At 34.7% G+C, this 122001-nt stretch overlaps 22 protein-coding genes, 2 long non-coding RNA genes, 1 other non-coding gene and 1 pseudogene across 35 annotated transcripts; 11 read left to right on the forward strand and 15 right to left on the reverse strand.

The window, feature by feature from the left end:
* Positions 1 to 735: 735 nt before the first annotated feature.
* On the reverse strand, positions 736 to 2468 carry LOC111216024. Its single transcript, XR_007339461.1, has 4 exons — positions 2045 to 2468; positions 1739 to 1812; positions 1359 to 1639; positions 736 to 1132 (listed from the first exon to the last, which is right to left on the reverse strand). It is a non-coding gene; the product is annotated as an uncharacterized LOC111216024 (long non-coding RNA).
* A 208-nt stretch (positions 2469 to 2676) lies between these two features.
* LOC125608859 (large ribosomal RNA subunit accumulation protein YCED homolog 1, chloroplastic-like) lies at positions 2677 to 3852 on the forward strand. Its single transcript, XM_048779406.1, has 2 exons — positions 2677 to 2808; positions 3069 to 3852. Exon 2 carries the CDS (start codon positions 3175 to 3177, stop codon positions 3733 to 3735), a length of 561 nt encoding a protein of 186 aa, XP_048635363.1. The 5' UTR covers positions 2677 to 2808; positions 3069 to 3174; the 3' UTR covers positions 3736 to 3852.
* A 721-nt stretch (positions 3853 to 4573) lies between these two features.
* LOC125608858 lies at positions 4574 to 5980 on the reverse strand. The gene is made up of 4 exons (XM_048779405.1): positions 5767 to 5980; positions 5590 to 5685; positions 5395 to 5515; positions 4574 to 5286 (listed from the first exon to the last, which is right to left on the reverse strand). The coding sequence occupies exons 1-4, from the start codon at positions 5902 to 5904 to the stop codon at positions 4799 to 4801; spliced, it is 843 nt and encodes a 280-aa protein (XP_048635362.1). The 5' UTR covers positions 5905 to 5980; the 3' UTR covers positions 4574 to 4798.
* A 43-nt stretch (positions 5981 to 6023) lies between these two features.
* On the reverse strand, positions 6024 to 6927 carry LOC106380472 (ylmG homolog protein 1-2, chloroplastic). The gene has a single exon (XM_013820239.3). The coding sequence runs from the start codon at positions 6865 to 6867 to the stop codon at positions 6199 to 6201; it is 669 nt and encodes a 222-aa protein (XP_013675693.2). The 5' UTR covers positions 6868 to 6927; the 3' UTR covers positions 6024 to 6198.
* Positions 6928 to 14127: 7200 nt separating this feature from the next.
* Positions 14128 to 14605, reverse strand: LOC125608673 (uncharacterized protein At4g04775-like). The gene is made up of 2 exons (XM_048779109.1): positions 14441 to 14605; positions 14128 to 14364 (listed from the first exon to the last, which is right to left on the reverse strand). The coding sequence occupies exons 1-2, from the start codon at positions 14603 to 14605 to the stop codon at positions 14128 to 14130; spliced, it is 402 nt and encodes a 133-aa protein (XP_048635066.1).
* Positions 14606 to 23848: 9243 nt separating this feature from the next.
* On the forward strand, positions 23849 to 24971 carry LOC106425101 (putative F-box/kelch-repeat protein At3g20710). The gene has a single exon (XM_013865821.2). The coding sequence runs from the start codon at positions 23859 to 23861 to the stop codon at positions 24969 to 24971; it is 1113 nt and encodes a 370-aa protein (XP_013721275.2). The 5' UTR covers positions 23849 to 23858.
* A 1555-nt stretch (positions 24972 to 26526) lies between these two features.
* On the reverse strand, positions 26527 to 27805 carry LOC106380336 (putative F-box protein At4g10190). The gene has a single exon (XM_048779407.1). It carries the CDS (start codon positions 27803 to 27805, stop codon positions 26633 to 26635), a length of 1173 nt encoding a protein of 390 aa, XP_048635364.1. The 3' UTR covers positions 26527 to 26632.
* Positions 27806 to 31052: 3247 nt separating this feature from the next.
* LOC125575655 lies at positions 31053 to 36503 on the reverse strand. Of its 9 annotated transcripts, none has more exons than XM_048779411.1 (8): positions 36244 to 36503; positions 35515 to 35916; positions 35012 to 35083; positions 34512 to 34909; positions 32774 to 34064; positions 32569 to 32669; positions 32254 to 32386; positions 31053 to 31958 (listed from the first exon to the last, which is right to left on the reverse strand). In XM_048779411.1, the coding sequence occupies exons 1-8, from the start codon at positions 36395 to 36397 to the stop codon at positions 31267 to 31269; spliced, it is 3243 nt and encodes a 1080-aa protein (XP_048635368.1). In that variant the 5' UTR covers positions 36398 to 36503; the 3' UTR covers positions 31053 to 31266. The 9 variants fall into 9 exon arrangements, with proteins under 9 accessions (XP_048635368.1, XP_048635367.1, XP_048635365.1 ...); XM_048779410.1 differs by having other exon boundaries at positions 34512 to 34912; XM_048779408.1 differs by having other exon boundaries at positions 34512 to 34915.
* A 3084-nt stretch (positions 36504 to 39587) lies between these two features.
* On the forward strand, positions 39588 to 40701 carry LOC125608860 (putative F-box protein At3g10240). Its single transcript, XM_048779417.1, has one exon. It carries the CDS (start codon positions 39621 to 39623, stop codon positions 40668 to 40670), a length of 1050 nt encoding a protein of 349 aa, XP_048635374.1. The 5' UTR covers positions 39588 to 39620; the 3' UTR covers positions 40671 to 40701.
* A 1323-nt stretch (positions 40702 to 42024) lies between these two features.
* Positions 42025 to 45258, forward strand: LOC106428834 (putative F-box protein At3g10240). Its single transcript, XM_048779419.1, has 2 exons — positions 42025 to 43013; positions 45204 to 45258. The coding sequence occupies exons 1-2, from the start codon at positions 42025 to 42027 to the stop codon at positions 45256 to 45258; spliced, it is 1044 nt and encodes a 347-aa protein (XP_048635376.1).
* A 3793-nt stretch (positions 45259 to 49051) lies between these two features.
* LOC125608674 (putative F-box protein At1g47790) lies at positions 49052 to 50271 on the forward strand. Its single transcript, XM_048779111.1, has one exon. The coding sequence runs from the start codon at positions 49339 to 49341 to the stop codon at positions 50269 to 50271; it is 933 nt and encodes a 310-aa protein (XP_048635068.1). The 5' UTR covers positions 49052 to 49338.
* Positions 50272 to 50803: 532 nt separating this feature from the next.
* LOC106407292 (vacuolar protein sorting-associated protein 9A) lies at positions 50804 to 53075 on the reverse strand. Its single transcript, XM_013848131.3, has 5 exons — positions 52884 to 53075; positions 52462 to 52609; positions 52214 to 52384; positions 51957 to 52136; positions 50804 to 51880 (listed from the first exon to the last, which is right to left on the reverse strand). Exons 1-5 carry the CDS (start codon positions 52970 to 52972, stop codon positions 51068 to 51070), a joined length of 1401 nt encoding a protein of 466 aa, XP_013703585.2. The 5' UTR covers positions 52973 to 53075; the 3' UTR covers positions 50804 to 51067.
* Positions 53076 to 53380: 305 nt separating this feature from the next.
* Positions 53381 to 55837, reverse strand: LOC125608861 (eukaryotic initiation factor 4A-III homolog). Its single transcript, XM_048779418.1, has 7 exons — positions 55461 to 55837; positions 55053 to 55374; positions 54719 to 54826; positions 54515 to 54634; positions 54000 to 54167; positions 53778 to 53864; positions 53381 to 53681 (listed from the first exon to the last, which is right to left on the reverse strand). The coding sequence occupies exons 1-7, from the start codon at positions 55766 to 55768 to the stop codon at positions 53568 to 53570; spliced, it is 1227 nt and encodes a 408-aa protein (XP_048635375.1). The 5' UTR covers positions 55769 to 55837; the 3' UTR covers positions 53381 to 53567.
* Positions 55838 to 60267: 4430 nt separating this feature from the next.
* On the forward strand, positions 60268 to 62980 carry LOC106409036 (methionine aminotransferase BCAT4-like). Its single transcript, XM_048779420.1, has 9 exons — positions 60268 to 60377; positions 60501 to 60678; positions 61149 to 61325; positions 61440 to 61571; positions 61664 to 61759; positions 62065 to 62181; positions 62266 to 62361; positions 62457 to 62569; positions 62683 to 62980. Exons 1-9 carry the CDS (start codon positions 60346 to 60348, stop codon positions 62822 to 62824), a joined length of 1083 nt encoding a protein of 360 aa, XP_048635377.1. The 5' UTR covers positions 60268 to 60345; the 3' UTR covers positions 62825 to 62980.
* A 503-nt stretch (positions 62981 to 63483) lies between these two features.
* Positions 63484 to 63563, reverse strand: TRNAL-UAG. Its single transcript has one exon. It is a non-coding gene; the product is annotated as a tRNA-Leu (tRNA).
* Positions 63564 to 65637: 2074 nt separating this feature from the next.
* Positions 65638 to 67435, reverse strand: LOC125608862. Its single transcript, XM_048779421.1, has 2 exons — positions 66662 to 67435; positions 65638 to 66555 (listed from the first exon to the last, which is right to left on the reverse strand). The coding sequence occupies exons 1-2, from the start codon at positions 67327 to 67329 to the stop codon at positions 65808 to 65810; spliced, it is 1416 nt and encodes a 471-aa protein (XP_048635378.1). The 5' UTR covers positions 67330 to 67435; the 3' UTR covers positions 65638 to 65807.
* Positions 67436 to 72480: 5045 nt separating this feature from the next.
* Positions 72481 to 75451, reverse strand: LOC125608863 (agamous-like MADS-box protein AGL62). The gene is made up of 2 exons (XM_048779422.1): positions 74103 to 75451; positions 72481 to 73632 (listed from the first exon to the last, which is right to left on the reverse strand). The coding sequence occupies exons 1-2, from the start codon at positions 74424 to 74426 to the stop codon at positions 73105 to 73107; spliced, it is 852 nt and encodes a 283-aa protein (XP_048635379.1). The 5' UTR covers positions 74427 to 75451; the 3' UTR covers positions 72481 to 73104.
* Positions 75452 to 86468: 11017 nt separating this feature from the next.
* LOC106410777 (pre-mRNA-processing protein 40B) lies at positions 86469 to 94943 on the forward strand. Of its 2 annotated transcripts, XM_048779423.1 has the most exons (29): positions 86470 to 86557; positions 87045 to 87182; positions 87582 to 87650; positions 87740 to 88066; positions 88138 to 88278; positions 88364 to 88440; positions 89165 to 89234; positions 89854 to 89906; positions 90014 to 90071; positions 90164 to 90501; positions 90600 to 90669; positions 90752 to 90871; positions 90945 to 91013; positions 91082 to 91159; positions 91332 to 91418; positions 91508 to 91542; positions 91640 to 91745; positions 92089 to 92169; positions 92248 to 92340; positions 92412 to 92465; positions 92556 to 92672; positions 92764 to 92862; positions 93154 to 93201; positions 93271 to 93363; positions 93551 to 93658; positions 93756 to 93820; positions 94005 to 94098; positions 94242 to 94517; positions 94611 to 94943. In XM_048779423.1, exons 2-29 carry the CDS (start codon positions 87150 to 87152, stop codon positions 94737 to 94739), a joined length of 2988 nt encoding a protein of 995 aa, XP_048635380.1. In that variant the 5' UTR covers positions 86470 to 86557; positions 87045 to 87149; the 3' UTR covers positions 94740 to 94943. The 2 variants fall into 2 exon arrangements, 1 of the variants encoding a protein (XP_048635380.1); XR_007339462.1 differs by lacking the exon at positions 94611 to 94943 and having other exon boundaries at positions 86469 to 86557; positions 93756 to 93804; positions 94242 to 94315.
* Positions 94944 to 95752: 809 nt separating this feature from the next.
* On the forward strand, positions 95753 to 97521 carry LOC125608864. The gene is made up of 4 exons (XM_048779424.1): positions 95753 to 95858; positions 96757 to 96920; positions 97027 to 97116; positions 97189 to 97521. Exons 1-4 carry the CDS (start codon positions 95789 to 95791, stop codon positions 97318 to 97320), a joined length of 456 nt encoding a protein of 151 aa, XP_048635381.1. The 5' UTR covers positions 95753 to 95788; the 3' UTR covers positions 97321 to 97521.
* Positions 97522 to 97565: 44 nt separating this feature from the next.
* On the reverse strand, positions 97566 to 99024 carry LOC125608865 (putative F-box protein At3g23260). Its single transcript, XM_048779425.1, has one exon. It carries the CDS (start codon positions 98794 to 98796, stop codon positions 97657 to 97659), a length of 1140 nt encoding a protein of 379 aa, XP_048635382.1. The 5' UTR covers positions 98797 to 99024; the 3' UTR covers positions 97566 to 97656.
* A 192-nt stretch (positions 99025 to 99216) lies between these two features.
* Positions 99217 to 100381, forward strand: LOC106444359. The gene is made up of 4 exons (XR_007339463.1): positions 99217 to 99447; positions 99608 to 99701; positions 100015 to 100052; positions 100137 to 100381. It is a non-coding gene; the product is annotated as an uncharacterized LOC106444359 (long non-coding RNA).
* A 5270-nt stretch (positions 100382 to 105651) lies between these two features.
* On the forward strand, positions 105652 to 108820 carry LOC106410780. The gene is made up of 6 exons (XM_048779426.1): positions 105652 to 105911; positions 106226 to 106541; positions 107268 to 107353; positions 108133 to 108218; positions 108326 to 108415; positions 108488 to 108820. The coding sequence occupies exons 3-6, from the start codon at positions 107284 to 107286 to the stop codon at positions 108617 to 108619; spliced, it is 378 nt and encodes a 125-aa protein (XP_048635383.1). The 5' UTR covers positions 105652 to 105911; positions 106226 to 106541; positions 107268 to 107283; the 3' UTR covers positions 108620 to 108820.
* Positions 108821 to 108864: 44 nt separating this feature from the next.
* On the reverse strand, positions 108865 to 110204 carry LOC106409827 (annotated as a pseudogene).
* Positions 110205 to 113090: 2886 nt separating this feature from the next.
* BNACNNG33890D lies at positions 113091 to 113554 on the forward strand. The gene has a single exon (XM_013852351.3). It carries the CDS (start codon positions 113227 to 113229, stop codon positions 113422 to 113424), a length of 198 nt encoding a protein of 65 aa, XP_013707805.1. The 5' UTR covers positions 113091 to 113226; the 3' UTR covers positions 113425 to 113554.
* Positions 113555 to 113722: 168 nt separating this feature from the next.
* On the reverse strand, positions 113723 to 115592 carry LOC125608866 (U1 small nuclear ribonucleoprotein 70 kDa-like). Its single transcript, XM_048779427.1, has 4 exons — positions 115280 to 115592; positions 114700 to 114949; positions 114472 to 114520; positions 113723 to 114349 (listed from the first exon to the last, which is right to left on the reverse strand). The coding sequence occupies exons 1-4, from the start codon at positions 115348 to 115350 to the stop codon at positions 113841 to 113843; spliced, it is 879 nt and encodes a 292-aa protein (XP_048635384.1). The 5' UTR covers positions 115351 to 115592; the 3' UTR covers positions 113723 to 113840.
* Positions 115593 to 116976: 1384 nt separating this feature from the next.
* LOC125608867 (magnesium transporter MRS2-3-like) lies at positions 116977 to 119251 on the reverse strand. 2 transcript variants are annotated; one of them, XM_048779428.1, is made up of 6 exons: positions 118771 to 119251; positions 118387 to 118581; positions 118178 to 118306; positions 117924 to 118084; positions 117605 to 117839; positions 116977 to 117510 (listed from the first exon to the last, which is right to left on the reverse strand). In XM_048779428.1, the coding sequence occupies exons 1-6, from the start codon at positions 119182 to 119184 to the stop codon at positions 117223 to 117225; spliced, it is 1422 nt and encodes a 473-aa protein (XP_048635385.1). In that variant the 5' UTR covers positions 119185 to 119251; the 3' UTR covers positions 116977 to 117222. The 2 variants fall into 2 exon arrangements, with proteins under 2 accessions (XP_048635385.1, XP_048635386.1); XM_048779429.1 differs by having other exon boundaries at positions 118774 to 119247.
* Between the last annotated feature and the right edge of the window lie 2750 nt (positions 119252 to 122001).

A 122001-nucleotide genomic window follows, 5' to 3' on the forward strand; every position in this document is an offset into this window, starting at 1 on the left:
AAAGGTAACCCGCTTGAGGTATTTATTACAATTTTTATATTTATAAGGCCTTATAAAAGAAATCGTAAAACAATATATATATATATATATATATATATATATATATATATATATTTAGCCTTATGTTTTATGTTTTCAGAGGGAAACACAATTTTCAAGAAGATTGGAATTGCAGAAAGAAAGAGAAGACACGTGTTTTTATATGTAATATATATGTTCTTGACACATATAAGAGAAACAAGACACATGTCTTTCTGCAATATATATGTGTAACACGTGTTCTTATAAGTGATTGTAAGTTGTAAATCATTTGTACTTTACATTTACTCTAGTTTCCTTTTTCAGAAAATTAGTAACGAGCATCTTCATGTATTTATATCACCAATTTTACTTTTTAAACTTATAATAGCTTTATGAATATTTTACTTCTAAATGTAAAGATTTATAAAATCTTATAAATGATTTTTAAGACTTTATAAATGAAATTACCTTTCTAAATATTTATAAATGATTTTATAAAACCTTATAAATATTTGGTGTATTCTTATAAGTGATTTTATAAAAGTTTATAAATCATTTATAGGAATATATATAAACTATTGATAAAGGTTTATAAATGATTTCTGAATTTTCATAAATGATTTATAAACATTTATAAATTATTTATTATATTTATAAAGCCTTATAAGGATTTTATTATGATGATATAATTTGATATGGTTTTTCTGCCTCTTCTTTATAAAACAATTATATCATTTCTCAGATTTTCTTAGCAAACAGAGGTACATCATTAACATCATCCACAATCAACTAAAGGATATATATATAGACTCGGTAAGATTCAATCATGATTCATGAGCAAATCTACACTCAAGAACAATTCAACATCCATAAATATTCTATAATTCACCACAAAATAGTTAAGTCAAAGAGAAAGAGAAGCAAAAGATTCTCACTGCAGGAGGCAGGCCGAGCAGGACGATGGACGTAAAGCAAGCAAATCTTCTTGCTGGAGAAGTTTCTTGCCGCCCATAACACCGTCGTTTTGCTCCTCTCCACGTCTTCCGCCACAACCACAAAGATCGTCTGATCCACATCTAAAGCCGCCTCCGGAGACTTCTCCAACACTGAACTGTTAAGAAACGCAGAACCCAAAACAAAACTTTCAGATTCTGCCAACTTTCTTATTGTGAATCGACCATTCACCAACAATTAAAATAAACCTCTTCCAAAAACATACAACTATTGCTTCAACGAACAAAAGAATATCACACACTATAGCAAAGCAAAGGCTTATCCTTTTCAATCTTAACTTTTGTAAAACGAAAATAAGTAAAGGGTGGAAAGAAAAGCATTACATTGTTGAACACCAAGGACAGTTGCTGTGAGAAACCTCGAGTTAGGTCGATGCCTTACATTAGGCTTCTCAAGATAAGCTTGGACGCTATCTTTTTCAGCTTGTAAATCTGATATAGAGTGCCTGAAAATTTTCTGCCACGAAACTTGTGGAAACGCTATGGTCTTTGTATGTGAGAGAGAAAGCAAGTAAAAAAGTAAATGGAACAAAATCAACAACTGAGAAACAGAGGTTTCACAATCAAGGAATCAGAGGAGATTAGTTCGCTAAAGGGAACATATTCTGCAATTTAAGACACAAGAAAAAACAAAAAAAAATCTCAATGATTGTTCAATAAGATTTAAGAGAAAAACAAAAGTCAATGATGAAAATAGTGATTACCATTGTACATCGAAGCAAATGTGTGCTTGCAGGGTTGTGGCTCTCATATAAGCTTGAACACAGCTTCTCAGGAACTGAACATATCAATTACATTACAAAATAACTTAGATTTACAAAGGGTTATAAAGGATTTTAAGTTGTCAAAAACTCAATGTTTTCACAATCAAAACTGTTTATCTTAGATCGACCTGTACAGATTAGAAGTCTAAAGCAACCTTGTTTGATTTTTCGACTAGAGTAACCACAAAATTGAAATTTCGCAAAATTAATCGACACAAACAAAAAAAGGAAAAATTAGATGCATACCAGTTGGGAATCTTGTACAGAAGTAGGAGTCGACAGTGTGAACCGCAGAGAACCAGTGGAATGAGAGAGAGATGGTGGATCTCCGGTGAATCGGAGGTAGAGAGGAAGAAAAAAGATCGCGAGAGAGACGGTGGATCTCCGGTGAATCGGAGGCAGAGAAGAAGAAAAAAGATCGAGAGAAAGAGAGAGGAAAAGAAGATGATCGCGAGAGAGAGAGATAAAGTTAGGGCTAGTATGGTCTTTTGGTCATTAATGAAAAGTGTATTTGTGAAAATGACCCCATACTAGTGGTATACTTGAAATGTGGTACCAAAGAAAGTGTAGAAGTAAAATTTCCCCGATATTCTATTAGTTCTGTTTTCAAATTTATTTTAGTTTTAACCAAATTCCGAACTAATTAAAATTTCAAATAAAAAATGATTGAATTTATTTAGAACTAACCAAATTAATTTAGACAAAATATTACCAAAAACAGATGCTCGTTTAAACTCAATAGAATTATCAGAAACCACACTACCCCAACGAAATTAACTGGACGAACCGAACCCGCATGGCTATTAGGGAATGAATTTATCACTTCAATTTGGTTTGGTTAGAGTAAACCGAGAATTTGAACCGAATTGGACCGAGTAAGGAGTGGATTGGGTGGGGTTTAAGATAAACGAGGGAAGCTGTTCTCTTCCTTCCAAGCATAAAATCAAGGATTCCTCTCTAAAGTGATAAAGGAGAGGAACACAGTCCAGTCCTGAAAGCGAGTTTTGTCCGTAAGCAATCTCATACCTTAAACCCTTCTTCTCTCTTTTAATTTACACTAGACAATTTGGAAAATTTCGATCATGATTTTGTTCATCGGCTGTAAATTGGAAGTCGCAAGGTGTGACCTTTATCTATATGAAATAATGCATAGCAGGTGTTCGACAAAATGACTAGCTCGAATTGCTTTACTTCCTTTACAATAGTTTCCTTCTAATGCTTCCTGTGAATCTTCCTGTCTTAACACTGCAACATCATATGTTTCTTGTAGGTGTTGTGAAAGGCTGGTGCTTGATTCTCCTCTACTTGTGTCCTTCATCCTGTCTTAGTATGATAGCTTGACAAACCTACATACAAGTGCCTCCTGTGCGGTAAAAATGTCTCTGCTTTGCTCTTCATCTTGTGTAGCTCCCCCCTTGCCACAGACCAAACAGTCAAGCCCAAGTTTTCTGAAACTCAAAACAGGCACCGTAATTCTATGTTCTGCCATTGGCTACCCTAATTCCACCACTGGTTTAAGAAAGCACATCGGCTACTTGTTCACAGGACCGCATAAGCTTGGTAGGCTAAGAAAGAGTCAGATACTAGTTAGTCCAGAGTCTTTTACAGAGAACAGCACAATAGATATTGATTGGGAAGATCAGGAGGACGTCGAGGATACTGGTTCACCATGGGAAGGTTCGGTTATGTACAGGAGAAATGCGTCAGTCACACATGTGGAATACTGCACCACCTTAGAGAGGCTTGGGTTGGGGAAGTTGTCCACTGAGGTCTCGAAGAAGAGGGCTTCTTCAATGGGACTTAGAGTGACCAAAGATGTTAAGGATTATCCGGACGGGACACCTGTTCAAGTTTCGGTTGATGTCATACGGAAGAAGAAGAAGCTGAGACTCGATGGGATTGTCAGGACTGTTATCACACTTGGCTGCAACAGGTAGCTTTCTTATGAGTCTTTATCAATTGTTGTTATATTTTCATATGTCAATTCACTTGTTCAAGTTTTTTTTGATCAACTGTTGTTATATTTTCATATGTCAATTCACTTAATTTAGACACTGCATTACCAGTCAAGTTCTAAAAAAACGGTGAAGAAGCATTTATATTTACATGTTTGATTGATGTTGTTCATTTGAGTTGTACTTGGCGGAACAGTTAGTGTGAACATACACAGACCATCTTTATATGTCAGCTCTCACCCTGTAAACACACATGAATAGGCACTTTAGTGAGGAAAGCAATAAGTTATATTCTTGAATACATTAAGGTTGACCTGTTAATTATTTCTTTCTGACGTTGAAAGTGACCTGGCGGGAGCGACACAAAATAAGTGCAGAGACTTCCTTAAGCACCACTTATCTATAGAATAAAACACATAATCAAAGGGGATTAAGTATTTGTAATCAGTAATTGAGCATTATATTATTCTCTGTGAGAGCTGACGGAGACGCTTACTAACCCAATTAAGCATTAGCAATGTATTGATGCAGTGTCGATACGAAGCTGCATCCGTCTTACGCTCTTTCTTGATTCATTATCTACTCAACAAATTCACCGTTTAGTAATTTTAGCGATAGAATACATTCGATGGAGAAGACAACTTAACAGAGAAATCTTGTATTTTTAATGAAGAATCTGATAGACGATGACCAGAACGAGAAGAAGTGTAAACTGACATGGGATCCTGAGTTAGAACTTCACAGAATATGAAAAATCTGAAAACCTTCGCGTTGGAACACATAATTGGCGATATGATAATATTTTCTGCCTATATATATCTTATTGTGAATGTAAAATTATAATGCTTTCAACCAACTAGCATACAAACACATAATTGCAGTCCCAGAGAACAAGATAGGCAAGATATGAACAAAACCACCAAGAAAAAATGAACGAGAATAGTAATCAGATTCCTAATGCAAAGAGAAGAAAGCAAGGTACAAAAAAAAAACTAGCATTGCAAGTCTACATTGATAACCAAAATAAGGAAAAGTCTGTCCTGAGTCATTCTTCATCTTCATCTTCAGCTACTCTACTGGTAACGTAACCCATGTTTGTTTTGTCAGGAGAGCGAAGGAAGTCAACTACACCTTTGGGAGGGATAGAGTAGTACGACAAGAGGTAACTGTTCCACCAAAAGCCACTATGATGAAAAATCTCCACGATACTGTTGCAATATGTGACAATGCCTCCAAATGGTACAGTGATCCGACATCCTTGCCGAGCTACGAACGTTTTATTCTCACCGTTTTTCTTGAAGCGAATTATGCCCCATTTTCGAACCGACACCAAGGCCCCAAGGTTGCAAGAGAGTCTGTCGGACTGCCCAACCGTAGAGCGTGGAGAGCCACCGGAGGGAGTCACCTCGACAGCACCAAGAGTTTTGACAAATGTAGGGTCTCGACACGTATGCCTACCAATATCTGGGAAGTCAAAGTAGAAAACACCATCTCGAGAAGGGACAGTGGGGCTTTTGGGAACAACGCTACCTTCTGTTAGTATAGAAGAAGGTATTGAGTTAACAAAGATCCAAACACAAAAATGAAAACACACAAAGCAGAGAATCTATGCATAGAAGAAAGCTACTAATCTAACCATACCGTAAGGTTTTAGATGCTGTTTCTTCCTCACGGCTCTTGCCGCCGCCCTGTACCATACTGCTGCAGCCATTGCACCTGGATCTGGAACTGTTGCAAGATTCTCTGCACTCGATCTCCCAGCCTGTAGAATAGAATCCAGTCAAATCAAATCGAAAAGGATACAATATATAGTCAAAGCAAACCGAAATGGTTCACCTGAGCTTGCATCTGTATGGTTGATTTCGCTCCTTTAGTTGCTGCTACAGCTGACACACTAAAAGCAGTTACTGGGTCCACTCCAGCGCTCAGATTCTATTCATATCAAAAGCAGGAAGAAAACATTAGTACTCGCAATATTTCAAAATGTGAAAAACGCACGCGGCTCTTTGTCACCTCTTCAAGAACTTGTGAAGCTGGGATGAGCGCATCTAGCATCGTTCTGTATCCCTCAGTTGCTCCACCATATTTCCTCACAGAAGCTATTGATGCCTTGAGTGCTTCAGACCCTGATGATTCAACTGATTTGCGCATTACATTTACTCGTCCCAGGTTTTAATATGAATAGCATCAAAATCTTTTAAGAGACTTTGGAGAAACAAAAATTGGTAAAACGAGATTCAAAGATGTAATAAGTTTTAGGAACAGACATCTGCAAAAGCAACTCAGAAATTAATAAAAACTCTTAAGATCCAAATACAACTTTGTATTGAAACCAAACTCATTCATTGCCACAGAAACACAGACCATAAGATCCAATACATAATCATTAGCTTCTTATAAGTAGAGACAATAAATAAAACACAAAAGGAGTAGTAGCAACCCAAATCATCTGCTATTGTTGAGAATGGAACCCAAAGTACCCAAAACAGCGAAAGCAAGCAGAGGGCTGACGTCAAGGGTATCAAAGACAGGAGGGATGATGTTCCTGAAGAGATTGAGATAAGGATCGCAAAGATCCCTGATGGCAGACAGAGGCTGACGATCCCAAGGGATGTTGGGGAACCAACTCAGCAAAACTCTAACCATCAGCACACCGCTGTAGATATCCAGCCACTTGGACAAACCAGCCGCCACAACCGTCAGGGGAGTGTTGAGATAACCCGCAGGGCGGTCGCGGGCCGCCGCGAAGAAGAGCGGACCGGAGACTCGGATGGAAGCTTGAATGTGAGGGGATAGGGTTACGACGGCGGCGGAGAGTTTCTGGATGAGGGATTTGGTTACGAGTCCGGCGAGAATCGCGAGGGTCGTGATTGATTTGGTTGACTCGGAGAAGGGAAACTGAGGAGAGGGTTTAGCGGGGGAGAGGGTTGGAGATGCGGAGGCGGAGGCGGCGGCGGCGATGGTTTTAGGGTTTTTGAGGGAGAGGTTGAAGGAAGGTTTGTAGGGGAAGGAGAGACGGAGAGGAGGAGGATTGCAGATTGGAGGGAACCTGTGAACTGAAGAAGAGCCAAGGGAGAGGATGTTGGTGGTGGTGGTGGTCGAAGACGCCGCCATTTTTGTTTGTTGCTCGGAGAAACAAAACTTGCGGCTCGTATAATAAAATGAATCAATTGGAAAGAGTTTTCTTTTATCACTAAAATTCTTTTAGTTTATGAAAAGTTGAACCAATAAGAGAAATTGACTAAATTACCCTTACAATATTGATAAGCTTGTTTGATATCCGTAAATCTGCTGATTATGTTAGCTTAGTACACTTGTAGTTTACATCTTTTAACTCTCTGACAAGACTCAACTGTGTCAATAGAGAGTGCTCAATGCTTTGTGTTGAGCTTATTATAACCATACGGCTACCTTTTGACTTAATATGCTTCTCGTGAGCTTATTATTATACTGTACGTGAGCTTATACTCTTGTTGGTTTATCAACTAATATAAGTTACATGAGCTACTGTTTTTATCTTATGCTAGTCGTTGTATACACTCATGATTGATTTTTTTATGTAATCCATTTTCCTTGCGCTGTGTGTTGTTTCATATAAGTTATATGCTTATTAGATGATGGTTTGTGTTTTACTTGTTAACAATCTTCTCTTTTATCATGGAGTGATGAACAGACTTGATATACTTACTCTCAACAATGTTCTCAAGTTAGCACCACTACACTATAGCATGTGACATCTATCTATATATAATAGCAAACTGAATTTTAGGATCTGCTGACATCATTCTTTTTTATAGGAAAAAAAGAAGATCTAACGTTTCAGATTGATTTGGCAGTCAAACCAAGGGTTCTATTTTCTAGGTGATGTCATCTTTATTTTAGGAAAATAGAATTTAATCCAATGGTTGAAATTATCACAGCTTTTACTCCAAGGGCTGAGATACTTACCTTTTGTTTTGACGAAGACGACGTTCGCATCGGTAGTGAAGCATTGCGTCCGTTAATGGAGTTGTGACCCTTGGTTCGCATCTCTTCCTCTGTTTATACTCCCTCTGTTTCAAAATACATGAAGTTTTAGGTTGGGACACAAATATTAAGAAACTTATTTTTTATCTAAAAATTATTATTAAAATATAAATTAAAAATTATTCAACCAATCACAAAACATACTACAAAATATGATTGGTTACACAGTTTTTGATAAAGTTAAAAAGTACATTGAAATATGAAAACATCATCTATTTTGAAACATCAAAAACTCATTAAAACATCATCTATTTTGAAACGGAGGGAGTATTTGATAACCAGTCCACTATCCCTTCTTTTCTCACTTTTTTTATTCCTGATCTCTGATTTCATTTTCGATCATTGCAGTTGCCATTAAGATTCTCAATCATTGAAGTTTTGTTTATGAATGTAAATCTTCTGTAACTTTCTATCTATTGTTTGTGTTTAAAGTTAATCGCCTTGGGTTTCAAAAAAAAAGAAGAAGTTAATCGCCTTCTTTTCGTTCATCTAAGCAGTTACCTTCTCGTATGAATTTTGTGTTATTGAGAACGATTACTGTGTTTGATTAATTGAGAACTATAATTCTTTCCAGACTGGATTTGATTCTGCTGTGGTGTGGTATTTGTTTGATTATGAAAGTCCTCATCGGATTCATTCTCATTAGATGGCAATATAAAGCCTAATCAGTTACACATTTACAGGGATTACATTTGATTACTCCTACCGTAAATATCTCAACAAGAGACTTTATACACTTTACAAAACAGAATATGCTTGATATTCTAATACCCTCCCTCAGCTGAAGCGTCCAGTGTCCGAACGGTTAAGCTGGATCGAAATTCAGTGAATAACGACCTTGGTAATCCCTTAGTGAATACGTCTGTGAATTGCAACGATGATGGAACATGTAATACCTTCACTTCTCCCAACGCTACCTTCTCACGGACAAAATGAATATCCAACTCTATGTGTTTCATTCGTTGATGCTTCACTGGATTCTGCGTAAGGTAAACTGAGCTGATGTTGTCACAGTACACAATAGAGGCTTTGTTCAGAGGACAGTCCAGCTCGAGAAGTAAGTTTCGGATCCAACACAGCTCTGCTACAACGTTAGCTACACCCTTATACTCAACCTCTGATCTTGACTGCGATACTGTTGGTTGTCTTTTAGAAGACCATGAAATCATATTTGATCCCAAGTAGACACAGTAGCCCGAGGTAGAGCGACGTGTATCTGGACAACCCGCCTAGTCTGCATCAGTGTACGCTGTCAGTTGATCTAACGATCCTTTTACAAGCTGCAGGCCATGCGATTTGGTCCCTTGTATGTACCTAATGATGCGTTTCAGTGCTTGATAGTGGGGGACCCTATGATCATGCATGAAAAGACACACTTGGTTGACTGCAATGTCCGGTCTAGTAAAGGTGAGATACTGTAGTGCTCCAACTAGCTGACGATAGTAGGTTGGATCACTCATCTTTTCTCCTTCATAACCCGATCTTGTTGCTCACTTCAACAGGCGTTACACAAGGCTTGCAGTTCTCCATGCCTGCACGTCTGATAATATCCTCTGCATAGGGCCACTGACTCAAGAAGATGCCGCCATTGATGAACTCTGCACTAACGCCTAGGAAGTAAGAGAGCTTGCCAGAGTCAGACATGGGGAACTCTATCTTCAATGATTGAGTTAAGCAGTTGTGTTGTTGACGCAGTCATTATAATGTCATCGACATAGAGCAACAAGTATGCCTGTAACGATCCTTTCTTGTACACAAAGAGTGAAGCATCGCTTCTACTTGATACAAAACCCATGCGAGTGACAAATGTAGCAAACCTTGAGTTCTAAGCTCTAGGGGCTTGTTTCAAGCCATAGATGGCTTTGTTTAAGCGCCACACATGGTCTGGAAACTGCTTATCTACAAAGCCTGGTGGTTGGTGCATATAGATGGTCTCCTCCAGCTTCCCATGAAGAAATGCGTTATTAACATCCAATTGATGGATCGGCCAATCTCTAGCTAAGCTGACGTTTAGGACATATCTGATTGTGGCTGGTTTGACTAGCGCTGAATGTCTCATTATAATCCACACCTTCTTCCTGAGACTTCCCATTCGCCACTAATCTTGATCTGTAACGCTTGAAAGAGCCATCTGCATTAAGCTTATGCTTATGGAGCCACATACAACGAAGCACATTAGTATCTTTAGGTTTTGGTACTAAGTCCCATGTTCTTGTCTCATGAAATGCATCTATCACATCTGTCATTGAAGGTGTCCAATTTGGATCAGACAGAGCTTGGACATGACCTTCTGGAATCGATGAAACCGTAGCCAGTAGAATTAAACGCTCAGGTGCTCCTGCCCGAAAAAAATGATCTGAGATACTCCTGCCCGAAACTGACCGGATTTGAAATTTAATATATCTTTAATTAAATCAGAAAATTTATTAAAAGACCACAGAGCCAATAGAAACTTACATAATTACAACCCAACCAGGGCCATTTCGCGGACCATCCAGACCCGATCCATAAATTCGGATCTATTTCGCCTTAACTTCCGAAACCTTTATATGACTTAGTGTAATTGTAAACTTTGGTATAACTGTGTAGCGTAATAAAACCTGAACAAATAAATACTGTCTCAGTTACAAAGTTATGCTAAATTGAACTAAATCGCACATTAAGTACTCCACATTTAGATTGCAATTTATTATTACGTTATTGTTCGGCCACATGTGTTGTTATTGATATATTTAGTGAAGTTCAAATAAAAAGATTAGTTTATAGATATAACTAGAGTAATTACATAATGTTTATAGATAGAACTAGAGAAATAACATAGCATAACAGCTCATCAACTTAACAACTTAGTAAAACTAGATAAAACTTCTACTAATCTTCAATTGGCCATGTGCGAGCAGTTAAGTGTATTTGGTAGCAGAAGTCCCAAGCTGCACAATTCCAGAAACAACGATTGCATTTCCACCGTGATCGTGATCCATCTAGGGAGACTTCAAACTCTGGAGGGTCTATGTGGGAACACCAGCAATCACATGGCACATTAGGATCTATCCTTTCAGCCACAGATAGAAACATGCCAGGTTTATCGTAATCCCAATGGCCTGAGAGTTGCCAACTACAGATGATTTGAAACATCTTATTAACATGTTGACGAGTAAAGGCAGGGTAGTTGTGAACAATTCCCCTATGATCAACGCTAAAGGCTAAGTTCACCATTCCATCAACAAACTGAGCCAACTCGCATCCTCTCTCACCAGCAAGATGGATTTTTTCTCTTCCTTCATCAACTAAATGGAGGATGAAGAACTCATACATACCTCTCAAGTATATGGCCTCTGGATTACCCGAACGGTAGCATTTAAGCCTGAATGTTCGAACAGCACTGACCTCGTCTACCCAGTCATTCAGGTAAATGAGATTGGCCGATCTGTAGAAGTGATCTTCTCTTCCAACTTCGTTGAACCCAGGAAAAGCAATCCTTGTAGAACCAAAATCCCGGATATTCATCGTTGCTACCGCAGAGAGAATCTTATGAAGCATTGAAGGAGGGAGAGAATCCATGTCTAACTCTGATAAAAGAAAAAATGTTATTGTGTGAGAGAGATGAGGGAAATTGTAGAGATTCGAAATTGTATGTAATTGTAGAAGTGATAAACCATTTATAGGTGATTTGATGAACTCCTCGAGAAGACATGACATCTGTCACACGCCTTTTGAATAACAGTCGCGTCTGTTGGAATTGAAACTTTGTAAAACTATAATTTATTAAGATATATCTAACTATACATACGCAAGCGAAACTAAATGATTTCGATTGTCTAAATCCTGTAATTTAATGAAGTTGAACAGTGGCGTGTCCATTTAAGGTTGATTTGATGAGTATTATTACTTGATTGACTCAGGTTGATTTGATGAGTATTATTACTTGATTGACTCGAGACTCCCACGAGATTAAACCATTTCTCTCCCCGAGAAAGCATAACTATTTCAACTTATCTCATACGCTTTCTGACTGCAACAGTCGCCTCTCCTGAATTTTAACATACATAAATATGTATAAGTAAGTGAAACTCGTGGAGATCACGGGCTAAATTTATGAAACTAAGCAAAACGTAACAATTTAGATTGTATGAAAATTTGAAACTATACAAAACTTAACAAAATTTAGATATTATATCGTTTTATTTTTTAAAAGATGGTCAGTTTCCAAAATGTATAATAGTTAGTGAATATATTTAGAGTTCATATATTTAATGATAGCAACTACCAGTGTAGGAGATAATCAATGAAAAGGATAATATTAATTTTGAGAAAAAACCTGTAATTTAATGAACTATTAGAATCTATTACTCCTATTTTTGCCCGAGGTTGATAGACTCGTGGAACGAACACGACTTTTGATAGACTCGTCGAAAGGAAAACACGTCCCCACGACTTCTCTTGTGAAAAAGTCTCTTTTAATAATCATTACACTTCCGAGTAACATTTATACGCTACATCTCTTGCATTTAAGAAAATTATGCATTTAAACACTCACTGTTACTCCATCTCCTCTCTCATCTCTTCTCTCATCTTTGCGAATACTCCATCTCTTCTCTCATCTCTCAACAAACAAGATGGCAGAGTACGATAAGCTTTTCCGAAGTTACTTATAACCCGGCGGTCAAGGCTTGGCGTTTCAGAGTGAAACTACACAGGATCTACCCTTTCTATTCCTATGTTACCAACAGTGGGCCTTACTATAACTATATCCTCGCAGATGAAGATGTAAGTGTTATATCATCATCTCTCAATTGTGTAATAAACATGTAACCGTCAGAAATAAAAACTTGATCCTTGTAACATGTAATAAACATGATCTTTGTACTTTTTTTGTAGGGATACAAGATGGAGATGAACACTTATGGGAATTATGAAAATTTTAGAGGCCTTGAGAAGGAAGAGGGAAGATGGGTGGAAATCTTTGTGGTAGATGTTGAACGGGCCTACCCATGTTTCAAGACAACTAGCTCTCCGTTCAGACTAATTGCTTCGCGCGTTACGCAAGTCCGCATCATCGAACCTCTGAACAATCGTCTTTTCTTTGATTTCAAAAGCATCCATGCAATCCCTCGCATGCACTGGCGTGACCTCAAATATCCCATAGGTAAGTGAAACGAACAGATTTAGGAATGGTAATCACAACTGATTTAGGAATGGTTTAGGAATGGTTTAGGAATGGTAATCACAACTGATTTAGGAATGGTAATCTCAACAGTCGCATGGCTTGGTTTCAGAACTTTGTATAACTCTGTAGATGTAAGTGAAACTAAGTGAAACGAACTGATTTAGTTGAGTAACACTTATATGGTAGATACAATGGGAGTGGTTTTCAACACGGAAGCCCATCTCGATTCCCCTTCAGGACCAAGGATGGAGTTTTACATAAGGGACAACATGTGAGTATAAAGTAACATATGATCCAAGCAAAATTATATATATATATATATATATATATATTGTAACTGATGCACTTTTTCTTTATTCTGAATAGTGACCATCAGATAAGATGTGTGGTGACCGGCACTCAGTCAGTTGCCTTCCGGGATGGTCTTGATGACATGAGTGGTGGGGGTCGTAGACAGGTGATTGTGGTCCTTAAGATGTGGAGAGTCTGTGAATCTACGAGTAAGTGTTGTTTCTGTGTCTAGTTTTAAATGTGATAGTTGAGTAGAACTTTTGCTAAAATCAAGACCATGCAGATTATTTTGGTCCTGATGATATATGGCTTCAGACCGAAGGTGGATTTGTGGACTTCAGGTTCAATCCGCGTTTGCCAGAGGTTGAGGAATTCATGCAGTCTGTACTAAACAGCGACCCTTATGTTCAGAAATATGGGGTTGAAGGTCTCGTGTAAATGTTTAATGTCGGTGAAACTTTGTTTAAATATCGGTACAACTATGTGTTAATGTTGGTGAAACTATCTCTATTGTCGGTACAACTTTGTGCACTCTATTGTTCAATTTTCCAACTTTATAGTTTCACTTAGTCAATTTTCCAACTTTTCGTTTCACTTAATCTCACATGTTTCAACTTTTGGTTTCACTTAATCTCACTTGTTTCAACTTTTGGTTTCACTTAATCCTTGTTCCAACTTCTGGGTTAACTTAATCCTCTGTTCGACTTTTTCGTATAAATATGTCAGATATTGTGTTAGTTTCACTTTCTCAATTGTCTAACATACTAAAAATAATAGAAACTTTTTCGATAGATCAAACTACATGGTTGTTCAACTTCGCATAACTTAGAAAAACATAGCTTAGCAATAACAGTTAGTTATAGGAATTGGAATGCTCTTAGGAATTTCAATTACTTTTTGCACATCATAATTCCTACAACTAAAACGATGGTAAGAAGAACACAACCTCCTGATATCTTTATCATGGGCATCTTTTTGGGACCTTCGCGGATATCTCCTTCATTCCTTATTGTTGCTTTGAGACTCTGAACTTCTTCTTCGAGCATTCGAACTTGGTAGTTCAGCTGCTGTATCTCATCGGTAAAGGCTTCGTCAACCCATTTGAAGACATGATTGTCGTTCTCGAGCTACAACATGATTTTTTTTCAAAACGAGTAAGCGTGATTCATAAGCGTTCGATATATAAACAACAAACGGATGTACCCTTTGTGTAGCCGCAAAGAGACACTGATAATACCGGCGATATGGGTTTGGATTGCTTCTGGAGATGATCTCGGTGACGCCCACCCTGCACCAACACCTACTAGGTATCCCCGGAGTTCGTATCCGTCTCCGACCACCGGTCGTGGAAGATGAAGCGGCGGACATCTCGGTTTTTGGGAGGGGAGGGAGTGACGAGGAGAGAGAGGAGAAAGATTAGGGAAGAGAGAAAATGAAGATAGCAAATGGGGAAAACCTAAAAAAAGGGTCTTTAATACTTTGATTGAACGATTGGGAAAAGCTGGAAAATTAGAAATTCAAAAAGCTGGGCGGGAAAATTAAGAATCCCACGGTTTTTTCTGTTGTAAGTTTCACCAAGTACTCAGTTTTACAGAAAGCGTCAAAGTTGCACTTTTTAATTATTTCTATTTATCTTAGTTATACTCGACTTGAATTAATGATTTTGTGGTTATACCAATGCAATTATGTTTCCTGAGTTCATTTCTCATACGATCATGTACATATAAACTTGATTTCGTGCCATAAAGAGTTATCAAATCTAACGAGGTCAGTTTCAGCGATAAAGCTATGACTACACATTGTATTTCCTATATGATTGCTACCAAGCAATGAGATAGAATTTTAACAATTCTGATTAAATCATAATTAACATAGCACTAATAATAAACTACAATCGTATTACTTCCATGACTTATAAAATTAAATTACAAAGTTTAGAATTTACAATCATATTATTCAATTTACATAACGTAGTTATACCAGTTTCACTTAGTTATACAACACACAAATAAAATTTATTTCACCTCACAACGTTCTCATACGATAAAAACACCAAAACCGAAAGTGAAAGGCAAACACCAAAACCGAAAGTGAAAGGCTTACAACCTAATCCACATCAAAACTGAAACCGAAAGGTTTACAACCTACTCTTCTTCTGTTTCTTGTGGGGATGTTCATCGTGCTCCAAACTTGTGCCCACATTATCTTCTTCTCCATATCCACTCTCACGCTCACAATAGTTCCTACTACAAGAGCTCTCTCTAACTCTCGACAGTTGCTCGGTTATTTGAACTATTTTCAATTCTTCGATGTTCTCCACATGCAAAATACTTCTTCTTTGCTCTCTATCAACTGATGTTAGATAAACAAACACATCTTCATCATCCAAAATATACGATTGCCTCTTAGGTTCCACTACCAATGGAATGTAACCCAAATTGAGCCTCTTCGTAAACGGATCTATTCCCATCTTCCTGCATATCCTCTCTTTCAACAACGAATAAGTGATCTCCTCCAACGATGATGTCTTAAAGGATATAGCATACAAACGAGCATCGGTTGGAATCCATTCATAATCATCTCCATTCTTAGAATAATGTCCATCATAATCAAAGTGTATGTTCGTCAAAAATGGACACATTGTCTGCAATAAAAACATTTAACAACTTAAAGTTATACTTGTTTATTCAGTTATACCATTCACGTTATACTTGGTTACACAGTTAAACCATTAAAGTTATACTTCGTTATACCATGTCACAGAGTTGTGCCAGTAACCAAACAATTAGTGATAAGCCAGAACGTCTAATCTTCGATTGAATCGTCATAATTTCCGACATTCAATCATTCCTTTCCGATCCTCGATTAGTTCATGAAACCCAAATGAATAAGAATTTTTCAATTAAAACTATAAATTTGGAGTCGAGTCTTCAATTCAAAACCAAATTGTTATCAGCTTTGATTCCCGACATTCAATTATACAGTTGTTGATTATCGAATTCCCTAACAAAAAGACCATTCAAACTTTCCGATCGTCGATTAGTTCATACACAAATACGAAATCTTCTATCTAATCGGAATCCCGTGAATAATGAGTTCGTCTATGGTGGATTCAATACATCGGTCTTAACGACGATTTGAGATACATACCCTGTATAACGGAATTAATAGCTCGATGATCCAGTATCCAAGCGAAGAGATCGTATTCCAAACGAATTCACGAGAAGATGAGTACGAGGGAAGTATCGAGTGGGCTTCGAGTGAATCTTCGAGTCGAAATTCGTCGGGAGGGGGAGGGAGGAGAGGAGAGAGAGAGAGTGGATTAATTTGAGTTTCGATTAATTTATTCATTAAATCGGTCAGGGGTACCTTAGATATTAACCACATTCTCTAAGAGTATGAAAACAGATAAGAGTATGGCAGATCACATGAGAGTATGGTAGATCACTTTTTCCCTCATTAAGAGCACCTGAGCACTTGTCTCTAGCCAGTAAGGATGTTTGAGATTTTTGTTTATAGACTCCTGCCTTAATGCGAGTTGTCATTGAATGACCAGCTGACGGCATTTGCTGGCCTCTTCTTTTATACTACTCCTCATGCCTTCCACTCTTGTATTGCTAGCGATGTGGGACTCTAATATACAAGACAAATGAAAACACTCTATCTGGTTCAGCGGGTTTGAATAAAGCTTAACCGACAATAGTCCTAAACCTGAAGCCAAACAAGTCTTTGGTTTTTGCCTTGTTCAGCGTGAGTCTCGTCTGAGAAGAAGAAGCCAACTTTCTCAGATTTTTCCATTCTCGTGGTCAGTATTCTTAATCGTTATGTGCTTATTTAATTGAGAAAGTTGAGAGCTTTAGCTTGAACTGATTAGGTCTGCGTGATCTTTGTTTGTATATCCGCGTGGAGCGCATGAATGCCACTTACTTTATCTAATGCGATCCCACAGAGACTGTTTTTTCTTGGATGTTAAGCAAAAACTGTTTACCCTCATTGAGCAAATAGTTGAAGTTTAAAATAAGAGCGCTATCTTTCTTACACTCATATGGAGGTTGTCACTTGTTACTAGTATATTCTTCATCGGGTTGGGGATGATGCACTCCTGCCTCTGATTTTGGCTGATTATGTTAGCTTAGAAAAGCAAGATACTGTTCATGTTAGCCTCTGTAAGGAACACACAATGCATTCGTACCTATGTTGTATTCACCGCCTAACTCTCTCAACTGTGTCCAAAAGTGACTGGTCAATGCTTGTGTGGTGAGCTTATAACAATACTGGGTGGCTTTCACTTCATAATAGAATACTCTTGTTAGATGAGCTTAGATAATGCTTGTTACTCATCATGTTATTGCCGCGAGCATCTCTTCAAGTATTGCAACTCAAACCCGCACTAAGAAAATTTTAGAGCAGATATTCAGTCAGACATCAGATCCCATGGCAACAGGTAGATTTCTTATGGACCTCTTGGGAACCTGAGAAAGCAAATGCAACAGCAAGAGGGTCTTAGAAACTAAACACTTAACAACTACTTTTTGGATTTGTATCTTCTTTTTTCTGGGTTTACTGTTATAAAACCTCAAACTCATTTGTACCAAAAGTTTCAAAAGAGAATATGAAGTGGCTAAATCTTACTTCAAGCTCATCATTCAGCGTGTGAATGTTATACAACACAAAAAACAATTAAATTAATTGCAGATTTCCAGAATTCTAGTGCTAGATTGGTCTTTGTTGAGTTTGTAAGCAAGCATTGATCTCATTCCCTTTGATCTCCATACTTTTTGGCTGATTATGTTTGCTTAGATAAGCAAAATACTGTTCATAATTCACCGGGCGTTTGGAATATTGTCTCACTGGACTCACTGTTGCGCTCTCCTATGCTCTGTGTTGTTACTTTTTTTGTACATGCTTATTAGATGATGGTTTATGTTCATTTTGTTAGCATTGTCTTCTTTAAATTATGGAGTGATGAACAGACTTGATATACTTTTTTCTCAACAATGTTCTCAAGTTGACACACTACTACATCACGGAAGAACATAGCTGTTGGATCGGTTGTTATTCCGCCAACAACGCTTGAGTACGTAAATGGCCAAGCACTGTTTTTCTTCTCCTGCTAGCTTCAGCTTCTCAACAACATTGTACACCATAATATAGTCAACACATACATAACCAATGTCTCAGAAAACATAAACAGACAAACAAACATGCCTAAATCATTACAGCATCTCTACAATTTCTTTGACAAAACTGAGAGGACTGCCTGTCTCTGTCAGTGAACATAATGGGAAAAGCTTTGATGATTTTTAAGACATGCTAGACAAGCAAGAGCAAAAAAAAAACAACAATAAAGAAACCAAAGTACGTACCTCATTGCTGGACAGAACAAGAACATACCCCATTTTGATAATAATAAAATTTTAATAGTTTGCCATAAAGAAAAGTTAGAAAATTAGGAACTAGAAACTAGAAACTAGAAACCCTTCATGTATTTGTGAATTGCAGTTTGATTTTGGTTTTCTAGGTTTAGTTTTTTGGTAAAACGCCCGAATATCACATGCTCTACAATAAGATGAGTGCATCTGATATAAATTAGTTTGGTTTGGTTTGAATTCAGTTTGGTTATATTTGGTTTGAGTTAATTCAGTTTTGTTTGTGTTTGTTTAATTCAATCAACTTATTTTTTTTATGTTTGTTGCAGTTCAGTTAAAAAAAATATAATTTATAAAATATAAAAAAACATCAATTAATTTTTTTTTTCATATTTATATGTAAAGTCAAACATCATATGAAAATATAGAAGATATAACTCAATAATTTTATATTATTATTTTCGAGTCTATGATAGTAATTTTCAGTTTTAATGATAGTACTAGATTTTGACCCGCGCTTATTTATTTTTGAAATTAAATAATTTTATTAAAGATGAATTTCTAGAAAGGATAGTGAAAATCTAAATATAGTTTTTCGGAACCGCGAACCAAACCATACTAAACTAAAAAGTTGAGACTAAAATTAAACCAAAATTTCATAAATACTGCAGAAATCTTATATCCGTGGAACCAAAAAAACTGAAACTGGATCGAAAACAAAATGTACCTGAATTTTTAAAATAAAAATTATATACCAACAAATATTAATTTTATTTAACTTTTGAATAACCAAATATTTTTAATATACTTAATAAATTGAATTACTAAAAAAACTCGAATTACCCAAGTATTTTTGTATTTTTATTTTTTAAAAATATTCTAATTATCCGATATTTTTTATTCGAACAACCCGAGTTACTTAATATTTAAACTGAAAACCCTAAATTATCTGCTATTTTTAATTTATAAATTCAAAATTACCCAAGAAAACTGAATTTAATCTGAACCGAAAACCAAAACAACTCAACTGAAACCAAACCAAATGTGTATATACATGAATGGTTCCAAAACACCAAAAAAAAAAAAAAACCCAAACTGAACGTTGATGACTAATAATGCATTTACATTTAAATGGTGCAATAAAAAACATTTTATTTTCCAAAAAATGTTTAATTCATTTTAGTGGAGGTACATATGTGATTTATAGATGAATTAAGACATCATGTTTTCATATCCAATCCGGAGATGCAGCCTAACCAGAGGCCATATATAATATGAACTGACTTATGTTCTTCATAAAACATTCAATCATAGTTCTACTATTTGATATGCTTCCACAAAATTCCCGACATAATGAAAACCTATTAATTAAAATTTATAAAAACTCAAAACTCCGCCATTAATCTATAAATCGACACAGATTAGCCTGGCAAAATCCAGAAAGATCTGATAATATTTTTCTCTCATATACTTTATAATAATACAATAAATTTAATAATTTATTATATGTCATATAAAGTAAATTTATTGTATTAATGTTATGCATTTTAATTTATAACTAGATTTTGACCCGCGCTTTAAAAGCGCGAGATATTTTCGAAACAAACCAAATTTATATGATATAAATTTTTATTTTTGATTGTATATCTACTTTTAAATGTTACACATGAAATATTATATTTAGTGTACTGAAACTCGACCCTGACCCGTGGTTTAACTGGCAAAACCGGCAAACCCAGTGACCTTATATGTAATCCGGTTAGATTTAAAAAAAAAACTTTTTATTTAAAAGTTCTATAAAACCTGCAAAAAACACTAAAACATGGGACTCGACAACTGGTTAAACCGATGAATGTCCCATTATGTAACACAATTTAACTTAAATTTGTATTCTTGATTGTGTATCTACTTTTAAATATTACACACAAAATATTATATTTAGTGTTCTGAAACTCGACCCTGACATGCAGTTAAACTGACAAAACCGGTGACCTTATATTTAATTCAGTTAGATTTTAAAAACTCGTATATTTAAAAGTTCTATAAAAACCGCAAAAACGCTAAAACATGGGACTCGGCAACCGGTAAAACAGATGGATGTCCCATATGTAATACAATTTAACTTAAATTGTGATATTTAAAATATTTTAATTCATGAATGTTTAGATGAATAGTGGATATATTATGAATGTGATGCTCCAATTTTATTAAAGTTAGCTATACAAATTATTAATCAGACTAATTTATCATTTTATTGTAAGCATAATGGATCAATATTTGAGAGGATGCATACTAAAATAGAAATAGATTTGAGCAAAATGTTTTATGTTTAAAACAATTAGAAAATACTACTTGAGTTTCTATATTTTTATTTTCATTTGACATAACTTCTTAATTAAAAATTTATAATATAAACAGATTCTAAAAAACATAATTAAAAACTAAAAGAATAAGCGAAAATTATATATTGGTTCAATCAGTGGTTCAATCGATACGAAATTTTAGGTTATATCAAAACATTGGTTATATCCTATAGGTTATATCTTATATGCACTGATAGTATCAAGAAACTAAAGTTGTTACGTTCACATTAAGATTGGATAAGCATATACTTTAAATTTTGAAAGTAATTAGGTAATGACTAATATATGGGGAAGCAAGATTGTCTATATAATTTACAAAAAAAAAGAGATTGTCTATATTATACCCATAAATTTTTTTTAATATTGACTTTGCCAAAAAGTATGTAGCGACTTATATCGTTTAGCGTTCCAACTATATTATTATTTTTTAAATACAAATTTTAATGATTGAGGAGATCTTTATATATTTTATTTAATGGATTTTTATATAAATATTAAGAAATTTTAGAATATACTTCCATATTCTCAACATTGTTAGATTTTGAAAATATATAGATTTGATTGTAAGATTTTTAGATAAATAGTAAGTAAATAATGAAAATATGAAGGTATATTCCCAACATTGTTAGATTTCGAAAATATAGATTTCAAAAGTATATAGATTTTTATATAATTGAGTATTATATTTGGTAACAAAATATTAGCCATGACATAAGTATAGAAGAAAACATATTATGAAATGATAAGTAAGGTATCATTTTATTTGATGGTAAATATTTGCTTTTGAAATTTAATTAATATTATAAATATCATGCACTTTAAACATTTCTTTTGGGGTTTATTCACTCAGCAATATTTTTTGAAAAATAGTTTAATATGTTTGACAATATTACCAGCTTCTGAAAGAGAATCTTGACTCTTGTTAGAGAGCTTAAAGAGAATTGTGATGTAGATTACACGATGACATATATTACTGTAACCACCGCAGAAGTCACTAATGCTAGTTGCCACTTGCCACACCGCAGTGAAATCCACGATGAATCCTGTTACAAAAGTCTCCTTGTAATGGTTGAAGTTACCTCAACTGAGATTCAAGATCAGATCAGATGAGGAAGAATAAATAAATAAATAGAGTTTTTTTGCTTACTTTATCGCTAATGACGTATTGAACCATAACTTTATAGGTGTTAATGACAGAGACAAAATCGAATAATGACATATTGATCCATAACTTTGTCGGTGTTATCATCAACTTCGTTATTTGTCTCTTCTAAAGCCAACATCAAACACAAAAATTCTGCAACACAAGTTAGAATAATCATTGCTTACTCACAGGTCAAGAAACATAAAGTTCATGTTTTCTCTCGTACCTGCCCAGGAAGATGCCCAGATTGTAGCACCAACAACCAGTAGGTTGTAACTGATGAATTTAACAAAAAGAAATGTTAAAGTTGGTACCTTTATGCGTATAAATTATTCGCTCACTTTTAGGTGATTACCGTTAATAAAGAAGTAAGCGGAGCCAATGTAGGTAAATTTTGTTTCGATATTTGCGTATTAATTAACTAAAAAACAAAAGCATTTAATTAAAACCATATGGTTAAATAAAGCCAATGGCATAGATTAGTAAATACTTCAAAACTTCAAGGTGATCTCAAAAAAGGGCCTTCTGTTTTAATAGTATTGATATTTATATAACTACTATAGAATAATTAATTGTTAAGCTGACGAACACTCTAACACCAAGTAAGTCGACCATCTTATATATTAAAAGAGAAGTCGCAACTTTGACTCATGTGTGATTTTTTAAAAAATGGACTTAATGAACCTATTACTAGAAAGTCATGTTACATTCAATTTCTAATATTATTATTATTATAGATCTAAATAACTCACTTTCTAGATTATAGGAACTAAATAATATGTCTACTACATTATAGGAATTAAATAATTATCAATCTTTTTCTAGCAAAAAAAAACGTGATCTGGAAACAACCAATTCAATAAAAAAATATACGATAAAATTATTATGTTTTAAAAATATACGATAAAATTATATTAATATATACCAATGTAGAATTAAAAACAAAATGTTTATATAAAAATAAATGAAAATAAAAATCCGCGCGGTTGCGCGGGTCGAGATCTAGTGTATAATTAAATCGTTTAAATTGTGATTTTAGGTTAAATTATTATTTGGTGAAAAAATCATACGATTTGCACCAGAAACCATTTTTAATGCTAAAAAGACAAATCAATGCTACACTTTCTCATGCCTGTGTAAATATTCTATGAATTCAAATATAGTAAGAAGCCGGCGTTTATATTTTTTGGGTAGTAGTCCAAATTAATGTAACGCCATTGTATAGGATAAAAGATAGTAGTAATTATAATAAATGAATTGGTCCAACAACCTTTTGTAAATAGATTTTTTCAAAATCCTTCTCTTTTAATAGTATAGATATAGAATTTATATTTTTGTTTATTTATTTAGAAGTAAATGTATAAAAATATCTTTAGTTTTCTTTTAAATGTTAGATGGTTAAATATTATTAAAATGAACCAAGCCTTGCTAAAACTTTAACCAAATGGTTGGAACATATACTTTGGCTTAACTTGAATCGTTTGGGTTCGGCTGGATCAGTCCGTTTTAGCTTGGTTCAGGTTTTTTGTCCATCCCTAATCATTGGACCTGAATAAGAAAAGGTCCAATAACAATGATCTTCCTTGGAGTTGAGTTACAGACGTTAACATTTATTAGGGAACTAGGGCTTCACAGCCTCTCGGTAAGAAAAGAAAAACACCTACAAAGGGAAAAGAAAAAGAGTCTTCGAAGATTGATCTAAACTTATTTGTGCTCATCCATCTTATTTTGAAGCTTGAAACAATATGAAGACGATGATATCCAATCTTCCTGTGGACTTGCTAGAGGAGATTCTCTCTAGGGTTCTGTTGAAATCTATAGGAGCAGTGCGATCTACTTGTAAAAACTGGAACGTTTTATCTAAAGATGAGAGATTTGCCAATAAGCACATTGAAAAAACAGCAGCATCACAACGAGATAAGGAGGTTCTTGTGATCACGGTGAATACCAAAGATGATTTGATTAGCGTCAAATTCTATGACTTTCACAAGAAAAACTTTGATCCATCCATAAACCGTAACGGTATACATATTACACGAGAAAAGTCAGATCAAGTAGTCTCTGTACGTCATGTCTATTATTGCAACGGTTTACTGCTATGTCTATGGAAAGGCAACGACAAACGTAGGCTTTTGGTTTGTAACCCGTATTGGGGTAAAACAAGATGGATTGAAACCCCAACAGAACGTTGTTATAACATGTTTGCTTTTGGATACGATAAATCATGTCGTACACACAAAATCCTTAGGCAAAGCAGTGATGATAATATTGTCATCCACGTAGACATCTACGACTTGAGTTGTGATTCATGGAAGACTCCTGATGAAGCTTTTCTCAGCAATGTAATAAAGTATATTATACCTGGCTTGTCTTTGAAGGGAAACACTTACTGGATTGCTAAAGATGACTCAGAAGATGTTTACTTACTCTGTTTTGATTTTACTAGAGAGAGGTTTGGACCGCGTCTGCCTCTACCTTTTAGTTTTGCTTACGGAGGCTATGTGTCTCTATCTTCGGTTAAAGAAGAGAGGCTTGCGATGTTGTTAAAACAACCGGGTAGAATATTTGAGATTATTGATGTTTGGGTTACGGATAAGATTGAGCCCGGTGCTGTGTCCTGGAGCAAGTTATTCAAAGTTGAAACGTTGAAACTCAGTTGTCGTTCTCTGTTTGGGATTTTCTTGATCGACGAGGAGAAGAAGAACTTTGTAGTTTTTGATAATTGCGAAGGATTTTTCAAGACAAACATCATTGATGGGGAAAGTGGTCATTTCAGAGAAGTGGAGAGCATAGAAGCTCCATACTCACGGCTTGACAATCTTGTGGACTGTTATGTTCCAAGCTCTGTGCAAATCTAAGTTAACAGATTAGTGATTAGTCTATATAATGTTCTTTTCAAACAAGATTAAATTACAAGCTGTATCTCATCTTCTCTTCTATACGATCATGGCTTTCATGTACTCTCTTGAAACTCAATTGGTTTGTTATATAACATTTTCAATCTAGACTTCGACATCTTCGATATCTGTTTTTCTTTTTTTTTGAATTGAATGTTATATTCAAAGAAAAAACCCTTGTTACAACAAGTGCATCCTGTTTTAGAGTTCTAATAAAGATCTATCATCTACTTCTATTTTTCCTTATCAATAACTACTTCAAATTTAAAACTCAATCTTGTGTTAAACCACATTGCCATTCCACCCTCATATCTTTTGTCTCCCCTCTGCCGAATCACTGTGAATTTATTTCTCATCTCTTTATCAATTCTCTTGACCAAAAGCATAGTTGGAGATGGAGCTTCTCCATGACCTTATCCTCTTACTTTTTTTTCTCTCCCTCGACTTGTACTCTCTTCAAACTCAATTCACAGATCTTCAAAACTCTAAATGAAAGGTCCATTAGGATTTACTTATGTATGTATGTTAACGTTTCTTCAGTCTAAGAATACTTGTGTAGTGACCTTATAACAATACTGCGTGCCTTTCACTTCATTTAATATACTACTCTTGGTGGTATCAACTATAGAGTTATTATAAATGAGCTTTGGGGAATAAAAATGCTGAAGCATGATCTACTGTTTTCATCTTATGCTACTGTTGCTGCAAGTCTCTAAAGATAAGTTTTAAAAGCATTGTATACACTCATGATTGATTTTTATGTTGCACTGTAATCCATTTTCATTGCGCTATGTGTTGTTTCATACATTCTTACTAGATGATGATTCGTTTTTATTTTGTTCACAATGCCCTCTTTTTTTTCATGGAGTGATGAACATAATTGATATACTTTTTTTCTCAACATATTGTTCTGAACTTGGCACACTACATTATTAGCAAGGGGCATATATAACAGAAATATGCTTAGCTAATTGACATGGGTGACGAAGCAGGTCCCGATATTCATGAATCAAGCCAAGGAGAAAACGTTTTGAAATTTATGTTGTCTGAAATGCTTGCTGATCATTTGGAAGATGAGTTGGGATAATCTCATTGCAGCAACGATCTCTTCAAGAAGCGCATTTCAAACCCGCACTAAGAAAATTATAGAGCAGTTTTTCAGTCAGTCATCAGATCCGATGACCAGTGTGTTTCACACAATGAAGGTCCTCAAAAATCTCTCTGGTGTAAGGATGTGGTCACCTTTATACATTTCATCGATAGCCCATATTCAAGCTGATGTAACTCGCCGAGAAGCCTTCTTAGCATTTCCTGATCCCGAGAATAAGGTTTGCTACTTGGCGTTCAAGACTGGGAAGAAGAGAGATGAATGATCTTGTTATTTTACTTTTGTCTGAACTTACCTACTCTTATTATCACGATTTCACTGTATTCTTTTTAGGCTTACCTAAACCAAAAAATTACACTATCTGTTTCTTTTGGTTACGTTAAAGGAAGAGATGCTAAACTAATATGAAAATTTCAACATATAATAAACCAACATTTATTTTTATAAAATATCTGAAGCAGAGACCAAATGAAAAATTAAACATATAATAAAGTAGCAAACCCAACATTTAGTTTTATAAAATATCTGAAGCAGAGACCAGAGTTGGAGCATAGTTGAGGAGAAGTGAGCATCTAGATCCTGCATCATGCATGTCCACTTGTATGCACTTATCCTCTCCCATAATGTGTAAGAATCTGCCAGAGTCCAAAGATTTACCAGGACACACTATTACTTTATTCTCCTCGTCCACCAAGTAATTCATCCCAGTTAAGAACATCCATTGGTGGTTGTTATAGACTCGTTTCACTGTTATGAACTTGCTCCATGACATGGCTCCAGTACCATCAATCTTGGTTGCCATCCATACATCTACATCGTCGGCGGCAACAGAAGCTAACATACAAAGTTTTTGCTCTTCTCTAGTCATAGACAAAGCAAACATTCTGCCAGAAGAAGGAATATGCATACTTGTGAATCTCTCCGTTGAAAAGTCGAAACATAGTAAGATATCCATCCACAGCTGTTGACTTGAACTAAAAGAAAGCCAGTAAGTATTTCCATCCACGCACGTGCCGCGACGCGCTAACCCTAGAATGGACCAGTCTTTAGTTTCATCATGTACAACCCTCCATGAGTTAGAGGTAAAGTCATAGATTTCATATAAGCGCGGCTTCATAAATTCAAAAGCACGTCTAGGTCCATGCAGAGCAATCCTCAAGATTTTGTACTTGTTGCATGAGGATTTACCTAAAGCAAAGATGTCAGATCTCTCGTAGTAACTTCTTGGTTTGATCCAAGTGGTTTCATCTAAGCATGGGTTCCAAACCACTAGTCTACTGTCTTCGGTGGTGCATAACAACAAGCCTTGGCAGTGAAAAACCTCACGAATATTGACTTCTTTGGAAGAACTAGAAAGAGGATCTTTGAGGCTAAACTGACTTGTTATGTTTACAACGTTGTCTTGAGCTCCAAGTAAATTAATGCTCACTAGATAAACCCTAGAATCAATCAACATGATCTGAGACGACTTCTTGAATCTCAAATAATTGATCAGAACTTTCCATCTTTTGGATACTGATCGGAATCTTGCTAGTGATGCCAGTGGAACCTTTGAGAGTATCTCCACTAGCAAATCCTCCGGAAGATACTCTTCTGATCCGATTCGAAACGCGTTTTGCTCCATAGCTTCTTCATCCTCGGATTCATCCACAAGAGAAGGAACTCCATGAAACGACGCAACAGACATTGGTTATCGGATGTGATCAAGCAAAAACCCTCAAAAATCTCTTTTCGGTTTCAACGATTTCGTTGATATCGATGTTAGAGTTCGTTCTTTGTTTTTTTTTGTTTTACGATAATCGAGTTGTAATTGGTGGTTTAGTGTGTGACTATAGGATGATTAGTTTTTTGATTGTCAGGCCTTTAAAATCATTACTTAATAGTTTTTGGGCTGAATTTTGAGTTAATAGGGCCATTTAGTTGGGGCTTAAAAAGGAAAAAAAAAATACTTAAGTGTATATTTGGCAGGATGAGCCAGCTCCATGCAATAGTGCAACACATAGACGATTCATAGAGATCCAGATAGCAAGCTATTTTGATGGGCTTCATCCCTTAAAAAAATAGAATTAATATCAAGCATTCCATCCTTTGGATACCGATCGAAATCTTGCTAGAGATGCCAATGGAACCTTTGAGAGTATGTTCACTACCAAATCATCCGGAATATACTCTATGTTTTTCTTTTTATTCCTAGATGTTTTTGAACTCTGTGTTTCCTAGAAAATAAAAGTAAACAAAGAAAAAGAAGAGAAACGAACAGAAAATTGAACCCAACTTCATCATCATCGTGGTTAGAAACACCAAACAAGAAGCAAAAATAATACTACACCCCCTATATATAGTCCTAGAGCATTACAACATGTTTTCGTAGCTTCGTGTCATCAATATAGTATAACTCTTAGAATCCTTAGAAAAATTAGATTGTCCATACAAATATTCATTATATTTTTTATTAAACTAACTATCAAGTTGATTAGTAGTTTACAGAACAATAATCTCAATTCTTTAAATTACTAAAAAGGGTAAAAATTTTACATTGAAAATTTTGTGATTAATGATTTAACTTTAATTTGTTCAAACAAGATACAAATGAACATAAATCATATGAATATGAAGTCTCATTAATAGATATTCATATTTTATATATATATATATATATCATTAAAATTAAATTATATACTATATAAAATATAAAATATAAAATATAAAATATATAAATATGTTAATTTCATAATTTGCATTGAAAATTATTGAGATCTTAATATTTTAATTTTGAAATTTTTATTTATAAATCTCACATTAAAAGTTTTGTGATTAATGGCTTAAATTTTTATTACAATAAATATACAAATGTTATTAAAATCATATGAGTACAAAGTGTCAATAGTAAATCTTTATATTAAAATATACTATATATATGTCAATATCACTAAAGTTTAATTATATACCAAATAAAGTAAATAAAATTATTGTTTTGATTTATTTACCAAAAACATGATTGTAAAAAAACAAAAAGTTTTGGTTTGATTTATGTGCTTACGCTAATGTATATACTCTTATGTATACAAATTATTTTTAAATAGGTGGTTTCTAATATGATATTTGATTATGACAATCCTAGAAATACACTTCTTCAAATCGAAGTGATTTTTAATATTGAAAGCACTATATATATTATTTCATTCAGATTAAATATTATAATCTTGATTTGTATTCTTAAAAAACTTTTAATGAAATATCATGACAAAATTCAATCACCTCATTTTGAGTTTGTTAAAAGAATGAGATATTTGATCATTCGTCTAATATTTGTTTCTCTCTAATACTCTATCTAGCTATTATAATTGTAAGAATGAGATATATGAACTATTTATTATAAGTTATATGGTTGATCATTTAGTAAATCAAACAATTCTTAGTTTATACATAGTTTACATATACTAGAATGGTAAAATATTCTATATATTTTTATTGGTACACTCTTAAGTAATCTCAAAAGCGTATTAATAAAATAAGTAATTTGTTTTGTTGTTTTAGAATTAGATAATTTTTATACTAAACTGGTGAATATATACTATACATACATTTATCTTTCGAGTTTGCACTTATATTCTAGAACAACTTGATATATTAGATTTGAACACTACTAACCTGTGAATAGAGTTTTCCATGGTTTTCTTCAAAATTTTGATTCTTAGATATGTACCTGGAGTGGAGCTAATTTTTACAGATGTCCATCTTTTTTAATTGACACTTATGTAGTTCACTGAATTCATAGAAGAAGTTAAAAAAGAAACAAAACTCATATCAGTGAAACATAAACGAGAATGAAAGCACAATTTTATAGAGGTAGAAAATGAAATCACTTACGGAGAGTCAATCGTAAACAAACCGAAAGCATAAAACATAATCCTCTTTCGTCATTTTACAATCGATGTTGCTTATCTGGTTTTTGTGATTTGTGTCAGACGCAAAATTTAATTTTTTTGTGCATATGAAATCTTAAAATGAGCTGTAAATCTGTAATACATTAACTCTTCAACAACGATATTACATTTAAGATGCCAACATTTGTATTTGTCATTTTACAACCAATAAAAATTGTAGTATTTAAAATGTTAAAATCATTTAATGAACAAACATTACTATTAAAAATTCACTTCACGCATGCGCGTGGATTATCATCTAGTGGAATATTACTATAACGGATAAGCATATATAATATATATAACCTACTTTAGTTTTAGAATATGTATATTTTCTTCTTTCTCAAAAACAAATACTGTATGTATATTTTCTTTCAAATATGCTTATCAGTTATGTACACATGTATTTCCTCTTTGATATATTTCAAAAACATTTTTATCCATATGATATATAACTTTGAATTGTTTCTTTTGATTATAGAGGAGCTGAAAGCTAGAAAAGTTTGTCATATGAATTTTAACCTACAATGAACTGTTTGGAAAGAGATTTGATTATCTTAGATAAGCATGTTAAAGAAGTGTTCACTCCAAGGAACATAGAACTCACTAGTGTAACGTGCATTGGTTTAACTCTTGTTATAGTCCGAAACTCAATTGTTCCAAAGTAAGTGGTCAATACTTGTGTCAGTGTGTGGTAAGCTTATAACAATAATGCGTGTCTTTGACTTAACAATATATTACTCTTGGTATCAACTAAAAGCTAGAGATGAACCTTGGGCTGTTTCCGAACCTTGGCGAACTCAAGCTACTATTTTTCACTGTTTGTTATTGCTGCAAGTCTCTGAATACAAGTCTGGAGTTGCATTGTACAACTAATGATGGATATTTGCGTTGTGAATTTACTATATTCGAGTCAACGACCGTTTTGGAATATGCTCTCATTGGACTGTTGCTGTCTCTTAATTCAATAACAAACGCAAGAGGAAACTATGTAACAAACGCAAGAGGAAGCTATGTAAATATTTCATCTGTTGTAAAGAAAACATTTTAAAGTGTTACAGTTAACCCAAAAAAGCAAAAGTGTTCAGTTGACCAACATATCTTTCTACCCACATAATGGGTTCTTCACCATCTATGATTTTTAAGATTCTTCCTTCTAAAAGAAAACATTACTATATCGCGTGAGGTCAGATACAAGAAACATAGATGCTAACAGCTAGCTTCAAGGCCAAGCGAAGTCAAGCTGGTTGTTATCAACATCCCATACTCCAAGACCAATCTCATCAAACAACTGTTCATAGCTCCAGCTTGAGTATCCCACGAAAAACCAATAATCACTTGGTTTCACATCTCTAGACTTCAACTCTTGGATTCGACGGGCCACCGACTCGTGATCAAGGAAATACACGCCTGGTGAGAGTTCAAGATCCGTGGAGGGGTCTCCCTCTCGGCTCAGAGCCAAAAGCGGCTTTTCTGGATCCATCACTGGACCTCCGAGAGACAGAATCGTGTCTTTCAAGAGCTCAGCTGTTTGGCCGCCGTCCAGGTCAGGGAACGATGACCATCGTAACCGTTTGTTGAAGATGACACCCATGAAACCGGATTCTCGGCTTGCTTTTAGGATCAGAATCTTTGAGTTTGAAAACGGTGGACTGTCACCTAGCCTTTCTGTAGCAACCAGGATTGTGCCAATTTTCACTTTAGGAACAGCAGGTTTGACCGAGTGCATTGGAGGCGATTGGGGACTGACCTGGTCCTGGGTTACCTCTCTTTCAGGAGGATCTCTGTTGCTTACAACGACCTCAACAAGTTTATCCACGTCTTTCTCTTTCACTTCATTGTTTACAGCTGATGAAGATTGGTCGAGCTTGTTTGAGTGTTTTCTTCCTTTTCCAGACAGAGTAGGAATGATTCCTGCCAGAGATAGATTCATAACTTACTTTGTTTAGGCTCTAGCTTATGACAACAGTATTAAACAAATGCTGTTTTCAAAACCAGCTAGGCCTGAAAGAAAACATGCTACTACGAAAAAAACAGGGTCGCTAGTTGTAATGCATATTAAGATCCTGCAGAACTAAACTATGTTCCTTTTATATTATTTTTTTCCTCTGGAAATTCAGTGAGTGACGTCATGTTGTGCCTTCAGATATAATAATATTTTGGCACACGTGTAAAAAGTGAATAAACAAGGATGGTGATGTTGACTTACTGAAAAACTCACGAGAGTTATTTGCATGTCGATCCAGAAACTCGGTTATGTCAGTTACAGACGTTTCCCCTTCATATAAAATGACTTTGTTTCTCTCGGCTGGAAAGAACACCACAGAAGGATACACTTCTCTCTGCAACGTTACATATTCACAGAGCGAGTTAATACTGAAATGAGACTAGGTGAAAGTGTATAAATAAACTCTCAATATTTAAAGGTGTTTTGAGAGGAAGAAATTTTTGCATTGTGATATGCAAATACTATAATCAATAGAACAAACCAGACTAGAATCAGATAAGCTATCATGAAAAGTACCTGATTTATTGAGTTTAGGATCAAGCTACAATCATTCAACGTGCAGTCCATTAAGTAGATCAATGGAGACTTTAGATTCTCGCCATTAGTTGGTGTCTCTGCTTCAGAACAGAAGAAGACCATGAAGAAAATTGGAATACATGTCCATTTCACTTTCCGTAATTATTAGTCATTCTAAGTCACATAATTATAAAGACTCAATTACCTGATTTATGTTTGTTCTTGGATTCTCTCTGTAAAATCGCTTTACAATCCTTTAGTGATCGGTATACTTCACGCACAGCTAGCTCCATCCTCTGACAAAAGCCACACCAGCTATTGCTAAAAAGGACCAAAACGTCCTCGCACAAAGGACACGGAGCCTTCTCTCCACTGGATTGATTCCATGCCTGAACCATGTGGGAGAACCTATTGACTGTGATACGCGGAATAGAATCCGCCTCGTGAAAATCCAGATTAACAAAAGGTGGAACTGTAGCTTCCTTAGGCTTGTGAATAGTGGTTTCAGACCGTGTATAAGGTGATAGACTTCCATTGAGATATCCATGAAGAGAGTCGACAAGCGACGAATAGCTGAATGCTAACTCATCTTGAAGGACGTAGTGCTGTTGTAAAGCAGGATCAATTATTACTGCTGATGGAATCTTTACATCACCAGTTAGACCCCTAAGCAACTTATAGTTTGCGTCAGAGAAGAAAAATAAACCCGTGAAACTATGCACCAGATCTTCCTTCGATTCCGAGTTCAACAATACCTTGATCTCTTCTTCAACATTTTTTGTTTTATAAACCCCAGCCTTATCCATTACTAATTGTTCACTTCTGTTTGTAGAAACCTGCTCTTTATCATCTTGGGGGGATGATTCACTTTCAGGAGGTTTCATTTTGTCCTTTTCTTTCAAACTCATACCGACCTTGTTCTGCACATCTCCTTCTCTAGGCTCAAGAGAACTTTCACTGGAACCTTCTGCCGAAGACGTGTCTTGACCAGGTATAACTTCTGCTTGTGATGGTAAAGCATCCAGTATTTTTATGTGCACATCATCAGATAATAGACGGAAGCCAACATCCTTAGCAATCGAGCTTAACTTTTTTTCTTTTCTTCTGTGAACAAGGTTTGTCAGTAGCTCCTGCAGGGAACTGCCTTCCATTCCTGAAGCTATGGTATCAAGGGCCACATTTTTATCCCCATCCATAATCACAAAAGAGACCTTATTCTCTAACTTGATCGTCTTAAAACTTCGGGCAGTTTTCTGAAGAGACACGGATCCCGATTCTTCATCAGCCTGGCTAACGGAGTTCTGAGACTTAATATCATTCCCCCAGTTTATTATGTCAGACGCTTTATGTTGTGCAGCTACCTCCCTGAAAGTACAAAGTGCTTTCATACTCTTCCTTCTAGTTTCCAAGGAGCCACTTGATCTATCCACAAAAAGAATAACCGACGGTTTATTTGCAGGCAAAGATGACTCGTGGTCCTGCCGGTTATCCTCCAGCTACAAGAGAAAACAAGATTGATGTAAGTAATGCACAATGGACAGTATTAAATGGTCAGAATTATTAATCTTAGTAATAAATGGACTGGAAATATAGTAATTAATTAATAAATCAATGAAACGAGCAGAAACTTTTACCCAAAACCAGATTTAGATTTATATATGGAAGCGAAATCTCGAATTATATATGTCACTTCATGATTTTCTATTTTTCTTGCAACATCTCTTCTGAAATGAAAAACCCAACTTTGTCCTTTATATTGTTAGATTTCAAGTAGTTTAAGTTACGGAGTGGTTTCTACCAATAAATACAGCAAGCAAAGCACACGATCCCACTTAGCAAGTTACGCACTCATTTTGGTCCAGGTAGTTCTCCCCAACAAGTGGAATAAAGATACCTGAATATTCAAAATTAACTAAAACATATGGACATAAAAAGAATCATACCTCTGAGACTATGGGATTTTCCATCTTTAAGAGTCTCTGAATGTCATCTTCAGCCTTGAGAATCTTTGAACAATGTGGACATCCTGCCAGCTGAAGGACGGCTGTCCACGAATCAGATTCTCCAACAGTAAATGGTGAAGCCAGTGATTTTTCTGTGATCAGACCAAATTTTTGCCTTTCAGGAGGCAGGGAAAACTCTTTTGCGGCGGCAATCAATTTTGAGAGGAATGAACTGAATTGCTTGAACTGTTCATGGTTACATGTCTGTCCAGAACCCCCGTTCGCTCTGTCATTCTCCTGCAAAGCAGCAGTATCATTGACATAGCTAAAATCCTCAAGCCAAGGAACTCTACCAAATCCGCTTTGGAGTCTACACATCAATTTCCATTTTGTATGGTCTGCTACTAGGGCACGAAGAAAATGGCACATTATGGAGGCAATACACAAACAGTAAACGTATCAACAATCAACAAGGTCTAGACATAAAAGTGAGAATCTACCAGCCACCTTCTGGTTATTTTTTCCTCTTAACTTCAGCACTCGGTCAGTTTCAACTTTTTTGGAGAAGTTTCCTGCAAATTTGGAATCAGCCAAACATCCCAGCTTTTGATAAAAATTACTAAAGATCATATGCCATTACTGCTATCATATAGTATCCTGATTCTTGAAGATTAAAGAGGGTAACCAAATAAATATCAGGAGAGAATTGATGCACTACTGGGAGAAAGTAATCTAGTGACAGCAAAGTAAAATAATTTGATGGATTCTAAGCCTTATACCAGAATAAGACTAATCTCACGGTAAGATTAATAGCCTGAAAAAATAAATGACATTTTGCTTAGAGATGTTAGATGGAAATTTATACTCTAAACTCTAACGAACTAATACTCGCCAGAGTTCACTCACCTTAACAAAGTAGTAAACTAAATGTATCAGGAGTTCAGGAAAAACTCTTTGGAAATCAAATCATATAGTAAACATAAAAGATCCAGAGTCAACTCACCATGCCAAAGGTTATCTTCAGTGACATTCCTCTTCAACTCAGAGAGAAGTGTACTAGTCCATCCGCAAAACTCGAACAGAATCAAAGCCTTGTCAGATGATTCAAGAAAATCCTTCAAACTCTCTGGAGACTTCAAATGCTTGAGAGGGAGTTCTTCAGGAGGAGATGCCAAATAAGGACGAAGAGACGACAATATATTTAAGGCTCGGAGTTTCCCACGATAGTTATAAGGAACACTATGGTGATAGTACAAAATCGTAATCTCGTTGGAAGCACCAATGGCTTGTGCTAACACCTTCTCTGAGTTTCTGTAAACAACCATCAACTTCAACGAGCCATACTCGTCACTAGTATGAACCAGCTGAGTTATTTCATTCTTGATGGATCTTGACTCGCCACACCCTACAAGATCAGCAGTGAAACCAAACTCAGAGAATCAACTCAGGTCCTGAGATTCATGGGGCTTCCAGTTACGGATTGAAGCTAAATGATCAATACATATATATATTTTAAAATCAATTTAGATCCAAATGATATATATATATATACACATATTAACACATCTTCCTATGCATCAACGCCTCAGAGTTTTCAATCAGAGGGAATGAATGAATGATATTTGAGCAAGAAGCTTCGAGATATTTGTTCGAGCAGACTCATCAGAAGTGCAAACTATGCAAAGGTAACGCGAGAAACAGAGAGAGAGAGAGGGAGGGAGGGAAAAGGTACATGGAGCGGTGACGAAGAGGAGGATGTGAGGGTGGAGACGGATCTGAGAAGAGAAGTTTTGCTCCGTGAGGATACCCCATTCGCCATGACCGCTTGACGGAGGAATGATGGATACGAAGGCCAAGAGGAGGAGGAGGAGAGCCGGAGTTCTCATCGGGACGCCGCTCACTCACTCAGTCGTCGCGTCTTCTTCCTTTTCTCGTCGTCGGTGGTGATTCGATTTTATTGGTTAGTTCGGTTTAACAGATCAGAGATCGCATTTTACCGGTTCGGTAGAGGAGATGTGTGTTGCCACGTGTATAATCCCTTATATATATTCTAACTAGGGTCGGCCCGCCCTACGGGCGGGATATATTTTATTTGTGATATAAGTTATTATTTTTTTGTATGATTTGTGGTTTATGTTTTAGGTTTGCATTTGCAAGAAATATGTATAATAATGATTTTTATATTTTAAAAAGTTTTAAGTGAGGAAGAATTATATGTGATAAGATATATTTTGCATGTTTAAAATAATTGTTTCTGTTGTCTAAACAAATAACTTTATCTACTTAATTAAATTATTTGATATAAAATGCGTGTTGAATTTGATGGTATAGAATATAAATGTCTTTTATATGTGACTCAATGAAAACATCATAATAGTGTTGATTGTTTTTTAGAAAAATAGTATTGATTGTTTTCAAAAAAAAATATTTTTCTCTTATATATATATATATTTCTTAAATTCATTAGCTTTTTTAAAATTACTAATTTGAATAATGCAAAAATAATGGTTTATTCATTATAACAAAATGTAAATCCAATACCGACTTTTATTTTTTATAAATATTTCATTCGTATAATCTTGGAATTTGATGAAGAAAGAAACGATAAAATACCAAAAAGTCAAATATTTTAGAGACCGTTTGAGTAACAAAATACTTCGATTAAGAAAAATAAAAGATAAATGTTGACTCAATCATTAGGCTAGGTTATCGTCAATTCTTTTATTCGGATTAATTATATTTGCAAATTCTTTAAATTGTATAGGTAAAAAAAATAGTTTTTATTTTATTTTATTTGATTCCAACAATTAAGAAAAGAAAGAAAAGAGGTAGTCCCTAAGAAGTGACCAAAGTGTATCAGATCATAGAAACAAAACTGGAGACCACAAAAGACAATTGAGACCGAATCACCACGACACAATGATCTAGGCATGAACTTTAACTAACCGGAACTCTATCTTGATATTTTAAAATGATGTTCCTCGACTCTTTCAGTCGCTCATCTGCACAGCCCCACACTGATCAAGATCCAATAGAGAATGATTAATCAATTAAAAAAAAAAGAGATTAACGGGAACAAACCAGCGGATAAGTGATCCTTGAAAACATGACAACAATCCCCATTGTAGTTGATTCCAACAGAAGCTGTTTGTTTTCGTCTTTGCAGAGCAGAAAAATGTCTTCAACTTTTCGTTTGATGATTCGTTTGATTGCTTAAGGAAGGAGGTGGTGTTAATAATGAAATGAAGCCTTATTCCTTGATTCCTGAGTTTAGTGAGCTTTTACTTTCATAAATTTTTGTTAAAATGTCTACCAACAGCCTTTTGGAGTGCTTTCACAGTGCCTGGAAAAAGTGAAATGTAAGTCGATGAATAAGTGATTCTCGCATTGCCTCTCTGGTTTTACATAAAACAGCAACATGTTGAATTTGTATTTGGCAAGTGGGGTCTTGCTGGGCGAACAACTTACATGGTTTCTTATGGGGTCATGTTTAGATGTGTTAAGTTTCATTCGGGTTATATAAGTTTGTTCATGAGTTTCTGAAGCAAAGAATTCGTCTACATTGTTGGTAGGGCGTAGATGCATACCTCTTTGATCTTCAGAGTCGCAAGTGGTCCTCAGTTTGGTGGCAATGTGTTTTTGTACCTCTCATTGATCCATGGCTGGTGCTTCTTGTCTAGTCGGAGACCTGTGACAGGTGAATGTTACTTATAATGTCTAAATAGAGGTTTCATTGTCCTGAGCTTGCATATAGATGTGACGATTGTGGTAAGTAAATAATTACTCTGCTCTGTGCTGATGGAACCATGGGCAGAGGTTGACGGACACTTGCAACGCCTGCATTCAACAGTAAGGTGTTCGGAAGAGATAAAAACCATTATTCTATCAGTTTAGTAAGTGCCATCGCCTTGTTGGTGTGTTGAAATTTTCTTTTCCGCACACATAAGCTTTCTTTGATGCAGAGCTCACTTTGAGAACTTGCTTCTTAACGTCAAGCATCGTATCCATGAAAAATTTGTATTAGAATATGAATTGTATACAATTATATGAACAAATCATATGTAATAAACAACCATGGAGGGGTCTCCCAATCTTCAGCTAATGTAGGTTTAGGCGAGAACATATGAGTTAGTATAGTAAGTCTTACGTATTGTATGAAGTTTCATTGTAACTGATACCTTTTCGTTTCTTGTGCGACCGTGACCTAGAGGAGGAACCCATCAGATTCTGTGGTTTTCCTTTCAGAGTCAGGTTTGAGAAGTGGTGGTGGTTTTTTCTTTTGCTCAGAAAACTGCTTCTTCACCATTTTTACTGAAGCTGTAGTGCTACCAAGGACCGAAGGACGTGTGGTGAAGATTCGTGTTTAGGAGTTTAATATCGGCATATATACAAAAAAAAAGACACTTATAGGATCTAATCAACAACAGTTACAAAATCTCAATTTGTTTAACTTCTTTACGAACCGTTTCTGATCCCAAGTTCCATTAATTCACTTCACATCATAAACTTGATCATTTCCATCGTGATGGTTGGCAAACCACTCTCATCTCCTCCATTTTCAGACGCCAAGGAGCTCTCCAATGGAGATTTAGCCGGAATATCTTCTACAGAAATCGAATCAGGCTTTGGAATCTCCACGATGGTTGCAAAAATAACACCAGAAGCGAGTGTTGACGTCACGTTGTCGGAGGAAGCTCGAGTGATGGAGATGAGAGAAACCGAGATCTTGGGGATGAGATTAGGGTTTTGAAGTAAAGAAGAGACGACTTCCATAAGAAACCGCAGAGTAAAGAAGAACGCTTGGTCTAGTCGAGACGAAATAATATAAGAGATAATAGTTTTAGGTGCGCCTTGATATATATTTATTCATAAGCCCAAAGATTATGGCTCGGTTTTGTTTCCTTTCGCACGAATAAACAGAAGAAGCGAGTTAATGAAGTGATGCGTTTTGGATATGTTGGACACGTGTCGATACTAAATCAATTGATTTACTGACGTGGCTTCACCAGGAGAGAGGCACATTTCTTTATAATAATAGATTATAATATTAGTAAAAAGAAAGAAAAAAAAGGTCAGACAGCAACTTAGGGTTTTGAGTCTTCGCGTAAGATGGAGCAACTATCGACATTAGATTCTTTTTTACCCAGGGATCTAACCTCAGAGATTCTCTTAAGATTGCCTGCCAAATCTGTTGGGAAATTTCGTTGTGTGTCGAAGCTTTGGTTATCAATCACCACCGATCCATGTTTCATCAAGTCGTTTGGAACTACACGACCAAGTCTTCTACTCTGTTCAATACAAGGTCACAATATGTTTGTTACTCCTTCTATCAGGTCATACTCTTCTTCTCAGCCTTTTTATCCTTATCCTATGAAAGTTCTAGGAGAACATTGTTACTTCCCCCATATGGATTCCGTGCAAGGTTTGATCTGCATTGTAGATGTAGACTCCCTGAAGCCCCTAGTTTGGAACCCTACCATGGGCCAATTATTATTTTTACCAAAACCCAAATTGAGCTCCAGACATATGAACGTGTTTTTAGGATATGATCCAGTCCAAGGTAAACACAAAGTAGCATGTTTTCCCCAAAGAAAAACATGCCATGTCTGCCGAGTTTTTACCTTGGGATCAGGGCAAGAATCATGGAAGACCGTCAAAACTAACATTGAGCATAGTGTTGCCGTTGCTTCTGGTCGATGCATCATGGGGGTGATATATTATCTAGCTTTTAAAAGTCAAGGGTCTGATGCGGTTGTTATGAGCTTTGATGTGAGATCTGAAACATTCCATATGATAGAACTACCCTCAAGTATTCATTGTGATTCGCTGATAACTTACAAGGGGAGATTAGCTTGTATTGATGCAAATAATGATAAAAGATTGTGGAGTTTGGAGGATGCAACAGATAAACACAAGTGGTCGTTTCAAGACTTTCTCTCACCTTTATACAAGATGTTTGAACTACAAGGTTCCACTCATGCTGGTGAGTTTATTTATGTACCGTTCAACAAATCACCTTATATTGAATTGTACGATCCGGTGGGAAACAGTTGGAGAAGACTCGAATTTGAAGGACTCGAATTTGAAGGAATCTCAGACGACGAATTTGGACACACTAAGGCTTTCACGAATCACACTGAAAGTCTTATGCCTTTGTAACCTTTAAAATAGAGTCTTACGTCTTTGGAACATTTTGTTTTTTGCTCTATTTTTGCTTGGATTTTATTGGTTAGTTCGGTTTAACAGATCAGATTGATCTCTCGTTTTGGGAACATGTACGCAAAGCTGTCGAGTCTGACAAGGACCAAAGACAATTATGTGGAGATTGTTTGGTTCATGAGGTGAGTACACTCTCTCGTTTTGTTGTTCGTATTTAATGAGTTTATTTTGTTGATGAATTGATAAGTACGCATGTGCTCAAAGCTTTTCCATATCCAGACTATTCTAATCATGTTTGTCGCAGGATTTGTAACTGGACTTTGTGTAAAGAACGGGTTCCAACTCGCTCGGTTTACAGAAAGGTGAGTTAGACCACGATTATCCCTGTTTCATAACTGGATTTGTTAAAAAAATAACTCATTTAAATAAATCTAAACTAAATATAAAGCATATTACCTATCCTTAAGTAAGGATTTTAGTGACCGATTTTAAAGTGGCTTTTAGAAACATGTGTCAGCAAAGTTGTATGTTTGTCCGTATGTGTGCATGAGTTGTAGATTACTTCTCTCCTTCTCTATAAGTAACAAGTATTGTATATGCAAGTCACAAGTCCCATTCACACCAAAGTCTTCTTCTCTCCTTTTCTTCACAAAGTCTTCTTCTCTCCTTCTCACCAAACAAGTTCCATTCTCTCCTTCCATTCTTCTCACCAAACACTCCTTGATCACAAGTATTATTCAAAAAAAAAATTAAAAACACTTTCTACATTTTGATCATATATGATGGGTGTTCGAACTAGAATTCGTGATAAACAAATGCATCAACAACTGAAAGCTGATTTACGGGATGAACACAACAACTGAGCTCATATGTTTCTTTCAAATTATTCTCGTTTATTTTATTAATCCTTGTTTTTATGGTTTTATTTTAAAATCTATGTTTAAAATGTTATCTTTTAATATGCTTTATTTAATAAATAATTTTTATCTTTAAAAAATAATTTTTTTTAAAGAATTTTTAATTAAGAAACTCCCATTGAAGCACAAAATCTAATAGTTTTTTAACTAGAGTTCTTAAGTACAATTAATTACTTAAATAATCACTAAGAAACCCAATTGTCAATTGAGGTTATAGGGTTAATCATGCTCTTATGATCATAATTTAATAAAACTGAATAAATTATTATAAAACTAAATTGCTAATATAAAAAGATGATTAATATTCATATATATATGTAAAGCTGGCAAAAAAGTAAATACATAAAAAGGTAAAACCCTAAGAAAAAGGTCGACAGCAAAGAAAAGGTCGACAACAACCAACCTCAATAAATTAGGGTTTTGAGTCTTCACGTAAGATGGAGAAACAATCCACATCAGGTTCTTTGTTACCCAGTGACCTAATCTCAGAGATTCTCTTTCGGTTGCCTGCCAAATCTGTTGGAAGGTTTCGTTGCGTGTCGAAGCTTTGGTTATCAATCACCACTGATCCAAGTTTCATCAAGTCGTTTGGAACTACAAGGCCGAGTCTTCTACTATGTTCAATAAAAGGTCACAATATGTTTGTTAGTCATCAGAGTTTGATCAGGTCTTCCTCTTCTTCTCAGCCTTTCCATCTTCATCCAATGGAAGTTCCAGGAAAACATTGTTACTTCTCCTGTATGGATTCTGTGCACGGCTTAATCTGCATTAATGGTGTAAAGTCCAAAGTGCCCTTGGTCTGGAACCCTACCATGGGGAAATTATTAGCTTTACCAAAACCAAAGATGAGCTCCAGACATGCAGATGTCTTTTTAGGATACGATTCAATCGTAGGTAAACACAAAGTAGTGTGCCTTCCCCATAGAAAAACTTGCTACGTCTGCCGAGTTTTTACTTTGGGTTCAGGGCAAGAATCATGGAGGACCGTCAGAACTAACTTTAAGCATCGTGTTGAAGCCGTTGCTTCTGGCCAATGCATTAAGGGGATGATATATTATCTAGCCTGTAATCGTCAAGGGTATGGTACAGTTGTAATGAGCTTCGATGTGAGATCTGAAATATTCCATATGATAGAACTACCCTCAAGTATTCATTGGGATGTGCTGATGACTTACGAGGGGAAAATAGCTTGTATTGATGAAGATAATGATAAAAGATTGTGGAGTTTGGAAGATGCAACAGATAAACACAAGTGGTCGTTTCAAGACTTTCTATCACCTGTATATAAGTTTTTCGAACTACAAGGTTTCACTCATGCTGGTGAGTTTATTTATGTACCTTTCAAGTTCTACAAATCTTCTTATATCAAATTCTACGACCCGGTGAGAAACAGTTGTAGAAGTCTCAATTTTGAAGGAATAGTAGAGGAAAATTTTGGGCAAAGCAGGTCCTGCCCCTGATCATCTCAAATACACAATCTGCGTTTATTCCGGGTCGTTTGATGATAGAGAATGTGCTAATGGCGACAGAGTTGATCAGCGGTTACAACTGGAAGAATATCTCAAAAAGATCTATGCTGAAGGTAGACCTAAAGAAGGCTTTTGACTCTCTGGATTGGAGTTTTATTTTCAAAATCTTCCAAGCACTGCAGTTCCCCGAATCTTTTATCAGCCTAATTCGTCAGTGTATCACAACAACTAGATTCTCAGTGGCTATAAATGGTGAAATGTGTGGATACTTCCGAGGTTCTAAGGGTTTCAGGCAGGGTGACCCACTATCACCCTACCTGTTTGTGCTAGCCATGGAAGTCCTATCACAAATGCTAAATGCAAACTACAGGAATGGGCGCATTGGCTATCACCCGAAGGCAGATCAACCATTAGTCTCTCACCTTGCATTCGCCGATGACCTCATGATCTTTTTCGATGGTGAATTGGACTCACTGGGATATATCGCAGACACTCTTCAGGTTTTTTCTTCTTGGTCAGGGCTAACCATGAACCGTGATAAGACTGAACTCTTCATTGCTGGAATGAGCCAGGCAGAAACTGATGAAATATCAAGATTTGGCTTCTCCCTTGGCTCATTACCGGTTCGCTACCTCGGGCTTCCGTTGATGCACCGTAAACTTCAAATTTGTGACTACAGACCCCTGATAGACCAGCTAAAGAACAGATTCTCCTCATGGTCCCTTCGTGCTCTCTCATATGCGGGGAGAGCCGTCTTAGTCTCGTCTGTCATCTACAGCACCATAAACTTCTGGTTCTCTTCTTTCATCCTTCCAAAAGGATGCATCAAAATGATTGAATCTCTGTGCTCTAGGTTTCTCTGGAATGGCAACATCACCACACGAGCCGCAGCAAAGGTGTCATGGTCTCAGCTAAGCTTACCACGTGAAGAAGGTGGTCTTGGATTCAGGAGCCTATGTATTTGGAACAAAACGCTCTGTCTAAAACTGATCTGGCTACTGTTCTGTGAGTCTAAATCCCTCTGGGCTTTATGGGTGGAAGAAAACTACTTTAAAGATGCTTCTTTTTGGAGCCTAGACGAGAACGCAACTGCTTCATGGACCTGGAAAGCTCTCCTCAAGCTGCGGCCTCTTGCGGAGAGATTTATCAGATGTGGATTAGGAAATGGATGCAATGCTAGCTTCTGGTTTGACAACTGGTGTGATCTCGGTCCCTTAATCAAGCACTTCGGTCTGTCAGGTCCATCGCAAACAGGGATTCAACTAACTTCCACCGTCGCTGGAGCGTGCTCTGAAGATGGCTGGCTGATTCGTCCAGCTAGATCCCCACAAGCAGAGGAATTCCAAATAATGCTCTGTTCAGTTCTGCTGCCGTCACATTCCCGCTCTCCTGATACTTTCTCTTGGGAAGTAAATGATACGAAACTGGAATCTTACTCTGTGAAGCACACATGGGAATCCCTTCGACCCCGCGAACATAAGAAAGCTTGGGCGGACAGGGTCTGGTTCAAAGGTCACATTCCGAGCCATGCTTTCATGATGTGGTTAGCGCAGCTAGACAGACTCCCAACAAGATCTCGCTTGGCTTCGTGGGGACTTCAGATAGACACATGCTGTTGTGTTTGCAATCACTACCATGAAACCCGAGACCACATTTTCCTTAGATGTGAATTTGCTGAGCAAATCTGGAAACTAGCGTTAAAGAGACTGGGGTACAGACCTGTCCTCTTCCACACTTGGGAGGCCCTTCTCGAGTGGATTGGAATGAGGGTTACACACTGTCCCCCTACCCTCCGGAAGTTAACAGTTCAAGCGGTCATCTACAGAATTTGGCGTGAGCGGAATCAGCGCCTGCATAATGGACATCCAACACCACCACAGGTATGTTTTAAAGAGATTGACAGGCAAATGAGGAATGCTATATTGGCAAGGAAGCATCGTAGGAACTTCAAAAACTTCATGAGTATCTGGTTGACCCACGAGTAATGGATCATCGCAGCCACTTCAGTCTTATCTAAAGCTCTCCCCTGTTTTTATTTTTTTTGGCTTGGGATTGTTTCTCCTTTTAAAACTTTTGTAGCAGTACAAACTCTCTCATTTTGATAAATGAAATTCACATACTTATCAAAAAAAAAAAAAAAAAAAATTTGGGCAAAGCGTGAAGGCTTTCCCGAATCACATTGAAAGTCTTATGCCTTTGTAACCTTTAAAAAGTCTTGTCTTTGGAACAATATGTTTTTCAGTCTTTTTTGTTGGTTTTGATTGTAATACTTTTTATAAGCATGAATTGCTTAAGCTAGGAACATTACAAACTATGTCTCAGATATAATAGCATCAGATATTGTAATTTTTCCGACTTTCAAATGGTCTGTAGATCACATTCTCATGGATAGATTGATCATGAAAGTTAAAAAAAATAAAAAATGTGATCCCATCTATCCATGATCATCGACGTAATTTTTTTGTGAATTTCCGGTAAAACTCAATGGCAGCCTGGTCCCGAAGGTGAACATTCACCACAGCCAACAAGCTCGCATCCAACTGCGTGATTTGTAGAGGCCCACTGGGACAAGGCGGCTGCAGCGTTCATGGAAAAAAGTTGAAATCACACCTAGCTGCCCCTACCGTGCTCTTACTCACCACCGTCAAGCTCCACTCTCTTATACTCAAACACTTCGGCAACAAGCACATGTTACTATGGAAAGAGGAGTTATTATGTTTTGTTAATGCACTGTGTAGTATCTTCTGCATTCAGATAACCACAGTTTTAATTGTCTTCTCCATGCTCATGACGAAAGTGAGAGTAACGCTTAGCTCCATGAACGCAGAACCGGTTACTCTTGATAAGGTGAATGTAATAACCGTTATCGCCCAAAAAGCAAGGTGATTCATGAACATACATGACTTAAACACAGAGCAAAACCATAACCGTAAAGTACATGGACGATCTTTTTGGGGTGTACAGAAGTAGTAAGTAGTTGGAGACATGATTTGGTTTAAAAGATGACGTAGAAGAAAGCTGAGGATGAGCTGAACAAGTTAACTTTGTGTTACTGCCTTTTTTCTATAATGAATATCCGAAATTCAAACAGCTTTTACTTGCTGTTACTTCCTTTTGGTTTCAGTTTGCAAGTAAAAGCTATGCTTTATAGAGTTTTCTTATGCTTATCTCTCTTTCTTGTGGTCTCTTTGTTTGCAAAAAAACTAAAATGATCTTCCAGTAACCGAAGAGCTAAATAACAGGATCTTTACATTGTGATTATAAGTTATTTAGTGTGTGAACAATTTTGAAATCCAGGTGGAAGGTGAGGATCACATGATAGAGAAAATGGAGAATGTGATTCTAGGAGCTCTTAAATGGTGGATGTTCTCTGTTACTTCTTTTTAGCCCTTTTTCCTTAGTCTTTTTAAGAACAAAAAATAAGCTCCTGTATTACTAAAGCATTCTCTTAAATCTCAAGATACTCATGCTTTCAGTATGCAACATGGTAAACAGTAAAAGTTTTTTCAATCACAAGACTAATGTTGTGATTTACAAGACATGGTAAATAGGATGAGCTAATGGAGTCTTACAAATCAATTCAAGATATAAAGATAGTTAGAAAAAGCTATTAAAAAATCATAAGAGCATCACAATTCTAAAGTCCTTCCTCTCGAATCTGGCCCGGTTAGTCGGTTACTTGGGACTGGACCTCTGTTTGATTTGTGAGGCCATATCTTATTCTAATCCTAATTCATGATCACGAATGTAAACAAGATACATACATGAACAATTTTTATGAAAAGGAATGGTTAATAACGGATGGGAACATGTTCTCAAAGCTGTCGAGTTTCCTATCTGGAGAGATAGCTAATGATATATACATATACCACCAATGATTTGTTTAGATGCAATAGGTATCTCTCCGATACATGTAATGCAATACCAGCTAGATTCCCTCTCAACTTCATCAATGGTAGTCATACAGTGAAAAAAAAGCTGCGTGCAATTAGTAACTAGCAAGCATTATACGTAGTAAGTTAATTTGTATGGGTTATTGTATTGAAACTAATCTTGTGTACTTCACTAACTAATAAGTGAGAAATGGCGCAATAATAATCTGAGTTTCTTTGCAACTGATGCAATGGTTTCAAGTGGTCTCTTTGCAATAGGTTCGTAAGAGACCTCTGGTGGATATAGATTGGTGCTAATTTCATCTTTTGCTTCAGCGCTGCTCCTTGATTATTTTTTGAATGAATTGGATGATCATATGGGAACATACAAGCTGAAGGAGGAAACGGACGATTTAGTTGCAATCAGGGAGATCTCATTACAGGATAAGTCCCATTCAGATATTGGAAACTGCAGTTCCTTTTCGAACTAGTCAATGTGAATATGGAGAAAACAACATCTGAAGTAAAATGCTTAAAGGTAGAATCGTCTTCCTTTGAGAATAGAGAAAGAAAAAAAATCAGTACTTGACTCAATCAAACAAAGACAAGGAATGGAATCGATATAGAGGTTGCTACTTTTAAAGATGAGAACGACATCAAAATTGTGGAGCTACTGAAGCGGCTGCCGCAAGCAACTGAAGAGGCTGATGAAGCGAGATCATTCATCCTGAGAGAAGAAGCCAAAGAAACAGAGAAGAGAAGTTAAAAAGATGTCGGAAGAAGAAAACAAAGAAATGGTTGCGAGAATGGAAGATAACACTTGCAGAAGCAGCTGAGAAGGCTAAAGAAGAGAAGTTAGGTATTTTACTATAGCAGATAAAAACGGAGGAAGAACATGAGTAAAAAGAAAGATCGGTGATAATGGAGCCAACATTGAGAAAGTTCAAGAAGGGTCGAAGGCCAAAGAGAGACCCAGTCTAATGAACCTCAAACAATCATTCAAAAAAAACATTGTTGTGTATATTGTCAAATAAAAATTAGTAGTGTAAATATATATTTTTTTTGAATTGAATATTAAATTGAATTCAAAAGAAAAAGACACTTTTACATCATGTGACCTTTCCTAAACTTTTGTGTTAACTTCTATCCCTTTCCTATATCAACTTCACAGATTTTTCAAAAATTATAAAACTTCTATCTTGTAGCAAACCAATACTGCATCCCTTCTCCCATCTTGATATCACCTCTTCTTTGTATAATGGTAAGCTTGTTCCTCGTGTTTTTATCCAGCAACTTTGCTAAGAGTATCGATGGAGTTACAGCCTCTCCATGACGTCTCCTATTCCTCTCTCTCCATATCATATACACTGCTGCTTGAAACATATATTTTATAAGGAACAACTGCATCTTCCCCCTTGTCAAATCTCTCATTATCCTCAATAAGCCTTCCCATCTCTCTGTGTATGCACCTCGCAAAATACCTTTCATCAACATTCCCCAAACCTAAGCAGAGTAGTGTAAATATTAAAGGGTTTATTTGTGATATAACCATAAAAAAAAGTTAAATTAGTTTTGTAGAAAGAGGTTAGAGAGAGATAGGAAGAAAGAAGAGGAAAGAGAGGATGATTTTGGTTATATAATGAATTAGGGGTTTTTGTTTGGTTATACCACCTAATTTCTCAATATTAAAAGGATACAAAAAAAAAGAGAAAAAGACTAGGATAGCACCAAACCAAGTTTTTGTTCCCAAAATAGCATTCAAGGCTCAAAGTCACAAAAATAAGTTTCATTAAAGAGGTAAATATACATTTATATCTCTTGGGTTAATTAATGCAAACCTTAGGGTTTAGAGTTAAGAGGTGGGCTTTTGGAATTAATGTTTCAAATTTTATAAAAAATAAATACTAAAATAAAAAATAAAAATTTTAAAAACAGTTTCAAAAAGTATTTTTAAATTATAAAAAGAAAATTTGAAAAAAAATTCAAAAAAACATTCAAAAAAAAAATTATAAAAATTTCGAATCTGAAAACATATAATCTGAAACTATAAAAAAAAAATCATTTTTTTATTTTTATTTATTTTTGTTTGTTTGTTTAATTTTAAACCAAGGGTATTAGGGATATTTTACCCTTTAATGAATGTCATTTTTGTGGCTTTCTCCTTCTATTGTCATTTTTGAGACATAAACTTCAAAATGTGTTATTATTGACAATTGCCCTACAAAAAATGGAAAACAGAAATAAAGAAAATGAATTAATCAAAAATAAGTTTAGCTAACTCTTTATCTTTTCCGCTTAATGTACCTTTTAATAGGACGTGTATATCATAAATTCATCATAATATTAAGGAAAAGGTCGACAGCAACCAAGCGTGAAAAAATTAGGGTTTTGAGAGTCTTCTTCACGTAAGATGAAGAAACAATCGACATTAGGTTCTTCTTTACCCAGCGATCTAACCTCAGAGATTCTCTTTCGGTTGCCTGCCAAATCCGTTGGGAGGTTTCGTTGCGTGTCAAAGCTTTGGTTATCAACCACCACTGATCCATGCTTCATCAAGTCGTTTGGAACTACACGGCCAAGTCTTCTACTCTGTTCAATAAAAGGTCACAATGTGTTTGTGAATTCGATCAGGTCTGACTCTTCTTCTCAGCCTATTCATCCTTATCCTACAAAAGTTCCTGGAAAACATTGTTATTTCTCCCATATGGATTCTGTGCACGGCTTGATCTGCATTGAAGATGTAGACACCCGGAAACCCCTAGTTTGGAACCCTACCATGGGACGATTGTTAGTTTTACCCAAACCTAAAATGAGCTCCAAACACATGAAGGTGTTTTTAGGATACGATTCAGTCCAAGGTAAACACAAAGTAGTTTGCCTTCCCAAAAAAAAAACATGCTACGTCTGCCGAGTTTTTACCTGGCAAGAATCATGGAGGACCGTCGAAACTAACTTTGAGCATAGTGTTCAAGATTTTGCTTCTGGTCGATGCATCAAGGGGGTGATATATTATCTAGCATGTAATCGTCCAGGGTATGATACGGTTGTAATGAGCTTTGATGTGAGATCTGAAATATTCCATATGATAAAACTACCCACACGCATTCGTTGGGATATGCTGATATCTTGGGATTTGCTGATATCTTACGAGGGGAGATTAGCTTGTATTGATGAAGATAATGATAAAAGATTGTGGAGTTTGGAGGATGCAACAGATAAACACAAGTGGTCGTTTCAAGACTTTCTCTCACCTTTAAATAAGCTTTTCGAAGTACAAGGTTCCACTCATGCTGGTTGTTTCAAGGCTTTCCCGAATCACATTGAAAGTCTTATGCCTTTGTAACCTTTTAAACAGTCTTATGCCTTTGGAACAGTTTGTTGTTCGCTCTCTTTAATTTTTCTTGGTTTTCATTGCTAAACTTTTTATAAAGCATGAATTGCTCAAGCTAGGAACGTTACAAACTATGTCTCAGATATATTACGTAATTTTTTTTTTTGACTTTCAAATGTTCTGTAGATCACATTGATTCTCATGGATAGATGATATGTTTGCATATAGAAACAAAGCTGAACTGAGAGAAACAAAGCTGAACTGAGTTCCTCCGATTGAGTTCCAGAGGTCGCACTCTTTTGATGAATTTGAAGCTAACCACGACAGGAGAGGCAATCCATTCAAGAGATAACATAATCGTTAATGGCTACAACATGGAATCAAGAGGCAAATCTTGTATAATTACTCCCGCACACACACACACACCCAAAAGTCCACTTATTAGTCGTCTATGTTGTCCTTGATTCCATGTTGTAGCCATTAACGATTATGTATCTATACACGTCTGCTAACAAACTTGAATATAAAATTATACAAGATTTGTTTAGCAAAACATAAATTACTACTTTTAAATAATCTTTCTTGCTTTCCACAGTTTTTAAATATAGTTCAAAATTTTATTTAAAAAAAAAAAAGATTGTAAAGTTATTTTTCGGATGGCCCCATTCCTTCAAGAAGAGAAACATTTTCTATGTTTCCTACAAATTGATTCATTGGGTTCTCTCATCTCCTGCAGGTCCGTGTACTTGAATTGACACACTCACTCTTTTGGACCTTGCTTCATCAAATCATTTTTGTGACAGCTTTTTCATGTTTGTTCTTCTGCCAAAACTGCTGTATGCTCTTCTTGTTTTACATCTAAGACCTTATCAACAACAGCTTCCCCTTCACTCTGTAGAGCTCGCACCAGATCATCAACGCTCCTGTCAGTTTCCCTTACATCTGAAGATAATGTTGTATGCTCATCCTCAGGTTCCTTAGCCGTATCAAAACCGGACAAAGCTTGCAAGGGTGGACTTGATGAAGAAGCTAAAGATGTTGTTGCTGCATCACCCAATCCTTTGGAAAGGCACACATATTTGAACACGAGCTGTTTATAACTATTTAACAAACTTTCAACATCTCCTATCCTCAAATCACCAGCGTTTGCAAATAAGTAAGGATATTCTTGGAAGATTTTGCTTGCCTCCGTATCCTTCAGAAGCCTTGAAGCACCCTTGTTTTCCAAATCAGATACGGATTCAACTTTCTTCACTGGTATTTCACTGTTGGCGTTGAGTATGTCACTGGTTCCAGAGAGACTATCAGACGATCTTGACTGGAAAAGAGTTGTTTCTCTCTTGGGGTTCAGCATTTGAGTTTTATGAACGGTGGACTCATCACGAGGGGGAGGTGGTGCAGTAGGCTGGCTGCTTAAACCAGAGATTCGTGCCCGTGCAGATTCCATGTTCTTCTCAAACTCAGCTTCATCCATTGAAAGTGATTTCGCATCGATATTTGAGATGAAAGACTCTGCAGAGAGTATGTTTGTGAAGAAGTAGGCAGCTTCACCAACAAGTTTAGATTCACGCCTATATCTTTGTATATACAACAGGTTTGAGTGAAGCTGTGGAGGATTAGCCTGCGAAAAGAGAGTACAGAATCAGCGCTAGCACACGTAGTTGCACAAACAAAACATGCATTACAATAAAAAATACCTTTATTGTAACATATATCAAGACAGGAAGAAACTCATCCGCTCCAGGCGTATTCTCATTAGAAGCAATGGAAGCGTTTAGGAGTAAGTTATTAATCACTTTGCAGCAGTTAAGGACACACACAAGCTTATCACGAGGAGCTTTGTACATGTTTATCTTCTGGAGCTCTTTCTGAGCTAGCTGCGGAAAGGAGAGAGAGTAAAATATTCAACACTAACAAGAAGATGGAACACTATATGCGAGCTAGATCAGCTTACCAGCCAGGATGTTTCGTTTTGAAAAGTTGGTTTTATATCCAAATACTCAGGAGAAATGAACTGTTGAACCAAGGACATCTTCTGAAAGAGTTTCTCATCAGATATAACATCCTCGGTGTTTGAAGCGAAGACACGGGGAAACAGCTTTGTCATGACATACTTCTCTAAACCCTGCGTGTACATTTAAGAGGAAAATGATTAAGGCAAGAAGATGCAAACGGAAAGAGAAGGACATTGATGATACTCACATCTCCAGCGCTGTCTAGTTCATCCTCAGAACAACCGGACCAAAGTGGATGAGCCCTGAAAGCAGCTTCCATCTTGGAAAAGAAGTCTTGAACTGCAGCAGAATCCTTTTCTGGGTCTGGCTCATTGTTCAAGAATGAAACAATGAAACTGCAACACATACACATTGTCTTATGAAGCCAGAGAAAAAGAAGTAATGTAAACCCACAAAACACCTACCCTCCTCAACTTAAGTATTATTATCCTAACAGTGAATAAGATCTAAGCTTTAGATATTGCTATCATGGAAGAACATAGTCAAATCCAGCATAGGTATTCAGTAAAAATCTAAGCTTTAGATATTGCTATTTATTATTCTATAGAAAACAGAAGCTAAACAAACACATGACTATCCTCATCTGCAGCGAAATAGAAAGAGAAGAACCTTTTGATGGATTTAACGAGATCGCCGGCGGAGGGTTTACGCATCCGCTCCAGGAAATCATGAATCGAAACGTCCGTGTTGTTCTCCATCGTCGATCACCAGATTCGCCGTCAATCACAACTCCGACGATTTGACCACAACAGAGATCAAAGAGAAAGTTGAGTTCTTCTTCCTCGCTGACTACTACAACCCAAAACGACTGTCGTTTTACTAAGTTGGTGGTAGATGTGGTTCTGTGTTAACCGGTTATTATGTATCTTGGTTTAGTCTAATGTACCAATCACTTACATTACAACTTGCAACATTCTTCAATTTTTACCCAACTCATCAAATGATCAACCAATAAACGAATACACACCGACTCACCAACCCCAAAAGCAGACGAACATCACAAGCGATATATATCTTGACCATAAGTCTTAAACAGGGGCTGAACCATTTTGTATGTTAATGTCTTACAAGTAACGATCCCTAAAATCAATTACGAGGAAGAAAAAGACCAAACTCTCAACCCAAAACGCTTCTCAAATCATTAAACATTTACCACAATTGTTCAAAAGAACCCACGAAAGAAGCATCATTAGATAGTGCAATACATAAGATCTGAAGAATTCTCTCTCATTCAGATATTTCTCACTACAAAGCCACAAACGCCATCTCAAAAAAATTCTCAGACAAGGTCTTTTAGATAAGATCAGCTACATTCATTGGCATCTCGTCAATCTGGGTACTGTAGTACTGCTCAATGTCTCGGAGGATCTTTATGTCGTCGCTTTTAACAAAATTGATCGCAACACCCTACAATTATAGCCGTAAAGTTGGTTGATATCCATTTTCTACTCTTATAAATAGCCAAGAAACAATAAAGAAATTAAATTATAACCAATCAGTTACCTTACGCCCGAAACGACCAGATCGTCCAATACGGTGGATGTAGAGCTCACGGTTGTTGGGGAGATCATAATTTATGACTAGAGAAACCTGTTCAAGAAAGTTCCTCATGTCAATTTAAACTCTACTACAATCTCACGACACATAATCAGAGAACAGAGGAGACTTTAACACTTTTCATGCCCAAGTATCTACACGAGATATAGCGAATAAGTAATGACTTACTTGCTGCACATCAATCCCACGTGCCCATACATCTGTCGTGATCAGAACACGACTGTCGCCTGACCGAAACTGGTTCATGATCTCGTCTCTCTCCTTCTGAGGCATGTCACCATGCATCGATGAGACTGTGAAGTTGTTAGTCCTCATTTTCTCACTTAGCCAATCCACCTATGATAAAAGAGGAGATAGTTAAGTGATGCACTGAAAAGAAACCATAGAAACCTAGTGTTAACTAACTGAAAACAAAGTTTAGAAAGCATCAATATTGGTATATAGCATCACCTAATAAATTAAAAGGCCGCAGTCTACTAAAGGCAATGGAGGTGGTGTTTTAACTCCTTCCTTTTAAAGAGTAAACGAGTACAAATAGCCTCACAAACGAGTACAATTTTTCAAGACGTTACATGATTTCAAATCAAGTTAAGATCGCATAGCTAGGAGCTTAGTGTAACTAACAACATGAGAACCTGATCATCTAAAACATTCAAATATAGTAAGATGAGCACAAGGATTACCTTTCTTTTTGTGTTGCAGAAGATAACAGCTTGAGTGATGGTAAGTGTGTCATAAAGATCACAAAGTGTATCAAACTTCCACTCCTCTTTCTCAACAGCAACGAAAAATTGTTTAATGCCCTGAAAAAGGTTTTACAGGAAAGTTAGCCAGTGAAGCAATATGGGTGTGCCCCCACGCATACAGATTCAGAATAAGAAACGTACCTCAAGAGTCAACTCATCACGCTTCACAAGGATCTTCACTGGTTCAGTCATAAACTTGGATGTCATCTCCAAAATCTCGTGAGGAAGAGTTGCAGAAACCAAGCAAACCTATAAACATAAGGTATTAGGTTAGTAACTGAGCTAAGCTTGCCCAACTACAGTTAATAGCTACCCAAAAAATACACATGGATCATTCAAGCAACTCAACAATGTCCTTTACAAAGTAAAAGTCTATCAAACCCAAGACTCCAAGCAGCTAATCAACAAAAGTAAGAAAGCAAACCCAATAAACAAGAATTAGGAACCAAATAGTGTTTGAGCAGCGAAATTTTACCTGAAGATCAGGTGGAAGATATCTATAAACATCATAGATTTGGTCCTTGAACCCTCTGCTAAGCATCTCATCAGACTCATCAAGAATCAGAAGCTTAATAGCTCTGGTACGCAGACTCCTCCTCTTAATCATATCACAAACACGACCAGGTGTCCCAGACACAACATGGACACCATTCTCCAGCTTCCTGATATCCTCTCCAACGCTCTTCCCACCAATGCAAGCATGCGCCTGAATATTCGCGTGCAATCCAATAGCTTGAATAGTCTTCTCCGTCTGTGAAGCCAGCTCCCTCGTCGGCGACAATATCAACGCCTGAACTCTAGAATCAAAAACCATAACGAAAATCAAAACATTAAAAACAATCAAAGTTCAAAAATTGAAATTAGGGTTATTGTCAAAGCATACTCTCTAGACGAAGTGTCAACGATTTGGCAGACGGAGAGGGCAATCATGGAGGTCTTCCCGGTACCGGACTGAGCCTGAGCGATAACATCGCGGCCTTGGAGAATCGGCATGACCGCTCTCTGCTGAATCGCGGAGGGCTTCTCGAAACCGTACTCGTAGACGCCGCGGAGAACGTCCTCCTTGATCCCCATATCGTTGAAATTCGTGATGGGCTCGATCCCTTCCGTCGTCTCGAAGACCAGTTTGTCGTCGTCCATTGGTCCGCCGCCTCTTCTTCCACCTCCACGGCCAGGATTCGCTTCCGCCATTGCTTTCTAGGGTTTCGATCGTTTGGTTTCCTCTCTGGAATGAGCTGTTCGTGCGATAGGCGCGGCTCGAAGTAGATATGTGATTGTAAAATATTCGACGACTTATTTGGGCTTTTGTATCAAAATAGAAATACCGACTTTAGACATGGGCCTGTGGCCCATATTAATTAGAAAAAGGAAAAGTCCATAGTAATACACCAATTTAATTTAAATTATCAATTTAATACACTAATTTTCTTTCTTTCTAACAATATTATGAATAAAAAATGAATATTCATGGAATCGTACTTTACAAATTGGTATATTTTTTATGGAAATATATTTTGATGTACTAAATTAGAAATAAAAAAAGTTGCTATGTTAAATTGGAAATTCAAATTAAAGCAAAAATGTATTTGATTGGATCATCAAATGTCTAAGCAAAACGTTTTTTAAAAAAAATTGATGTTTTTTGTCAAATATTGCATCATTGTTAATGCAAATGCAGGTAAGTCCGTCGGTGTGGTACGATGCAACGATGATGATCGAGTTACGAAAATGGGTCGCGCAGTACGGTGAACTATGTCTCCTTTTGGCTTCTAAGGCAAAAACTCTTTTGTTACATTCATATTCATATTCATGCCATAATAAACTATAAAAAGTCACTATTAAAATTTAATCATAGTTTTTCATTTCATTCCTTCAATCTAACCAATACAAACAAATTACTTAGGTTTATTATGTATGATGAAAAGCTAGTTCGCAGTCCACCATATCTTGTCTCCCTCATCACACACACCTAAATCACACAAAAAGAAGAAGAAATTTGCTTAATTTTATGTTTTTTTTTATCAATCTTAATTTTATGTTTACGTAACAATCGAAGAGTGTTTTCATTCATGAGGGAACATCTTAATGTAAACAAAACTTCAAAAGGCTTGTCTTCAACTCAAGGCTTCCATCTTCCAAGGCTTGTCTTCAACTCAAGAGGCGTTCTTCCGAGTGATGGATCGTGCTATGCGAGATAGACTACTGTCATTGTCTCGAACCACGGCGTCACCCCCATCCCCGTCGTTGCTTGAGCTGTACTTCTGCTTCATTTCCCCTTATAGTTAATGCTCTTCCTTGTTCTTGCTCTCTCTTGTTCATTCTCTTCTCTCTTATCCTTCTATGTAATAAGTTGTGTCACACAACAATGTAAACTCTTAAAAAACGATATAAATTTTAACATTTATACCAAAAAAAAAAAAAAAAAACAAAATTTCAAAAGCTAGATCTGTATTTCTTTGCGGTAGGCCTGGGCGTTTTTAACTCAACCCGAAGTACCTACCTAGACCCGAACCGGAAAAACCAAAACCAAATCCGAACTGTTATACAAAAATATCTGAACGAGACTTATGAGCTTAGTACTTTGGTAGTTGGTTATAATCTGAACCGAACCGACATCCGAACTAGGATCCGAAGATAACCGAGATTAGTTAAATATGTTAATATTTTTATTTATTTTAAGATGATTTAGATATTTAAGGATATTCAAAATATTTTTTAGTTTGTTTTAATTGTTATTTTGAATACTTTTTAATTAATTTAGATAGTTTAACTAATTTTTAATTAGATTTGTAAACAATTTATATATTTTGAAAAAAAATTGTCAATTTTTAAGGTTTAAAAAAAATATTTTTGGACGATTTTAAACATTGGTTACATCCAATCCGAACCGAACCCAGAAGGAACCGAACCGAAACCGATCCGATAATTAGTAAAACCCGAATAGTACTTCTGAACATAACACCGAAAATCTGAAAATTCGAATTACCCAGACTGATATCGAACAGTCCACCGAACACCCACACCTACTTTGCGGTATGAATGTAATAAAAACTTCAAAGCTATATTTGAGCATACGAACAAAACACACTGACAATACTCATATACTGATATATATGTACTCTAAGAAGATGGACGCATGATGCATGCAAATGGATAACTAGATCTGTATTTCTTAATCTATATCCGGCTTTTTCTTGAATTAAGAAAACTGTAACGTATCTGTGTTACAAAAAAAGAAAAAAAAAACTTAACGTTATAGAATATCGTTTCATTAGTTGTATCTATGTAAAACATAATTACGTATGGTTGATATCATACGTTGTATTCGGAAGAATAAACTAATGTAGGGTTTTCAACTTCTAGTATGTACCTTTTGTGGCTGTAATAATTCTATTATTTTTGGTCAAAATAATTCTATTATCTGTTCCAATCATTTGGAATATGAGTGGTGCTGTTGAAGGAGACCCCAATACTGTTTTCCATTTACAAAATAAGGAAAATAGCACATGAGTGCATCAAGTTCTAGAAAAAAAACTTATTAATCAATTGAAGGCCCTTTCTCAAAAAAAAAAACTTATTAATCAAACCTTAACGTTTTCTGTTAATAGCTGAAAATGTAACTTTCGCGTACATGGATGGTATCATACTATCAATGAATGTTTTAATCTAAATACTGGATTTTGACCCGCGCTTGGAAAGCGCGGATTTCTTGGATTATATTATAATACAAAGTTTTATTATATCGAAAATATAATTTCTAACAGTTATATAATCTATGAATTAGTTTATTTGATATTTTATATGTACACTTTTACGTAAATTTTTTTAGGCATGAGAATTATATCCGGATCAAAAAAACAAACCGAACCGACCCAGAAATATAGTTTTAGTTCAGGTCAAGAGAAGTTAAGAATTGGGGTTTTTCTTTTGGATCCGCATGTCTTTGTTTGTGTCCGGGTACTACCCTTGACCCAATCATAAATATGTTGTGTTTATTAGGTATATTTGGATATTTCGAATATGTTTCCAGCATTATGGATATTTTTTTAGGTTTTTGGTTTATGATTATAGTTTTGATTTCAGATAAATTTTCAAATAAAATTTTTTTTTTGGGTATTTGGATAAACTTTTGGGTATTTCCAGTTTAGTGACAGATTTTGAATAAGATTTTGAATTTTTAGGTATTTGAATTTTTTTAGGTATTTGTTTGGAGTTTCAAGTACTTTTCGTGTTTCAGATATTTTTCAGATTTTTTAGATATTTCGAATTTTCTTAGGATCCTAAATACCCTAACAGATGTGGACCTATTACGTATATATCGGGTCCAACAACCTTTTGATATAGATTTTTAATGTTATTGTACAAAAACATGGTTGATGAAATATTTTTAGAAAACTCATTTTTAAATATGAAAATATCTATCAAAATAGAGTGTTAAAAATTTAGTATATAATATGAGATTTTAGTAGGAAAGTTTATATATGATATGATTATGTTATTATAAAAGAAAGAGGAAGTTAGAATGTACACATATATATATCATGTAACTTCTCTTGCTTTAAATCATATATTATATGATAAAAGTGATAATATAAAACATTAGTTTCAATGTTTTTATGATTAAAAGTCAAAATGGTAAATATAGTAATAGTAATAATTAAGATTTAAGAGTGATATTTGAATAAATAAAGGAATTGAATAAATTATTGTTAGATAAATATATGATAACATATTGTTAGTCTAAATTTAAGGTAAGACCAAAAAATAATGAGTTAAATAAAAGGGTCCAAACAACTTTTATAGGTAGATTTTTTAAGACTCCTTCCCTTTTAATAGTATTGATTAGTCTAACTGTATAATTTACAGTGAAATGTAATATTTTAATTTTTACAATCATCTCTTTGGTCTTTAGTCCCATTTTAAGTTGGATTTTAGTTTGAGACAAGTGATAATAGTTTTTAAAAAACTTACAGTAAATCTAAGTTAGAAAATTAAAAATAAACATGAGATAACTATAATTGTGATTATGAACAAAACAAAGAATGTAGAGTTATTATTTATTATTGAAACTAGCTAAAGAGATCTCTTTTCTTTATCAGAATTTATCTACAGCTCGAAAATTTTGTGTGTTACATTTGAATCCTTCACTAATACACATTTGACCTACCCTCTTCCTACCCATTAACCTCCACCTAACTAAGAGCACATTCACATTTTAAACACTATCTTTCTTTCAGTTTCAGCCACATCCTCAAAATTTTAATAATTACAAACAAATTCTTAAATCTTAAAGTTTTCTCCACGTGACGAGAAAGAACTGTGTTTCTCCACGTGGTGCTTATTCTGTGATCTAACTAGGGTTCTTGTTCTTTTTTCGTTAAAGACGTTAGTAAAATAACCGACCAAAAGCTATATAGCACATTAACATCAAGAAATTAATATAGCTACAATGATAATCATACATAATTTTCGAAAAAATATTTGCAGACATAAACTTAATCGGATCAGTGAGTGAAGTTGTTTTTAACAAGAAAAAAAATATCATTTTTCAAAAAAAAAAAGAACAAATTATATAAAGCTATTAATTTCTAACAAGAAATAATAACCTTTTCACTTTTTCATTTTTTAGCTTAAGTTTAAAATTATTATAAGAAATAATTAAAAGTTGGTTGCAGACGTATATATAAAGAGAAGCACTCCAAAGCCTTAAAGACAGACAACTCAAGTTTCTTACACAAAAGCAACTCGACTATCAAAACAGGAAATCCATGGCTCCTTCTGCGCAATCTCTTCCTACAAGGTAAAATATATCATTGCAAAAAAGTTGTATGCATTAAGAAAAGATTATAATAATCACGCATTTACGTATTTAAGTCTGATAATATGATATATGATTGATGATGATTATTATTTCTTTTAACAGTGTTTCGGATGAGAAATACGCTAATGTGAAGTGGGAAGAATTAGGATTCGGGTTTTGTCGTACCGACAACATGTATGTTGCCAAGTGCAAACATGGAGAGAGTTTCCAAGAGGGGAAGATCGTTCCCTATGCTGATATCCAAATCAGCCCTTGCTCTGCAGTTCTTAACTATGGCCAGGTTTGTTATTAATCAGTAGAGATCAATTAATTAAGAAAACCTATAATCAGAACATGCATCCATCATCACAAATAGAGTTGATATTTTTTAGCATTGCATGCATATTTTACCTATTAATTAGACTTGTAAATTTGACAACATCGTAATATATATAGTATATGATATCAAACAAAATTGTTTGAATTAATGTGTTGTCCCATATGATGATATTGCTATCAATTTATTGTGACCTACGTACAATTGTACAGTTTTGTAGATATAGATGGCACAATAAACTCTCAAGTAAGTGTTTAATTAGATAACTACTATAAACATGTTTAAATTAAAATACATTAATATATATAACAAAATGAATAGACTGCCCTATAAATTGTACAAGTGAATTTTCTTTTAATATATGAAAAGATGATGGCGGATTGAGTTATGTGCAAGCAAAATATCTGAAATATATGTGGTTTGGACATGAATAGGGCTTATATGAAGGGCTTAAGGCGTACAGGACAGAAGATGGCCGGATTGTTCTATTCCGACCAGACCAAAACGCTCTCCGCCTTCAATCGGGAGCCAACAGACTTTGTATGCCTTATCCCACGGTCGATCAATTCGTCTCCGCCGTTAAACAAGTTGTTCTTGCCAACAAGAAATGGGTATGTACAAAGCTATGCTCAAACTTCTATACCATATATACATGATAATAAATCTTATGAAAATGAATATATTTTTGAAATATATAATGACTTCTTATAATTTTGTATATATAGATTCCTCCTCCGGGGAGAGGAACATTGTATATCAGACCAATCTTGTTTGGTAGTGGTCCTATACTTGGCTCACTTCCTGTTCCCGAGTACACCTTCACAGTGTTTGCATGTCCCGTTGGACGTTATCACAAGGTGAGTGTGTTCTTCTCATTCTCAACATCATCTTTATTATTCTAAACTATAATGTTTTAATGATTTTGGTGAAATTTTGTTTCTTGGTATAGGATAACGCGGGGTTGAACCTGAAAATTGAAGATAAGTTTCGTCGTGCTTTTCCAAGTGGAACCGGTGGTGTGAAGAGTATCACAAACTATTCTCCTGTAAGTTTGAAAGAAATAATCAATTACATAGAGGTCTCTTAGATTATGTTCCAAAATTTATAAACATTATTTTTTAAATTATAGAACTTAAATTCAAAGTATAATCAAAAGTCTACAAATTTAGGTTCTAATTTATACATTTGTTTAAAAATATTAAGATTTTTTTAAAGATCAAACCATGTTTGACCCCTCCAATTCACATGCTAGAAAACGGTCCTGTACTGCCTATAATATTAACATAAGCTGTGTTTTATATCTCTGAACGATTAGTTAATTAAGAATGTAATAAATTTTCGTTGTTGAAGGTTTGGATAACATTAGCAGAGGCGAAAGCGAAAGGTTTCTCTGATGTTTTGTTTTTGGATGCTGCAACTGGCAAAAACGTCGAAGAGCTTTTCGCTTCTAACGTTTTCATAGTCAAGGTAATTAGAAAAAAATAGTCACATAGACGTTTTATTAAGATGTTTAAGTGTACATTATGACCGATATGTAATATTGTGTTGTAGGGAAATGTTGTGTCGACTCCAGAGATTTCAGGAACCATATTGCCCGGAGTCACACGTAAAAGTGTCATCGAATTAACTCGTGATTTCGGCTACAAGGTTTGAATATTAATTTCAACATCATATTTGATACAAGTTTGTAAACAATATTCATTAAATCTGATCATTTGCTTTGATTCTCATCTTTTTAATAGGTTGAGGAACGTGTTGTTCCCGTTGAGGATCTTCTCGATGCCGAAGAAGTTTTCTGCAGTGGAACTGCTGCAATTGTGACAACTATTGCGTCCGTAACCTTCAAGGAGAAAAAGTAATCTTGTTATCAACAAATATACACAATACTATACCAAGAATCGTTTTTTGTGTTTTGTTTTATTTTGTTGACTAAAGAATTGGGTGTATATATATATTCAACACGTACAGGACTGAATTCAAAACAGGTGATAAGACATTGGCTGCGAAGCTCTTTGCGACGTTAACGGATATCCAGATGGGCCGGGTCGAGGATAAGAAGGGGTGGATAGTGGAGCTGACTGATGCCACCAAACCAGGGTTGAAACTTTGAACTTTATTTGAAGCTGTAACTTGACAAATTATATAAGAAACATCAGAAGATGTCTCTCGATCTTTGTGTTTTATCATATTATGTCATGTTGTGATGTATCTTAAAGGGTTGTATGAAATATTATAAATAAAAATCTCATGGCTTTTTAAGTTTTTACTAGTCTCCCTTCAAACTTACTATTTGTTTACACCAAAAATAATTTTATACACAAAAAAAAAACTTACTATTTGTTTACGTATTTGTGCATAAATAATATGATTTTATCAATTTTGATTAAGGTATTGGATTTTCTATTTAAAATATAGAAACGAGAATATTTGTTTTCCAAAATACGATGAATAATGCATGCACCATTCACCAACACGTTACATATACACATTATTTTTTTATTTTTTTAGTGCTTTAATTATTCATGGACATTCGATTTCTTTTTCATGTATGTTCACCGTTTACGATCCACCAATCCTTTTGTTATAATTTTTTTTTATTTGCAGATTAATATTTTGCTTTATCAAAAGGAAAAAAAAAGAAGGAAAACGAACACAGCGTCAATGAGAAAAATGACGAACATTTCTTTGGTGAACACCGAAACGAAGTTCCTGAATCAAGTAAAGTAGTAAACGTTGTTACCACAAAAATGAATGTAAATAAATAAAATTTGACAGCTGTGGGATTTGAACCCACGCCCTTTCGGACCAGAGCCTAAATCTGGCGCCTTAGACCACTCGGCCAAACTGTCTTTATGTTCAATAGTTGTTTATATATGCTTTATATATCGTCGCTAACTTCGGAGTTTAATTTTAAAATTTTTGCTTAATTTGAAATAATTAGTAGTATCGATTATCTTATGGAAAACACAATGATTCGGTAATATAAAACTCCTGTATGAATTTTATAAACAGACCTTTCTCCTAGCAATATAATTTTTGAAACTATTTGCAAATTTTGATATTCTTGGTTGCACACCCTGTTCAAAAACGCGGCCGTCTAAGCATTGTTTGGAGGTTGATCGCGGCGAATATGTCCAAAACGGTGTTGGCCGTTGATCTGCACAAGACCGCCTAATTTTCGCGTTGGCCGTCTAATTTCTGCCTAATTCTCCCCTAGATCGCCTAAGTTTTTTTTCTCTTTTCGTCCGTGTAAAATTAAAACACGGTTGATTATTTTTTACTCATTATTGATAGATTTTTCATTACTAAATAATTATAATTAGCTATAAAACCCAAAACAAACATATAATTACTTCATTTAAGAATTTTTTCGTACCAAACACACCATAATCTAAATGTTCGACGAATCAAAAAGAGGCTGTTTAAAATTATATATAAAAAATTATATAATTATGTCTAAAAACATGTGTCATCATGTTTAAAATTAACTAATTATATTATAAATATATTAAATTGTATTTAAAACTAGGATCCGCGTAATCTTCGAGTACTCCCCGATTTTTTGGTAACTCGCTAGGTCTGAGATTGCCCCCGACTAGCGCCTAACGTATTCCAAACGGGAGTTTGACATCAGCCACGTAGCCACCCTTCTTTAGGTTTGTCCAATCTATGGGCTATGAAACTTCAATAATCTCATCACTATCACTCAAAACGTTTTTTGCTTCACCAATGTTGTTCCAAGAAGCCCTGTTTTCAAGTATACAAACCAAGAATTGCCCATAACGAATCCTGGAACGAGGTTGGGCTAGACCCATTGGTTTATGACGATGAGATCACAGTGCAAACCAGATGATCAGTATTGAAAACCAGATGATCAGTACTGATTGTGCCATGTTTACATGTTTGGACTCAGGGCCGGTCCTGGGCTAAAGCCTATAAAGCAAAGACTTTGGGCGCCAAAAAATAAAAGATATTTAAGAGCACCATTTATCAGATGCTTCGCCTTGGTCTAGTGACCTGGGAGGGTTGTCTTTCTTCCTATTGTTGTCGTGTTCGGGGTTCGACACCAGCGTCGCTGTCTTCCTTTTTTGTTGATAAAAACTTTCCTTTTTTATATATATTAAGGATTTTGTTACTTTTTCTAGTATCATTAGTTTTCTTTTCTTGACTAAACATCTCTACTTTTTTTTTCTTATGTGTTACAGTCAATAGTATATTACTAGATAAGAAATTTATTTAAAACAAATCTACTTTATCAAGACATTTTTTCCATTTTTTCTTTTTTTATCTTTGTCGGCTAATATTTGCTAGAATAAATGTATAAACAAGAAATATTACAATAATTAACTTGAATTATAGATTGTTCATATTCCACAATAAAATTGTGATTGGTTATAGTAGGAATAGCTGCATCTTTTATTATTTCTTATTTTCTTCTTTTGTTAAGTTTTTGAAATTTGTTTGAAATTCAAACACCTAAAATTATCATAGGTTTTGATATTCAACGAAACTCTATGAAATCTCAATTAAAATTTATAAAGTGAAATTGATGTTAAAGTGATTTATAATATGTTTTGCTCTATTTTATAAATTTATATTTTTTTTTTTTTGCTTTCAGAATTTGTAAGAAAGTTTTTAAGAAATAAAATTAACAAAGTGAAACTGTAAACATAAAGAGAATAAACTTACAAGATGAGTTGCAGATAATGTTTCGATGTTTTTATTTTAAAAACTTGTTTTAATAATATTTGGTATTATTGTGGTTACATGTTTAAAGTATAGTAAAATTTAATTATGGTTAAACGGCAGTATTTTTGTCGTCTGTTTTAGGCGTTATACGAGTCCGGACCGGCACTGTTTGGACTTGGGATATGAATAGGATAGGATAATGACATAAGAAGTTGCTTCTGTCATGTTTAGCTGTACATAAAAACATATAAACAATCTTAATAATGATGGCATCCACATTCTTAAAAAAAATTGCCAGCTAATTCCTAACGCTACCTCAGAAAAAAAAAACATTTTCCAGAAGAAAAGAAAAATTGTGAGTGGAAGACAACTCATGAATTGGTAAAACGACAAAGCAATAGACGTCAAACGACACCAAGCTGGCTTTGCTGTCTCAGCTCTTTCCTTAGCTTCTGAGAAAACAGCCTGCAAGCATCCAAACTCAGATCCACCGCCGCAGCTAACGCCACGTGCGCTGCTGCATCCTCCGTGCATGTCACGTGCGTTACACCCACTTCCACCTCCGGTTTGCTCTGTTTCCCCACTCCTTCCACCGAAGCCGACATCACGAACCCTCTGCTCTGCGCCGGATGCTGCGGCAGTAGATATCCAAAATCCGACCCGGACCCCGATCCTGGTCTCGACCCGGAGCTGGAACCGGATCCGAGATCCAAACTTCCCTGAGGACTCGTTGTCGGCGTCGATCCCACCGTGGTTGTCCCGCCGGTGACGTCAATAACAAAACTCCCGCCATTTTTCAAACTTATAGACGACGACGCGGAGACCTCGGTGGCGATTCCGTCTTGGAAGAGCTCAAAACGGTAACCGAGTGAATCAGAGTAACCAGCTTCACGCCACGCCTCTAGTCGTCCCCATGGCTTCCACGTGCAACCGTCGGGTCGGAGAATAAGCCACGCGCCGGGACTCGATCGCGTCACGCGGTTCGAACCGGGGGACGGAACGAAAGGTGTGACCATAGAAGCCATCGCTACGGGTGACCCGGAGAGATCGTGGACCGTTACCGACCAACCTTTTCTCTCTTTCGACGGTTGTTCCTTCTCAGATTTCATCGACGATATGCAACTACTCCTCGTTTCAGACATCATTGACGAACTGTGTAGTTTAATAACAAAAATCAATTTATGATAATAAAAAATATTTCTTGCTATCAAAGTAAAGAATATATCTGAAAAAGGAAATGTTTCTATTTATAACTAACCTGTGAAGAAGATTCCGATCGCCGGAACTAGAGTTTCTAGCGCCGAACTTGCAAGTGAAGACAGCTTGTTTAGTGTTTCCTTGTACTTGGAAAACCTGAGGGCTACACTCTGGCTCACCGTCGAACTGAAATACGAATCTCGGGTCGGGTTCAACCCGTACGCTAACGTGGAGCTCCGGATCCGATCCAGGTTTATTCCTCCTTTTCCCGCTCAAAGCCACCCATCCGTTATGCGCCAAACACGTCTTCGTCTCCGCAGCTTTCAAATCCAGCGAAGCCTCGAATCGACCGAGCAGCTTCTCACTCGCGGAAGCGAGTCCACACGACGCGCCTGTAACGCTGTCCCCGCGTGAGTATGTCTCGATGGAGAGGACGCTTAACTTAGGCTTCTTCAAGGAGGCCTCGATCTGAGCTTTGCTTAGACTGAAGCAAGCTGCGACGGTTGAGCAACGAGTCTCGGATTCAGATTCGGTTCGGAAGATAACCGGAACAGTAACGATCTGGCGAGGGAAGCTCTTGAATTTGATTTTGCAGTAGCAGTTAGGAGCTGATGCGGAGGAAGTATTGATTCCGGAAACAGACGGTTCAGATGAAGTAGACGACGACGGCGCGGGGAATCTAACGGCTAAGTTCCCGACTATGATCCGTACGAAAGAGCACGGATCCATTTGAATTCGAGATTGGCGAGAGAGCTAAAGCAAACACGATTAAGGTTTGAGAGAAAGAGATGCTGAGTGAAGAAAGAAAAGAGAAGAAGGTATAAAAATTGAAAGAGTTGAGAAATAGAAACAGCCTGGAAAATAGCTGGGGATTGTATATTGAAATAGTAATTAAATAAAATATATTATATTTGGTTGAACGAAAATAAAAAGATTCTGTGGGGTCAATGTGAAACAATGAGCTTTTACCTTCTTCACCTATCAGATTCCAGAGAGGCAGAGTTAATTTTTCTCTTCATTCCTTCTTGTTTCAAATCTTTTTATTTTATTTGTTTCCATATTTTCTCAAGTCTTGTTTTTGAACTGAAAAATTGTTTAGGTAGCTGTATGATTCATGCAATCGTAATAAATTGCTTTGCTGGGATATGTATACCATTACTAAACAGTGGAAACAAATATTTCTGTTGATTTCGATATGATTTTGAACTCATATGCAAAAATTATTAATAACATGAACAAAAAATAATAACAATAATAATAGCTGGGGACTCATCTTCCCGTGCTCCTCCGCTTGCCTCTCCGGTGTCTCTCGACGCTGCGAGAGGGCCATTGCCGACCCCGCCATATCCAAGCTCCGCCTCTTTCCTCTGTTGATCCTCTCTTGTTCTCACCTCTTTGCGCGACGTCTCTGGATTTCCCCGAGGATCTACCGGAAACCATGGTCGTATGTGGTTTCCCCGGAGCTTCGGCGAGGTTCGACAAGGGTTGGATTCTCTTAGGCGTCCTGGATCTGTCTTGTGAGAACCGATTTGAGCTCAGATTTGGGTCAGATCTGAGACCGAGATCCGCCGGAACGTTCGACGCGTCGCCGTCTCTGTCCCGTCATCTTCGTCTCGTCCAGTCAGTTCCTCCTCGATTCGATTCAAGGTCAGTGTTGAGCTTCTCCTCTCAGATCTGAGAGAAAAGTGGTGACGAGGCTCACCATCGAGGACCTCCATTGTAGTTCAATCGACAACATCCATGGTTCTTCTCAACGGTTCTGTTTCCGAGGCTTCGCTTCTCGCGTTGTGATGTCATCTCCTAGGGTTTTGAGGACGACCCGCCGTGATGGTGTCTATTGCTAGACGTCGGAGCTCTCGCTTCTCTGTTGGGGCACATGCTTTGAGGGGATCATCTCTCCTCCTGTACTTCAACCCGCTTCTTCATAGCTCCGGCGTTGCCATTGTTTTGGACTTGATGTCTCCGTCGCAAGTTTACTGTCGCGTGGCCGGATGAGGCTGATTATACCGCCTGCGCTTGACAAGATTTGCTCTTCACCGTCAGCGACGACACATCGAGTTTACATTTTGGTATTCAAGCCGAGTTAGTTTTTGGCTCTGTTGCTCGACGTCCTCCTCCTTTGGCGTTCCGGAGCCGTAGCTGCCGCCTCCGTCGAAACCGTTAGGAGCCACCTGCTGGTGAGTGTTCGTTCAGCTTGCCTTACAACTATCACTCTTGCTCATTTCGGTTTATCCTGATGTGCAAGAAGCGCTGTGATTAGGGTGTTGTGTTGTCTTTTGTTCTGAATTTAATTAACACCAAGATTGGCGTATGTGGTCTATCTTGGTTTAATTCTTCATGTTTCTTAGGAGTTTTTTATTTTTTTGCGGCTTCTAAGAACAAATCAGCTTTCAAGCAAAATCTGGTTCAACTTTGTTGTAACCAAACTTTCATTCATTAATGATATTTACAATTTAGCAAAAAAAAAAAAAAAAAAAAAAAAATAATAATAGGGGAACACCGTGGACGCATGCAAGAGGTTAATCGCCGTCATTGGCTACCCAGGTGGGGACTGAAATAAGCTACAGTGCATCCATCGGTTACGCAATCTTTTATCTGTCCCTCTGTTCACCACTTCGAGATGAGAGATGAGCTGGCCCCAAAGTGGAGCTCGTCGGTATTTAGTTGGCATCATCATCTTCAGTGGCCTACTAATAATATGGATTCAATCAATCTAAAATTATTTCTTTTCATTAAAAGTCAAGATAATTATAACAATATTAAAAATGCTTTTCATTAACTTCTGTCATTTCCTTCGCTAACTTCTGTCGTTTTGTTCCCACACGTATGGTTTCATCATATCAAATCGACATTGTTATTTTCATTCATGAGTTTTTCAATTAACTAAGTTACGAATTAGTAGAAAATCATGAGAAGCTTGACAGATAAAAAGGTTAAAATAGAAATTAAATGAGCAAGAAGAGCAATCTGTACTACAGAGAGGAACTTGAGGAGACTGTCGAGCGGCAGCTGTATGGCAACCCACACAGAGCACTAATAACATAAATAAGCGATTTTTAAAAATATGCCCTCATTTGTTATAAAAAAAAGTTTAGCATTATCATTATCAGATAGAAAAAACAAACAAACTGAATAATAATTTTATAACATATTTTCTTCTCCTTGTCCTTTACATAAACTCATTGACTAGAGTTTTAAAATATTTTTTATAAATTTTTCAGTAGATAAAATAACTAAATCAATAATTAGTTTTGCGAAAAAGCTGAGCAAAGATAATATTTTAAAATTTTCGGTTTTGAATTTGAAAAAGTCCTTTTAAAAACCAACAAAATATTTGAAAATTATTAAATAATAACTTAATTAAAAGAAGAGGCTTAAGTATAAGATTTGTAAGAGAATGTGAACAACTTGTGTTTTCTACCAACACCATCTCTATGGTCTCTTCATCATCACCATATTATTGTTTCCACAACTTGATTATTTTCACCTGTAATTTCCACATATATACTTGAAAGGCTTCAAATCCCCAACAAAATCAATACAACCATTTTAAACTTATAAGAAAAAATTGTATAAAAAGGTAAGAGCTTATACTTGGGATGAAATGTATGACGATATTGGTAGGTGAAAGTTTATCTTAAAGAAACAATGTTAAATGAATTAATGCATTTGGTCTTAGGATAGGAATTTGTATATGCGACTTTAAATTAATAAAAAATAGCACAAACTGTTCTAATCTGTATTAATTTCGTATAAATAAATAAAATAAAATATCTTTCACTATTTAAAAGAACTAAATTATTTAATATTTATACAAAAAATAAAATTGTTAACTTATGCTAAACTTTTATATCTACAACAATATATTAGCTATTTATTTATTTTGAAAATCACAACAATATATTATCTAAAAAATATTATGTACAAAATATAATATTCCTTCCGTTTCATTAAGTTAGATGTTTTATAAAAAAATTTGTTTCACAAAGATATAGTTTTTATATTTTCAATGAAAAAGTTGTGACATTCAAGAAAATTAATTGACTTTGTAGAATTACTATTGGTTAAAAATTATTAAAAATTGAAAACTAGAGAAAATGATACATTTATTATAGTGATTTAATGTGTTTTCTTAATATGTGTGAAAAGACAAAAAACCTATATTTATGAAACGGAGGGAGTAGTATATAAATAACCTTTAATTTATGTGTTATTTAGAAAATATGATATTTGAAAACTTTGAAATTTTAATAATTCATTAAAGATACTAATGAGAAATTCATTTTAACTATAAATTTAACACTTATTTTAATTAAATATATTGAGAAAATCTTACCAAAAATTTCATCTTTTTAATAAAATAATGAATTATTTTAGTTACAAAAAATCAAAATTCATATAATATTTCAAGCTCAAAAATTGTTGTGTAGTTTTCCAAATTTTTCATGACCAAATATACAATTTTAAAAATAAATAATGCAATCTTTCAATGATAATACTCCAAACTTACAAAGATAAAATCATAGATGTTAAAAGGTATTGTATGGAAATTGTAGAAATTAAAAAAAAAATAGTTTGAAAGAGTTTGTACCAATTCTTTTATAATGACTATAAAATAAAAATTATGCTGATCAAAGTCTAGTTTTAATTGTAGAACACAAAATTTAGAGACGAATCTTTAACATATACTTGCAACACTTGGAACAACTTATGTTTTTGACCAACACCATCTCGATGGTCTCTCCAACGTCACCATATTATTGTTTCCACAAGTTGATTATTTTCACCTGCATTTTCCAAGTATACTTGAAAGGCTTCAAATCCCCAACAAAATCAATACAAAGGTAAAAGTTTATACTTGGGATGAAATGTATGACGAGATTGGTAGGTGAAAGTTTATATAGAAGAAACAATGTTAAACGAATTAATGACTCATTTATTTTGCTTCTCTTTTAATAATAAAATTGCACAATGTTAAATGAATTAATGCATTTGATCATAGTTTAGAAATATGTATATATGACTTTAAATTAATAAAATTTTAGCATAAATTGTTCTAATTTTGTATTCAAATACAGGTTTGAGTCAAAACTTTCCTATACTAATTCTTTGAATACTAATTTGTAAATATATAACAGGAAGAAATGCCATATATATCGTTATACATTCAATGATTTGAAATATTGGACAAATATTGTTGATCTGCATTGAAGGATTGCGATCTAGTGAATCAATACATTTTTATCTTAGGTAGATCTTTGCACTGCGTGGTCACCAAGCATATAGTTGTAAAATGACATATTTGAATACTTTATGAGATTCACATTCACATTCATGGAGTCTGAAACGCGTATATACATATTTGGGAACTAAACTTATAATTTATTAGAAATATAGCAACTTTTAATAAATAAAGATTCTATTATAATAATAAAATATTTCAATAGATGATCTCATTTATTGCAAACAATTTCACCTAGTAAAATGTTAGCATAATTTTAAAAAGTTGCTTAGTAAATTATTACAAATTGCAGTTTACAAAAAAAAGTTATTACAAATTCTGGATTTTATTCAGTAACTACGAAATGTGTTATCACTCCATATAAAAACTCATACATCAATATTAAAATTGTAGAATGAAGAGCATCCGAAAAGAAAAAAAAAATTGTTTACATAACAATATTGATTTCAATATATTTACAATGATTGTGGGATAGTGTTCTTAAGAAAACATTGAATGTAGGTTACTATTCTTAAAAACATGAATACACGTGGTTACTTGTGTATACCTGCTTGTCTAATAATTTTTTCTACGTAGGCAGACAGACGAATTTTGGTTTCTTGTGAATGTGGAAGAGCCCATGACCCACGAGAATGAGATAAAGCCATACAAATTCAAAAATTATGTGTTGCCAACATTATATCACAACTAAATCAGTCTAATGGCAATTTTTAGTAATTTATCTAGTTATGAAAGGGTAGAAGTAAATGTAGGCTGAGAATCATTGTCATGTTGACACATCAACAAAATGACACAAATGTAAATGAAATACTAAGGTTATTCATTTATTTTGCTTCTCTTTTAATAATACAAAAATATTTAGGTTATATTTTTAGTTTTCCACTAAGGTCCTATAAATCTATAATTGATCATTCTAGAACAGTATTCATAATTTTAGATGATTTTTTTTTTTGCTTTCAACAAACTCATCTCAAACATATTATTATCTTTTGTGTAAACATATGGCAAATATAAATATTTTCAGAGAAGTGTAAGAATATACATATGACATATATTTCATAACAGAAGTTGGAAAAAAAGTATTATAAATTTGAAAATTTTTGAAATATAAAAAATCCACAGACTAAAACTGTGTTCAACAAGTTTAAAAAATAAACATTGGCAGTAATAATTCCCATACTAACACCATCCCAAATGTATAAAATAACAACAAAACAAAAACAATAAATAAAACATTGTGTTTATGGCAAAAAAAACAAAAATTAATAGTAACCATGTCCGAAACGAGGAGGATGAGCTGAATGTTGGTCACACTCAGACATTTGTTCTTGCTTAAAACAGAATTGGTTTGGGTTTTGATTGTATTCTGGAGCGAACCCTTCAATAATGTTACTATTAGCAATATTCCCAAATGGTGATGTAATATGATAAGGAACCATCATGTTGTGCTGATTGCAAGCGAATGTGTTCGTTGCCACCATTCTTTGATGATTATACAGATCTAAATCGGTGTCGATATTATCTGTATGATCATCACAAATCCCAAAAGTAGAATTATTTGAACTTCCACCATAGAAGTTATGACGCGGAACAATTGCTTGAAAATTCTTACAGGCTTCAGTAGTCACTGTTTTTCTCAACTTTTCCAAACCACATTTGAATTCAGTGAGTTGGCTTAAGTTCAACTCTTCTATAGGTTCTTCCCACCAATTCTCACGCATGTGACTATTTTTCCTCTTTTGCTTTAAGTCTTCAGTCCTCTTTTTCTCAATTTCGAATTCTTCTGTTACCTATTTTTGTATCATTTTATTAAAGCCACATAACAACATCAGAGAGTACTTCAACAAAAAAGTTAAACAGTTATATACTTAATCTTTATAATAAATAAAAATAGATACATTATCTATATATACTGTTTTTCACGGTTTACATTGTTTATATGCACTCGACCATATTAATCCTTTTAAACTCATGATAAATTTATAAAAGATTCATTTGAAGAGGTTTTAAAATCCGAATAGGCTTAATAAATTATAAAGAATATAAATCATGACTGTTACTCTAAAAGATGGAGAAAATTTGTATTTTTCAACTGATGTTAATAGCTTATTAGTTAAATAGAAACTATTGTAGATATTGTAAAATACTCAAGCGAAACAACAGAGTATAATCCAGTAAATTAGTCGATCTTCCATACCTATAAAATTTAAATTTAAAATAACTTCTAGTTAAAATATATAAGTGATAATGTAAAACTTACTTGAGTGAGATGATTGTTGAGATCTTGAACAATTGCATTTCGACGGGCTTCGCTAAGTTGTATGTCGGTGTGTTGACGAGGATTTGGTGGATTAATGTTTGCGAAGCGATCAATTACACAGTCAACATTTGGATGACCAAAAGAAAAAACTTTTTTGCCAGGCGAAAATACAATAACAACAATTTCAGCACCACAAAGCGTGCAAAGCTCACTAGCTTTTTTGAAAAGACCAGTTCTTCTTTTTGAGAATGTAACCTGAAGATTATTTTCATTTTTCATTTTGACCATCTCTATCTTTTGACGACCTTTACTTTTTCTCACCATTTTTGGGGATCTGAGAAAAGACTGAAAATGATTTGGTGTCCAGAGGCGAAAGACTGTCTTGTATTTATAGTTGAATATCTAATACCAACCGTTAGAATTTTGAATGGTTTTGAATAAATTTATTTTAAGTTTATTATCTTTTAGTTTTGAATTTATTTTTACCATATAAGTAGCAAAATAAAATCTTTATATTCTTTCAAAATTGGTATAAAATTTATGATATTTTGCAACGTTGTTATTTAACCTCTTACAGTGCATCAAAATCTGCGGAATACATGTATCGCACAGTGACCGATGTAGGATTGGATGGAGTGGGGCATGTATCGGTGATAAAAATATATGTAAATTTTGATTCGATTCATTATTTGTTTTGATTCGATTCAGAAAAATTATACTTTCGTAACTGTACAAGCAAAACAAATACTAAAATGCAATACCCGTTAAAAATGAATCAGTTTAAAATACTAAAATTTTTAAAACGAATATCCGATCTGATCCGATGTATATCTCTATATTCATATTTAAATTATTAAATATACTTATATACATAATTATATATATATTGTAAAGATAAAATAATGATGGTTCTTTGTAATACTATTAATTACAAGCCTTACCTATTCAAGTTGATATTATATCGTATAATTATTCTTCTTAAGTTTTCTGATTATTATTTACCTATATGATTGTTAAAATATTGTATAATTATTTTTTACAACTTTTTGGTGACATGTATTATTTTAATTATCTTTTTAGTTTTATAATATGTATATTCAATAAATTCATTATTCAATTATTACAGTTTTAAAAGATGATTATCTTATTTTATAATGAAATATTATTGTTTATACGAACTTTCATATTTTTCTAATTTTTAAATTTATTTTCGTGAATCGAAATGAATATCCGGTTAAATATATATATTTTATTGGATATCAGAACATCGAATATCTATATGGTGTCAAGTGTCAACATAAATCAAATTATAAAACTGCGATTCGAACGAAGCAAAATGAACCACAACTACCTCATAAAGCATATATCTAGTTTGTACCCAGCCCTTGGCACCCACCCTAGTTTTTCTAAAAAAAATATGTGTTGAATCTATGTAAAATGCATTTAGTTTAAATATTTATTATTAAAAACAAATAGAAAATGGTCATTAAATATTTGAATTAATGCGTTTTTTGGTAGATAAATACCTTGAATGTGGCATGCAGAATGAGTGAAACACATGGCAGACCATAATTTGTGTTATCATTCAATAACTTTTAATGTTTGTATTTTCATTTTAAAATAAATAAATTAAAAAAGAATAATTGAAGTGCGGAACAAATTTTCTTTGAACCACACCTAGAGTTGAAATGAAGGTAATATGGTGTGGCTAATTACAATTATATATTTTTTAAGTATTAATGTTGTAAATGTTATTGTGGTATACGTGTACAAAATGTAAAGATATGTAACTATTCACTTCTAAATAAAAGTGTAATGTGTTTTCAGTTAAAAATATAAATAAAAATTAAATCCAAAAAAGTGGAAAAAATGCTGTACATATTTGAATACACTCAAAATCTTGTGCGCTTAATGAATTATTCATACTTCTATAAAACATTTTCTTTAATATAAATTATTTTTATTAACTAAATTCTTCCTATTCAATTTATTTTTTGTTGTTTTGTTTATAATTTCTGAAAATTTTAAAACTAATTAGTATATAATAGTCATTTATTTCACTGATTTTTTCATTAACAAATAAAATATATATATATATATATATATATTATATATGTATGTCACAGTTATATTATTTATTATACATGCCACCATTCATATTTTTTGAACCGCTTATTTTAGATGAACCACAATTGTTCTGCAATATGAATTTTTCTTAAATAAACCGGAGTTAAACCGTACCGTAGTATCCAATCTGTATGTTCCATACTGCAATCATTCGAGCCTAAAATTTAAGAAAAGAAAACTTTCATCTAATAATAATTTATCTATATAATATAGGTAAATTAAAGTTTAAATGTATGCTATTTAGTTAATTAAATTAATTATACTAAATATATTTTATTTATCAAATAAGTGATAAATTTAATTTTCAAACTATAGTAAATATTATAATTTATTTACTTTTGTATAAATGATAATAGCACAACTTGGAAAAATTTTACATCAGCAAAAACTTAAGATATTGATTGAAAGAACATGTAAATACGATTTGCAGACTTTTCAAAATATATAATTATAATAATAGATAAAATAATTCTTTAAATTTTATTTATATAATCGGTATTTAATTTTTAAAACATAGATATATTATATGTACCCCTTAATGGTTACTATACATATTACCATTCACATTATTTTCAACCGCTTATTTTAGACAAACCATGATGATCCTGCACTATGTGTTTTTCGCATACTAACCACACTTAAACCATACATCAATATATAACCCGCTCATTCCCCACCGCTCAATCAATTGTTACCATTCAGAGCCAAAAATGGTTCCGTAAAATGCCTTATCTCAATTTTGTTGACCGAACATTCATATATAATTCTTATCATTTTTTTGTTTATTTTGTGTTAATACTATTAGTGTCGACTTCAAACAAAACATTATCTTTTCTTATTATCATCCAAATCTCAAGTTATCTTTCTAAAATCCTGAATTTATATTTTTTTTAGTATTTCCCTTCTCTAATTTGTTCCCTCGAAATAATTAATTTTCTAATTATGATATAATCTTTCTCTTATCCATTTTCTTCGCGTCAGGTGTAACTAATTTAAGAAAGTTTTTGTGCTCCAACTCTAGGGATATTTGAATAATGTTATACTGTTATAAATAAATCGATGAGTAAGAAACTTGAGGTTAAACAAGGGTCTAAATGGTGTTAAAGTAGTGGTTGCAGTTGCGAGAGTTGGCAGATACAGGTGATTGCAATTTTAAGCATTGCTAAGTGATTTCTAAGACTGGTATATCGGTTAAAAATTGGTGATTGCGGGATAATTATGACTAGTTGACTACCAAATGAAGTATTTATTTAATAGTAAATTAAAAATTAACGCTATATATAATTATATAAATACTAAAAATCATATTATTAGAATATATAATTTAAAATATAATATATCTATAATATTATTTATATTATTTAATTTAAATTTAGTTAAATAGTTACACAATTTTTATGAAAAATTATCTTTTTACTTTTCTGCAACCGCAAATGCTACTTTGAAGTATCTTTTTATTTTGAGAGGTCTGGAACGGTGCAAAGCGGTTTACTTCGTTTTGTGTGATTGTTGTAAAATGAAAAAAAAGACGCTATCACCGACAAACATAACGTTTGCCATAGTAACGGGAAAACCAGTCAAACCCTGAGGCTTGATTGTTTGACCACCTCAAAAAATCTAGAGAATGAGTGTGAAACTGAACTCAAAAGACCACTTTATTTAGATGTGTTTGTGTATCATGTTATCTAGTGTAAACAATGCTAGAGACAGTTATAATACAAAGAATTTGAAGTGAATCTATATAGAGATAGAAAAGGTCTAACTCAACACGAAGACCCATGTCAATTATCACAGCAGTAAGGAGATAACAAACAATCCATCAACGCTATAACCATACTATAACAGTCAGCACTCGGTACACAACATACAGTAGCAGCAGGAACTAATATAGGTTAGTCGTAGAGAAAAACCTATATAGAAAGAAAGCTACTTCTCGGCCGGAAAGTGCTTTCACTCCATAAACAAACAATGTCCCTATAAAAACAAATTTCTATTATATATTAATATATTCTATTGTGTAGTTTATTTGAACTCTTAAATTAAAGAATTGATCAACTAAACACAAGTTTTTTCACATCTGATTGTAAGAAAGACTTGTCAATAAGGGAACTATCACACTTAGACTAAACATACAAAGTGGAGTAATATAAAACAAAAACATGTGAAACCATTGTAAAAAACATTATTAGAAGTTGTCAGAATACAAGTATAATACACTTTTATGTATAGCTAGGGGCGTGTCCACGCTTCGCGCGGAATATTGTTTCATTGTTGTTAAGTCTGATTTTTTTGATGATGTAATTATGTGGCCAGTCTTTATTTGTCAAAATCATTATTTAGTGTTTTGTTGTGTTATGTAGTAGTAGGTAATCCCCTATATATTAATTGAGGAACATTTGAAAAGATGTAACCTCAATTTTGTATTAATTAAAAAAGACCCTAATGCATAGATGACACTCAATTAGATAGTCAATTACTTTCAATTGAAAAATAAGTAGGTCCACATTCGATTTTTATATGTTGTTAGATACATAAGTTGGTCAAACTATATGATATAATGATATGATATGATATTTTCTTTCCTTAAATAAAACCTACGGAATTACCATAAATGACTAATATATATATATGACAATTAATGATTTAAATAATAAAGATTTGATAACAATTTATATCTCCTCCATCATTTTTTGTTTAATTTTATATTATTAAAATAAATTAAACAATCAAATTAGCTATAAAAATAAAATTTAGATTTTTTCGTATATGTTATATTTTGAATTTTTAAAAACGACAATAAATGACTAAAACTATTAAAAATTATTGATCAATGGTTTAACATTTTTATTATAAGAAGATACACATGATTTTAAAACCATATGAGTAAAAAATATCATTTAATAATAAAATATATATATATATATAGATTAAACACTATATACCATAAGATTACATAAATATTTTAATATTAAAACTTTCAATGAATTTTCAAGAACATTTATAAATTATAAACTTATTAAAGATTTCAGATTGAAAATTTTATTATCGATGATTTAAATATTTTGTTATAAAATGATATGAATGATCATAGAACCGTATGATTATAAATTCTTATTTAATAAATAACTATACAAAATATATTATTCTTAGAAAAATAGGTTGGTCCTTCTTAACTTATATTACACTTTTAATTAAACTAACTATCGAATTGATAAATAACGTACCAAAAAATGTTTTGCACTCTCCTTAAATAAAAGCTACGAAATTACCTAATATGATTAACGTATATGTGAAAATTAATTATTATGATTAATAAATATTTGATAACAATTTTTGTATCTTAGTTCTTTTTTTAATTTTATATTATTAAAAGATATTTAAAAATCACATTAAATATATAATAAAAACATTTATATTTTTTCTTATATGTTATATTTTGAATTTTTCAAAACGTCTATAAATTATTAGAAATTTGAAGATCCTCACTCTGAAAATTTTGTGATCAATAGATTATTTTTTCTCATAATAAGTTACAAATGATCATAAAATTGTATTAATATGAACTTTTATTTAATATTATAAGAAGATACACATGATTTTAAAACCATATGAGTAAAAAATATCATTTAATAATAAAACATATATATATATTATACTATATACCATAATTACATAAATATTTTAATATTAAAACTTTCAATGAATTTTCAAAAACATTTATAAATTATAAACTTATTAAAGATTTCACATTGAAAATTTTGTTATCGATGATTTAAATATTCAGTTATAAAATGATATGAATGATCATAGAACTGTATGATTATAAATTCTCATTTAATAAATGACTATATAAAATATAATATTCTTAGAAAAATAGGTTGGTCCATCTTAACTTACATTATATTTTTTATTAAACTAACTATCGAATTTATAAATAATCTACCAAATTTGTTTTGCACTTTCCTTAATTAGAAGCTACGAAATTACCTAATATGATTAACGTATATATGAAAATTAATTACTATGAATAATAAATATTTGATAACAATTTTGGTATCTTAGTTCTTTTTTATAATTTTATATTATTGAAAGATATTAAAAAATCACATTAAATATATAATAAAAACATTTATATTTTTTCTTATATGTTATATTTTGAATTTTTCAAAACGTCTATATATTATTTGAAATTTGAATATTCCCACTCTGAAAATTTTGTGATCAATAGATTATTTTTTTGTTATAATAAGTTACAAATGATCATAAAATTAACGCATATGAATTTTTATTTAATAAATATTCAAACTAAATAATATATATATATATATAAATATTAATGATTTAAAGCAACAAGATTGGCTGATCAATTTAGTCGTCCAGTTGAAATCTTTCAAAAGTATGTGAAAGATTAAAGTCAAAGTAAATATGGATTTAGAATAGTAGTTATATTTTACTAATCGAAATACCAAAAAAAACCGAACCGAACCGAAACCAACCTGATATCCGGATTGAACACCCCTAATCCAAATGAAGCCAAACTATTGTTTCATTCTCCAAAATATAATAAAAATAATAACTTAATCCCGCGCAAGGCGCGGGTCTTATCCTAGTATTTTAATATATTATGTGTTTTTTTTTCAATAATGTGTTGTTGTATGTATAGCAGTACTTGTTAATGGTGAAATGAACTTCTGATGTTTCACATTATTCTTTTGAGATTTTTTTGCCCTTTTCCCATATTTTTACCTTGAGCCGTCAACATTTATACTTTTTCGGTGTGTGGTGTTCCTCACCATCAGTCGGAAAAAAACCCACCTCTGTGTTCTTATTTTTCTCTCTCCTTCTTCACTTGTGAGATTATCTAGTATTTTTTGTAGATTAGGTTTATGAGTTTACAGCTGTGCGGTTGTTTCCCTCCCACGACGTTGTAGATTTTTCCAGTCATTAGGTTGGGTCAGAGTTTAGTTGTAGTTGTCCTTGATGTTGTCTTCTTCGTCATTGGCTTACCGTCGATAGTCCCTTCTCTTCATGGTTTTGAAGATCTGATCTTTAGTGATCTGACTTATATGCTTTTTTCATAACTCGAGGATGGCTCCACAGTTTGCTGATCTCGTTTCGTCTTCTTGACTCTCTTTGTTCTCTCATCTCGTTCCATATTACATCGTTGCTCGCGTCTCTAGTGGCTCTCCCTTCCGCCATGTTTGCCACTCCAGGTTCAGATAGTGTTTTCCTAACTATGTGTTTTGGAAGGTTGTTTCTGGTCTCAAACTTGAGCTTTGGTTTCTCGGTGGTTGGCTTCCATTCTTCCTCCCTTAGGTTATTTCTATTCTTCTCCCGCTTCCCTTGGTATAGGTGTGCGTAGTTAATCTTTTAGAGCCTTGGTCCTTTCTATTAAGAGTTTGTCGTTCTTTGCTGGTATGGGCACCTTGTATGTGCTTGTTTAGTTTGTGAGGTGATTATTACCTCTTAGCTGGTGGCTATTCTTCTAATGATGTAGGCATGTATCTTCCTACTTCGTGGTGACTTTGGTTTTCTGGTGATTATTCTTCCTCTGGTCCACTTTTTTTTTGCTTTTTGCGCTGGTGATTGATCACACTCCTTTGTGTCCGGAGATTGCTTTGTCTCTGATTTTACTTTTTACCATTTTCTGACCTCTGCTTGTTTTACCTAAGACATTCTTTGGTAAGATGAGGTCAGTTAGTCTTCTTTGTTGATCTCTTTTCAGCTGCAGGCTTTTATTGAGTTAGTGTTACTATGGTATTTTTTTTCTATGATTGTGGAGGTTCTAGGTTTAGATTTTGTGTGTTTAATCTAGTTTCTTCTTCTTTAGTTTAGTTGTTTTCACTTATGTATATATAAGTTGTAAGTTCCATCCCTCCATAGGGATTATTTACTTTTTATATCATAAAGTTATATAAGGACCAAAATTGTTCTTTTGCTTAAGGGCTAAAATCCGCGGGTCTGGCTTTGAGTCCAGTTGACATCAATAGTAATATTGTTCAACCCTCTATAGTTGGTGTAAGATTTTGTGTACAATTAAAGATTTTTTACTTTATAAATATTATTTAAAAGTAAAAATAAAATATAATTGGAAATGCTATAACATAAGTTAGATCATCTCCAATGGTACATCATTTTGTGGGAGAACATAATATCTTTTGAAAAACTGTCTCCAATGGTACATCATTTTGCGCTCTCTTCAATAGTACATCATTTTAAAGAGAAAAATGAGGATATGAATAATAACACATCAAATTTGTATTCATAACCTCATTTTATTTGGTATTTTATTATTTACAAATTGATCCTTAAGTTTGTTTTGGGTACAAAATGTCACGGGTTCAAATCCTGTCATCCCTACCTAATTACTGCTCAGAAGAGCAGTAACTTAGCAACCCCCCCACAAAAAAAAGCAAGTAATTTTAATTAAGTCTCATTATTATTATTGAAAATTAAAAATTTTTGGAAAATAAATTTGTAAATAGAATAGGTTTTTGATTCTGTTTATAAATATCCAAATAGGTAAATTAAATTACCTTTTGCATAGTTTGTTTATGTCTAATTTTTTTTTTAAAATATATGTGTTTTCTACTTTGATAAAATTATTAATTCATATAAATCATAGTATATTCTATTTGAAACTAACATGTATATAATAAAGATTTAGTTAAAACAAATTGTTGTGGGATAATTTTTTTAAGATTTAAAAATAAAACATATTACTAGAACTCAATAATAAGTATTCATAAAAGAATATAATTATAATAATCTTTTTTGAGAGGAAAAATAAATGGAACCATTGAAGCAAAACTTAAACTATTTTGAGTTTGAATTTACATCATTTTGAGGGAAAAAATGATGTAAACCATTGGAGATATCTTCACTGAAATTAAACCATATTATTAACCAAGGATAAGAGTTTGGTCACCACTTACAAAGGTTGATCATCAAAATTAATCTAGAAATACATATAACCTCGGTTTGATAGAATATTTGGATGGATTTCTGTTTAAGAACACATCTCTAAACAATAATAAACCGAACTATAGTTAGGGCCTGATTGGTTGAAACACAATGGTTGCGGGAGCTTTCAGATGTGGTTGGTTACAGTTTCTAGCGTTAATAAGCGATTTGTACGATTGGTATATCGGTTAGAAATTGAGGTATTTGCGAAATATTTGTGACTGGTTGATTATGAGATATTACAACGGTTTAATAATAAATTACTAATATTAATACATTATAAAAATATCAAAACATATTATTATGATAAAATATTATGATTATTAATAAAATATAATTAATAAAAATACTACGTCATTTATTTATTTATTTATTTTGTAGTTTAAATGAAAGTTATAATGTCAATAAGATTTTTTTTGAAGATTTATATTAGAATTTTTTTCAAAGAATATTTTGTTTCGTTTATGTATGTATCTTTTTCTATATGTATGTATATTAATGTTTAACATTATAGCGAATAATGTTGGTTTAAATGTTTATAAAATAAATTATAATATTGTTAGTGAATTTAAATTAAATTTTAAGTTTTTGATGAAAAATATATTTTTATTTATCATATTTTAATTTTAAAATTTAAATAAAAAACAAAATATTTTTTAAAAAATAATTTTGTATTTATTTATCCATCCGCAATCGAAACCGCAAAAGCTAGTGAAAACAATTTTTGATTTTAAGAGGTTTGAAGAGGTTAAAAGTTGTTTGCATGTTTTAGTGATTGTTGCAAAACACAAATAATTGTTACCAATCTGAAAAACTGTATTTATGTGTGGTAACAAAGAAACCAGTCAGACTCTAAATCGATACAAAAACTTAAGTGAAATCAACACAATAATAATACAAGTGCTGAGTTGGCACTTCATCTTTTTAAAGCTTTGTGTAGATGCCACATCAACTAATGAAAAAACTTATCAATCCAATCAAAACATTTCACAATTACACATCACCTACACATGTACTTCAAAACACACAAAGAAACCAAAGTCTCTCACTGTTTTATCGTTACAGCTTCACATATACATGCACTTTGGGAACGTAAAAATAAAGATAAATCGTGTATATTTAGAAAAGTCAAACATAGAAAACCGAAAAGGGATTCAATCGGTTTTGAACGTTTCACTTTGAACCCTTTTGCTTGTAATGCATATGAATCTCTGACTTCTTATACCATGCCTTATTCCCCCAGGGCAATATGTGAGTTGTCTTTATATAACTTGAATCAATATCATAGTTGTTATTGAAATTTTTTGTCCTCTTGTAATCAATCGTTATCATGGGAGTCTCTAAAAACCTGCTTTGATGTCTTGTTTTTCATGTAATAGATTGTTTGGAATACACCTGAATCCTCAGTTTTCAGAATTGATTTGAAGTGATATATTTTCCCTTTTTCGCTATTTGTAAGCTCGGACTGCATCACTATTTCAGTTTGCTTAGTACAGAGTATACAGGCCCGTCCTTGCCATAAGGCAGGTGAAGCACTTGCTTGAGGCCACATTTTATATAGTAAAAATAAGGCCCTATATTTCATATAATTTTTTGGACAAATTGTTACCTCGTTTGACTTTATGTTATCACATCCTGATTCCATTTTATTTTATTCAACATATTTCCTATGCTAACTATATTTATTATTATTTTAAGCTTTTTTTATTGTTTGTGGTACTATTTACCGTTCGTATCTTACATAAAAGGCCGCACAATTTTTTTTTGCTTTAGGCCACTCTCGACTACGGGACGGCACTGAGAGTATACATATCAAGTAGTGCGTTTACAAACTTCTAAGTTCTATCTACAGTTAGACATGTTTGTGATGATGTAAGTTTTATTTGTATAGATTTTCCTTCTCTGGAGCGGGATGATTGAATTCTTTCTTATCAATTTATTTATTCTTGAAAAAGGCAAGGTGGTTTCTTGTGCCTGTCAATGATTTTTTTACCAGAAGCAAAAGAATTTACAAATTTTTCTTACCCATACCAAATTCGAGTCTCAGAAATGACCAACTGATCAACCTTCTTTTCAATATCCACAATTGACCTTAAGGACACAGTACAATGAAGATATTGTATAAGATAAGAACAATAACTTGCCTATCAAAGGTTAAGGACTTGAAAGTTTTATCCTTTTTTTATCCTTAGAATTTTTGTTTGTTTGTATAAAATATTATATTTGAACTATCGGTTTTAGATAGTAATATAACAAATTGCGAGTGAATTAGTGTCCTAACCGATTTGGGTAAAAGTCATGTTCAATGCCCGTAATTCTATTTCAATTATTTTGTTTTGATTTGTCTACTAAAAACATGACCAAATGAAACATAATACGTGATAATCAGTTACGAATTTCATAAGTAAAACAACTTTTTTAACCCAAGTTCTAATCGCAAGAGACAAAGTGTTAAACCAAGCTGATATTTTTTTTTTTTTTTGAAGAAAGAGCTATATTTTTAAGTTTTATGTTTTTGTAATCGTATTTTTTTCTAAGTTGTTGTATATACTCTATGAAAATGTTGCACACAGACACTACTCGTCTAAGATGTACATAGAGTAGAACCGATGCAATAGGATGTGAAAACGGTCCTCGTGTGATAAAATCAAAAGACTAATCATTGTCTACACTGAAGAAACCAATGCCAAGATTTTAGTCATAGCTTATTAATTTAAAGTTTATTGAAATTTCAAAAAGGTAAGGGCATACAAAAAATGAGAAAAAGAAACATAAAATTTTAGCCAAAAAAGAAGCTTAGAAAAAGGAGAGAAAAGGAACAAAAAGCTTCTTTTCCGACTAGGAACCCGAAGAGAATTCGAACGAAGCTGAAATAATGACAAATAATATTGTAGCAGGAGGTTGGTCAAAGCAAAGAATGTGTTCGGTAGCAGCCTGCTTGTTTCTTTCCAAAGCATTAAGAAATTAGAAAAGATAAATATGTACAAAACACAAATCAATTTTGAATTATTATGCGAAATTATAATATTTCATCAAGTTGATAATATGCATGCTGCTCTGCTATTTGATACTTACGATGAACCATATATCGATCAATTCAAAATATGTATTTTTGTCTTTTCATTCTTTGTTTCTTGTCACTTTTTTTTTTGTTAAATGCGGATAAATAGCTAGTACCCCTAATAATAATTACACGTGGGTAGGATTTTGGCCCAAAAAAAGTTTATGGGTTGGCAAGCCCATTTAGATACCAATTTATTTATTTATTTATTTTGATTTGTATTTACAACTTTTAATAATAATCTATCGCTATCGCGTGAAAGTGTTGCTCCGTCGCTCTGAACTTGAGTCCTCGCCGGCGATTGGTAATCTTCTTCAATTTCGTTCTTCTCTTTCCCGAGAATCGTTGCTTTTCCTTAGGAAGCGTTTTTTGGAATACTGAGATTTCATTAAAATCAACTGAGAAGTGTTTGTAGGTCTGATTATCTGATTAGGGTTTGGTGATCAGTGCGTGTCTTCTGGGTAGAATTTGATTGAATGATTTCGTTTCTAGTCTCGTTTCCGTATATTTTAATTGTAATCTGCTAAACTGAAAACCCTAGAGTTGAAAGCTTCAGCCTCCTGATTAATTTCGATTTTATGATGTATAGTAGAAGTTGTGAACTTGTTTTGAATCACTGTTTGCTGAGACCTGCTTGATACCTTTTTAATGTATTGGGGAGGTAACATCGTTGTAGGCTATCATAAACTTTACAAGACAGGGGTATGACTGTTTTTTTTTTTGCATACTGCATATACCTTCAGAGGCGTTCATGTCATTTTTCCCTCTTATTTGTTGTGGTTATGGTACAGGCGTGCGTAGCGTTCTTTTCCATTTTCTCAACAGAGTTTACAGAGAGCAAATACAGCCAGATTCTGTTGTTTCTTTGGTGGCAGTGAGGGTAATACTGCTGGAGGATGGCTAATAACCCCCACTATCCTGGCATTCAGGTAAGCCTAGGATTAAACTATTGAGTATCTGTATTATTTTCCTTCTTTGTATTTTGGTGTTTTGAGTTTCATTGGCGCCTTTAACTTGGTTGGTGTATGATTAACAAAATTGATGAGCTTGTCTTCAGATGAGAGAGATCATGTTTTCGTTACTGTTTCTCCTTTCATCGCTTGGATATGAACTTAAAATGCGACTTCTACAAAATTAAGCATTTAGTGTGCTCTTGATATCAGTTTTATACTCTCTCCCTGGAGCAGAGCTTTTTGTCATCTGAGTTTTGTTATTTGATAGTTTAGCCCATTTAAACAAGATACGAAGGGATTTAGATATGTTTTTATTCTTGATATTATTTTTCTAAATGTGTATCTAATTAGCATTTTTTTTTTTGTCTTGAAAAGCCATTCCAGCATCCGAATGCCAGTTCCATAGATTTACCCCGAGGCTTTGCTCCATCCATGAATTTTCAGGTAATGTTGTATGTATTCTATGTTTGTGAAGACTGTTTATTAGCTCAACCCTTAACTTACGTGGAGAATTTTTTTCTTCTTTATGCCAGCATCGTCCTCCCATTCAAGCTCCTCCGCAGTCCGAGCAAGTTGCTCATTTGGCTTCTCAAAATTTTCAATATGTTGGGCGAGGCGGCACAACGATGAACAATGGATTTCCACCTCAGTCTTATACGCCTCAGTTACTACAATCAATGCACCATTCGGTTGAAAGACCTAGCCAATCAAATCAGGGGCAACATGTGCCACTAGGACATCCGTCTCTAATTTCACAGCCAAATGTGCCAGTTGCCTCTGGTACCTTCTTGCCGGAGCCTTACCTACGAACTTCAGATATTAATATGAATGGTGGCCCTAGGGCACTCTTTTCTTATCAGGTAAGGAGTAAAGGGATTTTTGCAGTTATATTTACAGAATATCTTGAATTCCTAACTTTGTGGACAAACAGGGTGCCACATCTTTCGAACATCTGAGGGCACCAACTCAAGTCACTGGACCAAGCAGTCATAGTCAGGCACAACAAAGTGCACCTATCAGCCAGGCTAATGCACCCTCTTCTATAATGAATCCAGCATTTGAACATCCAAAGGTTAGTACCATGTCTCTTATTGTAACTACCTTCTGTACTGTTGCTGGTTAAAACGTTAATCTATGTTTTCTTTTGCACCTTGAAGGTAGCTTCTTCTCAACCTATACCTTCTCAAGAGGCTGCAACAGATTGGGTTGAGCATACCTCGGCGGATGGACGGAGGTAAGAATTATAAGTTTGTGACTTTTGTTTCTCATTTCCTTCTCTTTCGATTGTTTTACTTGCGTTTTCACATACGGTGCCAAGCTAAAATATTGTCATTCAAAGGAGATAAACTGCTGGCAACTGGAAACCACCCAATAAGTTTGTGCAATAATTTGTGAAATTGCTTCCATGTCTTTATTAGCGTAGATGATATTTTCCTTAATAATTGGATTTATGGAACTGTTTGTTCTGCCTGCTTCTTTTTTTACTATTTTAATTTGTTAGCTTGTACTTTTGATTCTCTGAATTCGGTAAAAACTTGCTAGTTCTGTTAAATGTATTGGTATGTGATCTGCTCATTCACTGAAACTCTCTCTTGCTTTCTTTTACACATATTATATCCAGTGCTTGTCATTCATATTGATAATATGTTGCTTGCTTGATCATGAAATCGTAGATATTTATGGGTTTTGTGCGCTAAAAATCACAGGATTTACTGGCTGGGCAACCGCATTTCCTTTCCTTTTTGCTGATGATAAAGTGTTTGCTGTTCGTTGTTTTATGTTTTGTCTCTATTTCCTGATGATTCATTGTCCTGTACCTTTTGCAACCATTATGTATTTCCTAAACTGATGGCCCAATTGTGCTCATCATTTAACTTGTGGAATAAATTATTTTAGTTCCATGTTTCCCGGTGTATCAAGTATGATGTGTGTGACGTTGAGTTTTTGCTTGTTATTAGATATTTTTTCAACAAGAAGACGAAGCAGTCCACTTGGGAGAAGCCTGTTGAGTTGATGACTCTATTTGAGGTGAGTGAATCTCATCTGTTTATGTATTTAATTTTGGTCCTTTAAAATCACACAATGTCCTGCAAGCTTGAGAAAGCTTAAAGAACTGAAGTTTTAGGAATGCTCTCCTCGTTTGGATTTTTAAAGCTGCATTGTGCCTTTTCATTCCATGTACTGCATTCCATGTACTGCTTATGAGTAGCCATTTCACCTTGGTTGGAGGTAGACATGTAAGATGAATGTAAGATTAGCTTCTATCTGAAATTGCCAATGGCGCAAGCTTGGTATAGGTGGTAGGGTTACATAATAGTGATAACGTTGAAATTCTGTGGAGTTTTTACATTTTCTCATTTTCTGCTGACATAAGTGATTAGAGATATAGTTCATGACTAATGGAGAAGCTCTCTTAACCTATGGATACCTTTCTGTGTATATTTCTTATGGCGTTAAGATATTTTGAGTGAGAACAATTGTGAATATTCTTCATGGTTATTAATTATTATCATTACCCTCTTATGTTTTGCTCTGGTGAACTGGATCGTTACCCTTTCCCCCTTTGTTCTTTTGTGATCTGAAGCAATGATAACCAAAATTGTATAGGTATATAGCTAACGTATATAATGTGAATACCCTGTTACAGAGAGCAGATGCAAAAACTGACTGGAAAGAACATTCAAGTCCTGATGGAAGAAAGTGAGTATGGAACTAAAGGTCTTCTTTCACTAGCAAACAACTGATGAACGAGAAACATCTCATTCTATAGCTATGTTGAATCTCTTTCTAATTTGATATGGTTGCAGGTATTATTATAATAAGGTTACCAAGCAATCAACATGGACAATGCCTGAGGAGATGAAGGTTTCTCTTAAGTCAATTTATTGTCTCATTTTCTGAGTTCTGATTTCTAATTTCTCAGTTCCCATTATGAAATTATAAAATCTTTTCGCCAGATTGCTCGTGAACAAGCAGAAAATGCATCTGTTCAAGGGCTGCATGCAGAAGGCGTTGTTGATGCTTCTAGGGTGCTGTCTCGTTCTGATACAGCATCGACTGCAGCTCCAACTGGTTTACCAAACCAAACATCATCTACGCCTCCAACATCTGATACCAGTGAGAAACTAGCTCTTACTTCTGATCGGGAGCAGGCAGCTTCAGTTCCTGGAAGCTCTTCCCCGGTCGAAAATGTTGATCAAGTTCAGGCAATTGCAGATAAAACACAAGAATTGTGTGATACTGCAAAAACTGATAATCCTTCTGTCACTGTGATGATAACTTCTGCTGCTACATTGTACTAAAGCAATTTTATCTCCCTTTCGCTCTAGTTGCATTTTCGTGTTAGTTGTGATAATCATGTGCTAAATAGTTTTGTATTAACTATCCGTGTAGGGTTGACAAGGAAACAGTATCAACCGAGAACAGTGGAGATGCAGATGACGTGTCAGCTAAAAACACAAATGTACTTGAAGCTAAGTCCTATTTCTTGTTAGCATGTATTTCCTCTGTATCTGTTTTATCACAATTGTTCATCTGCTCTCCAGCAAGGTAGTGGGACTGGACCAAAAGAAAGCCAAAAACATGTGGTGGATAGTGAAAGAGTTGACAGTCAGTCGGAAGGCAAACAGATTCATCAAGAGAATATTTCTTATACGAACAAATCGGTATGCTTGGTTTCATGTCCATGAGCATATTCATGGTCTTATCTGCATAAATTAATTTTACTTTATTATATAGGAAGCTGTGGATGTCTTCAAATCACTTTTGAAATCTGCCAATGTTGGATCTGACTGGACATGGGAGCAGGTAGTACAACTTTCGCTATTAGTTGTTCTTTGAGCTTGGCGCTGAATGTTTACATGGTTCTGCCACAGGCCATGAGAGAAATAATTAATGATAGAAGATACGGGGTTCTGAGGACTCTTGGAGAGCGGAAGCAAGCCTTCAATGAGGTTACTTCTTTTTCCCACGTACCCTACAAATAGCAAGATAATTTATCATTAGTTCTGATGTTTAGGTGTAATACATTCAAATCCTCTTGAAGTTTTGAACAGTTATGCTTAAGCAGTACATCTGGTCATAAATGTAATTGCGCTTTGTTGGAACTTTTTTGCTGTGGTTCAGTTTCTAGCTCAAATGAGAAAAGCAGCAGAGGAGGAAAAGATAGCCAGACAGCTAAAACGATATGAAGATTTTAGAAGGATGTTAGAGGTAAGTTTCAGATTTGCTGCTGCCTTTTCTTTTTGAGCAATCTCAGGCTACTCCGTACCGCTGATCATCTTTTGGACATTGGTTACCAGGAAAGCGTGGAGCTTACTCCTTCTACTCGGTGGAGGTTTGTTCTCCAGCATAATTCTGATTCCTATTTCCCCCTCTATGAGAGCTCTTGCAGTGCGATTTAAATTGTGATATAATGTTCCTTCTCTATCCAGCAAGGCTGTGACTATGTTGGAAGACGATGAGCGTTTCAAAGTTGTTGAACGAGAAAAAGACCGTCGTAATATTTTTGAAGATCATATCAGTGACTTAAAGGAGAAGGTACTGTATGGTGTATTCATTATTGATTCTTGTCTTGGTCGGAAGTAACTGCCTATTTTGTTTCCCCATCTCTTCTCTGTAAATATGCATGCATTTTTGACATTAGTTTTCATCCGGAGAAAATTTTCATCGAGTGTTCTTTTTAGACTTCTTAGTTATAATCAAAATTTGATCATTCATTTGAAACCTAAAACATGTTCAATGTGTTAACTATATACAAGTGTTACCCTCTCTATGTGCGTTTTTAGCTTTGCGAGGACCAATTATCAAATTGTTCTAATGTGTTCAAGGACCTGATCTTTGGTTTGTGTTCCGTTGTTCAATATGTGGTTGATTCTGTAAGGAGCGGGTGAAAGCTTTTGAGGATCGCAAGCGGAACATTGTTGAATACAGGAGATTTTTGGAATCTTGCAATTTCATTAAGGTGATTATCCCTCTTCATTTCTTATCTCCCACACTATCTTGTGCTAATTCATTCCGACTCTCTTTTTTTTTTCTTCAGCCTAATAGCCAATGGCGCAAAGTTCAGGACCGTTTAGAAGTGGATGAAAGATGTTCACGTCTTGAGAAAATTGATCAGCTAGAAATATTTCAGGTCAGTTCATTCTTAATTGATCAGGAACTATCTGTCAAATCCACACTCAGCTAATTCAAAGTGCTGTACAGGAGTATCTGCGCGATCTGGAGAGAGAAGAAGAGGAGAGAAAGAAGATACAAAAGGTACTTGGATACTAGAAATCTTTCGTATTTGACATCTCTTTGTTTGTTTTATCGACACTACCTCATTATATCGGCCATTCATGACAACAGGAAGAACTAAAAAAAGCAGAGCGAAAGCATCGTGATGAGTTCCGTGGTCTGATAGATGAACATATTGCTACAGGAGAGCTTACTGCCAAAAGTAGTTGGCGTGATTATTTAGTGAAGGTTAAAATTAAATAGGGTGTGACACAGAATAACTATTTCATTTCAAGTATTGAACTAACGGTTTTGATACGAAACGGATACTGCATCGCAGGTAAAAGATTTACCAGTATATTTAGCAATTGCATCGAACTCCTCTGGCGCTACACCAAAAGAGTTATTTGAAGATGCTGCTGAGGATTTGAAAAGAAAGGTACTAGATCCTTTTCATTGGTCGTGTTATTTTTATATTTTTCAAGATATCATGAAAGCGACTGTGATATCAAAACGATGAGCAAAACTGCTACGCGGTCACTAGACTATTTTTGTTTCTTAAAAGACGGTAACTTGTATTATTGTGTAGTTATAGTAGCATTATTTTTATTGGTTTATGAGTAGTGGATTCTTCTGTTTCCGTTTCTTGTTTGTTTTTTTCTTTCCCTTTATTGGCCCTTAATTCCTGCGTTAACCATCTGTTACATATTACGTGTTTTGGTCTTCACAGTACCACGAGCTCAAATCTCGGATAAAGGACGTATTGAAGCTGAGAAAGGTACGTGTTTTCTTTCTTTAAGCATTTATGGATTTTATTGGTGTTTTGATCTCATCGTTTTCCTTCCAGGTAACGTTATCCACTGAATCAACGTTTGATGAGTTCAAAGTCTCAGTTTCTGAGGGTATCAGTTCCCCATCTATTCCTGACTTTAAACTGAAGGTCTGTAGTTATTTTCCTTGACTTTTATTTTTTTTCATGGTAGTTCCAGATGATGTGAGAAGATATGATAATGTCTTCTTGCTTCTGAATACAAAGGAACTCACTTCACTGCCACCATATTCTTTATTTACCTCCAGAGTCTCATTGGATATGACTTCTAACCAAATGTTTTGGTGATGCTTCGCAGTTAGTGTTTGATGATTTGCTGGAAAGAGCAAAGGAGAAGGAAGAGAAGGAAGCCAGAAAACAGACTCGGAATACTGAAAAATTGGTGGATATGCTTCGCTCCTTCAAGGTATTGAATATAGTTTGGTCTGATCCTTTATAATATGTGATGGGTGAACTTCTGGGTCGTGGTTTTGTTTTCGCCCTGATTATTAGTTTTGGTGCAGTATATAACTGCCTCTTCATCCTGGGAGGATTCTAAGCATCTTGTTGAAGGTACTGAAAAATTCCGGTACGTTTCATTTACTCTAACCCTTCATGGTCGAGCCCATGACTGGACCCTGTTTTTTCTGCTATATTCCACACCCTTCTCAAATCTCAGGAGCATTGGGTCCTTCCTAGTACGGTTCTTATATAACCGTCGAACATGTATTTTAAATCTAATCACCAGTTGCATGTTTCCTCGTTGTATATAGTACCATAGGGGACGAGAGCTTCCGGAAGAAGACGTTCGAGGATTACATATCGCACCTGAAAGAACAGGCAAAAAGGATCAAACAGAACAAGAAGGTAATGGTAGTTTTATGTCTACGAAAAAAGTTTGCTCGAGTCAAGCATCTTACCAGTTTTGGTGCTATCATAACTACATGCTAACATACTTCAACTATTGGTTATAGATGATTCAGCTATTACGTACTGTTTTATTATTACAGGAACATGTTAGAGAGGAACATGACAGGGAGAAGGATAAATACGGAAGAGAGAAGGAGAGAGTGAGAGAAAGAGACAATAGAGATCATCGTAAGCAAGGTTCAGCTGATAATTACAACCATGACGTGGACGAACTCCATGGAAAAGAACGTAGAAGATCCGGAAGAGATAGCCATAGTAGACATCGAGAAAGACATACTAGTGTGAAGGAAAATGAGGCAGATCATTACAAAGAATCTCATAAAGCTGGTCGTGGCCATAAGGAATCAAGACAACAGGTACACTTCTTCACTTTGTTGCCTTTTTCTCAAGGGTGACATGCATTAAAAAAACGTAGTATAGAGTACCTTCTTAAACTCTGGGAATTGCAGCGAGGTTTGGTTCGGGAAGCCGAGGATGAAGGCAGGGAAAAGCGGCGTAGAAAAGAAGGAGATAGTGAGCAAACAAAGCGTGCGGAAAAGGAAGAAGAACTTGAAGATGGAGAATGTGGTAGGTACTAAAGTATCTACTCCCATCAATGAGAGATGTTAGGCTTCTAATTTGCTTGGGTTGAGTTTCTTGAACCCATTTAAACTATTTTGTCACAAAAAATATCTTACCGAGCTGCAGCTTTAACGTAACCAGAGATGGATGAGTAGGACGTAGGAGTTATACCTTGTTTCATTACCGTTTTTGTTGAATTCATATATCCTCTTGGGTTCAAACCTGAAACTACAAATATGGTCTAGTGGCGGTATCAAGGTTCCGGTTGATATAATTCACTTGGGAAGACTATTGCAATATGAAGATATACCAATCCTAATAGATAATCCCCTGCGTTGAAAATTTAGGTAATAGATTCCATTCCAAGTTTTGTCAAGCTTATAATATCCAGGAGAAAAAAAAACATCATCTTTTGGATGAAAATTGCTCGAATTGTACTGCTCGTGAAAAAGTAAATTTAACATGCAAGGCCGGCCCTTTTGATCACCATGATTTGATTTGTCATAAAATATTTATATGATACCTAAAAGTAATTAAACCCGAACCAAAATTATCGAAACTTTAAATGAGTTCTGGTTCTAAAATGAATCTTATAGAGTTATGAAACCATGAAAGTTCAACAATGGTTGAATTACTTGCCATGCACGGCTTCTTTCTAAAAAGACTATTAAAATAGATTTCTTAATTATATAACTGGTATTTATAAAACAGAGATTACGAAAAGAAAAAAACAATCTGAAATTGTTTGACCACCAAGACTTGATTTGATCATTTGCACCCGTTTTGGGGAACAAGTAAACACCAAGAGTTTAAGATATTGGAAAAAAAAAACGAAGAAATGGTGAATCATTTGTTATATAATTGATATATATTCTTAAACTTTATATTAACAACAGTGAAAAAATGAAAACTTTTAGTAGTAACTGTGGTTAAAAAGTATTAGTTAAAACAAAAACTGAAATATAAAAATAAATATAAAAACAATCCCTCTCCCGCTGGAGAGACGACGATATATTGTTGACAACTTCATTTCTTTTCTCTCTCTCTCAGATTTTGCAGAAGAAGAATGGCGGAAGAACAACTTTACCAGCAGATGTACCAGCTCGGAGATGTGCTCAACGAAGCCACTGATAGCTGTAAGCTCTTATCATCTTCCTCATATGATTCTCGCTCGATCGTTTATGTATACTGTCTCTCCTTCGTTTAGATTTTTCTGATCGTAATCTCTGTTTCTGACTGTGACTATCGCTTAAGCTCCTTGATCCATCGATCTGTTTGATTAGCATGATGATGATTCCGATGGAAACTGTTATCGTGTGTTCATCATCATATATTAGCTTCGCTTGTTGTTGTAACTTGTAATTTTAGAGATCGTTTCATCGTTTGAGTTGAAAGATAGAGAGATTCTCTTCTTCGCATACTGTAATGTATGCTGTTTAATCGTGAAGCTACATTCTCTTTAGCATGCTCTGTGTTGTTGTTATACTGCTTCGATTCTGTTTCTGACTGTGACTATATATCGCTCAAGCTCAATCGATTCCTCGAGATCGTATGATCCATAGTTCGTTTGCTTAGCATAACTCCGCGATGGAATCGTTAACTGTTATCGATCGTTTACGTTGTTGTTGTTCATCGAGATCTGTAATCGTGTTTGTTGTTAGATGATTCTCTTTCGCATGCTCTATGTATTTAACTTGTTATATTAATGCTTCGATTCTCAAGTTGATTATCGGCGCGTTGCTAGCCATGAATCCGATGGAAAACGTATACCGTAAGCATCGCTTGTTGTTGTTGTGATGAGTTATAATCATCTTGTGATCTATAGATAGTTTTGGTATCAATCAAGGCATTCTTTGGGATCATGTGCTTGGTTGATGTTGTTGCATATTTGAGGTAGAGCTTTTTTTGGTTAGATTTCTCCAGTTTAGGATCTGATTATACTTCCATCTATTTTCCTACAACGATAAAGATTACTGTTTGCGTTGTTTAGTCTACGAAACCACTTTGTGGATTGTTACAATGCTTTTTTTACAGTGATTTTTCAGGGTCTCATCCATGAAGGACATGTTCAACTCCTACATGCTGCTGGAATATCTAGCTTCACTTTGCTCATAACCCATATGAGGGAGAATGATGGAGTGGATGGCTTAGCTTCAGCCACACTGAACATCATAGTTGAAGAAGCATACCGCATTAGGGTAAGACGAACACAACTTGTTCTCTCTTTTTTTTTTTTAATTAATTAATTGTTTCCTTTCATTAATTGCATGTCAATATATCAACAACCTTTACTCTCTTTTGTAGGATTTGAGAACCGCTGAAAAGAACCTCCAGACTACTGCCTCCAACATTGGGAAAAAGGATCAAATGCACAGTTTGAACAAAAACAAGAAGGTCTGTCTATATTCATTATTTTTCTGGTTATTTTGTCTTCCATTTGATCTTATATTGGTATCTGTCTTATAGAGAATTCAGGAGCTGACTACCGCTCTCGCCTTGCGTCCAAAAACTGATGCCAACGCTGGTCAGAGAGCGCACTGGAAGAGGGAGAAAGAGGCTTGTGAAACACGTGTAGCTAACATGGAGCAGAACAACTGACCAACCCCCACGTATGCATTTCTAAAAAGACTATACGATGCATCTCTAGACTTTTAAGAAAAATTCCTTCTATGCAAAATGTTGACAATGTTTTAGCTTTGTGATCGTACGGTTCCAACAAGGTATTTGCATTGTGGGTTGTGGCTTGGAACCATTCCCACTTGTGAATCCATTTACAAGGATTTAGACATGAACCATAAACTGGTTTGACTTTAAAGATATTTGTAGATAGATGGAACGAAAAATTTGACAAGTCCTAGAAAAAACTCAAAAACAAAACAACATAGAAGGAAAGAGAAACTCAAAAACAAAACAACATAGTGTGACAATCACAAGTCACGTACTTGGTGATTTCCTTTTGCGTGTATAATCTTGTTGGGTTTGAGTTAAACTTGGAGCATAATTCAGAAGAACTGAGCTAGACTCAAAATTATCATGCGTGATGCTTTCCCTTTTGCCTCTTCCAAGCCGATTCACTTGTATGTCTTTATTTTCTTGCACAGTGGATAAGACGTTGTCGGAGTTCAAACACCTTACAACCTTGCTCTGCTTGTCTGCCAGGAAACTCATCCCTTTAGAAAACTGACTACTACTTATCTCATATTCAAAGGTCAAATCTAGGACTAGGAGCTGACTCCATGATCCGGTACTAGTTGTCACACACACTTGTAACTCTTCATTCGTTAAAGATAAGAGACAAAGTTGCTCTTCTCTAACCACAGATAAAGCCAATATACTATACGGAAACGGACGAGGAAGAGATAGACTTTGAAACATCTCTGCTGAAAAATCAAAACTAAGTAAGAAATTGTTATGTGGACTCCATGCTTGAGTAGCAATCCAAAAAGTATTTCCCTTCACTGATATGCCACGACGATATAGTGCTAAAAACCAATCAGTAGCAACCCCAAGAATTCTCCAAGTGTTAGAGGTGAAGTCATAAATCTCGTACTCATTATTAGGTGGTACATCTTTATGACGATCCACCCTCAAGATTTTATATTGGTTGCTGCATGATTTGCTGTCGTAAATGTAACCGAGAGCATAGTAGTCTGATTCTCTGTAGATGACTCTAGGTTTAATCCACGTGGTTTCCCCTGAACATGGATTCCAAACCACGAGTCTCTTGTCCTTTGTGGTGCATAGCAACAAGCCGTTGCAGTGAAAGACATTAAGTACACCAACTTGTGAAGAATTAGAAAGGGGGTCTTTAAGGTAGAATGGATTATCTGCAACCTTAACATATGGAGCACCGAGACTGATCCTTACTTGGAAAACATTAGAATCAATCAACATGATGTTCAGAGACTCATCCTCCCTCTTTGGTGCTTTGGCAGTGTGCATCTTAGCAAAGCTAGTGGATTTCAATATAGCGCTCCATTGTTTTGATGTTGATCGAAATCTTGCCAGAGTTATAGCTGGAATCCTAGAGAGTATATTCTCTACCAAATCCGTTGGAAGGTTTCTCCACTCCATAGCTATTGTGTGATTCAATCAAAATCTTTAATACGCGAGCCAGGGATGGGGGGTGAGAGAAAGAGTATTTATTAACCTACAACCGAGAAGGACCTAAATTCCCAATATGAATAGGTTTCCTATGTGTTACGGAAAAAAAAAAAAGAAAGAATAGGTTTCCTATCTTTAAAGATAATTTAACTCAAAAAGAAAATTTAACATATTTGCAAACATATCTAAAACTTGGGGGTGCCGTTAAAAGAAATTTTTTAAATTAATTATAAGATGTTGCAAATAAAATAAAGGGAAATTACTTATAATAACACACATTTTTTTATGTACTGACTAGAATAACAGAAAGAAAAAAAAAGTAGCATAAAGTCCAAAATACCCCATCGTTAAGATGAATTAAATTTAAAATTAAAATACACTAAAAAGATAACAATTAAAAAAAAAAAACTATTCTTAAACAAAGATGAAAAAATCCGTCCCCCTTCCCGACACATGAACCCTAAATCCCTATATTCCTCTATTCTCGAAGCTCTTACGTTTTGACTCAATCCGCCGAGAATCGATCTTGTTCTTATACTTCTCCGCCGAGAATTTGAATCCCAGAAATCTGACGAACCCCTAATCCCCTTTCTGAAATTCTGGGGAACACTAAATCACAAGGTGATCTTGTCATGTTTGAGTTTTTTTTTGCCATTAGCTTTCTCGGTAGCTGTTACCTTTATACTGCCTTGGCTCTCTTCATCACATGTGCCTTAGAACGTTGTTGCTGAATTGAGAATTAATGGTTCTGTGAATCTCTTTAACAGAACTTATATTGTAGATGTTGTCCCAGGTGGAAGTCCAGAATGGCTAAGAACCGTGATACTTGCTGTTGTTATTGCTACTTTCATAAGTCTGACTATCGTATACCTCCGGTAATGCTCTATCTCAAAGCTTTGTTTTGGAAACTTATCACAATAATTAGTAAACATTACTTGAAAAATTTATGGTCCCCAGGTTCGAAAAGGTCGATTGTTACTTGCACTATGCATTATCACTGACCTCTCTGTTGCTCTTGTTTCTTCTGGTTTTCTTCTTGCATTTACTGAGTATACTGCAAGAGCAGTAAATGTAATAAGTAGTCCCTTTGATTCTCTCGTTTCATTGGAAGTTGTTTGTTTTTGGGGTGGCAATTGTTTAATTCTTTTAATGTTGCTAATGTGGTTGTTCACATGATATGAAGTAGAGAAGACTGGTCTCTCTTGGAAAGTCCCACGGAATTGCAGGTTTTGAGTCTGAAACCACCTTTCTTTCCTCTGTTTTTACGATTGTTTAAGGAAATCATGATTGTTTTTTTTTTTCGTTTGCAGTCTTTATTCACTTCGGAGATATGATAAATCTATGTATGAAGAAAATAGCGAGCCACCTGGAGAATCCCAAGAGTGAAGTGTGTATGTGTTTACAAAAGTATATAGAGATTTGTTTTTGTTACATGACCAAGAAGAAGAAAGCTGCAAGTCAAATTTTGTAAAAAATCATCCTGATCCATTGTTCTAAAAAAAGAAACACAACACAAATGTCTTTTTTTGTTGCGCCAAAAGAGCCCATTTTTCTTCTGCAGCACTCTTTGTCTCGTGTGATCAATACCTCAACAACACTCTTATACTTACATTTCAGTAAAAGTACTCTTGTATGTTTTCATCTCCTCTTAAAAGAGTAACTATGAGTACTAACGTGGTGCTAAAGTAAACTCTTAAACCCAATGCAGACTAAGCAGAACATCGTCTGACTTGAACAAAATTCAAACTACATGAGTGAGACTATATGGATTCGGCTTGATACATTGGCTAATTTATTTTTTTAGTTCTTTCTGAATTAATGTAACGTTTAGTGTCTTTGCACAGTTATGTTTCATATTAGAAAGATGGGAAATCTTAAGAAATAGCCACTTGTAAAAAGAGAAAATTGTGACTTGGAGAAGAAGAAGTTTTACGGCTGAAACTAAGTTCTAGTAACAGGTAGCGGTTAGTGGTCGAATTTTTGGTTCAATTAGAATAAACCAGAAGTCAAATAAAGACAAGCAGTGGCAAATCTCGAAAATATCTCAACCTCAAAGCCCTGTTTCCCACGTTATGTTCCATAAATACCAAAACAAGTCTCGAGGGTAAAGAACTCCAAGTAGCAGCGTAAGTTCGTAACGTTTGTTTTTTACAGTAAAAAAACGCAGGAATATGTCTTGAGGAGCTGCAACTACAAAATCTCCAATCTTAGTTACCTGAGGATGGCAATGGTGAAACAGATGTCGGCAAAAACGTTAGGTTGAGAAGTTGTAACCACAGAGAGACTGTGCCAGGCCTGATCACTCCACCAGAAGACCTATGGCGGAATTCCTCGGAATACGGAAGAGTCACAAGATTGTGTTTTCTGATTTGGAGTTCGGTTCTAGAGTGTCGATGAATGATTATGTGTCTTCTTGCGGGAGCGATTATACTTGGGTTCAAAGCATCAGAACGCCATTGGAGCTAAGTTAATGGACTGAAAAAAGTTATGGGTGGAAGCTTGCGCACATAACTACATCTTTCACGATTTTAAAGTATCTGAAATAGTAATGTTTCGTCTTCATCTTATGTCTTTAATTTTCTTATGTTACTTTGTACTTAATGTACTATTATTAGATCAATCTTCAGTGTTGAATATATAAGCAGGCAACGATATTTTCGTGATAATTTTTTTTTAATTTTAAATATCGCATTACACGTAATATAGTAGTAACATGCATAAAGTCTGATTCTCCATCTGATTGGGTATTTGAATCTTACTGCTTTGTTTTTTATCTGGTGTCGAGCACAATATCATGTTTCTTGTGCGTGCATGGGTCCATGAATGGCCTGCGTGAGTCTCATGGTCCCATCTATATATATATCCTTATGTTCACTTTCTCATTTTCTGCCAATAGCTTCATTTCCTGCTCAAAAAGATATACCCGCTGGCACATTACAAGAGAGAAACACAAGTTCTAACTTCTAAGTGAGTTCTTCTTTGCTTACTCTTTTTTTTTTGAGAAAATTATTTACTTACCACTAGAGGATACACATCGACTAAAGACAATGAAAGATTGTGAGTGGAATGGTTCACCGGGAAGGAGCTAGCTTCTCGAACAATAGAGAAAAACTTCAGAGCCAAGCTGGTGTAGAAACCGTTGTCATAGTCAGCAGCTATCATAGATCCCCTTCATATACTCGCTATACCCTAAAAATGCAAATCTTGATCATGAATCTAGCAGTTCAAGCTCCTCGCTGCTACATAACACCAAACAGTTCACTGCCTCCCCTAAACCGACAAACACACCAATCTAAACACCTTTGGCGTTCGCAGGCTTGAAGAGAAGACTTGTAACCCCTAAGGAGCACACTGAGACATGTCCTCAACGGAACCAGACATGCGTGAGAGAAGAGACACCGCTCTACATGGAAAAAGCGAGACGACAAGGGACTCTCGATCCGGCACATCAAACTGTTCCAAAAAAATCCTTATATCCGCATATGAAGAACAGAGAGGAGAAACGAAAGGAAATGAAATCAGACCTTCATGGCTCTGGAAATTTATGAGCCAAAGGATGAGATTCAATGGAAAATATTTATTTTTAGAGAGAGGCTTCTAGTGTCATTTTCTTGTACTAGTATAAATCTAAATACTATACATTATCCAGGTTTGTGTCATAAAAGAATTAATGTTTCCTAAAATAAGAATTTTTTTTTTAATTGAAAATAAATTGAGGATGTTGCAATAAAATATTTCATAGTATTTGAAAAACAAAATCAAAAATTCCTTAATTTTCTAATGACTGAATGAAAACATTAGTTGCTATTGGCTTAATTTTTGATTTTGTTTTTCAAATACTATGAAATATTTTATTGCAACATCCTCAATAGTTGCTATTGACTGAATGAAAACATTAGTTGCTTATGACTATTATCAGAAAAATATAATTTTTTTTTGAAATTTTACACATATAGGCTGAGTCATCATCCATGTAAGCAATAGAATTTTAACACTGATGCTGAGTCAGCATCCAGAATACCAAAAAGGATTCAGACCATCCCATAACATATATATTAATTGATGAACATTTGAAAAGATGTAACTTCAATTTTGTAATAATTAAAAAATACATCTTGCTTATGTGTCAATCAATTATGTAGTTAATTTGTCTTATGTGTCAGCCTCACATTGAAATTGAAAAATATGTTGGTCCAATTCGATTTTTATATCTCACTAGAAATATTTAATACCAACTATATCACATCATATGATATTAACTAAAGCAAGATGACTATTTATTATATATTATTTCCTTAAATAAAACTTACGGAATTACCTAATGTGATTATGATATACATATAGTAATTAATGATTTTAAATAATTTGCTAATAATTTATATGCTTTCTATCATTTTTGTTTAATTCTTTACTATTAAATAAATTACACAATTACATCAATCATATATTAAAAATTTAGATTTTTTGTATGTTGTATTTTGAATTTTTTAAAACGAGTATAAATTACTAAAACTGCTAAAAGTCTCACATAAACTTTTGTGATAAATGTTTAATTTTTTTTCTATAATAAGATACAATGATAATTAAATCATATAAATAAATAATTTTATTTTAATAGGTGTTTATGTTAATATATATACTTCATATTGTTTAAGTTTAATTATATATACTTCATATACGATTGATTGTTTTGATTTATTTATTCTAAAATAATTGCGAATAAACAAGAGCAGGCATTTGATTTGTATGTGCAAGCTAATTTATTATATAATAGTAACTGATTTTTTAGTTATTTAATATATAATTATTATTTCATAATATGCAGAAAAATATATAATAAGTATTTATTCTGCACAAAGCGCAGATCTTAACCTAAGTATGTATCTTTTCAATAATTTTGAATCTTAAACATTTTCTTAATCTTAGGCCAAAATAAAAGAAAGAAATAAGAATAAACTCAAAAATCAATATTTATATCGAGCAATAACCAAAACGACACAAAAATGAGAAAAATATCTAAGATAGATAGGATTGGCATGTGAACGTAAACTTCTCATGACAATAATTAACTTTTAAATTGCTAAATCATGATATAAAACCGAGCTGACATAGTTTCATTGTAACCAAATAGTAGGCATGAGATTCTTCGGCCTAAACGTTAGGTTTTTATGCGATAAATAATTTTTTGACCTACAATAATTTAAAAAATGGATCAGTTCATTAGTAAATAAATTATATAATTAACAAAAAAAAGTTTTGAAAAAATTGTTTAAGAGCCAAATATATTAATACGATCAATAATATAAATTTTTTTCATACGATATTTGTTATAGCTGTTTGTTAACTAATTTGTTTCGCCATAAACATTTTCGGTTTCCGTTTTGACTCTAATTTGCTTTTATTGATTTTTGATTTCAGTTTGGTTGTGGTTTTTGGTTTAGAAATATATGAAAATTTTTGGTTATATATGAAGTTGAGTTTTGGTTAAAGTGATTGAATATTTTGATATTTTGTGTGGTATGGATATTTTGATATTTTCGAATTTTTTGGTTCTGGTTACATTTTCGTTTTAAATCATTTCAAATAATTGAGGTAAAATAAAAATCCTCATACTGTAAATCACCAATATAATATTATGGGAGAAATATTTAGAAAATTCTTTTATTTACATATCTATTTATTTAAGGTATAAATAATATAGCAAAGAATAACAAATAAGTTGGGGTATCCTCTCCTTATTATCGAATATCTCTATCTTTTAAGATTAGTATTCGGAAAATTCAGTTACCATGTCAAACAGAATATATTCTCTGCGTGTTCATCGAGTTAATTTAGTTATATCGGAAAATCTTGTTTCTATATATTATCTTTTGAATTTATTGTATGTAGCAATTACTAAAATGGATGTTATAGAGAATAATCTTGGAATGTATTTGATTTGAATCCAAAAATTTATGAGTTTCTATTTATTATATTTTATATACCAAATTTGGTAAATATAAATATTTAAATATTATTGGTTGTTTAAAAGGTCAATAACATTGAAAATAATGATTTCGAAATATGCTAACCCTATACTATAATAGTATAATTAATATTATTGAAAGATAATATTTAATATATTTCAGCAATTTCATATAAGAACATTTTAAATAAGACATAAATATTATAATAACTCCAATATATTTAATATAATTTTTTGGACAACGGGTTTTTTATGGTGTTAATAGGGTTTGAATAGAGTTAAGGTTTGAATAGATTTTTAGGGTATATGCTTAGAACATAAACGAATATGTATGTGTTAGTAAACATACACGAAATGGGCTTAAAAAACGATGGATGTATTGTTTAAATTATTGGGCTGTTTTGTTTAGTTGGATAGAAACATGCTACTTTTCTATTTGTTGGGCATTCGATTTCGAAAACCATTTAAAACAATTGAAAAATGTAATGAATTTTTTTTGTAATTAATTGGAAAAGTCAGGGGCATAATTTTAAGAAGGATTCTGCTTTAATAGTATAGATTATATCTATTTAATTTATATTATCTATAAATCCAATGGATCATCTATTCTTTAAATCCAATTATTGATAGTCCAATAAATATTTCTAGTAGACCCAAAATTTAAATGATAATATTTGAGATTAAAAGTAACATGACTTTCTAGGAATAAGTTTATTAGGTTCATTTTTTTAAAAAATTACAAATAAATCAAGGTTATAATTTTTGTTTTAATATGAATAAGGTTGTGACTTTCTAGTTTATTAAATAATTTTCATATAAATTTAGCGGAGGTTTTATCCTAGTAACAGTGGAAAGGACGAAGCACACGTGTCTAAGACTCGAACTCTCTGGAGCGGATACGATATACGGGAAAGGCACTTGGCATCACTCTAATTTTGTTATTTCCTTCACTGATGGCTCACCCCTTGGGTTTGCAATGGTAAAAATCCTCTAACTTCACACCGCCATTGGCTTTCGAGGGTTTGACGGAAATGAAGCGACCGAGGAGGAGTGGCGGAGCGAGCGGCGCAGGAACCAACCGGTCTACAGTTTCTCTGATGTTCTTGAGAGATGTAAACAGGTCAGCTCCACATTTCTTGTTTCCTCTGATATTTTGCTAATTTCAATTTTATCTAAGTGAAACTCAAAAGCTAAGTAGCAGCAATCTTGCTGGAGTTAAGTTTCTTGATTGAAAAACACATTTCGAATGGTGTCATGTTTGACTGAGTAATGAAAAGGCTAAGGCTTTATACGATTCTATTTAGAGAATAGGGAATGCAAATTAAATGATGTTGTTTGATCTATATATGTTTCTTTGTCTTTTATTGGTCTCTCAATACTTAGTGTTTACCCAAAAAAAAAAAAAAGGTTCCTCTATGATTAAATACTCCACAGGAAGAAGTTGCGAGCAAGGCAAGATCTTTTGACAAGATGAAAAGTGAAGCCGAGAATTGCAGCTTAACGCGAGGTGATAAACTCTGCAATGAGAAAAAAATGGAGTTTGAGGGTGCAACTTATACAAAGGCATGTCCTTCATTGCTTAGACTAGAATGCTTGGTTGGCTTTTCTAGTCTGTGTGTTTAGCACTGATCTTAGTTGCTATTTAATGTCTGTGTACCTTCAAAGAAGGCAACAAGAAGAAGAAGCAGCAGAGCCCGTGGGCGGAAGAGAGCTGCACAAGAGATTCCCCTCCCCTGCCTTGAAAATTTAGGTAATAGATTCCACTCCAAGTTTTGTCAAGCTTATAATAATATCCAGGAGAAAAAAAACATCTTTTGGATGAAATTAAATTGCTCGAATTGTACTGTTCGTGACAAAGTAAATTTAATATGCAAGGCAGGCCGGCCCTTTTGATCACCATGACTTGATTTGTCATAAAATATTTATATGATACCTAAAAGTAATTAAACCCGAACCAAAATTATCGAAACTTTAAATGAGTTCTGGTTCTAAAATGAATCTTATAGAGAGTTATGAAACCATGAAAGTTCAACAATGGTTGAATTACTTGCCATGCACGGCTTCTTTCTAAAAAGACTATTAAAATAGATTTCTTAATTATATAACTGGTATTTATTAAACAGAGAGAGATTACGAAAAGAAAAAAAAAACAATCTGAAATTGTTTGACCACCAAAAGACTTGATTTGATCATTTGCACCCGTTTTGGGGAACAAGTAAACACCAAGAATTTAAGATATTGGAAAAAAAAAAAGAAAAAGAAATGGTGAGTCATTTGTTATATAATTGATATATATGTTGTTAAACTTTATATTAACAAGAGTGAAAAAATGAAAACTTTTAGTAGTAACTGTGGTTAAAAAGTATTAGTTAAAACAAAAACTGAAATATAAAAATAAATATAAAAACAATCCCTCTCCCGCTGGAGAGACGACGATATATTGTTGACAACTTCATTTCTTTTCTCTCTCTCTCAGATTTTGCAGAAGAAGAATGGCGGAAGAACAACTTTACCAGCAGATGTACCAGCTCGGAGATGTGCTCAACGAAGCCACTGATAGCTGTAAGCTCTTATCATCTTCTTCATATGATTCTCGCTCGATCGTTTATGTATACTAGTGTCTCTCCTTCGTTTAGATTTTTCTGATCGTAATCTCTGTTTCTGACTGTGACTATCGCTTAAGCTCCTTGATCCATCGATCTGTTTGATTAGCATGATGATGATTCCGATGGAAACTGTTATCGTGTGTTCATCATCATATATTAGCTTCGCTGCTTGTTGTAACTTGTAATTTTAGAGATCGTTTCATCGTTTGAGTTGAAAGATAGAGAGATTCTCTTCTTCGCATACTGTAATGTATGCTGTTTAATCGTGAAGCTACATTCTCTTTAGCATGCTCTGTGTTGTTGTTATACTGCTTCGATTCTGTTTCTGACTGTGACTATATATCGCTCAAGCTCAATCGATTCCTCGAGATCGTATGATCCATAGTTCGTTTGCTTAGCATAACTCCGCGATGGAATCGTTAACTGTTATCGATCGTTTACGTTGTTGTTGTTCATCGAGATCTGTAATCGTGTTTGTTGTTAGATGATTCTCTTTCGCATGCTCTATGTTTTTAACTTGTTATATTAATGCTTTGATTCTCAAGTTGATTATCTGCGCGTTGCTAGCCATGAATCCGATGAAAAACACGTATACCGTAAGCATCGCTTGTTGTTGTTGTGATGAGTTATCATCATCTTGTGATCTATAGATAGTTTTGGTATCAATCAAGGCATTCTTTGGGATGTGCTTGGTTGATGTTGTTGCATATTTGAGGTAGAGCTTTTTTTGGTTAGATTTCTCCAGTTTAGGATCTGATGGAGTGGATGGCTTAGCTTCAGCCACACTGAACATCATAGTTGAAGAAGCATACCGCATTAGGGTAAGACGAACACAACTTGTTCTCTTTTTTTTTTTTTTTAATTAATTAATTGTTTCCTTTCATTAATTGCATGTCAATATATCATCAACCTTTACTCTCTTTTGTAGGATTTGAGAACCGCTGAAAAGAACCTCCAGACTACTGCCTCCAACATTGGGAAAAAGGATCAAATGCACAGTTTGAATAAAAACAAGAAGGTCTGTCTATATTCATTATTTTTCTGGTTATCTTTTCTTCCATTTCATCTTATATTGGTATCTGTCTTATAGAGAATTCAGGAGCTGACTACCGCTCTCGCCTTGCGTCCAGACACTGCTGCCAACGCTGGTCAGATCGCGCACTGGACGAGGGAGAAAGAGGCTTGTGAAACACGTGTAGCTAACATGGAGCAGAACAACTGACCAACCCCCACGTATGCATTTCTAAAAAGACTATACGATGCATCTCTAGACTTTTAAGAAAATTTCCTTCTATGCAAAATGTTGACAATGTTTTAGCTTTGTGATCGTACGGTTCCAACAAGGTATTTGCATTGTGGGTTGTGGCTTGGAACCATTCCCACTTGTGAATCCATTTACAAGGATTTAGACATGAACCATAAACTGGTTTGACTTTAAAGATATTTGTAGATAGATGGAACGAAAAATTTGACAAGTCCTAGAAAAAACTCAAAAACAAAACAACATAGAAGGAAAGAGAAACTCAAAAACAAAACAACATAGTGTGACAATCACAAGTCACGTACTTGGTGATTTCCTTTTGCGTGTATAATCTTGTTGGGTTTGAGTTAAACTTGGAGCATAATTCAGAAGAACTGAGCTAGACTCAAAATTATCATGCGTGATGCTTTCCCTTTTGCCTCTTCCAAGCCGATTCACTTGTATGTCTTTATTTTCTTGCACAGTGGATAAGACGTTGTCGGAGTTCAAACACCTTACAACCTTGCTCTGCTTGTCTGCCAGGAAACTCATCCCTTTAGAAAACTGACTACTACTTATCTCATATTGAAAGGTCAAATCTAGGACTAGGAGCTGACTCCATGATCCGGTACTAGTTGTCACACACACTTGTAACTCCTTATTCGTTAAAGATAAGAGACAAAGTTGCTCTTCTCTAACCACAGATAAAGCCAATATACTATACGGAAACGGACGAGGAAGAGATAGACTTTGAAACATCTCTGCTGAAAAATCAAAACTAAGTAAGAAATTGTTATGTGGACTCCATGCTTGAGTAGCAATCCAAAAGTATTTCCCTTCACTGATATGCCACGACGATATAGTGCTAAAAACCAATCAGTAGCAACCCCAAGAATTCTCCAAGTGTTAGAGGTGAAGTCATAAATCTCGTACTCATTATTAGGTGGTACATCTTTATGACGATCCACCCTCAAGATTTTATATTGCTTGCTGCATGATTTGCTGTCGTAAGTGTAACCGAGAGCATAGTAGTCTGATTCTCTGTAGATGACTCTAGGTTTAATCCACGTGGTTTCCCCTGAACATGGATTCCAAACCACGAGTCTCTTGTCCTTTGTGGTGCATAGCAACAAGCCGTTGCAGTGAAAGACATTAAGTACACCAACTTGTGAAGAATTAGAAAGGGGATCTTTAAGGTAGAATGGATTATCTGCAACCTTAACATATGGAGCACCGAGACTGATCCTTACTTGGAAAACATTAGAATCAATCAACATGATGTTCAGAGACTCATCCTCCCTCTTTGGTGCTTTGGCAGCGTGCATCTTAGCAAAGCTAGTGGATTTCAATATAGCGCTCCATTGTTTTGATGTTGATCGAAATCTTGCCAGAGTCATAGCTGGAATCCTAGAGAGTATATTCTCTACCAAATCCGTTGGAAGGTTTCTCCACTCCATAGCTACTGTGTGATTCAATCAAAATCTTTAATACGCGAGCCAGGGATGGGGGGTGAGAGAAAGAGTATTTATTAACCTACAACCGAGAAGGACCTAAATTCCCAATATGAATAGGTTTCCTATGTGTTACGGAAAAAAAAAAAAAAATAGGTTTCCTATTTTTAAAGATAATTTAACTCAAAAAGAAAATTTAACATATTTGCAAACATATCTAAAACTTGGTGGTGCCGTTAAAAGAAATTTTTTAAATTTATTATACGATGTTGCAAATAAAATAAATCTGTAATATGAAAGAGAGAGACACCTAAATTCTCAATTAAAGTTTCTATAGATAATTTGACATAAAATAAATTTTAACATATTTGCAAAAGTATTTAATAATACGATACTGCAAAAGTTCCTAAACCTTTTTTGAGCTTTTAGCAACGGGTGAAAAAATGTCAAATATATATATTTCAAAATAGAACTTTGTCAAAACGTTACTTTCACCGTAGCTGTCCAAGTGTGAAAAGCTTGATGACGGTATATCCCAACCTTCTAAGTACAAGAGCTCAAATTTCTCCACTCACTTCAGAATCAAGAAATATATAATAATTCTATAAGCAGTATTGCATAGGAGCCGATTTAGAGTAAGCATAAACTGTAAAAGACACAAACACTTTTGACCTAGTTCACGGCCTCTAACCGTTACTTCTGGGGAGGGAACTCTTGTTCCTCAAGCTTCACTATAAACTGAGAAAAGTACAAGCTTTGAGAATGTATCTCTTAGGGCAGCCCCATCGGTAAGATATCCATTTACAGGTTCTAGATCATAAATTTATCATTTTTTCGTTGCATATGTAAGAAATATATAACTTTTAATTCAAAATAGAAATTAAGACCACTAGAAAAGAAACACATGATGAATTAATGTTTATGACCGGTGTTAAAAAGGGCTTGTTTAGGACCTCTCTTTCTCTCTTTCCTCTTCTTTTTATTTTTTAATATTAATTTTTTTTTTTGGATACTAGGTCAGAACCCTGCAATGGACATGGTCTTACATTTTTTTGATACAAGAGATTACTGTTAGGGTATTAATGCTTAGGGTAAGATTCTATTTATACTAAGCATCTCTGTCATAATCTTTGTGCACTTCACGTTTAATGACAAAACGTGATGGGTTTCATATGTGTATAAACCCAATCTCCATTTTCCTTGCAGGCCCATTGACCAAGGTCCAGCTTGCTTGTACGTGATTTGAGTCAACATTCACACTATGTATATGAATCATAAGATTCCTGCAGATAGAATCATGATGCAATCATGCAAAACGACGGGTCTCTGATATTCATAACTACAATGATAAACTCTCCAAGGTGGTTAAGCTGTTAGGGGTATTCTCGAAGGATTGAACAGAAGCAAGCAGTTATAGAGACTGCAATGCTCAACGAGTACCAGGAGCGAAGCTAGGTTGATGACTAAGGGTGCACGTGCACCCACTCTATTTAAAATATTTAACATTTTACTTTGGACAAGTAGGAGGTAAGTGATTAATTTGGTAATGATGCACCCATAGTTTTCAACGTACCTGAGTTCTATTCCCCCTACACTACTTTATTTGTTATTTTGCACCCAGTCATAATAAATCCTAGCTTCGCTCCTGTCAACGACAAGGGTGTTAAGGGACCATTATATATTTTTACTGATTGTGTTAATAGCTTCACTATTGATGTATATTCACAGATGGATTGACATAGCGTATAAAATTTGACCCTGCATCAAACTGAGATTGTGTAATGAAGGTCAGGACAAAAGATCTTCATATACAAAAGGTTTGTTCTTTTGTGGGTTTTCCAACTGTGGTTTGGGTTAATGCTAACTAAGGTTTAATGTTCTGCAGATGGAAAAAGAAACCTCAAAGTTGGGGAAAGCTGAAAAGAGGTGGATCCTGCTAAATTCCTGCTTGAAGATATCATGAGAATGGGTTAACATGATGAGGCGTCAAAGGTATTTCTGGCTCCTCTCACAATATCACTTCATGAAAAAAAAATAGTTCAATTTTTTATAAAGCTTTCCCAATTATCACGGTTCTATGACATCTCTGTTAAATGGGTTCTTTTGTTTTTACTTTATTGAACTACATATCTCGGCAAATATAAAGATAAATGGGATGATCGTTCCATATCAAAGACATCAGTCATGGTCATTTAGACAGAAGAAGTTTCATATCTGATAGAATGTCCACACCAAAGTTTCATATCTGATAGCAGGAGCTTGTGTTTGATCTCACTCTGACAATGATGATCCTGTTGAAGAGCTGACTAGGCGCTCAGCTCAGAAAAATATTGCAGAGAAATTTAATGCATGATGTTAAGGAATAAGCTACCATATGTAATAACAACAACCCCTGCGAGCTAGCATAACGTGACTCAGGTTCAATGCATGATGTTATTTTCAAAGCTGTATTTGAGATATTTGGTCATTTGATGTGACCATTAAAAGAAAAACTGATTATTATTTGGGACTCTTATTATTTTAGTGACCATTGATGGTTACTTGGTTAGGGTCTTCTCTTCCATGAATATATATATACTTTAATTCGTCTTTCCTAGTTTTATTCTTTATTATCTTCGCATGTTTTCTAACCGTTTCATAGAGATAAGGTATAAACCGTATTATTATATACGTCTGGATAAAGACAAGAAAACTCTCATGCACTAAATGCATGCAGCATCTCGTTGTATCACAATTTTATTATCCCATGTGAACACAGACGAAGAAGAAAAAATGATAAGATATTCTTTTTTGTTGCGTGTGTAAATGTATTATTATATAGATTGTAAATGTGGTTGTTGACAAAACGCCAATGTGATATTGTGATAACAAATCGTAGCTGACTAATCAAATGTTAAAAAAGTCAAATAAGGACAAGCAAGTGGCAAATCTCGAAAATATCTCAACCTCAAAGCCCTGTTTCCCACGTTATGTTCCATAAATACCAAAACAAGTCTCGAGGGTAAAGAACTCCAAGTAGCAGCGTAACGTTTGTTTTCTACAGTAAAAAAAAAAAACGCAGGAATATGTCTTGAGGAGCTGCAACTATAAAATCTCCAATCTTAGTGAAACAGAAAGAATCGAGAAGAGGAAGTAGTGATGATGGGATTACACTTGGAGAGCTTGGTGGAGACGATAAAGTCAAAGGTGAACTTGCTAAAGAAGAAGAAAAAGAAATCATACATAAAAATGGATAAAAGCAGCAGCGTCAGGGTCGAGATCCGTCGTAAGAAGACCAGAGATCTCATCAATAAGACTTTGAAGGTTGCTGATCGTCCTGGCCAACGAGCTCTTTGATGATAACAACCTTTTTTTTCCTTCTCAGTTTTTCTTTTTGCATACCGTTTCTGTTTCTTCGTTCTGTGATTCAGGGAGATTTGTATTCAGGATATCAAGTATATATATACATATAGTTTCTGGAAACAAATAGAAGAAAAATAATATAGAAACGTATAAGATGAGATTCATTCATGATTGATAGAATAAAAACAAATAGTGAAGAAGTGATTTGGTTGGTGTAGATTCTTGAGTCAGTCTTACTTGTTGAATCCAAGAATAATCCGGTTTACAGTGTTTAATACCGGCTTTGCTGGAAAATAGAAGAGAGTTTTCATTATATAAACTCAAGACATTATCTTCTACACTTGCAAAAAACTAAGACATTAACAAGTTTAGACGCAAATCCACACCAAGAAACATAAACATATAAAGCTTTAAGAAGAAGACAACAAAGCTTCGACCTTTGCAATCTGCTCTTCCTCGTTGGCTCTAGCAGGACTCTTGTTCGCCTCCTCGTACAAGTCATGGTCCCATTTCTTCTCAGCCTTTGCCCAGCCTCCATTAAACCCACTTCGTCCGTTTCTGTTGAATCCCTCTCTATCGGTTCGGTAACTCTGTCTGCTTCCATCATCTCTGTTCCACACCCTGTCTCTTCCCGCTGCTGGTCTCTCATTGTTGCTCCTCCAGTTTCTCTCGTTCTGTCTGCGACTGTTTAGGTTTGCGTCTTTTGCCTCCTCAGTTCTTGTTCTGTCTGTGTCGTTCCTAGACTCCTCTGGAATCTTATTCTCCCTGAAGGCAGGGCGTTTCCTGGAGAGTGCTCCTCCTTTGGTGTCGTCACTCTCATGGAACCTGTCGTGTCGCCAGGTGCTTTTGTCTTGGTCTCTACGATCATCTCCAGCTCTTCGATTGCTCTGATCTCTCGAACCTCTCCACGACCCTCTCTCTTCAAACAGAGAAAGAAGGTAAAATGCTCATAAGACTTGCCAACTCTATAGCTAAAGACAAATATGCACATACATCTGAATGGAGAATAGGAACAAAAAGAGTTATTCTGAGGAAAATTACCAGAAGTTGGTCTTCTGTCATCTCTCCCATTAGTACGACGATCATCATGCTGTTATAAGACACGAACAGGCAAGCCAAAGATAACATTTATCTGAGCATTTGAAGGCAAATTCATATCAAAAGTTTTAGCCTTTTCAATTGGCAACAATGCGGACTCACAAAGATTCCATATACTTGATTAATAGTAATTACTATCAAATGGAAGACGATAAATAGAGCTTCTGAAACCTGATGGTATGGTCTAGAACGAAGCTCTTCAGACAGATGGGGAGCTTGTTTGGTCGTGTCAGAGAGCTTCTTTTCACCGTCTTTTCTCAAACCATGAGTATCAGGCTCCAGTGGAGCAGCATCTCTCATAGACTGGCGTGGTTTCTTATCTGTCTCAGTACCACCATCTCTAACATCCAAATCCTTCTTACTCAGAAGAACACCTTCTTCTTCTTCTTCAGGTTTCCCATCTCTCCTGGACCTCTTAGGGCTAAAGAACAAAACATAAACGATCGTTTGTGAAACTAGTAATAATAATAATATTGCTAGAAGAAGAAGGGAAAGGGATTATAAGCTCTAGTAAGAATGATTAAGTTTCTCAAAAAAATGTGACCAAACTCAACTATTTGAGTTTAGAAAAAGAAAAGAGTGGAACTTTTAGTTTCTCTTGTTCATAGTCTGCAATTTTAGTCAATTTTGAAGCGTAATACAAAACCATCACTCCCAACATTAAACAACACGAGATTTGTACTTCAAAGCTAAACAATAACCATACCCACAAAACGAGGGAGATAAAGAGTAGAAGAGTGAAGAGGCAGACCTGGATTCGCGATCGAATCTAGAACGATCTCGTTTGGAGTCTGAATCTCTGCTCTCTCGCCTTGATGACATGTTTCTCTTCTCAACAAACTCAAAATCAAAAGAGGGACCGAGATTGTTTTAGGGCTTATACTCTCCATCTCCTCAATCTTTCATTTTACCCCCTTGTTTTTCTTCAAACATCAAAAAAGCCCCTTTAAGTTACCAAGTTTCCTGAAACCCCCAGTAGTTTCCAATTCTAAATTCACTAGGGTGGGGACTGGGGATTATTGGACTTGGTGTTTGAGAGATTTTTGAGAATTTAAGATTTCGTGGAATTTAGGTGAAAGTTGTTAAATTTTAGAGATTTTGATTGATTAATACCATGAGATGACATTCAAAGTTCAAAAGTAGTTCCATTTTTTTTTGTCAACTGTGATATCATTAATCAAGGTCTATTGGCCATTATAACTGGTAACAGGTTTTACAATATTTTAAGCCCAAACTTTAAGGCCCATATAATTACATGAACAAGAGAAAGATTAGAGAAAGCGATAAGATTAGTCATCCCATCCATCGGCATCTTCAGCTTCACGAGACACGTGATGTACACGTGTTCATCATGCATGAGACCCCTACTAAAGTCACCGTGAATCGTCACCGACAGAAATCTGATGTCGCTTCTTCAATCTCCTCCGCTACTGCCGAGCCTCTTCCTATGACCTGTACCCGCTACCATAGCCTCCTCCGCATCTCGCCGTCACTAACACTTGAAACCCTAACTTCTCCAGATGTTAACGCACATATTCAATAATCCAAAAGAAGATCCTTTATTGGACCGCTCTATCAGAGCGCCAATCTCTACTGAATCTCTTTTGAACCGACAATAACCTCATCATGTGACAGGACAAAGTCACAATGAGTCAAACCGATTCTAACCCGGTTTATATTTTCCTATTGGTTTTATTTATATTTCTTAAGATGGATAATTATCAACTTGTTAGGATAATCATCTAAAGTGTTTTATGTTTAGGATTTCTATGTTCTATATATGGCTTTGCCTCTACGACTTTTAATAATAAGAATCAAGTTTTACAATTATCCCTTCCTCTTATTACTTTCTGTGCAAGCAACGCAACTATCACCAAACGATCTCAGATTCTCTGAGTTGATCCTTCCTCCTACGTGATCATCTCTTAGATCTGTGCATCCCCTTCCTTCTAACCTGCAAGTAAGGTTACTAGTTTGGGACTTACACTCGGATATCCTATCTCACATCATCATCCATTCCTCTCAAAAGCTTAACCCATACGCCTTTACGGCTAAAACTTAATTGGGTAAGACTGATTTCGAAGAAGAAAAGGAATCAGATCATATCTTTAAAAGAAGAGAACCAAACATTAGCAAATCAGGGTTTGATTAAGCTCGCGAAAGAGAACAGATATGAAAACCCGATTACAAAATCGGGATCTTTATTATTTCAACACAAAACCGAAATAAAAACTAGAGAAACTTGATGAACAACTCGGATTTGGTTGAAAGAACACTTCAAAATTCGTCAAACAAAAAAGTAATCGGGTTAAAATCGCCATAGCGAAACTTTATTTTACACCAAAAAAGATAATCATCCTCCCTCTGAAAGATTTGATTCAGGTAAGAGGGACGGGATGAAGAAACGTAGTTCCATTTACGTTTACATTTTAGCTATTTCACAACCAAGGATTCATTTATACACTACCCCAAAATTAAACTTACATGCATTTTCAAAATCTTGCAAAGAAGAAAATCATGTAGTGTAATTTCCAATTTGCTCTGTTTTATAATTTAACTATGCAAATATAGTAAGGGACATTATTCTCAGTAATAGAAAATTAAAAACCCCCCCCCCCACCCATAAAATCTCGTTAGTGTACAAATATTTTGGTAAGAGACATCATTCTTCCCAATATGCTTGCTTGGTTGGAGTCATTCAAGCAAGCGTTTCTGCTTCCACCACCCGATGGCACCAACATAGAGGAATATACTCCCGATAAAACCTCCAATCACAGTCCACGCAAATCTCGTGGGACCAGCTTTCTCATCCTTGAACAGCTCTATGGTAATGTTCATCCCGAACACTCCAGCTACAGCGATAAATGCACTCATCACCAGAGTAGCTGTCGTTAGCATCACACCCATTTGCAGCAGATGATTCTGTTTGTCATCTAGCATTATGTTGATGTAGTCCTCTGTATCATCCACGTACTCCCTTAGCTATTTTTTTTCCCCCATTCAAACAACACAACCGCACAATTATCACCTGACAAGAGTATGTCTATAAGTACTAAAGCAACTGTGTTTTACTTACTGTTGATAGTTTGTTCAGTGTACCATCGATCTGCACGAAATATGCTTCCAGAAGCATCTCAAGCTCTTCCACATCGAACTTGTTGGTCATGGCACTCCTGGTTGAGCTAGTATGAGTCCCACGGCTGTTTCTGCTTAGTGCGCTATGAGTACTCATAAGAAGATCGTGGGCGTCCTCATTTGCTCGAAGGTAGCTTTCATCTCTGTTAGACTCCGAAGCAGATTCCGCAGGAAGCCTGGCAGGTTATGGTAACAAGGAAGATGTTAAACTTACATCAGAACAAATCAAAGGTAGTAAGTTTAGAAAGTCTGGTGCATGCCTGTCATCCTCATCTCCCTCAGGAAGATCAACCTCGACTGTATCGCTCTCATTCATAGAGGAAGCTGATGAATTCTCAAGTTTCTGAGCTAACTTCTCTGTAAGATACATCTCAGCCATATCTTCATCATCATCTAGCAGATGTTCTAGTTCGTCCCTAACCTAAGATCAAGTGAAGAGAAGGAAGGGTTTATTTATATTTGAATTGTATTAATCATAAGATCAAAGGAGTACGAAAAGTCTGAATTATAACACCTTCTGAACACGTCCAGTTATGGCAACAAGCCTGCTCTTAATCTGTCGAACACGCTCCAAGTTAAGGGTACTGATCTTCGAAGTAAGCTTATCCAAGGCTGGATGAGCCTCCAACTCCAATCTTACGGCCTACAATTAGAGAAGAATCAATGCAAATACCACACAGTATAAGGTGTACTAGAGCCGTAACCATAAGAGCATATATATACCTCACTTTCCAAACTGCTGGATGCAGCTTCAAGACAAGCTTCCAGAGCAACAAACTCAAAAGGAAGAACCTTGGATCCATCTTGATTCTCAAGGCTTTGCTTCGCATCCTTCTTGGCTTCATCCCCAAATAATAACGGCGTCCCATCCCCTCCTCCTTGCGCTTGATCCATCTCTCCCTCATAGTTCTCTTCCTCCTTCACAAAACGCAATACAAAGAAACCAGAGAATAGTTACTATCTATAACTTAACAATCATCATCATCTTCAATATAACATCACCATTGCATTTGCATACTACAGCTTAACAACTTCTTGAACATACTACAGCACAACGCATACAATACAATCATTAGGCATAAGTTACCAAACCCTAATTTCTACAACTACCTTAGGCTTAGTAGCACGATAGTGACAGAGAATCCTCCTCTGCAACTCATCGATAAACGGCGCCACAGAAGGATCCTTCGAATTAAGCAGCAAAACCTCCTGAGCCGTGATGATCGCCTTGATATGCTCCAGATTGATCACAATCGCCCTCTCTCTACCCAGCACAGTCGACGGATACGAGAGGAGCGGATCGAGGATCCGAAGATCTCGCGCCGGTAGCCCCGTTCGCCGCATGATGGCGTGTTTTCCGACTTCCGTCGTCTGCGCCTGGCCTCTCGAGCAGAGCACCAGCCATGTCCTCACGCCCACGCCTTTCTTCCGGGCGCCGGCGGGGTACGTCGGCGTCGGTTGGCCGGTGATCGGCGTGGATGGGTTCGTTTCGAAATCTTCCGGCCTAGGGCCTCCTCTCATGGCGGCGTTACGATGATTGTGATGATCACTGTGAAGTTCCGATGGCGATGATTCTGAAATTGGGAATTAATTAATAATCGGCTCGTCAGCCAAACCGGTTAGAATCGGTTGAAGAAACCGGTTTTGTAGTTTTCCCCCAACATAAAACCGGTTGTAGCGTTTCCACAAAACCGAACCGCGGTGAAGAGTTTGTTTTTTTTGCTTTTCACAGTTTACGGTGAGACGACTTTTAACTGGCGAGTTGAAAATTTTACTGAGAAAGCGACCCTGAATTTTTTTTTTTTGAAATTTGTAGTAATATCCGTTCAGCTAAACCTCACCCAATAAACCCCTTCATTTTGCAGGGCTTTCATGGCTTAAATTGTGGTTTTTATAATTTATAGTGCATCTTCTAAGTTCGTTTGATTGTAAGTAAAAAATATAGAACATGGATGGATAATACGAAATATCACAGATATAAAAAAATTTCTTCAACAAATACATTTTATTAGAAATCACTTGAACTACTTACTAATTTCTACATACCTAACCAAGATGCCTTGGACTAGTGGCACTTGAGGAATAACTCTACAGTTCCTAGAACCCACAAAATAGTCGGTTGAACTTGATCGCTGGATGGTTAATTAAAAAAAAAATTCTATATACCCAAAATAATTTTGTAGAACATCAATTGTTTTTTTCACAAGAAATTACATTCACCAAAAACCTGAACTCGTGTTTTTTTATCTCATACTTTTGATCTCTAAAATAGTTAAGCGTATCTCCATTAGGTGTGCTTCAATAATATATACTAAAACTAGGTAAAGACCTGCGCCTTGCGCAGGATGAGACTTCTAAGTATATAATTAAATTTGTCACACATTTTCGGAAGTTTTGGGTTATGAATTATATTTTAGTATCACATTGTGGGACTATACATTGATATAGACCATGATTTGTGCAAAATTAATTAGGTTCAAAAGAAATAATAAGATGATAAGCTGAAAAACTAATGGTTTGGTCTTATCTATGTCAAAAATAAATAAAAAGTGATTCTATTTTATCTAACTCATTTGTCGACAGTATCAACAAACTTGTTTCATCTTCAATATTGAGCTGAAAAGGGTTAAAGTTTCTTCGGCTACACGAAATATGCTCCCTTTAGACAAATTCTCGAGATTCTTATCCAACCAATAATTTTTTCTTTCTATCTTTTCTTCTGAGATTTTTATCCAATTCAGATTCCTATCCAACCTATTTATGTTTTAAATTATCTGTGCATGTCCTTCGCTTCACTTCGTGATCCATATAGAATAGTTGTAATCTGTAGTTTCAATCTTGGTGTTCTCTTTTTGAGTTATTGTTTTCCTTGTCATTTTCTCTTCTTACAGGGGTTTGACATCAGTGATTTGCAATAATAGACGATTTCAAAACATCGTGATCTCGAAGCAGAACTGATTTCTTTCAATGAAACGTAACAGAAGAGCAAAAGTATGAGTGCACTGAGATTGTTAGAAGTTTGAACTAATAGCTTCTCCAAACAATATTCAAAATCAGTTAAGGTAATATTTGATTTTCTTTGACATTATTTTCTCCTAATAAACTAAATCATATCTCATACTCCTTAAAATAAAAACCAGTGAATATAATATTATAGTTATGGGTAAAATATTTACATTGTATTCGAAATAGCGCTAGGTGTGAATTATATGGTAGATCCACGCCTAGCGAGTTACGAAATAATCAGAAATAAATTAAAGAGTTTTCAGACAATAATTTATGGATGAATTGATGTATTTTCATATATTTATAAATAAAAGATCAAAAATAAAACTATTGAACAAATTTTACTGTAATTTAAATGATATAATATTCCATTATAAGAATAATACATGCAAATAATATAAATGTATGAAAAACTATTGGGACAGTTTAATTATTTAATTGGGCCGCTAACAATTGGTCAGTTGGGTTTATAGAAAAAAACTGAAAAAAGTTTTTAGTAGCACGTGATCTTCTTCTTCCTTGCTGATTAAACATCATTACATATTCTCTTTTGCTTTTTTTATCTGCAAATCGAATCTCAGAAACTGAAATTAGCACATTGAAGAGGAAAAGTTTCGAAATTAAACTCAGGCTTTGAATAATGAACACTTACGTAGGAGATTAATTGACATACTCAAGGTCCCTTAGTTCATACACCTAATTTTCTCTGATTCATGAAGCTCAAAGTTTCCAGAATTGCTTGAGGATTGAGGAAAATCAAACCTGGGTTTCTAAAGACGACAATGAACAGCAACATCAATCCGCCGTGAGACATAAACATTAGTTCTTGGATCGAGAAGAAACATAGAAAATCTACTTTTTCCAGGAAATAATTAAGAGTGAAATTTTTATTTTTTCTTCTCCACTAAATGACAACCTCGTGTGAAAAGTTGATAGCGAAGACTTGTGCACATAAACAGATAGAGAAGACTTGTGCACATTGTTTTGCGATCATGTTTTCAAAAGAATGATGAACGATCTTATGTTATAAGTTTATAACATATTAACAAAAATATGTAATTATGAGTCTCAATGGCAATTGTTGTAAATTCTCTAGTAATTAAAGGTGTTTTAATTAAGATTGTTGAGGAGAGCTGTGGTGTTGCCACGTATGCAAAACGGCAAATTTGTTATTAATTTACTAAATCAAGGTTACTCATTAAAAATGCTTCTTGATTAATAAGAAAGGGAAGGGATACTTTCAATTCTTCGAATATACATTTTCCTTTTTCTTCAGTGTCATATCACTACTTAGAAATGTCAATCTTCTTTACTGACTTGCATCGCATAGCA

The sequence above is a fragment of the Brassica napus genome, chromosome A5 (assembly GCF_020379485.1).
Source record: "Brassica napus cultivar Da-Ae chromosome A5, Da-Ae, whole genome shotgun sequence".
In the NCBI taxonomy this organism is placed as follows: Eukaryota; Viridiplantae; Streptophyta; class Magnoliopsida; order Brassicales; family Brassicaceae; genus Brassica; species Brassica napus.

Bases quoted from the DNA above. Each gene is read 5' to 3' on its own strand.
- LOC125608859 (XM_048779406.1), top strand. From the start codon at position 3,175: ATGTCTCTGCTTTGCTCTTCATCTTGTGTAGCTCCCCCCTTGCCACAG.
- LOC125608858 (XM_048779405.1), bottom strand. From the start codon at position 5,904: ATGCGCAAATCAGTTGAATCATCAGGGTCTGAAGCACTCAAGGCATCA. The intron at 5,516-5,589 runs GTGAACCATTTC...TCTATTCTACAG, and splicing joins CCATACAGATGCAAGCTCAG to GCTGGGAGATCGAGTGCAGA. The intron at 5,287-5,394 runs GTATGGTTAGAT...CTATACTAACAG, and splicing joins ACAGCATCTAAAACCTTACG to AAGGTAGCGTTGTTCCCAAA.
- LOC106380472 (XM_013820239.3), bottom strand. From the start codon at position 6,867: ATGGCGGCGTCTTCGACCACCACCACCACCAACATCCTCTCCCTTGGC.
- LOC125608673 (XM_048779109.1), bottom strand. From the start codon at position 14,605: ATGTCCGCCGCTTCATCTTCCACGACCGGTGGTCGGAGACGGATACGA. The intron at 14,365-14,440 runs GTACATCCGTTT...ATCATGTTGTAG, and splicing joins TCTTTGCGGCTACACAAAGG to CTCGAGAACGACAATCATGT.
- LOC106425101 (XM_013865821.2), top strand. From the start codon at position 23,859: ATGAAGACGATGATATCCAATCTTCCTGTGGACTTGCTAGAGGAGATT.
- LOC106380336 (XM_048779407.1), bottom strand. From the start codon at position 27,805: ATGTCTGTTGCGTCGTTTCATGGAGTTCCTTCTCTTGTGGATGAATCC.
- LOC125575655 (XM_048779408.1), bottom strand. From the start codon at position 36,397: ATGAGAACTCCGGCTCTCCTCCTCCTCCTCTTGGCCTTCGTATCCATC. The intron at 32,670-32,773 runs GTAATTGAGTCT...TCTGTTCTGAAG, and splicing joins CAAGAACAAACATAAATCAG to CAGAGACACCAACTAATGGC. The intron at 32,387-32,568 runs GTACTTTTCATG...GTAACGTTGCAG, and splicing joins TCCTAAACTCAATAAATCAG to AGAGAAGTGTATCCTTCTGT.
- LOC125608860 (XM_048779417.1), top strand. From the start codon at position 39,621: ATGGAGCAACTATCGACATTAGATTCTTTTTTACCCAGGGATCTAACC.
- LOC106428834 (XM_048779419.1), top strand. From the start codon at position 42,025: ATGGAGAAACAATCCACATCAGGTTCTTTGTTACCCAGTGACCTAATC. The intron at 43,014-45,203 runs GGAAAATTTTGG...AAAAAAAAAATT, and splicing joins AATTTTGAAGGAATAGTAGA to TGGGCAAAGCGTGAAGGCTT.
- LOC125608674 (XM_048779111.1), top strand. From the start codon at position 49,339: ATGAAGAAACAATCGACATTAGGTTCTTCTTTACCCAGCGATCTAACC.
- LOC106407292 (XM_013848131.3), bottom strand. From the start codon at position 52,972: ATGGAGAACAACACGGACGTTTCGATTCATGATTTCCTGGAGCGGATG. The intron at 52,610-52,883 runs GTTCTTCTCTTT...TATGTGTTGCAG, and splicing joins CTCGTTAAATCCATCAAAAG to TTTCATTGTTTCATTCTTGA. The intron at 52,137-52,213 runs GTAAGCTGATCT...TCCTTTCCGCAG, and splicing joins AAAACGAAACATCCTGGCTG to CTAGCTCAGAAAGAGCTCCA.
- LOC125608861 (XM_048779418.1), bottom strand. From the start codon at position 55,768: ATGGCGGAAGCGAATCCTGGCCGTGGAGGTGGAAGAAGAGGCGGCGGA. The intron at 54,635-54,718 runs GTACGTTTCTTA...AACCTTTTTCAG, and splicing joins GTGATGAGTTGACTCTTGAG to GGCATTAAACAATTTTTCGT. The intron at 53,682-53,777 runs GTAACTGATTGG...CTATAATTGTAG, and splicing joins CTGGTCGTTTCGGGCGTAAG to GGTGTTGCGATCAATTTTGT.
- LOC106409036 (XM_048779420.1), top strand. From the start codon at position 60,346: ATGGCTCCTTCTGCGCAATCTCTTCCTACAAG. The intron at 60,378-60,500 runs GTAAAATATATC...TTCTTTTAACAG, and splicing joins GCGCAATCTCTTCCTACAAG to TGTTTCGGATGAGAAATACG. The intron at 62,570-62,682 runs GTAATCTTGTTA...CAACACGTACAG, and splicing joins GTAACCTTCAAGGAGAAAAA to GACTGAATTCAAAACAGGTG.
- LOC125608862 (XM_048779421.1), bottom strand. From the start codon at position 67,329: ATGGATCCGTGCTCTTTCGTACGGATCATAGTCGGGAACTTAGCCGTT. The intron at 66,556-66,661 runs GTTAGTTATAAA...TAAACTACACAG, and splicing joins GATCGGAATCTTCTTCACAG to TTCGTCAATGATGTCTGAAA.
- LOC125608863 (XM_048779422.1), bottom strand. From the start codon at position 74,426: ATGGTGAGAAAAAGTAAAGGTCGTCAAAAGATAGAGATGGTCAAAATG. The intron at 73,633-74,102 runs GTAAGTTTTACA...ATACAAAAATAG, and splicing joins TCAACAATCATCTCACTCAA to GTAACAGAAGAATTCGAAAT.
- LOC106410777 (XM_048779423.1), top strand. From the start codon at position 87,150: ATGGCTAATAACCCCCACTATCCTGGCATTCAG. The intron at 91,746-92,088 runs GTACTGTATGGT...TGATTCTGTAAG, and splicing joins TCAGTGACTTAAAGGAGAAG to GAGCGGGTGAAAGCTTTTGA. The intron at 94,518-94,610 runs GTACACTTCTTC...TGGGAATTGCAG, and splicing joins ATAAGGAATCAAGACAACAG to CGAGGTTTGGTTCGGGAAGC.
- LOC125608864 (XM_048779424.1), top strand. From the start codon at position 95,789: ATGGCGGAAGAACAACTTTACCAGCAGATGTACCAGCTCGGAGATGTG. The intron at 95,859-96,756 runs GTAAGCTCTTAT...CTTTTTTTACAG, and splicing joins CAACGAAGCCACTGATAGCT to TGATTTTTCAGGGTCTCATC. The intron at 97,117-97,188 runs GTCTGTCTATAT...TCTGTCTTATAG, and splicing joins GTTTGAACAAAAACAAGAAG to AGAATTCAGGAGCTGACTAC.
- LOC125608865 (XM_048779425.1), bottom strand. From the start codon at position 98,796: ATGGAGTGGAGAAACCTTCCAACGGATTTGGTAGAGAATATACTCTCT.
- LOC106410780 (XM_048779426.1), top strand. From the start codon at position 107,284: ATGGCGGAAGAACAACTTTACCAGCAGATGTACCAGCTCGGAGATGTG. The intron at 107,354-108,132 runs GTAAGCTCTTAT...TTTTTTGGTTAG, and splicing joins CAACGAAGCCACTGATAGCT to ATTTCTCCAGTTTAGGATCT. The intron at 108,219-108,325 runs GTAAGACGAACA...TCTCTTTTGTAG, and splicing joins AAGAAGCATACCGCATTAGG to GATTTGAGAACCGCTGAAAA.
- BNACNNG33890D (XM_013852351.3), top strand. From the start codon at position 113,227: ATGATGGGATTACACTTGGAGAGCTTGGTGGAGACGATAAAGTCAAAG.
- LOC125608866 (XM_048779427.1), bottom strand. From the start codon at position 115,350: ATGTCATCAAGGCGAGAGAGCAGAGATTCAGACTCCAAACGAGATCGT. The intron at 114,521-114,699 runs GTTTCAGAAGCT...GTCTTATAACAG, and splicing joins GTTCTAGACCATACCATCAG to CATGATGATCGTCGTACTAA. The intron at 114,350-114,471 runs GTAATTTTCCTC...CTCTGTTTGAAG, and splicing joins TGACAGAAGACCAACTTCTG to AGAGAGGGTCGTGGAGAGGT.
- LOC125608867 (XM_048779428.1), bottom strand. From the start codon at position 119,184: ATGAGAGGAGGCCCTAGGCCGGAAGATTTCGAAACGAACCCATCCACG. The intron at 118,307-118,386 runs GTATATATATGC...CTCTAATTGTAG, and splicing joins CCAGCAGTTTGGAAAGTGAG to GCCGTAAGATTGGAGTTGGA. The intron at 117,511-117,604 runs GTAAGTAAAACA...GAAAAAAAATAG, and splicing joins CACTGAACAAACTATCAACA to CTAAGGGAGTACGTGGATGA.